We start from the raw sequence: 121,896 nt of genomic DNA, 5'->3' as shown, positions 1-121,896 counted from the left end.
GGTTTTATTAAAGTCAAGACATCCTTCTGAGCAGCAGGAAAAGAAACTAGGCTGCAGCATCATCTCAAGCCTGGACATGGAAGACCTCATGTTGATAGGATGAATCACAAGCTAAGGGTGTGTGTAAGCCTCCATTCATTGTCTTCTGTTGTCTTTAATTTCTCATCAACAGATTCCGATTCTAATTCACTATTATTTGCAAATATTAAAAATCCTTGTCCCATGATCTCTGAAGGCTCCTTCAGCAGGTAACATTCCTTTTGGATAAGGGTGAGTGCTCCCCCACAGCAAGAGGGATCAGCAGCAGCAGCAGGAAGGGGCTGTGCTGGCCCTCTGCTCTGTGATGGAGCCCAGGGGCTGCTGCCCAGGGCCCAGGCCAGATGTGCTCCAGCTGCAGCAGGGCGCTGTTTGGACAGCCCCTAGCACCCCTCTGTGAGGAGAATGGCATGCTGCCCTGGCCCACCCAGCTCCTGGGCATCCTGCAAGCAAGAGGGGCCTGTGAGAGAGGGGAATCTTCCACAGAGTGCCAGCAGAGTAGCCCTTCTTGAGCTGATGGAGATCCTGGGTGCTGGCAAAGACAAGCTGTGCTGCTGCTGGCTGACCTCAAGGTGAGCCCTTCTCACCTGACACTGGAAGAGCTCCTTTCTGGCCTGGAGTCTCCAAAGGCTCACTGGGAGCCCTTGAAGGACTCCCTGCAGAGCATTCCTGGCAGAGCTTCTCATGACAGAGCTCTGCAAGGAGTGCATGGCAGCCACGCAGAGGAGCGGGCACAGCTGGAGGAACTGAAAGCATGAGCAGGGATTGCAGCCTGCCAGATGAGCAGGCACTGGGAGGGGACCTGCCCTTGCCTGCCCAGGGACTGCCTCCTTCAGAAGCTGGTGTTTCTGGTAGCTCACCTTTGCTGGGGTGCGCTTGTGTATTGGGGGAAAATGCGTGGACAGCCAGCCTTCCATAGTGTGGGCTTGGCTGGAATCAATGCTGGGGAGCAATGCTGGGTTCCCTTCCCTCCTCAAGCACAGGAGCCCTGAGAGCTGGCTGAGAGCACCTGCACAGCTGTGCAGCACAGCTGCTGGCTGCCTCCTGCCCCAGGCCAGCTCTGGGATCAGCTTGGTGAACCTTGTGCTGCTGGTGAACCTTGCTCAGCATGGCTCAGAAGCCACCAGCAGCCAACCTCTTCCTGAGGCAGCTGCTGACCTTCTTTCAGCACTCTGGCCTCAACACCTGCAAAATCCCTCCAGAGACAGCTTTCCAAGGCAGAGTCTTCCACCACAGAAGGTGGTATGGCACCAAAGGGCTCTCTGTCTCACAAGAGCAGAGGAAATCCCAGCTAGAGAGTAATTGCAGGCTGCCCAACCCATGCAGCTCCCCAATGAGCCAAGGGTCACACTCCCAGTGAGTGAGCACTGTGTTCCCAAGGCAGGCCGTTGAAGAAAGGTCTGATGCAAACCAGCCCAAGGGATCTCCTCTGCAGAGCAGAGACAAAAGGGGGATGGAGTCTCTTCCTGCTCCAGGCTGTCCCTTGTCACCTGCAGAGTCCAACACTTCTGCTTTAGGCACCCATTCCTTTGCCTCCAACCAGCTCAGAGACCGGGTTAGGCTGTCTGGTATGTGCAGGAGAACTAGGGAGCCTGTCGGAGGAAAGAAGGTAAAGGAAGGCAGCTTTGGTTAAATCAAGAGCTGACTGCACTTGATCCTACCTGTCCCTATCTCATCCCGGTCTGGGGTAGAAAGTTTTGTACGTTCCTCACAAGAAAGCAAAAAGCCAAGAAAAAGGAGGAGAAGTGAGCCCTGGGCAGAGAGGGAATGGCATCCATCAAGGAAAAAGAGAAGGAGGAGACTGAAACTAAGCACAAAGGTCCAGAAGAGGAAGGGGCCCAGTTGAGTACCAGGCTCTGCTGCCCATTTTTCCCAGCTCTCAGCCCTGCTCAGAGTCAGTTCAGCTTGCTGGCAAGGGACAGCCAGGACAACAGCATCCCTGGATGGCGTTGCACTGGGTTTGGGAAGAAGTCCATGGCAGATCCCCAGGGGCTCCATTGACTCCTGTGCCTTGGCACTGGGGCACTGTGCATCTCTGCACGTGCATGGATTCCTAAGGACATTACTTCCCAAAGGGATGAGGTGCTGGAGACAGCCTGTCACCAATGTCAGCACTAACTCTCTCTTCTGGGCTGTAAAAAGCATGTTTCCCAGAGCAAGGGGAACCAAGGCATGCCTGTTCCTGCCTCTGGAGGTTTATCAGTGCCTTCTGGCTCTGCTGTTGCAGGTACTGATCTCCTGTCCCTGGCTGAAGCTCTGGGACCCTCGGGCTCCTGCACCCAATGTCCACCAAAACAAAAGGGGCTTTTCTCTCTCTCTCTGTTTTACTTTCTCTCTGTCTTATAGTTTGTGCCTGTTGCCTCTGCTGCTCTCAGCGGGCACTCTGGAGAAGAGCCTGGCTCCCTCATCTTCATTTCCTCCTGGCACATTTAGAAAGAAACATATATTTGTGTTTTTAGTTTGTGTTTCTAGAGAGGTACATATTGATAACACATACACTCTGTCCCTTTCCTGAGGAAAGGCTTGCTTTCCCTGGGGAAGAGCTGGCAGTGAGATGCTGAGAGGGAGGAAATCCTCACCAAGATTTTGGTGGTAGGTGGGAAGTTCTGAATCAGAGAGGGATTGTCCATCTTCCAGAGCACAGCACTGGTGGCTGTACCACAAGTGCTTTGAAGACCTGGCTGGTGCTTTTTTCACACACCTGGAAGCCTGGAATGTAGCAGCACCACTTTCCTGGAAACCACTAGTGTTGAGACTGTGACTTGGGAGTTCTGGAGAGGAATTTAGCCTCAGACAAGCTTTTTCATAACTTCTTTTGGAGTATGGAGAAAGTAAATGCCTTGAAAAAATCCTATGTGGAAGGAACGTGGATTAGGAACATTTCTTCACCTGCTGCACATCAGTGCTGGTGCAAAACCTGGGGTCCAGGTCATAAAAGTGAATGTCCAGTCAAACTGCTCTTAAAGACTTTTGTAAGGCAGTGGTTTATACATTGAAATTCATTTACACTAATCAGACAGTTAACTGTATAAATAGTATGCATAAAACTTGTACCTTTGAAATCTATTAAGCATAATCATGAAATGATATGTTCTTGATATACAGAACTGTGAATTGTTTTATAGATAATTAATTTCCTTCTAGTTCATTCCAAATGAGAGATTTTTGAAACCTTTTTAGAATTAAAGAGTAGACGCTCTCAACTAATAAAACATTAATTTTTAATTAATTTTGTTCCGACTGAGGACAAGGGAAAAGCAGGGATTCATTTATAAATTGCAAAAATAAGTGCTAAGTATCATCACAGGTGTAGGTGACAGCAAGAAAAACATGAACATTTAAAGACATTCTTGGTAAACACAGAGGTTGTTGGAATTCTGCCTACTGCTTCAAAAAACCCGTTTGCTTAAGTCAGATGTTCCCTGCGCTGTAGTTAATACTAAAGACCTTTCAATGTGTTGGTATCCCATGTGGCAGCAAAGACTTGTTCTTTCTTTCTTCAGTTTTCCAAATCCTCTTCGCTTCCTTATGAGCTGCATAGTTCCCAGTTGATTTTAGGCCACTTTTTCCATTTTACTACAAGGCTTCAAGAATTCTGAGCTTGGTTCAGCAAAGCACCAGTGTTCACATAGCACAGGAAGATAGAGCTCCCTTCTCATGAGGTTATTACTAGATTTAGGTATATTTTCTTGTGAAATTATAGCAAATTTCAGCTTCAACCAATAATATTTTCCCATCACTAACATTATAAGAAGATGAAACTATTAATATGCACATGAGTTGTGTGTGCAGTGTGTGCGTGAGCACACAGCAAATGCCTGCAGTTTCAGCACTCACACACATCTGTAAATTGATGGATACAAAGGTGCACACACAGAATAATCTACAGAGAGCAGATGGCTCCACTGTCTATTGCCATGTCCGCAGCACGTCTTTTAATCTAAACTTGGATTGAAGGCTCTCAACCACCCAGAACAAAACATCCTTGAGTGCATCCCATTCAGTCATTCTGATTGCAACTACTTAGTAAACACACTCTTCCTGGAGATACTTCATTTGGTATTTACATTTATTATCTAACCGTTGTTTTAATGCACATTTGGGGTAATCAATTAAAATACCCAAGCAATAATTCTCTCCCTATATTTTCAAATAATCAGAATACTCATACTGTTCTATTCTTCACACAGGTTTAGTTTCACTGTACTTTAGACGAGTCTGAGAGGGAATTATATTTTCCTTATTTTCACTCATTTTTTTACACAAACATTTTGTCTTTGACATGTCAAGGCACCAGAGCGTTAGTCAAAATTCAATGAAAACTGCAGTCCTATAGGATTTAAGCCTATGCTTTATTGCTTTGCTGAAATTAGGAATCTCTGCAGGGAGACATGTAGAAGTTTGGTCATTTTCCCAGTGAACAGATAAAACTCTTGTCATTTGCTGAGTATTGCCTGAACAGTGCACACATCCCAATAACCCAGGCCTAACCTAACTGAGCTGTGACATTAAAAAACTCCCTGAGCGAGTTTAACTGCACCAACCATCTTACATTTATAACTATGTATCAGCTATATTGTCAACATATTTTCTTTCACAGTTGCAATAGGAAAACTACAAAATCTTTTTGGGATTTTTCCAAGTTTTAGTTACAGGAGAATTCTATGAGCTGCAAAACTGCCAGCTTTGTAAAATTAGTTACTTAAAAATAGATTTACTATCAAACAGGCCTTCATACGAAAGAGAACACATATCTGTATGCTAGTTCTCTTTAATAGCATATTACTTTTAAAATCAAACAAAAAAAGTCTTAAGAAGCTCACAGCTGCATATAAGTTTAATAACATTAGACAAGCTTAACAAAATAATGTGTTTATCAAGTAAAACTCAGTTAAGCCATTGATGAGCACAAATTCAGACAGGAAAACTATTAGCAAGACCACCTGGATGTTTCTTGCCTAATTTCTAATTTTAATTCAGAATTATTTGTTACTCATTAACAGTTGATTTCCCTAAAAAAAGGAACCTGATATAAAATTAATGTTGTCAGTGTTGTAAGGTAAATGATAAAATAGTTATATCTCTATTTCCAAACAGTCTGATTTGCTTTCCTGAAGAAATATATCCTGTCTTTCTTACAAGAGAACAGAGGGGGAAACATTTTATAAGTTAAGTAACACTCACAGGGAGTTAATATTCCCATGAAAGGAAATTATAAAATTGGACTGTACTAGAATTTAGTGTAAGCTTTTAAAGTACTCTTATTAATGGCTGTGAGTCTTTTAAGCATGGAAGACACACAGAAAACTATGGTATAATGGGAAAACTATAGTCATTGTACAGAAGTTGTACATCACAAATCTGTTAGTGGTCTCTAAACACCAAGAGTGATCTTGTCAAGAAAGTATATTTGTATTTCCAGATACAAGAAGGGGTAAGGTTTCACACCCAAAAACTTTAAACAATCACAGAATCACAGGAAATACTTCCCCTGGGTTTACTAGCTGTTTAAAAGAAAATAAATAGAGGATGAGAATAAATTGGAAGTTAATACAAATAAATCTGTCCCGTTGAACACTCTAAGGTTTTGGAAAGGGAGATAAGACGACCAAGTTAGCAAGGATATGAAGTAGTTCAGCATATTCAGAGCTTTGTTATTGAGCTGAAACAGATTTAACAATGTTGTATGTGGTGCAATTTAAATAATGTTAACATTTAATATTGGTAAATGTAAGCAGGAAAAAGCAAATCTTGATGATACATACACATTAGGCTGTAAATTACCTACTACCTCTGAGAAAATAGACTTTGAAGTCACTGGGGATGATATCAGAGGTTCTTGGTAAAGGAATGTAGAACAACAGAGTTCATTGCCACAAAACTTCAGTCTCTTCCTTTCAAAGAAAACAGAATAGGGTGAAAAGGAAGGACAAAGATACCAATAACTTCCATGTAATAAGAGATTAACTGGAGTCCTCAGTGAGGACAAGAGGCAGCTCGGGGTATATGAAGTTATGACAAGCATGGGGGAGGTGATTAAGCAATGATTACTTGTTTATTTCTCAGAGCACAAGAGCAAGACAGCCCTCAATGAAATTACAAGGCAGCTGCTTTAAAGCAAACCAAGGGAAGTACTTTTTCATGCAGCACTTAATTAACCAGCAGAACCCATGGGATCCTGTGGAGGTCAAAAAGATAAGCTAATTCAAAATATATTAGAAATGTAAGATAGGCCTATGGGTGGCTATTAAACATGATATCCACGATGAAATTTCCATCTTGGAAGTCCTGATGGTGACAGTACAAGGGAAAAGGATTGCTCTGTTCCTTTGTATCTGTAGCCAGCTCTGCTCAGTTCCCTTCACCTTCACCGAGCTTCTTGTGCTAACCCACTTCAGAGCTGCCATCTCCTTCCTCCTTGTGCTCTTGTGCCTGACTTTCTCCATCTGTCTTTCCCTCCTTCCAGCTGTTTTCCGGATCAGCTGTTTCCACCACCGCACAAAGCCCAGATGGCTGAGCCCAGAGCACAGAGACACACAGTTCCTGTGCCTGGAGCTGGGTGATATCCCGTCCTGCTCCTCTAGTGGCAGAAATAGGTGGAGTCCAGTCACACAGAGGAAATGTGAAGGGGAGAAGAATGCTTATGGCCTTCAGAAATATTATGTGCTGAGCCCTGAGTATCCACATGGGTTGTGTGTGGCTTTCCTCCCAGAACTCTGGCTGCTGATGGCTCTTGGGCAGTTTCACAAACACAGTGAAAGGCATTTCCTTGATTCAAAAAAAACCTACCATGTCTAAACTTGAAGTCACCCTCCCAGAGGTACTAGATTTCCACAGTGAAAAAAAAAGCTTTGATATTATCTGTACTGTGTGTGTCATAAATCACTTTTATTCTGTTCCCAAAAGCAGATCAATGTTTTTAGCCAAGGCTCAACAAGCAGCCTGCTTGTGGCAGACACAGCCCATGGAAAGTTCCATCCAGAGAGTTTCAGGCTGGCAAATTTTAAACTGGAAAGAGCAACTTATAATGGAAAACATTAAGAACTCTCATGCACATCTATCCAGTTCTTCCAAACCTCTTACTTTTTCCACATGAAGTATGTGTGTGCATGTGTATATTTTCACATGCATTCAAAGTGGCACCACTAAAATGATACTAAGAGAATGTTGTTTCTGTAAATCTCCTTCCCCACTGAACAGCCTTTGCCTGGGTTTTCCCTTGCACAGCACAAGCAGGGCATTTCACCATGGCACAGCACCATTTTAAGCCACTGCCACAGTTTCAGCTACCACAGTTGGCAATTGCTTGGAGAAAAGAAAATGACCGGCCTATTGAAGAGTGTGTAACCGAGCCCAACAGGACCCTTTGGGACATTCCAGGTTGTGAGCGTGCCAGTAGCTGTGAGCAGAGCAGAGAGCTCACAGCACTGGCCGAGCTCTCCTTGCAACACAACCCCGCATTGTCCGGGCAGGCGTAAGAACACTCTCCTGCAGATAAGACAAGCTTTCTTGAATTTTCCAAATTCTCTCCACTTCCTTATGGTCTGCACAGTTCCCGGTTGATTTTAGGCCACTTTTTCCATTTTACTACAAGGCTTCAAGAATTCTGAGCTTGGTTCAGCAAAGCACCAGTGTTCACATAGCACAGGAAGATAGAGCACCCTTCTCATGAGGTTATTACTAGATTTAGGTATATTTTCTTGTGAAAGTATAGCAAATTTCAGCTGCAACCAATAATATTTTCCCCTCACTAACGTTATAAGACGATTAAACTATTAGTATATGCGTGAGTTGTGTGTGCAGTGTGTGCATGAGCACACACAGCAAATGCCTGCAGTTTCAGCACTCACACACATCTGTAAATTGATGGATACAAAGGTGCACACACAGAATATTCTACAGAGAGCAGATGGCTCCACTGTCTATTGCCATGTCCGCAGCACGTCTTTTAATCTAAACTTGGATTGAAGGCTCTCAGCCACCCAGAACAAAACATCCTTGAGTGCATCCCATTCAGTCATTTTGATTTCAACTGCTTAGTAGACACACTCTTCCTGGAGAAACTTCACTTGGTATTTACATTTATGTTGTTTTAATCTACATTTGGGGTCATCAACCAAAACACCCTAGCAATAACCCTCTCCCTATATCTTTTTTAACGGCCGTATTACGCTTGCGACGTCAACGCATCGCTTAAGGCTTACTTTTTTCCTTTCTTTTTTTTTCGCCCTGTGAAGGGCCTCCGTATAAACAAACAAACAAACAAACAAACAAGTAAATAAGTAAACAAATAAGTAAACAAATAAGTAAGTAAGTAAATAAGTAGATAGATAGATAGATAGATAGATAGATAGATAGATAGATAGAGAAATAAAAAAATATTCCTGGGACTGTTTTGGCTGTGACACCCCAAAGCTCGGGGGGTAGCTGCGAGCTCTACCGATGCAGGACAAGCGTGTGCTTTAGGCAGGAGCCTGGCGCCGGGACACTCCGCTCACGGCTGTCCGTGCGCGCCCGGCCGCACCGCGCCCGCCGGGACACCGGGACACCGGGACTCTGCACCGGACACCGCGCCCGCCCTGGGGCGGCGGCAGGCGGCAGATGCGGCCCCGGGCACGGCGAGCGCTCCTCGCTGCCCGCCCCGGAGCCCGCCCCGCCCCGCCCCGGCCGTCGGCGGCGGCCCCGCCCCGCGGAGGGCCCCGGGCGGGCGCGGAGCGGAGCGGGAGCGGGAGCGGCGGGAGCCGGAGCGCGCAGGTGGCGGCGGGGCCGTGCGGCCGCCCGGGGGGGATGCGGCATGGCCGAGGCGCCCGGAGCCCCGCACCGCACCACCGGCTCCACCCTGCTGCACCCGCTGAGCGCGCTGCTGGGCATCCCGCTGGACCAGGTGAGGAGCGGGAATGCCGCGGGCCACGGCGGCGTCCTCGGCCGGCAGGGAGGGACGGCGGGTCCGTGGCTGTCGCGCCGTGGCTGGCCCGCCCGAGGGCCTCGCAGCAGCGGGAGGAAGGAGCGGCGTTGGGCGGGGGTCGGGCTGCTGTCACTGGGGAAGCGTTTCGTTTTTCCCGGCAATGCCTGGCGCTTCTCCTGCTCTCGCACGAAGTCGCTGCTGGATGCTGCTGGATGCTGTCAGTCACGGTGCTGGCTGACTGGGGCAGAGTTTGGAATGCTTCGGGAGCTCGGGTGCTGGTCCAGCCCTGGGAACCGCGTGGGGAGATGCGGGGTGCCCTATAGGGAATCCTTACGTTCAGGCGCTGCTTTATGGCTACGGGACTGTAGAAAGGAAGCTCAAAAGCCGCTTCCAGCCTAGTCCAAGTGCCTGATGGAATCGCGAAGTGCATATATGGAGATAGGCAGAGCACACAGACACACAAGTGGTCTTCTGGGAGGGCAAGTTTGCATTAAATCCTTCACAGCATCATAAATTTTAGGCTGTGGTGGTGTTTTCTAATTCTTAATAGTCTCCTAGTTAACTTTATCCCTAACAGGCAGAAAAACGTTGCTCTCCCCTACCCCCTGCCTTTTATTGTCCCTGTGCCTGCATGCACCTGCTGCCTTCCTGCATTCTTTCAGCGACAAGGAAGTTCAGTCTGGAAGTTTGTGCTGGCCAGAAAAAGACTCCACCAAGCTCCTAGGAAGCTGACCTGTGCTCTAAGAAACCAGGGCAGCAGAGGTGTGCTTGGTAAAATATCAACAGAAGATTGAGATTTATTTGCTTTCTTCTGTTTGCAGAGTGAGTGGTGCTATGTGTCATTTTTTACTACTGTTTGTTTTTAAAGCTGAGTAAGGAATATGTCATTTTGTAGATTAAACTCCTTCATCTAACCATGCCAGTTTTCCCTTTTTTTTGACAGAAAACAGGTTTTGATGCAAGAAGAGAGATATGTTGCTCAACACTAAAACAGTCAAACAATAAAGGCCTGTAATTATCTGTGAGCCATTAGATTAGGAGAAGGCACATGAATAGTGATAGCTTCTATTTCGAGGTATGCCATGCCATGATTGATGAATACAGGAGCACCAAAGAAGCCAGGAGTAGCAAACATTTACTGTTCCAGCTTGTTTGTGGTGCCACAGTGTTCATACAGAGTTAGGCTGACTCAGTTCCCAAACAATGAAATCTTGACAGACTGCAGTTTTTCTTTCTAAGCTTTCAAAATCTTGCCCTTTTATTCAGCTGAGGTGACACAAAGATGGTGTTGTCTGTGGAGAAGATTCTTCTTGTGCTCTTCTGGGCCTGAGGACGCCTCACTGCGTCTGGTTACGTGCTGTGTTTGTCCCTGGGCTCTGGTCTCATGGGTGCTGGTGCTGGGCACTTCTGTGTTGGCTGGTTTGTGTCTGAAGCCCACAGCAGAAAGCAGGGACCACTGCTCTGGGCTCAGCAGTGTGCCTGGGCTGTGTCAGTGAGTGTACCTGGGATGTGTGAATGTGCCTGGGCTGTGTGAGTGTGCCTGGGCTGTGTGAATGTGTGTGCAGATGTGAGTGTGCCTGGGCTGTGTGAGTGTGCCTGGGCTGTGTGAATGTGTGTGCAGATGTGAGTGTGCCTGGGCTGTGTGAGTGTGCCTGGGCTGTGTGAGTGTGTGTGCAGATGTGAGTGTGCCTGGACTGTGTGAGAGTGCCTGGGCTGTGTCAGTGAGTGTGCCTGGGCTGTGTGAGAGTGCCTGGGCTGTGTCAGTGAGTGTACCTGGGATGTGTGAATGTGCCTGGGCTGTGTGAGTGTGGCACAGGGCTGTGTGACAGTGCCTGGGCTGTGTCAGTGTGTGTGCAGGCGTGGCTGCTGTCCCTGCCATGATCCTGCTGCCTCAGGTGGCACAGGGCAGTGATGGGCCAGGAGGAACCCCCCTTTTCTGGGCTTCATCACAGAACTGCAGCATAGCTGCAATGAAATACAACTTTCCTCACCTGAAAATCCCCCTATTTTATTGTCCCTGTGAGATTATGCCATCAATACTTTTTAAAAATTTCCCCCACTCCTCCTGCCCCGCTGCAGTATGCTGCTCCATGCCAAGCATCAGGGACTCCTGCTGTCCTGGGACAGGATATACCCACATTGTGGGTATGTGTGGGAGCACTGTGCCACCACTGTTCCATCAATTCACATGAGTCTCAACTCTGACCTGCAGTGCTAAGGCCCTCAGAAGCAAAATAAAATCTTTTTTACATGACTCTTCTGCCAGGTGGATTGCTTCCCTTCCTCACAAGAATGAGAGAGTGTATTGCTGAGGAGGGGAGAAGGTCGGTCACTTGCTCCTGTGCACAGAGTGGAGCTCTGTATATGAAAGACAACTTTGCCAGATCTGAATCCATGTGGAGCAGGGGCTGATGTTACAGGAGCCCCTTAGTGCAGGGCTGGTGGGCTCTCTGTGCCTTCTGCTCAGTGCCCAAGCAGGGGAGGCATCTCTGCTTTGCCACTCCGTGTCTGCATCGTTGTGCTTAGCCTGTTGGAGGGTGACAGCCCCAATCTCCCTCTGCTCCCTGCAGCTGGCAGCTCCCCGTGGCTGGCCCTGAACCTTCAAAAATGCCAGGATGTACCTGGACAGCAAGAGGTAGAGGTGGGTTTAGACCCTCCAGATCACCGTGATATGTGAAAGCCATATGTTTCTGTGTTAAATGGACAGAGGACTTGTCCCTTTTTTTATAGACATGATTTTCCATGAAAACTGTGCTATGAGAGAGATTTCAGTCTGTGTAAAAGACCAGCAAAAGTGTTGAGCTGAAGGTCTGAGAAATGAAGGTTGTAATGGTTATCCTTTCATGGCTGGGGCAGAAAAGCTGTGGTAATGGTACTTGGAAAATGTTTTGTCATCTCAGAAGCAGCTGTTGTGTCACTCAATATGGGAAGCATGGATGACTGTGAAAATGTCATTTTCCATATTGGCGGTTTTCTTAGGCAAAAAATTGAGACTTGGTTTTAAAAGCAGCCCAGAATTACAGAGGATGGAGCTCCTCTCTGCACTGTGTACCTGGCAGACTGCTCACATTTTGTTTAGGAGACAGTGCACTGCATAAGGACATAAAGGTGTTTTCTGCTTTAGATGCTGAAACAATCCTGATGTGTCAGCATGTATTTGCATGTCTCTTCAATGGATGATTGATCTTTGAATTTAGCATTGAAATATTATTTTTAAAGAAGTGCTATATGTGGTAACAAGATTAATGATCTTGAAAGAGGATGAAAAGCCTCTCTGTGTTCAATTAATTCTCATATCTCAGGAAAGCAGACTTTGAAGTTTAGCTGACTTGTGTGCTAAAAATACCTGCCTAGGTCAATGATATACCTTCAGCAGCATTTGCAAAAGAATTTTGGGGTGGGTTTTTTTCCATATCATGTATTCCCCAAACCACTGATGCTGGAATATCATCTCTCCAGTTTGCTTATACAATGGCTTTTGGAAAAGTATACACTTTTTTGTTATACATGCCCAAAATCACCAATTTCGGGATATAGTCCTATACCAAAAATCAGTGAGATATGGGAAGTTAAACATTAAACTTTTAATACTGTAATTTATGTAAACAAAGCATGTTCATGTAAAAATTCTGTGAGCATGTGCATGTGAAAATATTGTGAAGAAATAAATATACTGTTTCAAGCCACATTTAAAGTAAATTTAATGGCATTGTTTATTCATATGTAGTTTTACCGTGCCTTCCTAAGCTCTAGGCATCTCTAGAAGAAGTTCAGGCTCAGAGGGTTAAGACACATAATTAAAAAGTTTCACTTCCCAAGGTTATTTTGTAGTACCCTTCATTTGCACGTTACTATTGCTTTAGAAGTAGCAACCCTAGTGCAAATGGTCAACTGCTGTATAATAAACCTTACATTTTAACAGGCCTTGTTACCCTGACCTGTTGTCAGACAGTACCAAGGCTGTTAACTTTGGCAGAAATAAGTTCAGAGGAAATTCCCTCAAAAAACTGTATTAGCATCTTCTCATGTTTATATCAGAGGCATTTTAATTTCAGTGTTTTCATTGATGAGGCTAGCCATGTTTCCCCAAAGAGGAAAAATAAAAAAGTCCACTTGAACTTAATTTTGGCTTTGTCTGCTGGTGGGAATGAAAAATTTTTCATTTTAATTCTTTCATTGTAGGCCATTTTTATATTTTGGCAGCAGTTTAAATAAAAAAAACTAACTGTGGAGGGATTCTGGGACACGTCTGAATCTTGGGATAGTTGGAGTATGAAAAATGTCTTTACACCATTCCTTAAGTTTGAAAAACTCTCTGCAGAAAGCATGCTGGTAAACTGGTTTAAAAAGGAGAAAGAAGAAAAAAACGTATATTTATATATTTTAACTTTTACAAAAATCAGGGATGGTTTTATTAACCTTTTTTTTTTTTTCTTTCTTTTCTGTATGGCTTTAGTTTTACTTCTCTGCTTTCTGATTAACTAGTCAGAAGATCTGTTAGCCCCAAGCATCTTTGCATAACTTTTCTTATCCAGTTTTTGGGCAGTGTAAAGTCAAATAAAAAACTGACTTTCTAGGAACTTAACAGACTTTAGTCTGTGAACTTTGAGGATCCTTTAATGGCTGTCAATAGAGCCATCAGAAAATATAATGCTGAGGAAAGAAAGGTAATTTGTTACAGACCAAAGTGAGATAACTGAAGATGGAAGTTCATTAAAGATTTAAGTGGGGGTAGCATCAGGTTTTTAACTGAAAAAAACTGCTCTGAAGCTCTGGAAAAAACTCTCATGGTTGGTATGAACTATGCTGCATTGCAATTTCCTAATGTAATCATTTTACAGTTCAAAATTCTACATTTCCATTTTGAATTGCAGCAGTATTTTTACATAAAATCCCTGCTGCCTAACACACTCAACTGCAAAAAAAAAAAAAAAAAAAAAAAAAAAAAAAAAAAGCCATGTAAATTTTAGTTATTTGAGGAGCAAAAAGAAAAAAACGAAATTTGAATTCAACACATTTATAGAAAAATATTACTTACATTGCCAAAACCAACTTTAATTTTGAGCCTTTCTGACTTTTGAATACTTAGGTTTTATAAACCTGTTTTCCTTAAAAGAAACCATTAGTTTCTTATTATAATGCCATGAAGGAGAAGGCATGATGTAAAAAACAGAGGAAGAAACTTGCTCATTCTCATTTGGGTCCCCAGTTTAACAGGTGCTTGTGAACAGGGCAGTTCATAGTGCATTTGCAGTAAATCCAGTCTCTTGTTTCAGTCCCTTGTGCAAGGTCCAGGAGTCTGTATCCTCCTGGGACAGTCCTGGGATGGAGGTGTGATACTTTCTTCCAAAGTTTAATGCCGTCTCCAAAGCATTTTTTTTCTGCTCAGGTCAGCTATCACTAACAATTGCAATATATACATATTTCTCCTCTGCTTTGGAAATGTGTGCTGCCTTTTCCAACATGTTCTCACTGTGTTTGGCACTGTAGTCTTGAACCTTATGGCTGATGTCTTGATACTACGAGTGTAAATATTTCCACATCCCTCATGCCTTGAAAACAAAGCCTGTCCTATTAAGCTTTTTAATTTGGCAAGGGACAAAAGTGCAACTGGAATCAGCTGCTTACAATTTTCCCCTTTTTAAGCACTTTCCTTCTCATCTGTGTTAAACAAGATCTGGAAAAATAAATGTTGAAGGGCTGCATAAAGCTCCCTGAAACCTTCCCTGCGCATTAATCACGGCAGCGCTGATTTAGTGGAGCTCTGCAGCTATTTTGAGAAAGTCTCAAGTAGTGATGAAGACTCTTGGGCTCCAGCCTAGGGGAGCACAGAGCTGGCTCTGTGTTTTCGGGGGAGCCCCTGATGCTTAGGGATTGGCTGTGCATTTGCCAGCCTGGCACGGTGTTTAATCCTCTGGCTGCTCCTTGGCTCCTGTTCCAGTTCCCAAGGACGGGCAGCGCTGGAGGCAGCCTTGCCAAACTGCAAAGTGCTGCTGCTGGGCCCTGGGCAGGGCAGGCTGCAGCGCTGGGCTCGGCATTGCTGCAGGAATCCAACCTTTTCTACTTCTCCAAAATCAAGGAACAGGTAACATGATTTTTAAAACGTGTCAATGGGCCATATTTTGCTTTGGAGTGAAAAAAAAAAATCCCTCTCTACGTTACTTAGTAGTTACAGATAACCTTGAGGGTAGCAAACCTCATCTCCTGGATGCTTGGATAGTCTAGTGAGGGTCATTAAGGAGATCTTCCAGAAACTCAGGCCTGCTCTTATAAGTACAGCCTGATGCAAAAGTTTCTACAGTCAGTTCACTAATAGTGGTAAAAGTGTTTATGTTAATATACAGCTCGGACCAGGAGTGTGCTTTGGGAAGGAATCCCTTTGCTGTCCCCACTGGGCACACTTTGGACACAAAGTGTCCCTGGAGCACCTACACAGGGTTCCTTTTGGGAATGTGAGGCCAGAGGGTGCTGCCCAGGGACCTGCAGTGGCTCAGCTGCTGAGGGGCACGCAGCCCTCGGGTCCAGCTCCTCTGACCTCAGGCCCTGCAGGCCATGAGTCACATGGAGGAGGCACCTCACCCTCAGCTGCTTTCCTCTTCAGAGCCGTTTTTGCTCCACCTCAGCACGTGCAGAGATGGACAAGGTGGAATTCTCTGACCTTCCTCTGGTGGTTCCCCCAGCGAGGAGCACTGGTCGGGCTTGTTTGGTCAGTGCTGAATGGGTGGAATCCAGCCCGTCCTGCACAGGGCTCGGCCAGGGCAGCCTCTGCCAACAGAGAGAGCAGCCCCTGGAGAGAAACAGCCAAGGGAAAGCCTTTGGGTGGTCCTTTTCCAAGGTTGCATCATCTCCCTTCTTATGACCTTGATTGGGAATGTTTATCTTCACCAGTCCTTTTTTCCCCCCCTGCTTAAAGCATTTTACACAGCTTTTGCAAAATCACAGGTGAGCACAGATGCACAGCCAAAAGCACACATTCTGACATAAATGGGTTTTTTTGAAGTTTTTTGGGTAAGGTCTACTTACAGTATGTTGCAGCCTTAATGGAGTTGGGTGGAAATATTTTTCCTCTTGTGTTTTTGGCTTCCCTCATGATAAGAAACTTCCAGGCTTTAAAAAAACCAACCTTAATTGTGTGAGGAGAAAAACCCTTGTAAACATATTTTTGAATAAAATATGTTGAATCATTTACAAATTTCCAAAGAATTTGTTCTCAATCATTCCTCTAAATGTTAGTAAAATACCCAAATAGAAGACAATTTTTAAAACCCAAATCCAAAGTATTAACTAGACAGTTTTCCAGCCAGGAATCATTTTTATTTTTTTCTTCCACAGGAAATAGTACTCATTGTCCTGAAAACTTTTTATAAAGTTAATCAATCAGTCTGTAGCATGAGTGTTGCCATGCTAGCTGGTCTGAGGCAAAACAAATACTAAACTTAAGACCAATTCTTCATTTCTCTCTTTCTGGTTGCTTTGTCCTTGTAAGATTTGGTGCTTACCTGGTGACAGACTGGCTGGATAATGGGAGTTTTGCCTGTGCCCTCATGTCACACCCTCCAGTGTAGTGGGTGGGAAGCTGTCTCAAAGCATGTGAGCTGCCTGCCTAGAGGACTTCAGCAAAAAGCAAATAGACCTGAGTGTGTCTGGCTGCTAAGTCCCAGACAAAGAGCTGGCAACCCAATGGAATAGCAAGTTTTAAATTTTTGATCAGCGAGAGATTATATTCTGTGGTTTTCAAGTTCAGTGAGTGTGTCAGGTTGGGGACATCTGGGATGGAGAAGGGAGGCAAGAAAATACTCTTTTAAATAATTTATTTGGATTACATGCAGAATACTAGAAAAACTAAATAAAAATTTCAAGCCAAGAAACAGGCTTCAAAGGCTGACTGTCATGAACTGGGTGAGTGTTTGCTTCTTCCATAGGCCCTGGTCTTGTGACAAACCAATTTCTTCATTTGTGGTTTCTTGTTCAAGTGCAATTTGGCCCTGGTATGCAGATAGGGCAGGAATGGGGAAGGCAAAATGACAAGGCAAAACCTAAAACAGTTGAGGACCCCCTGCTTTCAGTATTTCTTAAATAACTCCTGTGCTTATTTTCATGCTCATGTATTGGTTTTAAGTAAAACCTCTTATTTTTAAAGGGCCACTGAGTAGAAAAGTTTTAATTTTTAACTGTTACATCTGGCTCAAATGATATTATAAACTGGTGAAAGTAAGTTTTTTTTCCCTTTTACCAGTGTGAGGTAGTGTTAAAGAGAGTACAGCAGTGGCTGTTCATCTCATGTGCACACACACAGAGGGCAGGTTAAATCTCTGGCTCCTAGAGTTTGCACTAAGTATTTATACCAACAAATTCCAGCTGATGGATCACTAATTTATCTGTTTCAGAGAGAGTTTTATAATTACTCTGCTCACTCACAAGTGGAGTTTAAGTAGTCTGACATTTACACTTCTCATGTGTCAGGGTTTCTCAGGGTTTTTTGCCAACTATGCTGTGTTGAAATTGGAAACAAAGTGTAGACAAATGGAGACAGTGACTGAGAAGTTAAAGTTCATTTTTTAAAAATTAAATTCAGTTTTTGATGGCAGCATTAGGCATCTACAGTGAATCGTAGGCACTGTTAGGACCCACAGTTGTCTTTGCCTCAGTGTGTATGTTTGTGTTCGTGCTAATTCTCTAGAGGCAAAAAATTGTGGTCCGTAGTTGCCACAGCAACAATAACACTGCACTCAGAGTATGGGTGGGTTTCCCCTACTTTGTACAAGAATGCTGAAAGTGTAGGCATATTGCTGTGAGACACTGTGAAATATGATAGACTCTTGAGAGAGAAAACACTTGTTAGGTTTTTGTTCAGAGAATATGATTTTAATTTTGTGTTACCTTTATTGCCACTTCTCTCATAGGGTGTTATTTCCCAATTTGCAAACCTAACATTGCAGAGAGGAAAATAGGCTCAGCAGTTTGGAAAAAGAAAGTTTCAGAGGTGTTCTGCTGATGCTAATCAGTAAATAAGATGAGGATTAGAACAAAGAATGCTCAGGGCAGAGTGACATAACTATATTTCTGTTCCATTGTGGTCAGTTTTGTCAATGAGAAGATGACTGTAGCTGTTCTTTGCCATGAACCAGGATGAAAACTGGAACTAGATAAAAGAGAAAAAAATACAGGGTAAGCTTATTTTCTTAAATCTGCTAAAGCAAAGTGAAGGGACAGAGAGGTTTGCTTTAGAAATGTGACTTTTAAGAGGGATCATGGTGAAAGTGTTTGTGACCAGCATGAAAGAAATGGATCTAGGCCTTAGAGTAATAGAATATATTGAAGGATCACTTAGCTTCAACCCTTATGCCAGGGAACTTCCACTAGGCCATGTTACTCAGAGCCCCAGGTGGCCTTGAACACCACCAGGGACAAGGAGTTCACAACCTTTCTGGTCAAGCAAAGAAGGGACTTATTCCCTTCTGTCTCCCAGTGTTTCTTCATGTTGAGAGAGACATGTGATAGGCTGCAGATTCAACAGTGATTAAAATTGGGGTGTTTTTCATGTGGTCCAGACCTGGCTGTGAAACCCTTTCAACAGGAGGCCAAGAACTTGGCTGGACCCAGAGTGGACTTGGATGTTTACATTAAAGACATGAATTTCTAGGGTAAGCACAGCTTAAAAGAAAAACCCTTTGGAGGTACCTGTTCTTTTGCTGGCTCCTCTCAGGGCTTGTTCCCCCTCCAGGCACTGGTTTCTGTCAGCCCTGCCTCTGGTGTTGCTGATGCCTTTGGGATCCCAAACCACTGCTGACAGTCCAAAGCATGGCTACTTCCATTATGGATGGCTGGCTCTGCTAGAGTCATCATCCCCTCCCAGACCTTGACTCATGCTGGATTTATTCCTTGAGTTTCTTCACATGGTGATAATATAGCAGGAAGCAGCAGATCTCTGCAGGGAAGATTAGCCAACACCCAGGAGAGGTCACTTCTCTCACATCCCACTTTCAGGCAGCCCCAGCTGCAGCTGTCCTTCTGTTTATTAGTTTATATAAAAAGTAACTGGCTCCTTATATGTTTTGAAATGTATTACCCTGTTGGGTTATCCTCTTACTTTTCTGTTCTGATTTTTAACTGCTGGGGGATTTTTGTCCCTATGCTCAGCACTTCCCCTCTGTTCAGTTCATGCTGCATATCTTTAATGCTGTATTTGATAATTTCGTGATCTGCATATATTCTTTGAATAGATTATGCCAGCAGGTGTCTGGTGAAGTCTGCCTTCATCCTTTGATAGGGTTCTGACACCCTGATCTGTAGTTTGTTATCTCTCTGTTTATCAGTCATACATTTTTATGTGCACCATTACCTCAGCCACCTAGGGGTCTGTCTTGTTTATTTTTTTGCCTAGATAGAGTTGAATTAGTGTTTAAATGATTGTCAGGAGAAAATAGATTCTGTATCTGCCTTCTCTCTTTCCTTTTCCTTTGGCACTTCAGTTTTTGAGCACAGTCACTATTAAGGATGAGATACTTGCCCAGTTTTAGAAGACCCTAAATGGCAAGTGTGCCTGTTTGCTGTGTCTAGGATCGTGTTTTTGCAATGGCTTGGAGAATTTCTGTCTATGAGATGGTGGCCTCATTTATTTGCTGAGAGGTGGAACTAGTGGCTTGTGGCCTGGAAAAGCTTCAGGTGGTCTTTGGGGACCCAAAGAGGTCTCTGGTCACCTCCAGCTCCTGGATCTCCTCTCCCTCATCCCATATAAACTCCATGCTGCTCATTGCTCAGGTGCCTCCCAGCACCAGAGAAACTGAAACCCTCCCCACATCTGAATCTGTACCTTAGTGCTACAGCAGCAGTGGGAAGAACACCATGTGCATTTTGAGATAATGAAGTTTGCTAAAAATCAGACCTGAAATGCTTTCTCAAAGTGCCTCTGAGATACCCAGATGTTAGTGGTATAAAACCTTGTGATAGAGAAGTGGAAATACATTTTGTAAGCCAGCTGGGCAGATCGTGCAATGTCCTAGTTCTTTCACAGCATGTTTTTTTAGGCTTTATGTGTAAAGCACTTGCTTGAAAGGGAAATTATAATTGTTTATATAACTTAAAGGATTGTTGAATTTCTTTTCCCTGGCTATGTTCAAATTCTTACGGTATTTTGAGAAGAGTTCACTTGGAGTTTTTGGAATTTTGTTGTTGTACTTTGTTTCTTGGATAATAAGTTGCCTGTCACTGCACAGTAGCACCATCACTGCAATAATTTTAAAATGTAAGGACATTCTTCTTTTTTTTCCCTAACTGTTGAAGAGGAAAAAGTGAGAATTATTCCTCTTGCCTAAGAAAAGCAAGTAAAGTTTCTGCTACTGCTGACTCATAAGCATGGCAAGAATACAAAAATACCATGATTAAGTAAAGGTGAGTGAGTTTTTTCCTCCTCATATCGCAGTTATCTTTGGAAAATATCAATGTTATAAACCAAAGCTCTGCTGCACTGCATGCAAATAGAACTACAGGGCTCCAGTGGGGGGATATGTAAAGAAGGCTTTAATGAGGCCAGGAAATTAAATATTTTTTTCTCCAATATAGTATAATGCAAATAAAATTAATTTATAGCAAAAGCCAAATATCTCTTTTTTGTTTGTTTGTTTGCATTTCTTTATTCACCAACTGACGCTTTATCATGCTGTGTGTTTTCCTGTTAGTTTTTGTTTTGATTTGGTTGCTAAGTTTGAAAACTAGGAAATGTGAGTTTTTTTGGTTTTCATTATTTGTTTGTTTAATATGAGGGGGCAACCCCTCAAATTCCTTCAGAGCATGCCTTTTTTGAAAGGTACTGATGATTTCCAAATATGTTAGTTTAGTGGTGGTTGAGATGTTTGACTTGTGCCAAGTCCTGAGCACTTGTCATCTCCAAGTTACTTGTTTTCAGTAGTGTCTGAAGCTAAGTGCCTAAAATTAGACATGCTCCTAAGTTCAGCTTTCAGAGATATTTGCTGTAGATGTAAGGTGCTTGTAACAGGCACAATTAAACAGCTGGGGTTATGTTCTTGTCTTTTTGCATGGTTCACCATCCAAAATAAATGACCATGGAGCAAGAAGTATGCTGCAAATTCTGAGCAGAAATAAGGAAGGAGGAAAAAAGCCACAACAGGATATTGTCACTGTGCACATTTTGTTGGTGTCTTCTCTTCCTGCCACAGTTCTGAAGGGATTAAAAATAAGTCTGCAGCCCACATAAATGAAGGCTAGATAAACATGTAATATATTGAAAAAAAAAAAAGGCAATAATTTTACTTTTAAACTGTAGAACAATAGGAAGGACCAATATTTTGTGGTTGTGAAAGTGAATATCTAGAGCTGGCAGTTAACAGAGGTTTGCAGATTCCACATGGTCACTGTAATAGCAAAGGAATTAAATGAAGATAATTGTGTTTGAATTAGTAAAAAAAGAAAAAAAAGCAGCACATACAAAGTTCTTTGGAAATAGGCTAAAAATGAAGAAAATAGCTGTCTAGAAAATCTGCTGGCCAGCAGAATCAAGTGCCTTGGGGGAAATGTGTGACTCGGCAAGCTGCTGGAAAATATAAAGTTTTCATTGTTTTTGGAAGCAAAAAGAGTGAGTTTTACTATCTCTTATGTTTGCAAATATAATTGTCTAAGTATAAACTGAGTTTCCCAATTAAATGGTTTTGACTAAGGTTTACTGCCAAAAAATGTGATTGTGCATGTATTTCCTGCCCTTGTGCCATGCTTTTTTTTTCCCCCCACGTGAAAAACCTCTCTGAAGTGCATCAGGTTGAGGTGACTGAAAATTAATTCTAAAGAAAAAAAATATTTCTACAGATTCACTGCTCATTTTCCCTGGCCCTCACTGCTGGCTTCCCGAAAGTTTTGTGTGTCCTCTTCTGCCCGTGGAAGGTAGCTGGGAATACTTTCAATACCTCTTCCACCAAATTCTGTTGGCTGCATTACTGGAGAGGGTATGGTCTCCCTTTATTTTGCTAGGTTGGAGCATAAGACAGTAACATAGATCTTCACCTTTCCGTGTTGATGTACCCCAATATTGTGTTTCTGTGCTTGTCTGAAGCATTTGCTTTGTTCCTTACTGCAAGGAAGAGGACAGGAAGAAGTGAGGTTGCAGCACCTGCCTGGGGAAGCAGGAAACCGAATGTGTCTGACTGCACCCATTGTGTGGGAGCATTGTTACCCCAAAACTCTTCCACACATATCTAGCACTAGATATGCTAGTTTGATTTCTCCTGGCTGGCCCTTTTTTTTTTTTTTTTTTTTGTTCATTTGGTTTTAGGTTTGTGTTTTGTTTTGTTTTATCCCAGTTCTGTTTCAGGCACTTGAAATTAGTGTAGAATACCAGCTTCTGGAATACGAAACCTTTTTATGATGTCTTCAAGTGTTAAACCAGAAAATTGAAGTGTGAGAAGCTATGGGTCATTTTTGAAAACTTAATTTCTTACAACTAAATGTAGTCCAGTTTCACAATCCAGGGATTTCTTTTTGCTTCTGGTAAAGTTAGTGTGTGTAGTATAAATACTGTTTATAAATCTGCACTGTACATTTCTGCACCTAAACTTACTCATCTAGAGTACTTTTACAGTACAAGTACCTGGTTTAGAGTTATGCTTCAGAATTTGATGAATTCCAACCAAGAATTGCCTTTTTTCCTCATTGGAATGAAAAGAAATTTAGATGGACAAGCTCTGCTATCGAGATGAGTGTAAGGACAGATAAAATCTATCCTTTTCTGTAGCAAAGTCCATGCATAAACTTTTAAAGCACATCCTAATAGGCTAATTTTACGGCGCCCTTGTTTTAAGTTCCTATGAACATGACTTGGTATTTAAAGACAGGATGTTCCAGATTTTCTGTGTTTAAGGGCCTAATAAAGGGTTACATAATACCATTGCAATGTCTGAAAAGTTTAGTCTTTGATCAAGCCACTAATTCCAAGGATAATGTGCTTAAATTTAGCACAGTGCTGACAGTTTCTACAGTGGGGAAAAAAACCAACTTTCTTTTGGCATAAAATAACCTGTCAAGTTGGCACTTTTTTCCCCTTACTGATATTTGTTTCTTTCTGTTGTGTGCACTTACTGGGACATCACTGGGCGAATGAGAACAAAACTGCTCTGTTTGTATTGGTTTGTTTTTTTAAAGACCACTGACATTTTTCTATAGAAAAGGAACTGAAAATAGAATTGCAGAGACATTGCAGCAGCAAGAATGGGGCAAGTTATTTTAGATGTGCCAGTTCCCATTCTACTGACGGATTGCACTTTAAGCCTACTATTTTATTTTTAAATTGATGAATATGTGCAGGCTCAAGCCTTTCATCTGGCCTGAAAGTTAAGTGTGTTTCTGAATTGGGACTTTACAAACACTGCTATAAGGATCCTGCCATCCCTGCCTTCAGGCAAGCCCCGTTGGTATTTGGGGAAGATAATTTACATTGAAGTCACAGAAGAGTGGTTGGGTAGACAAACATTTGTCTGTATGCCTTCTTTGTGTTTTGAATAAATCAGCTGTGTACTTATCAGTTACACAGACAAAATGAAAAGGTGCTTGACTTACTGTGTTTTGTTCTAAGTTTTTAAAAACTAAACATTTAAACGTGGTGGGAGATAAATCAGGTCTGTGTTGATGCTGTTCTTAGTGCTGCTTCTTTGAAGTTGTCTACTCAAGAATGCACATGTAGAAACTGGGCTGAAATCTCAGGATCAGTGCTTGAGGCTGGTGAGCTGAATCATGTCTAATGAGACTTGTCTTGGTCCTGCTTCCTTTTTGGTGCTGTGGTGTCCATCCATTGTCTGTGGTGGATGAAGGGACACCGTGTTGTGGATTGGGAGCTCAGCAGTGCTCTTGAGAGGGGGTGTGGAAATACCTGTTTGGGATTTGGGGCACTCATCACACCTGAAAAGACTAGCTGGGGTCAGTATCTGTTACCCAAGAATTCCTTTGTGAGAAAAAGGTGGGGAAGTGGTGTGTTTAATGATTATGGAAGGATCCAAGCTCCAGATAGGTGCTGAGCCCTGCAGGTGGCTTAGAAAGAGAGGGGAAAAGCAGTGCTGTGGTGCTCCCCCCCTGGGAACTTCTTAGAGTTCTAGGGACTTTCAGAGAAGGCTTTGCAGGGACTCAGGTGTCTGCTTTGTTGTATCTTAGTCTCCTGTAGGTGTCTTCCTTGTTTTTGTTAGTTTTCACTTAAGCATCTCTCTCCTAACTTTACATATGTTTAAGTGGGTCCTTCTGAGCACACCTGACAGAAGAGCTGGAGTGATGGAGTGATGTGGTGATAGAGGGCAGATGGTACAAGATGCCATCTTTCCTATCAGAAGTCCTTGATCCAAGGGACTCTTTTGTGAAGAAGCAAGGCTGGTAGTTCTGGTATTGGGTTTTTTTGCTTGTTAATTTTGTTGGGATTTTTTTTGGTGTGCCAAACTTCTTGTTTGGATAACAACACTTCAATCCTCTTTTCCTGTTCTTATTAAACTACCCTCTATACTCTGACCTTCTAGCTGTAGTTCTGCTTTTAGACATGTCTGACACGTAGTACTGTGAAATACCCCACCTGCACAGAAGTATGTAAAATTATTCTTTTTGAGTATTTTTGGACTTAAGGTACTGTAATTAGTTTGCTGCCTCACTGCTGAGCAGCCTGAAGAAGCAAGACAGATCTTTTAATAACCTAGAGGCATTCTGGTTTAAAAGAACCACCAGGATGACTTAAGGCTCCAGATTGTTTGATTTTCCTGCTGTTCCTATTGCAGGTAGGAATTAGTGCTGACTGTCTTCTATACAAGGGAATTTCATCATTTGGCATCACTTGCTGAGAGAGCAGTAATTAATGAGGTACAGGTAGTGGCAGAACGTTGCTGCACAGAAATGATCATTGCTTAAACATCTGTTCAACATACAGAGTCATTACAGCTCAATGTGAGAGCTGTTGACAATGAGCTAAAGCTGTTTTTGGATCAGGTCCACATATTAAATTTATCAAAGGTAAGAGTATGGGAGTGTGACTTAGCATTATGATGTAGATTTGACTTCTCAAGCTTACTTTTGACTTAAATGTTTTTCCTTTAAAATTTTTGATGACTCAGGGTTTAATCTATAACTATATTTTGTGTCCTGCTAGTGATTATTCTGCTAGTGGTTTCATAGAGGTAATCCAGAAAGAACATCTGTTTCAAGTTTACAGTCTAAATCATGGAAGGATATTTGACCCTGTAAGTAGAGAAACAGAATTTACCCAGGAAAACAGCACAACAAGCCAAAATACTGTCAGTTTTGTATATTCTACTTCACCAACTCCATTTTCTGCATCCAACTGCACAAAAAATGCCAAGGCTGTGACAACTTAGTGCTGCTTCTGAAGAGGACAATAATCTTTAATTAGTCATGCATACATGCTTTTTTTCTCTCTCTATCTCTCCCATGACAGAAATTCTGTTTTCAAGCCTTTGCTTCTGCCCCCCTGCCCCCCAAATCTTCCATAGGACTCCTACAACACAAAGTCAGAGAAATAAGCTGTTTCTGTATAGTTCTGGAGATGTGAAATGTCAGCAGTGGAATCAGTATTTCCCCAATGTAAGTTGATTTTTCTCCTCTCTGATCCATGCTGATTGCAGTCTGCAGTACCTGGCTATGAACAGAAGATACAGCGTCCTGCAAGTGACAGTCAGTTCTGCTTCCTTTACAAATAAAAGCCTCTTTGTGCTGGCTCCCAGTGCACTGAGCTCTGTGCAAAGCAATACCACTGTGGGCAGTAAGGGGAACTGCATGGACCGTGTTACACAAATCCTTTTCCTTCATGGAAGCCTGGGTCAGAACTCTAGCAGTGGGAAACTTGACATGGTCTCTATGGTATTGCCCTCCTTTTTGGAGATGCTTGTCCTCTCCCTGTGTAGAGCTGAATGATCTCTGCAGAGGATATTTGTCCTTATAGTTCATAAAAATAGTCTGGAAGATCAAAATATTTTGAGAAATTTCAGCAAGTATCAGATATCTTTGAGATCTGATTAAAGACTATTCCATCTCTCATTCTTAACACGTCCCTTCTAAATATCACACTTTTGATGTTATGAAATGCTCTAATAACAGCAGGTCTGTTTTTCAACATCAAAGTAGAAATTTCTCCTGCAAAGTGAACTTAAACATGTTGTTTGCCAGGTGTCTTTGGTTATATGTGCAAAATAATCTTTTAAACATGGAAAACAAATTACTGCATTTCTGTAGCTCTTGCTTTATTCTTTGGAAGAAAGGCATCACCCTGGAAGATGGGCCTGATTTCTGGCAGAGTGGAATGCTTTGTAATGGCATTCCCTTTCCAAAATACTACCCAAGCACTGTTGTACTCCACAGACAGTGGTTTGACTTGAGTTGCTACTGCTGGCAGTAGTTTCTGTTAGCAAGGTTCTTTATGCTTTTCCAAATATTGAAAAGAGCTGTCTGGTCGTCTGTGGTAAGTCTGTGAATAGAGGAGGAAGCCTAATTTATGATAAAAACCTTGTAGTAATCTTCTAAAGTAGTGCTTAGAAGCTCATTAGTACATGGCAACAGAGTATCTTCACCATGAGATGTAACTTCATCTTTATACTGAACCACCATGAGAGGCCTCTGCTCTTACACTTCAGCAAATAAAATGCAGATTTAAACCTTTACTCTCTCATTTAGCTGGTAAATCCAAGGCCTGGAATAAATTAGAGGCATCTTCTGCCATATCTCTAACCTGACTGCATCATCTGCTACATGTAGAAGTGGACACGGACCTGGATGCTGGCTGGGAATATTCTGGCAGCCTGGCTGTGCTCAAACACACTTGTACCTCTCTCTGGGAATGTGTAACTGTGTAATATGCCTGGTTTTTATCCCCAGACTGTGCCCTTGAGGACACACCAGCACCTTGTCATCAAGGGGCAAGTTAGCAGTGTGACTGCTTGTAGTGATTGCCAGAGTAACAGCTTTAACAGGAATTTTGCTTACAGAGGATGGTCTGATTTGGGTAATGGACTTAATTGGCATTTGGAGTTTGGAGAGAAATGTGTGGTCAATTTGTTATGTCCTCCTAGATTTCTGGAAAGTGACATCAAATTTTCTGCAAGCCTAAGGGAGGAAAAATGTAATAGAGGGAAAAGAAAGTATTTTTGTGGTCAGAACTGAATGCAGGATATTTCCTTCTGATACTTAACTGTAAGGAAAAAGTTAAAAGCCCTAAAATAAGAGGCTATGTGTTTGTACTTAACTATCTCTTCCTGGAGTGTGATCTAGTAACTCTCAACTGTGTATTGCCACTTTTTCAAACAGGGAGATTTGCAGATTCAAGGTTTATGGGGTGAGCAGAACTGAAACTTCCTGAAATGGGTTATCAGTAGCCTACCTTCAACTACAAGAAGCAGTGACCAAAACTCTTGGTAATGATTTGGTATAAAGGTGTATAGTCAGATTTTGTCTCCTCTCATATTTTCTGTTTCCTATCTCAAGAATTTCTAGCTAGGAAAGACACTTTCTCTTTTCTCCTTTTCAGATTTTTGTGGGATTTTTTCTCAGTAATTTTTCAGTGTACTAAGCAACACTTTACCTCTCTCTTTGGAAATCCTCTATGGCTCCATGGCTTTCCTGTTATAGGGATTTGACAAGTTACTACTTTTGTTTGAGGTTTTTTTTTTTTTATCTCCTTCCCAGCCTTCACCATGGAGCCAGTTTGCCCCCAGCACAGAAAGTGATAATTGCTCCTATTCAGTGTTATCAACATCAGGCTCATGTCCTGCAAAGAGTGAAATTTTTAGATGCACCTATTTAACTCCAGGTATTTGGAACCTTTATGATTCGCCAGCTGGCATTTGCCCTTAGAAGTGCCCACTTGTATATGGTTAATTGGATCAAATAAAATACTGAGCAAAAAATGGTTTGGATTTCCTCTGAGAGTAGTTAGGAAGTTGAGGAGATGACTTTGCTATGTGAAAGGCCCTGCCTGTTGATGGAGATGACTGAAAAGGTGGCTCCAAATCCCTAGGAGTTAGTGCTTCCCCTTCACACAGCACCAGTCCAGTGTTTGCCAGGTTTCATCCTGTTAAAAATGGGAGAAGATACAAAGGCTCAGGACAGATGGGACTGACCTTTTATGTGCTTTGAGGGATTGGATTACAGCACAGTCCAATAGGGGGATCTTGAAACCACTGTGTTTGGCTGTTCTTGCATCAACATCATGGGAGCTTGGTGGGTTGGTTTGACCTGATTGCTAACTTTGTGTAAAACTCAGATTTGCTATCTAAACATCACTGCTGAGTTATTGCTACTACAGAATTTGAAAGAATACAGGGAGCAACTACAGTTTATTTTTTTCCTTTGTTGTTCATACCTGCTCTGGATCCATCAAGCCTTTTAAAGTTGAGACCAATAAAGAATTAAAGGATTAATTAAGCAGACAACAATAACGATCGACTCGGTTGCGCTGGAGCTGTTCCAGATTTTCTCTCTCTCCAGAAGTGTGGATATCTTGTTTCTGTATTGCAAAGCTGTCTCCAGCTGGCTGTGACTCAGACACAAGTCTTCCAGATGTCGTTGCAGAATACTGTGATGAGACTGCCTTTCTGTCTTCCAGTGTTTAATCATGGAAAATGAAAGGAAGATACTGTCTTCTTTTGGCATCATATCATGTGCTCTGATTCCTAATTTTATTACTTCTTATTCTCTAGAGCATGGAAGAAAGTGACTGTAAAAAGCAAAGGTGTTTCCTTTCTGCTAGCAATCTTGAAACCAGATGTGCAAAATTTTGGTGGCAACACCAAAGAGATGTGGCTAGCTAAAAACATTTGTCAAATGACTTCCAATGCTGTAAAAGGTTAATTGGCATATAATTTTTATTTCCATGTTGTTTTTGCCTGGACACCATTCATCAGTGTTCAGAAGCCCTGAATTTTCTGTTTATAAAATGTTTTTAGCAACAGTGGAAATAACCAAAAGGGAATAGTATGAATCCTTTTCTCTTTGGAAAGGGAAAGGAAGGAAAGTGTGACTTAGTTCACTTGTGATGCAGCACAACATTTGTTAAATTCTTAGGGATCTGTTTACTTGGATGCCTTAAGTATGTAGAATGAAGGATAAAACTAATGTCAAATGGAATGCAGTAAAGTCACTGTCAGATGAACTGTCAGCCTTTGTGTGCATGCATGTGAACACTGCATGTGTTTAAAATGGTACCTAGAAATAACTAAGTAGAGGAGGTTATATGAAAAGCTGCTGCATCCCTCTATTCCCTTGTGTGGTATTGGTGAACTATGAATAGCACACATTGAAAGTACATATCTATAAGTAACCTGAACAGAAAGAGAGATAATAATTGTTTTCATTCTTCCCCTGTAAGTTTCCCAGGCCTGAAGCTGGGGAGAATTCTCTTTGACTGAACTGAGAATCTCCACAGTGTAGAACAGAGCAAGTCTGGTCCATTGCCAGATTATTGCTTGCTGAGTGCATTGGGTCTGTGATGTTTGGCTGCTGTGCAGGAACAACCCTTAGAAACCAAAAACTCATTGAAACATAGGGGTGATGTTTTGGCCTGGTACAAGGCTTTGCACCGACCCTAGCAGAAAGAGCACGGAGTCTTGGTTAATTGTCTTGGTTAATTTGCACAACAAAATGCAGGTGTGACAGTGGTATGGTTGGTAGCACAGGTAACACATACTCAAAGGCCAAGGCAAGCAGGAGCACACGCATGTGAGGCTGCTGAGCTGCTTGTGATTAAGTCTCTGCCACATTATCTGCTGCTGCTGCCACTGTCATTCCCTGCCTTAGCTGTTTAAATAATGCTACAAGTGTGTCTGCTCTGGGTTCTTGCACTTTCCTTATGCTGCGTGTGTGTGTGAGCCTCTGAGATCCCAGCATCCTTAACATCTCAAACTGGGCTTACAAGGGCCAGGTGAAAGTAAAAAGCAAATGCCTGCTTATCGTGATGGCTTTTCCTGGTGTAAAGTTTCTGTGAGTGGCGCTGCACAGAGGGGATATTGTCTTTCAAACAACCAACCACACCAGTTTCTGTGAGTCTTTGCACTTTCCTTCCATCAGTTTCTGTGAGTCTTTGCACTTTCCTTCTTTACTCCAGATCAGAGAAGCTCTGCATGCCACAGAGTTGAGCTGCACTGCATGTGCCAGTGTGACCCCAAGCTGGAGCAGGATGGGGGGATTAAGGTTCACTGAATTGTCACTGATGAGTTGGCAGCCATCAGTCTTCTCCCTTTGAGGGAGAATCATGACACCTTCTACCCTCTTTGGAATATACTTTGCTGTCTTCTGCTTTGGGTGGTGAGTGTTTAGACACCATTTAGAAAAGACTTGGGTAAAAATAATTTTAAACTTCACATCAGCTCTTTTGGATTACATCTTTTTAATCTGAAGGCTCTTCCACTTGCTTGGAAAGGATGCAATCAGAGCAGCCCTGTAGGGGCTTCAGTGGTTTCTGCTGTACCTCTGTCTGTGGAAGGGTGGAAGCAAGGTGTTAGCATTTTGAATGTAACTCTATGGTAAAAGACAAGTTCAGGACTTCTACTACAGCATCTGGATTTTGTGAGACCAGGGCAATTTTGTTCTTTTGTTGTTTTTGTTCTACAGGTCTTGCACTAAAAATGAGAATTTATTTCTTTGGTTATAATTCTGTGATACTATTTATTATAAATGCTGCTTGCTTGCATGAGCAAGAAATAAATAGCCATTGTCTCTGCTCCAAACAACTAGAATTCAACATACCTAAATATTTAAACTATTGCATTATTCTATTGCATGACTGCCTGCATCACTGAAATAGAGCAACTGCACCAATGGAGCCAACAAACCTTTAATGGAAGCATTTTCATGAACAGCCAACACCATGTTGGACGTGGTCCACCAGAATAAAAGCACTTTGGGGCTATAGTATCTTGTTAAACACATTGTAAATGTTTTTGACAAGAAGCCTGGCAGAATCCAACCAGCCCTGGACAGCCAGCATGTCAGAGCATTTCCGAGTGAGATGTATTATCCTGTCCTGGACTGATAGCTTCGGATAATCCCCTAATCCAAGTGATTGCTTAAATGTTGCAGCCTGCTTAGTTTTGCTTGGTCTGGGATGACTTGCTGCTGAAGAGCTCAGGGTGAATTTAAAAAAAACCCAAAAGATTAAAAAGAAGAAGAAAAAAAAAAGAACTGTGACACTGTGACTGAATAAATGAATTTACCTCCAGCTGTCCAGGGTCCAGGCTGGACTTAAGGATGTTGTATCCCAGTGGTGTATTTGCTCTGTTAGAGACAGCTCCTGGCTCTGTTTTGACTGTGACTTTGATCTGTTTTTCCTCTGACTTCTGGGATTTTTGCTGAGGCTGTCAAAGAGAAGGTGACTTGAAGAAGGCAGCGTGATTTCAGTTTTGCTCTGGAGGACTCTGAAGCTTTTGCTTGTCCTTGTGTCTGACAAGAGCAGCCTCTACTCCTGTTCTGTTTGCCCTCTGCATCTCTTGTGCTCCCACTGCCATCCATACCTCCTTGCAGTGAGGCCAGACTGATTTTCACATGCAGCAATCAAAGAACATTTGAGAAGCATATTCCTTTAGGTGTCTGCTTGATGGCAGAGCAAAGTTGTTTTCTTTGCTCTCAAACCACAAAACAATGGGGGTGTGGAAGATGCTGTGGAATGGAGGAATTCAGCTAGGGTGGCTGCCCTGTTCTCACTGCTAGTGAGCAGTGTCACATCAGCATTGTTGATTTTGCTTTTGTGTTGGGGTGGGGGACAGTCAGGTACTGGGGTAATATTTCAGTCCCAGGCTGCTTCCTGGCCCCTGCCCCTTGCCAAGAGGACTGAGAAAGGGAGTGATGTGCCCTGCACCTGGGCCAGGCTGGCAGCAGAGTGGAGCCTTGCTCCGAGGAGAGCGAGAACCACCAGAGCCAGCTGTACCCTGGGGCAGCTGGAGCCTGACCTTCCTCATCTGCTTCTGCTTCAGGCTGTGTGCCTGTTGTATTCCTTTTGTTGTTATCATACTTCTAGAGTCCCATACCTTCTCACTGGTTTTCTCACAGCAGTGCTGTTCCTGCTTCTTCATCAGGGCTCCTCCAAGGCCCTCCCTGACGGACCAACCCACCCCCTTTTATCCCAGTTATCGTCATTAGCCACAGCTGCCACCCAATTAAGGACACCACAGCTGCAGCCCATTTAGAACAACTAGGATCGGGGCAAGGCCACTTATACAATACATAGATTTTACTAGGACTCCTACTATATTTCCCCCTTTTCTTTTTACTTACAGATATTCAAGTACAATACATACATTTCCCCATGACTCAAAGGCCATGTACAACACCCACAGCTCCTTGCTCAAAGGCCCTGTTTCTGACAGCTCCTGGCTGTCACATGTGCCTGTTTAATCCCTTCTGTCACTGGCCAAGAAAAGTTATCACATGAGTTCACAAGTGAGAATGCTGAGAAGGGAAAGATTCCTAGCTCTGATGATTTCCCCCCCTTTTCTTACCTCTGCTCTTAATTGTTCTGAGAACAGAGAGAATCCTCCCCCTCCTCCTCCAAGAATCAAAACAGTTTTTTGTTTTGCTTGTCTTTTACAGATCAATTTTGTAGCCTGTCAACTGTTTGCACTCTTGGCTGCGTTTTGGTTTCGTATTTACTTGAGTCCCAGTCATGCCAGCTCTGCTGTTCGCCACGCATTCGCCACCCTCTTTGGAATATACTTTGCTGTCTTCTGCTTTGGGTGGTGAGTATTTAGTCACCATTTAGACAAGACTTGGGTAAAAATAATTTTAAACTTCACATCAGCTCTTTTGGATTACATCTTTTTAATCTGAAGGCTCTTAATGCTACCTTAAAAAAATATCCTAACCAACATAACCATTCCAAACCCTCAAAGTAAAGTGACTCATAAAAGTATTTTTAAGTGAAGTATTTAATTTAATTTGTGATGTTTGTTCTGGAAGTTAAGGCCACACCAGTCTGCTGTGAAGATACCTCTTCTGGAAAAGATGTATCCAACTTGAATGTGCACTTTGAGCCAGGCTATTCTTTCAGTTAAACATATGGATAATATCTTTTTAATAAGTATCAGTCTGTGTTGGATAGTCAGGCTATAAAATGTCCTGTGGTAATCCAGGTTCACTGGTAGCCTGATATGACAGCACATTGATGTCGGTTGCATGGAAAAATATTCTCTTGCTCTGAACTGCCAGCACTTCCAGGTAAAATAGAAATTATCTAAATACTCACTTTGTTGTCTTCAAGGTATTCCATTCATCTTTTTGTCCTGGTGATGATGAACTATGGCATTATGAACATGGCGAGTATTCCCAACATCCACAGGTGAGCTGATGTGGCTGCAAGTCTACAGCTGCCCCTCTGATAACTTCTCTGCTTTCCGGGAGAATCGTGAGGAGTTTTTAGAACCACCTTTTCTTCTTTCCTTCCCTTCTTTTCTTTCCCAGTTACTTGCAGAAGCTTTGTTCATGGAGTTACAGAAGCAGCTGTAATCTCAATTTGTGGGTTTTTTTGGGTTGATGTATTGCATTTTCCTATGAAATTGCTGGCCTCAAAATTTGACTTTTGCAAGCATAATAATTTATGGACAAACCTTTGATTTTTTAAACATAATGAAGTCATGTTCTCCTTGGTCTTGCATTCTTCCAGATTGCATTTTATAATCCTTTTTAATGTGTTTTCCCCATTGCTGTTTGGCCTTTAGGTATTTTCCACTTATTCTTGAGTTAGGTTGTTCAAATAAGGTCACTGATGCAGCTTAGCTTAGTGATCCACAAAATGAGGTCTTGCTTTTGGTACTGGGCTTTGTGAAAAAGTAGAAAATCCCAGAACTGTTATTGCTTAAAGCAGAAGCTTATGGTTTGGGTGTGTGACAGGTGTTTTCTGTCTCTGCACTGTCTGGCTGTCTCTGCAGCTGCTCCTGAATGCTCAGAATCCACACAAATCTGGGCTGGGGAATGGAAACCCTTTCTACACTTGCCTTCAAGACCAGGGCTGTCTGAGAATCTGATGGTCAGATAATCCTCGCACCTTCCTTTTTTTCCTGAAGAGATGCCTCTTTAATATCTGAATGGGAACCCTACTTACAATTTTTCTAATATTATTCAGAAATGTGAACTGTAAAAAGCAATTCTGTCTATAGCAGTTACTTGCATTTTGCACCAACAAGATAGGGCATTAATGAGGTATTTTTTCTACCCTCTCACACAGTGTAAAGCCCAGAAGTCTAGAGATAATTAATAATGTCATAAAAAAGAAAGGCAATTGGACAATGTTTGTTGAAGAAATGCTATCCAGAGACCAAAATAAAAAGGTGTTAAAAATTTGTTTTATGGTTTCCTGGTCATTGTCCCTGCCTGTCATTGAGGGAAATGCAGGAGTTAGTGGCTGTAGATCAGAAGAACCAAGTGTACAAAGGAATCATCCACTAGTTATTTGCATCTTCCCAGACAAGGTGGGGTGGTGATAAGGAAGAGGACACAGCTTCCATGGGAAACCCCCTCACTCTTCCCCTTTAGCCAATTAGCCACAGTGGCTAATAACAAAACAGCTTTATACTGAAACACAGATCAAGCCAGTTCATATAACGTCACTTGCTGCTGCAAAACAGTCAAGTGTTGATTTGAGTCAATGTGAAATGTCCATCCAACACGCTGAAAAAACTCAGGAGTTCTGAAGGAGGATTGGGTTAGGACTTTTCTGTTGTGGTCTACTAGCCATAGCAGTGTAATTCAAAGTGCACCCACATTGTTAATTTTGGCAAAGTAACAACATATTCAAACCAGCTGAGAGTAAGCTTGAACAAGGGCACTTGAAGGTATGGACCTGTTCATACATGGAAACAGATCCCTCAAAATGGGGCTTCAAAACTTGGCTCTTTATTCCCCCATAAAAACACAGTGGAAGAGAACAAATTAAATCAACTGCATAATTTAACCTTCATTCTCTTTTCCATGGTTATTCTTTGCCAGTTTCCTCTCTGGTGAAGCTGCTAGCCTTCAAGGCCTATAAATGGATGAATTAATCCAGCATCAGAAATGCTCCCAGCTGCAGCAGCAGCTCAGTGTATCTCTCCCTGCTTGCCCCCTGTTTCAGTCTAAGCGCTTTGCACCTCAGCATGGGGGCTTATTTTAGATCCTTCATCCTGTGTCTCGCTGTTACATGTCAGACTCGCCTTTGGATGGATGCTTGCCATTCTCCCTTGATGAGAGGGGAACCCAAGGACCTTGCTGAGGCAGGACTGGATGCCTGACCCAGATAAAATACCATAAATTCTACTCTGAATCTCCTGAAGAATCTGTCATATCCCTTCAGTCTGCCTTTCATCCAGCTGTTTGCTGTGGGCCACATGACCTGCAGGTTGCCTTGTGATCCATCACTGTCACTCACACTGCAGCTTATTACCCCCTAGGGAGGAAAAACTCATTTCTTTTAAAACCAGCCATAATTTGACAAAGGCCTGGCTCTTTTTCAGCTGTCTGCTGTCTCCTCTTGTCTGATTTCACCTTTAGTTCTCCCCTGTGATGGGTGCTCTCATGGGTCTGTGGAGGATACTTCTTGGCAATGTGTGCTGACCAGCCCCCAAGGCTCAGCCCTACCAGGCACGCAGAATGTGCCATCTCCTTCTGTAGTCTACTGGTCTTTGCCTCTTCTGCCCTGCATGGATACCACAGAACAATAACCTCAGCTATGGAGGACACCAGCAGACCTGGTCCTGGCCTGTCCCCATGGTGCCAGCCTTTCATTCTGGTGTCCCAGCTCTCTATTGCATGGTGTAATTTGCTTCATGTGTCAGTCTGTCTCCAAGCATCCACCCAGTTCCTTCCTCCCCAGAATCCTCTTCCTTGTTCATGGAAATACAGGCAGGAATTACTTGTATGAAAGGCTGCATCTGCCCATGCAGACACTGCAATATTTTCAGTCTTCAGACTGTTCAGCTGGTAAGGTAGAACCATGCTACTGCCCTGCCCAACAGAAGTGTGCTACCATCTTGAAACACAGAATGAATTTATCACATCCTACCTAAGGAATGCTTCTGAAATGATCTTCTGTTGTTATCATATTTCTAGAGTCCCACACCTCCTGGGTGGTTTTCTCATAAGCAGCTCTTCACAGCAGTGTTGTCCCCTCTTCCTCATCAGTGCTCCTCCAAGGCCCTCCCTGACCAGCCAGCCCACCCCCTTTTATCCCAGTTATCTTCATTAGCCACAGCTGCCACCCAATTAAGGACATCACAGCTGCAGCCCATCAAGAACAACTGGGACCTACTGGGGCAAGGTCTATATACAGATATTCAAGTACTATAATCTTCTAGGTCCTTTCCAGACTATCTGATTCTATGATTTTTCTGGAAGATAGTGTGCTTCAGTATGGAGAGCTGAAAAGATTGAGCTATGTGCCATCATCTGCCTTTATATAAAATCATGAGAGAGAGAATACCTTAAGCTTGAAATATTTTGGTCTTTGCTAGGTCTGAGGAAGAGTTGTAAATAAAGAATGTTTATAGACCAAAATGCAGTGGATAACTTCAGTGAATGACATACAGTCTCATCTGGTTTCAAATACTTAAGTTGGACAGAAATTTCAAAATAATATGTGAAATGGGAGCTTTGAAAATTCAATTTTGCAACTTGAATTCATCCTATTTCTTCTTCCATTTTTTCCCTACCTCCAGAATGAGGAGACACCTCTGTAAGGTTTCAGCTGGGTACACAAAACCATCAGCCCCCTTTGAGAATTTCTTCCAGGTCTTGTAGCATAGCTCCAGACTTTTTAACAATCTGATTTGAAAAAATCAAAACAAGCCCAACCCAATTTGAGTGATTCTAGTTCTTGTTGGTACTTGTGTTGGTAACTGTGTGTTCTGTGTGTTCTGTTTTTAGGTACTCCTTTGTCGTAGCCATGGGATACCTCACACTGTGCCACATAAGCCGAATATACATATTTCATTATGGCATTCTCACTACAGACTTTTCCGGGTGAGTGACTCTGCAAACTGGTTCCCTTGTCAATCAGTATTAGTTGATTTCAATAAGTTGTAAGAATAGTTTTTATCTTATCTGTGGAGCACCTGCAATTTTGTTTCCCTTAAGCTTTTTCTGAGGCTTTTGTTGTGTTCTTTGGGGTTTTGCTGGGGTTTGTTTTGTTTGGGGTTGGGTTTTTTGTTTGTTGCTTTGGGTTTTGGTTTTGTTTTTTAAAAAAGGAATAAGCACTGTATGATTTTTGCACTGATTCATTGTTTCTGCTGTTCTCTAGCTCTAGAAGGTAGAGCTAGCTAACTAAGCTCTACCTTCCCAAATGCAGCTGGGAAGGTAGGGGTTAGTTAGCTAGCTAGGTTTCCCTGCAGAGCAGCCTGGGAGGGCAGGTTGGGCAGTCTCTCCCTGGAGCTGTAGGAGTGACTTGGGTGGATGATGGTGGTCTGCCCTGAGGGGGTGGGTGGGCTGCTCTCCTTCCACCTTCCTAAGCACAGCTGTCAGCTGTGTGTCTCCTCTCCCCCATTCTGATTTACCTTGAAGCCCCAGCTGGGAAGGTGCTTCCCAGCCCAGGCTCTCCAGGATGTGAGGGCAGGATTTGGGCAGGGATGAGATGCTAGAGGAGCTGGGGGAGTAACCCAGGCAGAGAGACAAGAGATCAGCTCAGGTTGTCAGCACTGCTTCTCTCATGGGGCTAGCTTGTGGCTGCTGCTTACATAGCACAACTTTTTGTATGCTGTGATATGTGTGAAACGGTTTTCATACACACTGTGGTCTCTGATTTCACTCAGAGAAGCAGTGGAGGATGCTTTGCAAAGATAGAGACAGCTAATCAACCCTGTGTGCTTTGTTTGTGGGAGGAAGGTGTGCTTTTGTGTGATTTGAAACCAGCGTGCTAATCTGTATTCCACTTCTTTAATTGAATGTCTGAAGGCACAGTAATTAGTGACATACCAGGAAAAATTTCTGTAAACTTGCACAGAAAGTTTTACATGACTCTTCCAAGTCTCTTTCATCTTGCAGGCACAGAGTAGGAGAATGAAGATTTTTGCTGTCCTTGTGCATGTGTCTCTCTCTTTGAGGTGGTGGGTTTCAGCATTTAATTAAACTTCAGGTGGTGGAGGGGAAGTTTTTCTCAAACTCCTGAGGTTTTTAATTAAGAAGGCTGCAGTAATGGGAACTTATATGTTTAAAGAAATTTAGTTCTGTAATTTTTTCTGCAGTTCTTTTAATACACAAAAGCATATCCTCAAAGAGCATGACATACCAAGAAGGCTATAAATGGGACTGGAATGCTATAGTTCAGTGTGTGTAAGAGATAGAGACAGAGAGATAAATGTGAGAGATCATGCTTTTCTGAATGCTGTGTTCAGAAATGCACTGTCAGGCATATTAGCTCGCTCTCTCTGAATACATTTAATAAAGAGCCAGCTGAGACTGGGCCTGAAAGAAGAGGAATGGTGGTTGTTTGTTATGGATTAGGTAATGTTCTCTGCTCCCTTAATGAAAAAGTAACTACTCTTATTTAATGATGAGCTTGGGGATAATAATGGTACTGAAAAAATAATGCTTGAACTTACTCTGTTATTTGATTTTGACTTGGTGCTTCAAGATACACACAATTCCTAAACTTCAGTCAGAAGTAAAACCTACCAAGTAATAAACAAGTGGAAAAATGTACTATGGATATGAATTGCACCTTCATGGTATATTTTAAAAGCTAAGAATAAATACAAATACTGTAGTGGTATCAATAAAAACTTGCAATCCAAAGTGTTGAAACCCAGATCACCCTCATAAATCTATCTTAAAACCTGTTTTCTTCAGCTGTAAATATGTGCCCATTGAAGCTTTTTGCACATACCTGAAGAGATGTGATGATCCAGAGAGGCAAAATATACTCCCTGGACACAGTTTTACCATGTATGAGCCGCAACTGAGCCTCCTCTTGCTCGTTCTCCCATATTTGATGGTTCCTCATCTGTTGCATGCGGCAATAGGGAATCATTAGGACAGGGTGTGGCTGGGAGGATGGCACTAAAGTTCTCCCTCAGGGTTTCAGAAATGAGTGAGACAGAACCATGGAGCTGTGCCCATTTCCCTCTGGCCTCCCACAGTTTTGGGTGAATGTGGCTGGGGATATATATTGAGAAGGCAAGACACTGGACTTGGGGGAATCTTTAAGATGCAACAAAAACCCATCAGCTGCTGGCTTGCATTTTGAGGTTTCAGTACCCCATGAGTCTGGTGATACCTGGTTGCAAGGAGGAAGTTTTAATCCACATCAAACAGGCACATAACCAGTTCTATTGCCATCAGCAATAGAAGTGTCCCTGAAGTGACGAGGCAGATGATCATGGAGTGTTTCCCAGTGGCAGTGCTGAAAGCGAGCATTCCTCATTTGCTCTCTTGGCCTGCCTTGTGCACTCAACAACTTGCATGTGTAACCCTTTTGAAGTGTGCTTGCAAATATACTTTTGGGGAGTTTTTACTAATAGTTGGTTGTGCCATTTGTTTGGAACCCTTCCATTTTGAGAACAGAGCTTGTGAAACACAGGTAGAGATGGAGAGAGCAAGGTAACTTTTGAGTCATATCTTAAGCAAACTGGAAAATGAAAGATCAAGCTATGGCATATCACTTCCAGGTTACAGAATAAGAAATAAGGGACTTCTTACCTGCTGGTGACTAGTGAATTCTTGACTGCTGCAAAGGGAAGGTCACTGAGTCCCACTGTCAAAACTGTATTCAAGCTGCTTGCAGCTTTTTCTTGATTTAGAAGTTTTTCATGTATTGCATAGTACTTAAGGAAAAACTCTTTTTTTAAAAAGAGTTTACTTAAGGAAAAACTGGGGTTTTTTTAAACTACTGCCAGGTTTTAAGGAAAACAATTTCCAGCTTGCTGCACTTCAATTTTAATTACCTTTAAAAAAATATGTATATATTTTATCAAATTTCTTTCAGTTATATTATTTCTTAAAAAAGTGATGATGTAATTTAGGAATTTTCTCTTTACTATTTCCTCAAAAATCCTATTTGTTTTGAGCGCTAATTGTACAATAACTGAATCCTGTGCTTCCTCCTTAATTCAAATCAATCTTTGAGAGAAACATGCATGCTTTATTTTGCTTGGTTTGCCATGACATTTGTACATTGTACCTGGAAAAACTAAATCCTAACTCTTTCTCTCTCTTATTTCTTCTTCTTTATGCTAAGAGGATTATGCTGGTAAGTTGCCTGCCTATACAACTTTATAAAACCCATAATAATATCATACAGTTTGTGTTTTTTCCCTTTGTATCACAGGCTCAGCTTGAGTATAGCAATATGATAGCTTTAAGGAAAATTAGTTTAAAATAAGGAATCTTGATTCTGATTTTTGGAAAGTAGTAATAGAGTTTCAGTGTAGCAACCTTCATGACCAAATGCCATATGCACATGATCCTCCAGATAAAATTAAGAAGGTATGGAACTTGTGTCTGTTTCAATCCTTTGCTTGATGAGGGCCATGGAGCTTTTTAGTTTCCTCTTTAAATTTTTGCAGTGTCTGAGCAAAATTTCCTAATATTGCAGGTTATTCAGGGAAATGTTAGAGAATGATTGTGCATACAGGAATTTCTTTCACATATGAGTAGTGGCTGAGAGATCTGGGGTTGTTTAGCCTGGAGAACAGGAGGGGTCTTATCAGTCTTTACAACTGCTTGAAAGGAGATTGTAGCAAGGCAGGGGTAAGTCGCTTCTTCCATATAAGAAGAGACAGGACAAGAGGAGATGGCCTCAGGTTATGCCAGGAGAGGTTTGGACTGGATTTTAGGAAGAGTTTCTTCATGGAAAGTGTTTCTAAGCATTGGAACAGGCTGCTCAGGGAAGTGGTGGAGTCACCATCCCCGGAAGTGTTCAAAAAAGATGCAGTTATGGCACCTGGGGACACAGTTTACTGGTGAAGATGGCAGTGCTGGGTTAACAGTTGGACTCAATGATCCTAGAGATCTTTTTTAGACTTAATGATTCTATGATTCTTGCTGCCATCCCTTACAGAAGAGAAACGCAGTTTGTGAAGATCACCACACACACTGGCACAGTTTTCAGTCTTCTGTTGGTCTTAGAGAGACCCTAGCTGAAGTATGTGGGAGACTTGAGCAGTTTTCCTCCCCACATGTGTCAAATCTGTAGCTCTTACACAAGTGCTTTGGTGGACATCACTCCCCAGACACCACCTTTGTGTTCACCCTCTCCCAAAGGCAGAGCAGCAGCAGCAGCATCCTCAGCAAACCCCCTAGAAAGGGATGATTGTTGAGAGAGCCCTCTCAAAAACCATATATATAAGCAGAAGCTTCAGTAACAAGTGTCATTTCAGGCAGTGAATTTTTGCTGGGTGGTTAGTGCTTTGTTGCTGGCTTTTCCTCTCTCAGTGGAAAAGCTATCTTTCTTGTTTCAACCACAAAAGGAAGGAAAAAAAGTACAGCAGCCGTTTTTCATAAAGGAAATATATTTGCTGATGAAAGCAAAGATAGATGTTACCATGTGAAAACACAGAGCAGAAATGTTGTCTGGTCCTGCAATTTCAGCTGGTTATTTTTTTTTTTTTTTTTTTTTTTTTTTAAATTTTCTTGTCTTCTAAATGTATGACATGCAGTCTATTGCTGCAGTGTCTGTTCCTGCAGTGCTGGGGAACCTTGGTGTGCAGCTGGTCCCCAGAGGCAGTGCAGCAGTGCAGGTGCAGGGTGAGTAAGGGGGGTCAGTCTGTTTTCCATGCCTGCTTTGCTGCTTGGCTGCCTGGCTGGGTGCTTGCCCACTGGAAACAGCCCTGAGATCACTTGCCACTGGAGTCACAGGAGCCCTGCAAGGACTGCTGTGTGGGAACTAGGCAGAATTCAAGCAGGCAATCACTACTAGAGAGCTCCACACATCTAGTACATCCCTGGACACTTCTCCAGAAGTAAACACTCTTTTAAGTGAAATGCTTCTACCATGAAGGCTTAAGAAATACTGCTTGGGAGCTCTCACACACAGACACACACAGAGGCAGTGCATCACATGAAGGAAATTGTAAGTTGCTTTAGAGGTGGCAAGTGTGTTTAGTGAAGTGTTTTTCCTCTGATGTACTTCAGTACCTCTTCCTTTTACTGTTGAAAGCAAAAGTAGGAGCTCACTGCCAGCTTGGCCATCCCCTTGTCAGCAATGGTTACTGTCACAGCAGGGTGTGACTGTGTGAACTTCTTGTCGTGGCTTCAGCGCTGCAGAGGTAACCCTGAAATACATGTTTGCTGTTCTGGACTCTTGTCTGCTATGAGCCTTTTGACTCCACCTCCTCTCTTAGTGAAATCAGGTCAGTGGAAACTATTTCTAGCAAGCGTGTGCCAGACTTCTCCACGGGATTACCTAAGGTCAAGCAGACTGTGCTTGGAAAACGTCTTTTCTCTCGTAAGCATTGAAACTTGCTCTGTGCAGAAGCCAGCCTGTGATGCAGTGAGGACCCCCACAGTGGCCGACAAACAAAACATCTGTACTTCCACTGGCCCGTGCTTCTGGCAAATTTATTGTCTTGGGGCAAGCTGGATTTAAAAATTATATTCACTGATATGTTTTCATTTGGAAGGTTTATTTAGGGGAGTAAACCCCTCTGTTGAGCATTCTCTGTAAACGGTTCCATCTTAGTCTTGTGTTATTTTTCAAGGCATCTAATGTGAGGTAAGCAAAACCCCAAAGCTGTCTTCACCTTGTGTTAGATGCCTTGAAAAATAAAATTGTCCCTGCATCAATTTCTTGATTTCTTTTTTTTTTAAATTAAAAGTTGACCACTATGGTTTGTGTGTAGGAGGTACTGCACAGCTACAACCTAAGATTAAACTCATAGCCAATACATAAAACATGGGAAGGGAGGGGAAATCAAACCACACAAAAATCAGATTCAGTGTTTCTGTGGTAGTTTGTAACTGTAGTGCTTAATAGGACAGGTGGAGAGGGTGTGGAATCACCACTCAGCGTGTGGCTGCAAAGCAATCAGTAGGTGTTCAAATGTGATGGATTGCAAGTTGTTTAGGCTTCTAAATGTGTTTTATTTCAAATGCTTCCTTCCTAGGGATAAGTCTTTGTGCTTCATCTGTAAGTGCAAGTGTAGTAGGTAGATTTTCTTTTTGAATTCAACCCAATTACTCCCCTCCAAAAACCTGTGCATCGCAAAATTTGGGAGTAAGAAAAGGAATTGGGAGTTTTATAGTTTTGTTAACTTCCCTTCTTATTTTTAGCACCATTGATTTTTTCCAATAGAGTTTAAGGGTGAAATAGTACCATGTTGACTATATGTGATATGGTGCTGTATTTATTTATTAACTTAATGTTTTATTGCTGTTTAAAGTTACAGTTTTGACAGGGTGAATAGAAATTGCAATTCGATACTCTGGTATTTCAAAGTTTTAATAATCAAAACTCACATGTTTAGTAATTTATGATTCTTCCCTCCCCCCTCCCTGCCCTTAAGAGAGAGTTCCAGTAATGTCATTTTTTTGTTGTGCTCTGCCTTTTGCTGCAGCATAGACATGGGCCCCCTGAGATCAAGTCAGAGGGGAATGGTGGGCAGGAAGAGAGGAGGGAGGAAGATGCTCCTTGTTCACCTGGAACATTGCTTACCCTTTCTGTGAAGTGCTGGTTGATACCTGACACTATCTCGTGAAAGATTTAGTGTGTGTCATCCCACTGCCACTCTACAGTAGTTTTCCACCTTCCTGAGTAGGGTAGAAAAGAGATCACAGAAGCATTTAGATTGAAAAAGACCTCTGAGATTGTCAAATCCAATTTATGACCAATCACTACCATGTCAACTAGACCATGGCACTGAGTGCCACATCCAGTCCTTCCTTAAACACCTCCACGGACAGTGACTCCAACACCTCCCTGGACAGTGCATTCCAATGTCTAAATCACTCTTTTTGTGAAAAATTTCCTTAGATGTCTAACCTAAACCTCCCCTGGTGCAGCTCAAGAGAAGAGACCGACTCCCACCTGACTACACCCTCAGGCAGTTGTAGAGAGTGATAAGGTCCCCTCAAGACTTTTTTTCTCCAGACTTAACAATCCCAGCTCCCTCAGTCACTCATCTTTGGACTTGTGCTTCAGACCCTTCCACAGCTCCATTGCCCTTCTCTGGACATGGTGCAGCCCCTCAGTGTCCTCTGAATTGAACTGAGCACAGGGTTGGAAGTGTGGCCTCACTGATGCCAAGTACAGGGGACAATCACAGCCCTGGTCCTGCTGGCCATGCTATTGCTGACACAGGCCAGGATGCCATTGGCCTTCTTGGCCACCTGGGCACACACTGGCTCTTGTTCAGCTGGCTGCTGAGCAGCACCCCCCAGGTCCTTTTCTGCTGGGCCACTTTCCAGCCACTCTGGAAAATACATATGTCATGTAATATGATGATGTCAGGAGGGAGAACAGGAGGTATCTAATGATGCCTCCTTCCCACTCGCCCTGCCAGACATGTCACTTTTGCTATCCCTTGTCTCCTCTGGAGCTGGGAGATTTGAGGGAGAAAGACTGTCCATCTTTTCTGATGAAAGCACAGGAAAGGCTGACTTGTGCTGTTGGCTTACAATGTGCCATCAATGAGGCAATGACTTCCTAATATAGATGAGGAGAGCCTCTCTCCTCTGTGTTTATATGCAGTATGACTTCAGTGCAGGCTTTACTCCTGCTGCCCTCAGATTGTTTGCATTTTGGTTCTCTCTGGTTTACCATGGGGGCCTTGTCTAAGACAAGTGTCTAAATTTAGACACTTGAAGTCATACAGTTTTGGCTCAGAGCCTGAGGTTTAAAGTTACCCACTTCAATGTTGGCGTGAAGTCCTTGCCATAAGAAACATATGCAACAAATTGAAGCAATTTGAAACAAGTGGTAATGTTCCCCCATAAAGCTAAAATGGCCAAACACTTTCAAAATAAAAATTTGTGTTTATTGCAGTAAAACTGCTTGATTCAGTGACAGCCTCTGTGTCTCTTAAGGATTAAAAAAATCTGCCTTTTCATATGCTTAAAGGATTAGGATTTATGTATCTTTGAAAGCAAAGCGAAATTTTGTCTGGGAAAATCTACTTTGAGAAACAGGATGTTGAAGATAATGGTAAAAACAGCTTATAAATCACTTTTCTTGAAAGCTTAATTGGAATTAAGTTTAGAATGACTGTTTGACAATATTGCTGAAAGGTGAAAATCATTGTTGAATTTGTCCATTCCTTAGCTATTATCAGTAGTCTAGGTGACCCAAGAAAAGCTGCTGTACAAACTCCTCCATTACAATTGTATTCAACTTCTGTGTATATTTAAGCCTATTCTGAATTTTTTGTGCAAACTTTTTTCATTGGCAGTTCAAGTAGGTACTTCTGAAATGATAAAAGCACTTTCTGATTAAGTAATTGGCTGATATTGCATGTTTTGGTTTTGGGTAGAAAATGCAATTTACCCACACAGAATTACTTGTGGGCTCTTGGAAAAGATCAACCATATTAAGTGTTAAAAAAAAGACCACTTAAAATGAAAGAATGTCTTTTGCCAATATTTGTGTGTTTACCATGCTCAACCTATGAATTATCTTGAGAATCTGTTTGATTTATATTAGTGGGATAATCAGGTTGTAAACAGTTTATCTTAGCCATTGGGTTTACATTTGATTGTAACCAGTAGGTTGATTTAGTTAAGGATGGTCCAGAATCTCTTGAAAATCTCTGTAGAACATAATATTTGACTGTTATTTTAGACAGAGACTTCACAGAATGTAAGTTCCACTTTTTTTGTTTTGCCTTGAGAAATCTGTGAGACAAACACAGTTATTGAATTAAAAAAAAAACCCAAAAAACCCTCAACTTTTTTCTTTAATTGGGTTCCAGAAAATATATTACAGTAGTTAAAATGAACTGCTGTAATGTTTGGCACGATCATCTATGTCTCTTAAAAAAGTTTCATATACTGGTCAAACTGTGTAAATAGTTAAATAAATGTGTACAAACTCAAGTTTTCATTTCCAGGTTGAAGACATCATTTGTGTTCAAACAGAAACCTCCATCTGGTTAAAGTTGTTAATTTATTCTCAAATGGAGAAACATCCATTGTATTAATCCTCAGTGAAGACAGACGTCTTTTGTGGGACTGGTTTTACATACATTCATCACAACCAGGGCTTTTAAAATAGTGGTGTATCCTCATCACCCATTCCCATCTTGTGGCTATTGTGGTTGTGAGAGATCTGGGCACCCTGTGCTGGTGCCTCCCATGGCAGAGAGAAGGGGAGCAGCAGGGTGAGGGGGTGCTCATCCCTTGCTTTGCCTGCTAGGGGTCCTTCCAGATTGCAGATGTTCAGTGCCAGGTTTCGTGTTTAGGGTGCCACCATTGATGGAGGAACTGGTCCCCATGGTTTTCCTCCCATCTTTTTTCTTACCTTCCTCTAAATACACATGGCTGTCCTTTATCCTTGTGGGAGCCAGCTCCTGATGCCACCAAGCTGAGTTTAGTCTTTTTCCCCATTCCTTAGCTGCAGCAGCTCACATTTGCCTTCAGTGCAAGAAGCTCTGTAAAGCTGGCTATGGGAAGTATGAGTGGCCCTACTGGGAGTAGTGGCTATTTCTGTGTGGCATGTTTAGCTGGCACCAGAGCTGCTGGGTGGCTGCAAGCCTGGCTCAGGTACAAGCAGCTCCTTTTTCCAGGGGCTCCAGATCCCACTTGCCCATACACTCCCAGTTGGATGGTGTAGCTTCTACAGGCTGTTCACAACACAGATGCATGGTCAATAACCAAGTGGGAAACTGCTGTGCTGACAGCTATTCTGGTATTTGCACACAGTCCTAATTGATAGAGCTATTCATGTGGGGAAATAAGCATCTGTATCTGCAGAGTCAACATTTTTTTAGGGCACTGAGGAGACAGACAATAGGAGAGTAACAAACAGTAAGAAGAGCCAGAGTTGGGTTACAGCAGCACTGCTGTATTCTACTGTTGCATTGTATGGAGCTTCAATTTGGTCTTTGCCTGAAAAGAAGCTCAGTGGGCTGCAGAAGCTGGTGTTTCCTGGTAGTGTGATTTCTTCTGAACTACAATTTGCACTGCTGCACGATAGGGAGATATAAAATAAGGCTTTGTGTGCACTTAGCAATTAAAAATTCCAGTGCAAGTTACTGTGGGGTTGTTTTGAACCCAGGCAATTGTCTTATGCCTGAGTGCCTCCTTCAGCTTTAATTGGATGTTTTCCACTTGTTGCTAGTACAGTAATGCCTTTTAAAGGCATAAAGACATTCAGTGAGAAAATTTGGAATAATTTGTATTGCAAGACATGTAACTGTTGTTTCTGTCTTTGTTATAGTCCACTGATGATAATTACACAGAAGATCACAACACTTGCATGCCAGCTACATGATGGTAAGAAAAGGAATCTCTGTCCTGAAGACAGCCTTTATATACCAGTGAATTCTATGGTTGATTTATGGAGTGAATGAATGTAGTGCAGTGAGTTGTTCCAAGTGAAGAAGAAAAATGCTTTATGGAGGAAAAATGAGAAACTTTAAGTTTTGATCAGTTTTTAGGATCAAACTGTCTTTGCAATATCAGAAATAACTGTTTTCCTCTTTGGGTATTCTACTTCCTTGGGGCCCAATTTGGATTTTAACTAGTGCCAATATCTCCTGTTTAGATGCTACAGTGCATCTCCATTAAGTTCTCTGAAGCTGTTACAGATTCTCACAAGTCAAGAGCTGATGATACATACGCTCAGTCATTAATGTTAATTTAGCAAAAAATACGCTAGCACTGATATATGCAGTGGTAATATACTCCATGAGTTGTGAGAGATAGAATTCAGCAGCTTTTCCCCAGTGCAGAGAGAAGCACAGTTGCAAGCAAAATAACATTGTCTTCAGTCTTGTGCTGTGCTGTGACAAAGAGCACTATTATTTCCCAGTAAAACGCCTGTGTCTACTACAGTGCAAAGGCCAAAAATGCCACTTGTCATCAGTAGCATTATTGCTTGTGCCTACTGATGTTGCAGTGCGAATTTCTGATGGTCTGAGGCCCACTGCCTTACAAGTTATGGGTTGTGACAGTGTTCACAGGGGTCTTAGGGTGAGGGAAGAGACAAGGATCTGACTCCATGTTTCAGAAGGCTTGATTTATTATTTTATTATATATATTATATTAAAACTATATTAAAAGAATAGAAGAAAGGATTTCATCAGAAGGCTAGCTAAGAATAGAAAAAGAAGGAATGATAACAAAAGCTTCTGTCTCAGAGAGAGAGTCCAAGCCAGCTGACTGTGATTGGCCATTAATTAGAAACAACCAACATGGGCCAATCAAAGATCCACCTGTTGCATTCCACAGCAGCAGATAATCATTATTTACATTTTGTTCCTGAGGCTTCTCAGCATCTCAGGAGGAAGAATCCTAAGGAAAGGATTTTTCATAAAAGATGTCTGTGACAGTGGATGACTGAATAAGTGCCTTGCTATAGAGTTGTTGCGAGCAAGGATTTAGGTGATGGCACATGGGGGTCTGACATTGCAAGCCAGGTTTGCACAAGTGAATCTAATGCTTTTATCTGGGTATAATAGATACAGCTGGAAGCTTGGCTAATTGACCATGTTGTGTGCATTCATGTTGCTGAGGCTTATCTTCTTCTGGAAGTTGAGTCAGCTCAGGTATCGCTGCAGTTCCACAGCAGTATGCAGCCAAGGTACACAGCTAGGACGTTGAAGGTAAACAACCAGACAGAAAGGAAAAAGACAGCAGCAGAGGCAGAAGCATTCTAAACAGACCAGAATTCCTAGAGATTAATGATGGTGGAAAAGGCTCATTACATTGCAAACATCCATATATGGAGCAGTTGATCAAATGAAGGCAGCTTGCAGTTCAAGCATCAGTGGCAAATTTGTATTTGTAAAAATTTAACACAGCTGTCCGTAAATGGAAACAGACAAACAAAATACCCAGTCCTTTAAGTAATTAGGTGCCAATTGTTTCTCTGAAATTCAGGCCCTCCCAGTATTTACAAACTGAAGTAGTGGAGAGAGAATGGAAATGAGCAGCTTATCAGCAGCCGTATTAGGATGTGGGTCCTGTGTATGTATTGGTAATTATGGCCAGCATGTTTAGAACAGTAGTGTCAATTGGTGCCAAGCCCCTGATCTGCTGGGGCTGTGCACATGGAGCTGTGCACATGCTGCACACCAAGTGCTGAGACTCATCCCGTGTAGTTCTGCTGAAGCCAGTGGGATTCCCTGCAGTATGTGGAGCTAAAGCTCTAGGCTGAAGGGTTTGAGGTATGTGCTATAAACAGTATTTGTTTACCACTGGCCATGACACAAGATTTTTCCATCGTTTTCCTGGGACATTGAGTCTGTGTGTTACCTCTGGCCCCAAAGGTCTTGTGCACTCAACAGGAGGTCACCCTTCCAGTCTGGACCTGGACAATTCCAGATTATTGCTGATGTGGATGTTTAGGCTTGCTCCAGCAGCAGGCAGCTCGGCTGCTCATTCACACCAGTGGAGCTTCTGTTCCCTGAGTGCCTGTTTGCCTTCCCCTGCCCACTCCTCCTGCTGTGAAATGCTCCATTTCTCACCAAGGAGCCAGCGGGAGGCTTGTGCTTAAATGAGCCAGCAGCTTCTGGCAACAGAGGTTTTTCTAGCCCAGCACAGTTTGTAGAGGCTGTTGGGGGTCGCAGCCAGTTGGTGGCATTGCCACTTCCATTGTGTGTGTGGGAATGCTATGGCTGCTCTTCCTGACAGTGAAGCCAGGGTAAGAAAGGGGGAATGAGGTAGGGAACTGGGTAGAGAGGTACAGTAGAACTTGACATAGAAGTTAGGGATTGAGATGTATTAAAACCATCTGTGACAAAAAAAAAATTTGAAATTATGGCCTTAGAAATTTATTTTGGGGTGCAAGCATAAGGCTTTGGGAATAGCTTTTACTGTCTGTCTTTTGGAAAGATCTAATGTGTCTTTTCTTTCCAGGCATAGGGCGACAAGCTGAGGAACTCACTGCTGAGCAAAATCGGCTTGCTGTAAAGTAAGGATGTAATTATCTGAGTGATTTGTGTCAATTTATGCCAAAGAAGTTGACTGTTTAGGTTGTTTGTTATTTGTTATTTTGTTTGGGTTTCTTTTTTTTTCCATTACAGTGTCAGGGACAACATAGTGGCCCAGCCATGGAAAGGTTTCCTGCTACTTTCCAGTCCATGAGATACCAAAAGTCCTACATGCTTTTTCTATTTGCTTGAGAAATTTTTTCTTTGTAATGCTGCTGTCATTACCCTCCTTACAACAAACATACCTTCTCTCGTATATTCCTTTTTTCTTCAGTTCAGGACCTCTGCCTTTATCATCTGTGCTGGTCAGTAAAGCACTGAAGTACTTGGCAATGTCTCATAAATATACTTAAATATATACTCCATGTGAAACAGAACAAGTATTTGCTGTATCTTCATCTGATCTGTGATGTGCTGTTTTTCCAAGTAATTACTCCTCCCCTGTCAACAATCCACTGCATAGTAAAAATCCATTTTGGTTGGAGTCTGACAAATCAAGTGCCGCTTTTCTTTGCCATAATTTTAGAATGCTGGATTTTATTTTTTTTGGTCCCTCTCCATAATGTTAATACTCCTAGGTCTCCGCGTTATGCAACTTCTCATTTTTCATGTGGAGAGGGCACTTCTTTGAGCACTCTTTTTTTCCTAGTTTGTCTGTCAATAGAAATGCTACATGGAGTTGAATTTGTAAGTGTTTTGTTGTTGTTGTTGGGGGTTTTTTTGTTTGGTTTTTTTTGGGTTGTTTTGTTTTGTTTGGGTTTTTTTTGTTTTTAATGAAGAATTAATGTTACAGAATTACTCTTAGAACCATAACTACTTTTCACCATGATATGCTTGTTACGGCCAAGAAAATTATTTCCTTAATTTCCAAGATAGAAGATTCAACCATCAGAAAATCTGCCTATGTACTTCAGAAAGTGAGGGAGTAATTTCTTGAAAAGCAAAACTCCTGTGGGTAGCTGTGACCCCATAGTGTCTATTTTTAAAGCGCACAGCATAATTTCTAACTGCACTTGGCCCTCAATTCTAGTCAAATTCTCACTAAACAGGCTTGGTTTTTTTTCTTGTGCAGTAGATGAGTTCATAATAGAAAAGAAGATGCCAATAGTTAGTGTCAGTGGCAGACAAGTCATAACTGAAGAGTTTTAAATCCCCTTTGGTAATACAGCCTTTTGTCTTCCCTCCTGTTCTTGGTCTGTTTTTGTTTCTCACTCTTCCTCTGTACATTCCTTTGTGCATTGCTCATGTCTCCCCACCCAACCATGTGCAGAATCCAAGTTGAAACTAATGACTTTATTTTTAATCTTACTGTAGGGCTAGGAAGCCCACACCATGGACCTGTTTTTGCAGGACAGAAAGATGACTCCTACCCCAATTGTTTGCTCCATCTTTCTGTGAAATGCTTTCACCAGAGAACATACCATCCAGGCACTAACATCTACAATAACCAGTAGGGTGAATGCAAAAATCCTTGCTAATCTAACTGTTTATTCAAACTAATTCCACTTCAGAATAGAAGTAGGCAACTGAAAATGTTTAACTGTTGCTTAGTTTTTCAGCCAGAAATTTGTTTTATCTTAAAGAATTTTAAGTGTGTTTTGGTTATGCGTGTCCATCTGTGTCTTGGGCAGGAGAGCCCTCAAGCACTGTGCCCAAGTTTGTTCTCATCTGAGGCCTCCATGTTTACTTGAATGGTAACAATTAAGACATTTGTGGAGAGCACTCACTCTAATGCAGTGCAGAACACAGTGCACAGTTTGGATGTTGGCATTTTCTCCCACATAAAAACCCCAAGCCTAACAATTTACAAACTACACTACTGCTGGGAGGCCTTTACATTGTAATGATCTGTAGCAAAGGTAGTGGATCTTCTTAATTTTACATCAAATGCACAGCACCAGAAGGAACAAATGCACAGAACCAGAAGGAAGTGGGGTATGCACTTGCAAAATGGAAAAAAATTAGTATGACTTTCATTTTAAGCTATCTTTCAATACATATGTTCCCCCCCACCTTAGTTCCTTTTCCTGTTCATGATGCAATACAGGCAATTACTTCCTTTATTTGAACAGTAGGAGAGAGTGCTTGTTCATTCTCTTCCTGTATGTCTCACATGACACTTCCCATTTTTGAAAGGCTGAACTGAAGGGAGGGTGAGAGCTCCTCCCAGGACTGAGAGCCCTGGTTTCAGAGACTCCCCGCCCTGCGGTTTGTACAACAAGGCAGTATGGTCCCTGACATCCTGGACAGATGTCCAAAACCAGTAACCAGCTTCTCACTCCTGGTTCTGCTGACCTGTCCAAAATGGACAAATTGATTACTGTTTGTAGCTAAGAAGTTTCTAAGATTACAACTTTTCAAATCACTAGCATTAGCTCACCTGTAGTTTAAGCACTTTGATGTTACCTTTGCTCTGACTGCCATCTACCAGACATCACCAGAATATGACAGACTGTGTTTTATCTTGCCCAGAACAGATCTAGAGAGCTTTCAGTTGGGGGAAAATGGGTAGGAGAGAGGTGAGGACTGAGGCAGACAGTGCAACAAAAAACATTGGTGAAAGCCTTTGATATGTTTTACCTTGTTTTGTTGGTTTTTTTTTTTTTTAATTTGTTCTGTTGTGTGTGGCTGATTTTTCACAGGTCAAGACCTTCTTTACTGGAGTATTTAAGTTATCTCCTCAATTTTATGAGCATCATAGCAGGGCCTTGCAGCAATTACAAGGACTATATCGCCTTCATTGAAGGCAGGCATGTGCACATGAAACTGTTAGAAGTGAACTGGAAGCAGAAGGGTTATGACAGACTTCCTGATCCTTCTCCAACTGTAAGTTTTAAAATGACAAAGATTGATTGCAAGGGGCAGGAAAGTATAGCTTTGTACACCATTCTCATAATTAAAAGCTAAGAAGAAAAACCAGTTTTGGGTTATCTTGCCAGTAAAGGTTACAGTGAGTTTTTTCTGCCAGTGGCTGCTGTTTTTATCACAAGGTCAGGGGTGAAGGGTCTGGCGAATTTGCCAAATGGGTTTGGCATGCAAAAAGGGTCAGCTGTTAATGGGTGTCCTTTGTGCAGCAATGGGAATGGGCTGCAGGTTCTGACAGTGACAAATTGCAGTTCAGCTCCAGATAGAAGAGGAAATGTCAGAAAAGCAGAAAAAAAAGTCAAATCTCCCCCATAGTGCAGGAGATGTTAGAAGTACATGAACCACTGCTAATCAGAAAATGTAGCCTGTCCAGGTGCTTTGCAAGAGTACACTTTACACACTTTAAGATGACTCAAGAGGTGATTTTTTTCACATAGTTTTAACACGAATCTGGTTTTCTATTTTTTTAATATTGCTTAAAATGTTCTTGGAAAATAGCCTTTTTGTAAAGCAATATAGTTTAGCATGAGGTTCAGGTTTCTCTCTCTTATCTTAAGGTGACACTGAAAGTGTAACTTTGTGAATGTGTGGAAAATGTCTCCTCTGAAGTTGAGCATGAACTTTTGTGTAATGATTCCTGTTGCACACAGCTGTCTTTCTACTGACCCTAGTGGTGCTAGTTCTGATTTACATTACTTTGACTGAGGTCAGAAGAAGGCCTATATTGTGGAGGATGCAAATCAGGAGAGAGTATTAAAATCTGCATAAAAAATCATTTCACATTACTTTATTCCAGAATTTGGAGAATATATAAAAACAGATAAAAAGTCAAAAGTATTAAAAAAACATGGTTGTTTTAATACTACATTTCATTTTTATTAGCCTTTTGAGAACATGAGTCAATTTGCACATGGTATCCAAGTGCAAGATTCCTTTTCAATTACAGCTGGATCAAGAAGGGTTTACCCATGGTGTGTATTTGCAAACAAGCTTTGAAGTACTGCAGTGATTGTCAATAATGGTGTGTAGGAAGCTAGGAAGCTGGAATAGAAAATGTGTGGCAGAGCACATACCCTCTCTCGTGGGTACAATGTGCTGTAACAACACAATGCTTTTCGGACAAGTGATTTTTTAGCAAGTCTTCTGGGTGGTAGCTGGGTAGTAAGACCTACTCTTGCACAGAATATCAGTGAGTTTTGCTTCCAGGAGGAATCCAGTCTTTAGTTCCAGGAGGGGACAGTACATTTAAAGAAGATTTCTGCTTTCCACTGTAGGGCTTAGTTTGCTTCCTTTCCCATTTTAGAATCTTCGCACAATGATGTAGAGTCTGTCATGAAGTTCCTCACTGATTTTGACTTGTGATTGTCCTACCTATCTACAGGTAGTTCAATAAACCAAATTAAACTAGAGCTGTGACTCTGGCCTTCTCTTGGTCACATCTTCTAAATTAATTAGTATCAACTTTGTCACTGCTAACTTTAATGGTTCTTGAAGCCCATTGTTTTTGTATGTCATGAGCACTGCCTTGTTCTTCCCCTTAAGCAAATGTTTCTAATGCATATTTCATTGTTTGTGCTTTTTAGGGAGCAGTGATGTACAAGCTGTGTATCACACTAGTATCTCTCATTTTATTCTTGACACTTACCAAGAACTTTCCTATGGCATATATTATTGATAACGAATTTCTTGATAAAACTCCCTTCTTGTCAAGACTTGGTTACCTGTATGTTGTGACACAGGCAGCAAAACCAAAGTATTATTTTGCATGGACGTTGGGTAAGTCTGGCTACATTATGTACTTTTGTGTGCAGCAAATAAGTTCCTAAATGGGGGAGGAGGTCTGAAAGCTGGGATGGGGGGGAAATAAAATTGTCCCTAGACCAGTAGTTCATGTGGGAGATGTGTTCCTTTAGGCAGTGGGCCCTGTGCTTGTTGGGGGGCTGATGCTAGGCCTTGCCTCTAAAGCACTGTGGGGTCCTGTACACACCTTGGCTTCGAGCAGTCCAGAGAAAAGATTGGAGAACTGTGGGGAGCAAAGGAAGTGTTGGGAAGGATCAAAATGTCTGCAAGGAAAAGGGAGAGGAAACGTAACTGAAGAGGGAAGCAAATTTTTTTACAAGCCAGTCAGACTGGTGGTCAAAATAATATTTTTGCATTTTACCTTCATCTTTTACAAGTCATGTTTCACCATCTATGTGTGAGGAGTGAAATCCTTCAGGCCAAGCTGAAAATCTCCTGGATTTTTTTGCTGGTATTACAAGACATAGCGTGTAGGGGAGATCCTGGAAGTCCAGCAAGGAATGCACATACCTTGAGGCTGAGCAGGGTGACACTGAGCTGGAAATAGCCAGGGAGATTCATTGCAAGGCTGTGATTAAACTGCTGGAAATAAAACTGTCAGATTCAGGGAAGGCAGCCAGGACTGGCTTGTGTGGGATGGGAAAGGCTTTGAGATAAAGAATGGCTTGCTCACAAACTTACTTTTGTGGGATCCAATGTTAAATTGTTGCCTCCATTTTTTCTGGCATTATAGTTAACTGGAAGTCCATTATTAAAGAGATAAACTGAACTTGCATTTGTGACAAGAGCAGGCTGCAGAGGCTTTAGAAACATCTTACAAATGAGGCAGTTAGCAGAAAAGTATGCATTGCATAGTGGAGGGTGAGGACTCATCTATTCACATCCCAAATCCAGGCAGCAGAACAGCAGGCACTTTATCCTTTTTTATCCTTTCCCAGTTTTGCTCCCGGTGGCATGGCCCAGGGCATTACAAAAACCCTGCTGAAACGGGCTGAGAAACGCTTCCTGTCCTCAGGACAGGACAGGCACGCCATTGTGTGGGAGGGAGCTGCACCGCCCAGATCCATGGCAAGGAAATTCGGCTTCTCGCTGGATAGTTCTGGGAACACGGCTGCAAACCGAACTCCCAGCTGTCACTGAAACCACTTTGGGTCCCAGTGCCTCCAAGCTAGGAGCTGTGAAAGCCATGCACAGCCCGAGCTGCTCCAGTCTGCAGGAAACGAAGCTCTGCGGAGCTTGAGGGGATTCGTGCTCCTGAGCAGCTTGAGGGCGCACACTTGTGACTTTCCTGTGCCTCACCCCGTGCTCTGCAGACAGCAGCCTGGGAAGCAAATGGCCTAGGGGGATGCTATATGATTATCGCTCATCCCATGATTCCTGGTTTCTTGGTTTTGGCCGAGAAACACTAATTATTGGGTCCCTGCTACCCTTGGAGCAAGGAGGAGCAAATCCAGGAGTGCACTGCTCTGGGTTATGTGCAGCTCCAGTCTCTGAGATTGGGCAGGATCCTCTGCGCCAGCTTCAGGCAGGGTTGTTGTTTATTGTTTGAGTGTTTTTTAAACAGGGAGAAAATTAAAAACATGGAGAGCTTTCTTTTCATCAATAAAATCTCTCTCATTTAGGAAAGTGGAAAACAAAACAGAAAGTTTCAGGTTAGAGAAGGTTGCTTGTTTATTTATTTATTGTTACTCTTGTTGCTTATAATTAGGTCCCCTCCCTAGTTTTGTGCACTAGGGCTTCTCCATGAGCTTGTGCCGGTACTCACAGCATTTACAAAGTGAAATCTTGGGGAAGAAATGCTGACCTTTTTTTAAAGAATAACCAGGCTTGTATTTTGTAAATGACCTGGAAGGAAAAGCCTAACCTGTATTTGCGATTCCCTTTTTGTTCCAATGATCCTCAGTGTTGGCTGCAACACTAGTGATCTGGAGACAATAATGAATTCTCCCTTCTGTTTTCTTAGTACTCCAAGTAGGTATTTCTAGCAGGGGCACGTTGAAATCAGAATCTTGAGACCCAGTGATGAGGTGACTCCCAGGCACTCTGAGAGGGGAGGTGGTTGACAAGAGTGCACCAGTGTGTAATGCCTGCTCTTATCCAAGATTTACTTGCTTTAAGGTAGCTACATGTGTAACTGAAGTTACTCAATATTTGGTTCATAGAGATGTTGAGGCACTTTATGAGGCACTCAGCAAGAGGATTAGCAAAAGGCTTTGTCTGTAGAATTCTGAATGACAGTCTTAATTAACATAGCCATGTTGGAACTCTTAATGGAAATAATAAGCATGTCTTTGAGATATTAAATTTTTTTTGAATTCTGGAAAATGCTGTGACATCCAGGTGCCCTTTTGAGAAAATTACTCATTCATTTTATGGTAATATCTGTCTCAGATGAATAATAAAGGCCAAATAATAGGAAAAGTGATTTATATTAGTTGTTTTTTTATTATTTTATTTCTTCTGCACAAGGAGTAGCTAGTCTTTCCTCTTGAGGAAATTACTCTTGTGTAGCCTTATAGTAATGCCCTTTTGCAAAGAAGAAGCTTCTCCTAGGAAGAGAGGTTGCTAAATCCTACAAAGCTGTCTTGAATGTTTGTTTAGTGCCATACTGACTTGTAAGAAAACATGTCTCTTCCAGCAGTCTGATTTTGACCTGTTTTGCTTTGACATTGCAGCAGATGCAGTCAACAATGCAGCTGGTTATGGATTCAGTGGAGTTGATGAGAAAGGCACTTTCCGCTGGGACCTGTTGTCCAATTTGAATATCTGGAACATTGAGGTGAGATAAAGGAGTGGCTGCATTGGCATAATTATACAGAAATGGGCATGGTAATGGGTAAGGGCTTTACTGAAAGGAAATCTATGCTACCAGGCTGCTTCTCTTTAGCACAAAGAGGTTTTGTATTTTATCTGTTGGACAGATAAAATGCATCTGTCTCACAGGCTACCTCATGCTCTGTATTCAGGTTGTATTTCTAAATAGTTTCGTGAGGGCTAAAAATAATGATATCAGATATTTAATAAAGGAGCAGTCAATTACTGTAGATTGAGGCCGAGCTCAGTGGGTCAGTAAATTGTTCACAGCTATGATTCTTCACCATCTGTGGTGTGTTCTGTTTATTTACTTCTAACAATCTTTCACTTTTGTAGCCCAGTTGAGATGAGTGGTGGTAGTGAAAGAGGCTGCCACAAGTGGCACAGACACGTGCAAGGGCTGAACTGCCTCTGGTACATGGAGAAAAGCAAGGGTAGGAGACATAACAGGTACCAACCAAGCAACCTGAGTGGGAGCTGACAGGGGCACACAGAGCTTAGGTGGGTGCTGGTCTGGAACACCATGCTGGGAGCCACACTGTTGCTCAAAACATCTCTCACTCCTTCCTTGTGACTGCTGCATACTTCTAAGATTCATTAACCTTTGGAAAACTGTTCGTGTTTGTGTCTCTAATGCAAAAGATGGCTCATATAATTTGTTTGCCCTGAAGAGTATTTTGTGAGGGCCAGTGAGATGTGGAAATATTTGTGTGTCTGCGACTGCTTTCTAAAGGCTTCTTTTGTGGAAAGTGGGAAGCCACCCTCTGTAATTCTCTAGTTGTGATTTTAAAAGTAATCACAGATAAAAATAAGTTGATTGCTTTATTGCTGAACAATCTGTGACTAAGTGAATGTACTGTAATAGCTCTTCTCAAAAATGAAATAACTCCTGTAATTCTTCCTTGAAGATGCCAAAATTGGAAGTCTATGCATTCCCTGTTTTTCAACATTCTTTCTCTTTTTCTTTTTTAACCATGATTAATCCTCAGTGTAGTCCTTGATGAGTACAGGATACACAGCCCAGAAATGCTTTACACTTCTTGATGACAGCAACACCCTAGATAACACTCTGAGATCTTGAATCTATATCTGATTCAGTTTTGGGGCAGGAGATGATTCTTTGATGGGCTGAGGCAGCTTCTGTTTGAAGCAGGAAAGTAAAATGCAGCCAGTACTCTTCAGTCAAGCCAAATGAAGGAGCCTTTGCTCCTCTCTACCCACTGGACTGATGGCCTCTCAATACTTCTTTTACGGGTCACATGGGCAACAGAGATCAGAAATTGTTTCAAGAGCATAAAATGGGGTATTGTCTGATTTTTTCATGTTTGCAATGAGAAAAAGAGAGGCTATGGGACCATGGCTTTGGCTAAGCCTTGAACCATCACTTTATGTGCCAACAGCAATGCTGGCAGTTGAAGTGTGATTGTACGGTCTATACAGATACAGTCTATATATTCAGCAGGTATAGCCACCTGCATGTGTAAAATTACCTCAGAGCTGGCAACTTGAGTGCTAAATGTGACTGTCTGATTTGTAGAGAAGATAAGCACATAGAAGGGGTTGTGTGGGCCTTAAAACATGACAGGGGCTAAGCCAATGTGGGGGACTTGAAAGCCTTGGCAGCATGCTTGTTTTGACAGCCAGCAACTACTTCCTCCCTTGGTAATGTAACAGGGGAACTTAAAGGAGGCCAAAAGAGAGTGACAATATTAGTTGGAAGAGAAACTGTGTTTTTCTTGGCTTCTCGTGGTGCAGTAATGCAATTAAAATGTGGCAGTGCTGCATTGGGAATTGTTAATCATTTTAACTCTTTAAATGCAGAGGATGAAATGCTAGCTTTAGGGATTCTGCATGGAAGTGCAAAGATATTTGCACATTCCCCTTGGAAGCCCTTGCCCTTAATCCATTTTTTCAGTCATTTTTTCCATCCCTTCCCTTCAGCTGATATGACATAATATTGTGGTGCACTGAATCATGTTCCCACTTGGCCAAGGTGTCCTTGGATGTTTCTGCCAGCAGGCAAGGGACCAAGGTGGAGTTGGGAGGGGAAGTTGATCAGCAGTAGAAGAACTGATGCTGAACAAAAGAGTCCAGCAGTCCCCTAAAGCTGGGGGAGCTCAGAGGAGGAGGTATGGGTGGTTCACTCAGGATACTGGAGTCCACTCTGGTTTCTCAAGCTTACCAGTGGGCCGAGAATTGGCTTCTAAATTTAGTCCTAATTTTTTTGCCCATGTTTTTCAGTCTTCCCCCTTCCTTCTCTAAATAGTAATAATAGTAATAATAATAATAATAATAATAATAATAATAATAATAATAATAGTAATAAATTAAAAATAACACTTTGTTTTAGTACCACCGTAGGGAAGTCCAGATTACATAATGGGTGGCAAGATATCTCTTCCAGAAATAAAGCTGTTTATGAACTGAAACGAAGGCCAAGCATATAAAACAAGAAAGCTTCTCAGATTGCCCATTATTTGAAAAGTAACCAAACACTGTATTTAATTGTATGAGACAAAGTGAGATTTTAGAGCAAGTGCCAAGTGTTAGCAGTGAGCCATCAGCCTAGTTAATGTCCCTCCCAAGTCATATTAGTATAATGATGGATTGTGGCACAGTCATCATAAAAGTTAGCTGCTAGAATTAATATTTTCCATGTACCTCCTTGCTAATTTAAATTGCAAGTAGTATTTTACAGGCTTCATTGCTAACATTTCATGTGAATTTCTTTCTTAGACTGCAACAAGTTTTAAAATGTACATTGAAAACTGGAACATTCAGACAGCTGCCTGGCTGAAACGGTAAGAGTAATGAAACAGTTATGTGCTTGTGAGATCCAAAAGCTCTCCATGGCCTGGAAAAATGGTGCTTGGTAGCTCTCCTAAATGTAAAGCCTCTTGTTCTTCCTTTGTTTCCTGTATCTGTAATAGTTGGTGCAATACAAGGGCATTTGGTGCTGTAAAGTTTCATTGCTGCAAGTGTAAAATGCTCCTATTTTATATATGAGCAGCAAAGTCATAAACAAACTGTTCAAAACTTCCATAATATAAAGCAATAGCATTGTGTTGTTTCCCTCCATTAACTTTCCTGTACTGTTTTGCTTTGCTATGTTATGTTCCCCACACTGAGGTGAGTCTTGCTGTGTTACTGGGATCCAGAAATTCAATGAGAAATAAGATCAAAATCTTCGGAGCCCCAGTGTAGTCTAGTTTGGAGTTACCCTAAGATGCTTGCCAGGCAGTCCTTGTTTAGGATATGGGGAAGATACTTATGGCACTGAGAGGATCTGATTTTAACCTTTGACTGTTAAGGCATGTATTATAAATACTAGCATAAGTCCAAATTTTGTAGATTGGACTGTGTCTCATTACTCATTTCACTTTCTGGTGTGATTAAAACTCAGCATACAATTGACATAGTGTCTGAAATGCAGACACAGATTTATTGTAGTTATTGTAACTAAACCTATACATCTTAAAAGTCAATATCTACTATTTTTCATTATTCAAATGGTTCCTGGTAAAAAAATTATTATCTTGACTTGTTTCTGTGGAGCACAGCATTTGATTTAAACTTCAGATAGCCAAATAGACTGGGTGTTGTTTTCTTGAACTGTTATCCTTGCATCTCGGGAGTAAGATTTTTGCTGCTAAAGTTAGCTGGAATCCCCTGTTTTGCAATAGTTTACGGCACTCCCTGTTGTTCCCAGCATCTGCCAGATAACTGTGCCTAAAAATACCTCTCTTCACTAGAGTGAAGGGTGGGGTCACATCTATTTGTCTTTCAGCTTGCTCTTGATCTGTCATCACAGTTTGGAAGGGTAACAAATGATTCCAGATAGAGATGTAAAGGTGAACAAAGTCTTGCCTGCCCTTTATTCCATTATTGATTTAAATGCTTTGAGCACCAGAAATATTTGTACCGGCACTCTTTGGGAACTCATTTGCATATAAGCATGCTTCCTCATTCCATCTAAACCTCCATTTAAATGGAGAGTGTCTCATGCCCTAGTCTGTGACTAAACAAAGATAAGACAGCTAAGAAAACAAAGTGAGACCTTAGAAACAGAAGGATTTCAAGCACAGTGGCCACTGTTCAACCTCTTCTGTTTTGTTTTCATTTTTGCAGTGTCTGCTATGACAGAGCTCCCTGGTACCCCACGGCTTTAACATTTATCCTGTCGGCCCTGTGGCATGGTATCTATCCTGGATATTATTTTACGTTTCTCACTGGAATCCTTATCACACTCGCAGCCAGAGCAGTATGTACCTTTCATTGTTCTCTTCTAAGGCTAGACACTATCCAGCTGTCAGCTGCACCCTCACATGGTCAAGCAGCTTGTCCCTGCTGTGAGCCCTCTTTCATGCCATTGCAGGCTTGATGCTCACTGAAACTCTGTTCTGTATTGATGCTAATTGCAAAGTACCCAGCAGTTATAACCAACACCAGTTCTGGACATGATGCACTGCTGTCCCTGACCATCAGAGGAAATGTTGCTTCAGGATGTATAGTTAGGGGTGCCACCAGCTATGTCCATGCAGTCAAATTAGCTTGGGATTCAAGGTCCTGTGGGATTCCAGACTTCTGCTGGGTCATGTTGCCTGTATGCTGGCTTGTAATTAACTCTGGGCACAGTCATGCACAAGAAGCGGCTGGGGGTTGAGCATTAGCCCAGACTTGAACAATCTGTGTGGATGCAATTGATGCAGTAAAATGATATCTGTGTTTATGGGCCTTATTTTGTGTAAAGTCACCAAAGACAGAACAGGGTTCATGTCTTACTGTTGTTAAATTTATCACTGCTGATCTTTCAGGCTGAACCAGACACTTGTGCAGGGCTGGGAAACACCACTGTTGTCTTATGGAGATGACTATGGATAAATAACCAGGTTAATCTGAAAGGAGAATTAAACTATTGACCAGTATAAACTGCTACTGCTAGAGCAGGTTGCTTTGCTTCTCATTTATGAGGATTTCACAGATGTGAAACTAACTTTAAATCTCTAGGGAATGGCACACACTTGTAGGTATAAGCACTTACTTGTTCATTTGAAGTAACTTTGATTTACTGTTGATAACCAGTAAGAAATGAAAGTCAGGAGGGAGGAACAGCTTCCCTCACAAAAAATATTGTACCAGACATCCAGAATGAGAGAGTCTGCACCTGTGGTTATGATAGAGCAAACTGGGGGCCACTTCTGTTTGCCACTGGTTGACTGTGAGATCTTGTAAATGCCAGTCTGTACACATCTCTATTCCTGCTCCCAGTGCTTTGTAACTGGTGAATAAACCTTCCTGTGATACTAATGCTGATGGTAAACAGAGTCATGCACTGCTGTGTGTCTGTGTGGCTTTGCCCAAGAAATGTTTATATGATTTTCTGCTTACTTTTCCCTGGCCTGCAGATAAGGAACAACTGCAGACATTACTTCCTCTCGCCAGTGCCTCTGAAGATAGCCTATGACGTGGTTACCTGGGCGGCCACTCAGCTGGCTGTGTGCTACACGGTCGCACCATTTGTCATGCTGGCTGTGGAGCCCACCATAAAGTTCTACAAGTAAGTCCCCTGCCCTTGACTTTACTCTCCAGGGTGCAACAGACTTGCTTTAAATAACCCAAACCATGCTGAAAGGCAGTTAGCATTCCATCAAATTTGAAAGAAGCCCAGACAGGATGCTTGCTAAAGTAGAAGAGGTGACTTTTGCACTCCTGTAACATAATGAGATTATAACAATGCCAAGGCCGAGCACTTTGGTTGTTCTTCTCATTCTATGTCCTTACATGACATTTCATATACTGGGTTTCCATTTCCAAAACAGCTGGGCCTCAACCACTAGCAGTAGCCAAGGCTGAAGAGGTTAAGAATAATGTGAGTTGGCAGTAGGAAGGAGGTGCTGAGCAAAGATCAGGCTTCCAGCTGCTCAATGCATATAAGGGGAGGTGTGATGGAGCAGCAGGAGATGTGGAGGGCTCCTGGCAGAGCATTGCTCCTTGAAATCAGTGTGCTTTTCATTACAAAAGTATGCTTCTCTTATTGCAAAGGGAGTACTTCCCTAGATTCCTTAAAAATAAGAAAACACTGGTGTTGCAGAGCACATTGAATGTGCTCTAATAAAACCAAGTTGGAATAGAAAAAATGAGAAAATAAGTAGAAAAGGGAAACAGGACTACACGGCGTTACTCTTCTTTCATTTTACTGTCAATATAGAGTAACAGCTTTTGGTTCAGAAGAAAGTCAATTCCCTCCACCAACATAAAAGACACAAAGCTGGTAGTCAAAGCTGTCTGTTTGCAGGAGGCTGAATTTCAACATTTTCTATTCCTGTTTCTTGAAACATTTGATTTCAACACAGAAAACTTATGATGGAGTAAAAATTTCTCCAGATCTTTCTTAGCTTCATTTCTTAATAATTTTGCCGTGGTGACTTTTACCCTGGTTAACTTTGAACATAGTTAACATTTGAACTTAGAGACTCGTAAGCAAGAAAATGTTATGCTTTTGGACTATGGCATGAATTTTTGGAGCACTTCACACCACAAGCAGTGGTCTTAAGCACCTTACAAGGATATTAAAAACTACGGTAAGAAGCATAGATGAGACCACAGAAATGTGCATTGCTATGTTTTACAGCTGGACCATACTGGTCCCAGTCACCATCTTCCCCAAGCTGCCAGAACCTCATCTATTTGATTTAAGTATTTTTTATTTCTCTTTGAACTTGTGTATAGTGAATTATTTGAAATAAAAATATTTGATGTTTAGAAACATACCAAATACAGATATCTCTGAGCAGTTACCTTCAAAAATGCAAGCCTTCTGTAAACGTCATTACCTGACCTTCTTCGGTTAAAAGCTGAGTGTTTTGATTTATTTCAGATCTCAGCACTTTGGTTGAATTTATTTCTTTCTGTCACTTTTTAAAATTCTTCTTAAACCATGAGTGATATTTCTTCACAACTTGGCCTTGTAAATTCTAATATTAGAAGAGAGACGGGCTGAATAAGTCTGGGGTTGAATTAGATGAGTTTATCTGAGCTGTCAGACTTTGGATTCTAGGGTTTGCTGATGGTTGCCTTGCCCCATTATCATCCACAGCAGCATTTTCATCCATGCCAGCAGACATCATATTCCAAGACTGTGTGAAATTCAAAGGTATATTTTTGTGCTTTCTAGGTCAGGTTCATACATCCTGCATTCATTCCTTAGCACTAAATTCTGCATATTGGGGCTGCAGAATTCCTGTTTTTCCCAACAAAAATATAATATTCTTTCTGCTTTTGTTCCCAGGTCTGTGTATTTTCACATGCACATTCTAAGCATCCTGGTGTTGCTCCTGTTACCAGTCAGACCTCAAACCCACTCTGTAAGAAGGGCTCAGAATCAGGCCATGCTGAACTCTATTAAAAACAAAGACAAATGATGCCTCCAAAGAAAACTGCCAGCATTGGGAAATCAATCTGTTGAATTGCAAACAAAAAAAAAAAGGAAGAAAAACGAGGTTGCAGGAGAATCAAAGTACAAGACAAGTGGCATTTCTCTTGGCTATCTTAAATTCTTACTGGAGAGGGCAGAGAAGAGCCTGAATGACTGTAATTCAAATTATTCCAGATAATGGAGATTTTACAGGCAACGTTTACAGGCTCTTGGGGCATTCAATTTTTATAATAAATATTTTTATGAAGTGTTTTTATATATTTAAACTTTTTCACAGAGAGGCATTTTTTCTCTTTTACAGAAATACACAACTATTAATCAACAAATGATCTTGTGATTAGAGAGAGGGACAGAAAGCAGCTAGTAAATGTTAGACCAGCTGCCTGATAGCCTGGTGCTGTGGGCAACTGTCAGGGGAAACTTTTCATCTCTTGGTTGTGGAGAGACACGGTGCAAGTAGAATACTACAGGCATGGGGTTGCTCAAGGTGCTGGCACTAACTCGTGCCCCAGCAGGGGAAGGGGGAGCGGGGCTTTCCCTGGAAAACCGCGGAGCTGGGACTGCAGCCTGAGCTGGGCAGCAAAGGTACTTCACATCCTTCAATGTGACACCTGCTGGTGATGAGGGCAAGACAAGTCCCTTGGGATTCGGTGTCTGGGAGCAGTGATAACTGGCTAAGCCAAAATTTAAAGCCAAGTAAAAGAAAAACAAAAGACAAAAGGGGGAACTCAAATCTAGAGTAAAAGAAGGGACATAAAGCCTGTGGTCTGTAGAGTTGTACTTCTCTAATGACACAGCTGGTGCTCATTGCTACATCAGCCTTACTTTGTAGTCTTAGTGATGCAGCACTTCCTTTTTGGTATCAAAATGCATGAGAAGCCATAGAGGGTTAGTGTTTTAAAACCTGCAGTTATGGGTTAAATCTGAAAAAGCTTTCTAGTGGATCAGACTGTTGTACTCAAAAACATCCCGTCTTAAGGAGGGGTTACATTCCAGCAGATAACACTAATAGGAAACCTGAACAGTAATTATCACTGTCATAATAAATCATTCTCTACAAAATATTGTGATCACCACAAGAGTCAAGACTGAGTCCTTGTGTGATCTTGATATCTGACTTAACTGTTGATGCAAGTTTCCCTGCTTGTAAAGTCCTTGACTTACAGGGGTGTTTTGAGGCTTGATTCCTAAGCGCTTGTTGTGCATCGAGATAACCTGCTGCAAAATGCTGTGTCAGGCTTTTTAATAATTTTTTTTCTTAAATCCACTTAACCCAGTAAAATAGACTGGTACCACACATCAAAACCAACTGAAGCATTTTTTGAAATGTTTTCCAGGAATGTTTTTATCAGGATTTTGTAGAAGCAGTTCCCTTGTTAATGTATTGGTATTACTTTATCAACATTTAACTAATGTGTGATTGAGGAAAGAACCCGCTGTTTACTGCATTCTGATTTTTGTGTCAGGTTAAAGTTTTGCCGAATCTTCATGTTTTGAGAAGAAACAAATCAATGAAACCAACACAGTTCCAAAAAAAGTGATTTTTTTTTTCATTGATGGGAATTTTTTGTCCTGTGACCACATTATGATTTAGAACATAGTTCATGGAAGAGTTTATTTGCTAATTTATTTTAAAGGGCAAGATGGGATTAAAAGATTGATCTGAATAACCAATTTGCTTTGTGTCACTGCCTGGCATTATTGATCACTAACGTCTAATGTGAAAACTGGGTGAATGGGTGGGTGAAATCACACTTCTGAGGGAAGGTGTTCAGGTCTGCTGGATTTTACAGCAGCTGAGCTTTCCGTCCTGCTCCTGCTGAAACAGAGACAAGGTGACCCCTGTCTGTTTTCATGGCAGCTTTGTCCTTAACTTGGCAGGTCTTTTTTTGTCATGGTGTGTGTGTTCTCCTTGTGGCACCAGCCTCAGTTGCATTTTGGGCATCTAATGCTTCCCTTGAGGTCTGATTGTGTCATTCCTATATCCTGTGGGAGGGAACCAGGGCACATCCCCAGAAAGGGATGGGGAGTTGGGTGCTGCTGGCCCTGGAATCCTGTGGGCTGAAGATAGTCTGCAATTGCCTCTCAGAAAAAAAAGAAGTAGTGTGAGCTCTGCCAGAGCCAGCAAAATTCACATTAACGCTGGGCTTTGGCAAAAGTGAGGAAGGCAAATGTTCCCAGCGGGTTGGCCTTAGCACCTGCTTTGGAAAAAGAGTGCTCTCAAAGGGGTTTGGGGGTCTGTACCTGCTGCTCTGTGCCTGAGATCTGCCTGCACGACTCGTGCCCTGTTCCGCAGCTTCCTGAGCTGTGCACATTCAAGAGAAGCCAGGTATGACCAGAGGGGTTTCTCTTCTAGTGTTTCCCCAGGTGAAACTTGCTTATGTGTATGCCATTGACTTATGTTGTAGTTTCAGCTCCTACAATGTGATGAATTAGTCTGGGCTAGTGAGAAAACTGTTACTCTCCTGTCATGTTTCCTTCTCAGTCTGAACCTCTCCCTGAAAACAGGTGCCCTGGGAATCAAAGAGAGCCAGTCATACAGATTTAATGTCATATGTTACATGAGCCAGAATTGAAACTGGCTTTTTGAAACATGGCATTTGCAGGGAAACTTGGTGGTTGAATTAGTCTTAAAGCTGGGTGGAAAAGAAGAAAATTACCTAAAATCTTTGCTGTAATATATTACTATGGACTAGGCAGCAAACCTAGCCAAATGTGGCAGTCCTGCAAAGCTAACACAGAGTGGATATAAGTGGCTGTAAAAAACTCCTTTGAAAAAAAAGGCTGTTAGCTTTGAGGTTACCTTGATCAATCTGTTGTGTTGAGCCTTCCTCTCCTTTTCTTCTTCTCAGGGGGATGATATTTTGTTTTATAGAAAGACTGCAAACAGATGCTACTCTTTAGAGGAGATTCGTGCTAGTAATGTGCATCTACTTTGCACAGGAGTATGTAATTCAAAGAGCCAAAGTAGAGATTTAGGTTAGAAAAAGATGATGTCAGGAAGTTGAATTCTGGTAATTCTAATTCTAGTGTAATTTTGAGAGTGTGTTTCAGTGATCAAAATACATGGTGGTGATTACCAACATGTTATTAGTTTCTGATCTCTCTCTAGGTTCTTAGTGCTGCAAAAAACTCAAGAGCATCTAGAGAGATTCTGAAGAGAGCAACAATCTTGATGGCTTGTAAGAAAGAAATACAGGACTATCACACAGAAGTGAGAAAGGTAGATTGTACTGGATGGACAAAGGCTGAGTTTAAATATGACAATACCAAAAAGACACCACCACCATTACCCCCTTGGATTGAAGGCATATTCTAGCTGCTGTTTTTCAGCATATTTTGATTTTTCTAAACTAGAAGTTGAGATGCACTTGGAAGAGAAAACTGAATAAAGAATAAAGCTTCATTTCAACTTGACTATGGGTCTGGTATTTAAAGAAGCAAGTGTTTAGCAATTTCTTCAGTGAACTGAATGCACAATTTACATTTTTACTGTCCTGTAAACTGTCCCCCATCCTAAGTACATTACTGCATGTCCACTTGGAGCTTGCCAAGCAATGGAGGCAGCACAGAAGTGGGATACAAGGTGGGCAGATATTTTTTTCTCCCTGTTTGGCTGCTCTGTTTTGTATGCAAACATTGCACATAGCTGGGATTTTTGTATCACTTAAAATGAAGTAGGTGGGTGAGAAAGCTGTAGATTTTTACTCTGTTGGTAGGTGTTTGCATAAAGCTGCAAACTTACCTCTCTACACATGTAAAAGCAGGCCCAGCAATCCTGATCTGGATTTTGTAGAAATACAAGTTGAAATCCCAACATCCGAGGAAGTTTAGGGGCAAAATTCCTATCAGTGAGGTTAGTGACTCATGTTTAAACCCTTTGTCTTCTTATCCCTGAACTGAGGACTTCAGAAAAATTATCTACTGGCCACAGAATAAATAAAAACTTGTCTTTAATGTATAAGGGTAGAATCCCCATAGTCCACCTGCTGTGGACAGAGGGAGAGCATGTGTGTCTCCTCATCCTTGCCCAAGAAGAAGTGCCATGCATGGCTGCATATGGAAATATCAGCTCTCCTCTGAGGTGCCGTTCTCTTTCCTGATGTCACAGAGCCGATGCAGTTCAGCTCTCAGGGGCTGGAGGCGTTGCACAGCGATACAGAATGGGAAGCCTTGCCTGACATCTCAGCATGAGCCGAGTGCTCAGTGTGCGCTGTAAAATCGCCTCCTTTTGTGCGCCATCCGCCTGCTGCTCCCTTTCTTCCCGCAGATGACAGTAATGATATGCATGAAGGGTTTGCGTTTGTGCTGCCCAGACGTGAAGTGGCAGCGCGTTTACTCACATCCATTTACGAGTGGTGCCCTCTGTGGGCGAGCACTCGAGAGAAGATTCTCCTCCTGTGCCGAGCGGGGGACACTGCAAAGGCAAAGGTTTGGCTGCAGCCCAGACGCCCAAAGTGCCAGGCAGCTGGTGGGTTTCAGGTCTGGGGTAACACAGGCGTGCCGTGCAGGAGAGTGGGAGAAATGGAAGACCTTAGATAAATTGGGGGAAACCCCTATTACTACAGGAGGAAATGCTGCTTTCCTAAAAGAAATGATGTTTGTATGCCTTAAGAACTTGTGGCACACTTTCATTCTCCTAACTCAAATATGGTCTTTAGAAGGGGCGCACAGGATGAGGGTATATCAGTTCTGAGAAATGCCCTGACAGTGCCCTTGGGACCCAATTTATTGTCCATCCATAGAAGGGCTCTGAAAGTGAGACCCCAGGCTTGCCCGGAGGCTGTTCTGCTGCAGCATGGCTCCCTGTGCACCCGGATGAGGGGCTGTGCAGCTGGCCTCTGAAGGCCGGGCATCAATGGCAGGCAGCTGATCCAGGAGCAGGCCGTGCTCACAGTCAGTTTTCCTGATCCTTCTCTCAGATGGTGTACAGGTAAATACTGTGCCTACCAATACTTGGAAAAGTGTGGAACACATTGAGGCCAAGCCAGTCATGGTGGAACAGGATGAAAAGAAATGCTGCCACAGCCCAGACATGCTATGCAACCCTTGTCTTGTCCAGGGATGGAAACACCTCTTCATCAGAAACATCTTCAGACAGTGACATTGCCACTGCTCTGAGACAAATTGATTTCCTATTTGTTCATACTTATTCTTGCCTTGATGGCTTCTGTATTAGTGCACTTTAGTTTTTCTGCTTTAATTTATAATTTGTGTTTGATAAAGATGATTTTGTGGCCATTTTGGATCTGATCAGGCTGATACATTACTAAGCACAACCTTAAAAGAAGTGAGTAACATGAGTATTGGAAGAGATAATGTGAACACGTTCCAATTGATTTACATGTCTGTTACTCTGATATGTTTTGGGTTTTTGGGTTTTTTTCCCCCCCAAGTACCCTTAAATGACACCTTCCAGAGTGGAATAGATGGTGCATTTTCCCTGGGAGATGTCTTGGGAACCAGCTTAGACAAAAACCGTCCATTTCTGACACCCAGAGGCCCCCTGGCTGGCCTGGTGAGTGGCTGCCCAGGACACTTTGGGGTAGTGGGGGGTGCCATGTACTTCCTCCTTATCTCCACTCTGGGAACACGTGTGTGATTCACAGCATGCATGAGAGAGAATTGCAACTGCAGCCCTCAGCATGTAAATCCGGGTGCAGGGGCCCTTGGGTGTGTGAAATAAGGGGCAATCCTCAAACAAATAATTGCATAGGTGGGGACTGGAGGCTTAGAGAGATTCTGACAATTGACTGTGAGCAGGCAGCTCATGCCACAAGAAGAAGAAAAGGCAAGTTTTCCCAGTGCCAGCCTATGGCTTCATGTGCCTCCTGCCAGGGATGGTGGCAAGGTTTGTCTGCTGTTTTGGAGGGCTCCATGTTGGACCCAGGACCCACAGGGCTGGACACAACCCCCATGGAAATGACTGTCTGCCACAGCATAGCTGAAGGACCTGGGTGGCACTGAGGGAAGGACTGCAGCCCCATGAGCTGCTCTGCTTTCGGGGCATGTGTCTGTGCCTGGACATTTCGGCTCCTGGCCTAGACTCTCCCATGTTCCTCCCACTCCAATGAAATCAAGATATGCTCTTGAAATATGAAATGTCATCAAGAATCTTTAGTGTCTTTATATTTGCCTTCTGATCTTGGCGCCTTTGAAGCCTGTGCATCCAAGCTGTTCCCAGCTGCCAAGGCCAGAGAGGCATTTGGAAAGCGCAGCTGTCAATAAGACCATTTCCACGCTGCGCCCAGTCCCCCGGTGTGTTCTGCAAATGATGTAAAGCCACGATGATGTGCGCGGGAGCTCTCCTCTCTCCTTCCTGCCCAGAGTTTCAGCTGGCAGGAGTGGCAGTGGCAGAAGTGCCCAGAGGATGGGAAGTGGCATTACTGGCGGCTTTCAGAGAGCTGGCTTCTGCGGAGCGGGTTTGTTTGCAGCCAGCGCGTGGTCCCAGCGGCACGACATGGGCCTTCCTCAATTAGACTTCTTGACTGATGGCCAGTTTAATGAGCCCATGTACAGAGGGTCATTCAACATGGCAATTATACCTATAAATCTATTTGCAGCAGGGCTCGAATAACCTTTTGCGCACAGTTCTCCATAAAATGACTGTCTGATTAATTAACATTAATTTATCCAGTGTGTGTAACCAGATGCAGTCTGTATGAAAGCCTCTGCTCTGATGTGCAGGGCACTGTGTGAACTGGGAGGATTTGAGGATGGAATTGCTCTGATGTTGTTTAAAGACTCTCTTTTAGATTTTTCCCCCCTTCTTTCTTCATCTCTCCCTCTCTCTCTGGTCCCAGTTGATTAACATTCCAGGGCAGCATCATATAACAGGGGGCAAAATTCAATTAATTGAATATGAAATATTTATAACCCTACTCTATGTGTCTATCAGAGAAGGGTCCTTAATAGATCTTCTCATTAGCATGGACTGGTGACTCACTTCTCTGCTTTCACAGTCATTTGGAATTAAAATCCAATTAATCTAATGTCCCTGTGAATATTATTAAACTATTTGAAAAACTGCATAGAAGAGATATGAGGCAGAGGGTGAGGGGCTAAGAGAAGAAGAGGGAATATGTCTTGAGCTCATGAAGATTCATTTCTTCTCTGTTAAACACGTAGTCTGGAAAGACTAATTCCCTGTTTTCTGGAAAGTGGATAGCTAATTCTTAATATCAAAAGCCTGAGAATAGAAAAATATCTTGCTTTCTACAAGAAAGCAGAACTGTGTCGTCTTTGAGCAGGCAAAAATACATCCTTACATCTTCTGCCTTTCAGGTTGCTCCACTTCTTGGGTGCCTGAAGCAATGGACAGATTTACACAAGGTATTCAGATACCAGGAGATAACTGTGGGGCTCGCGCCGGCTCTTCAGCAGTGCTCAGCTGTGGGGCTGGCTCTGTGGCCAGAGACCCCAGTCACCTGCCCTGAGGACAGGAGGGCACTGTGTGTCCTTCCTGACCCTTGGAGAGAATTTTCCTTCCTATGGCATGGGGAGTGTGAGGAGAGGCAGAGTGATACCATTCCAGCATGGAGTGAAAACAGTCAGGGCACGTAGAGCCCTGGGCTGGGAGGGACTCCTGGACTGCCTCATACGGATGTAGCCTAGAGGACTATTTAATTGTTAAATATCTCTCTCTCTCTTCAGTGGCTAGGGCACTGACCTGAAACTCAGTGAGGAGGGATGTTAACTGTGAATTTCACATGCAAACCTGAGCAGGAGGCAAGCTTCTAAATTGAATATTTCCCTAATGAGAATGACTTGAGGACAAAATCCTTTAATGGCTCAAAGGAATTCAGAGACTGCTGCAAGAAAGTGCAAGTCAGGAGATAAATATTTCTGAGCTGAAAGAATATTCTGGATATCCAGATTAAAAAAAAATATTCCTTCTCTGTTTTAAAAACAACAAAATAAAGGATCTAGCCATAAAGTTTGTTCTGGTTTTGTTTGCTTGCTTTTGGTTTAGGGGAAAGGGGCCTATTCCTTTGAACATTACCCCCTTCTTTTTTTTCTCCTTCTGTTAGAAGCTTAGTCCAAACATTATCACAGAACATATATACACATTAGGATACAACTAATATACATCTGACATATTCATGTCTTTATGAAGCCTTATAAAGCCAGAGTGTAGAGAGACCAAACATACTTCCCCTGTCGCAGAGATACAAATCATGCGAATGTCCTCTGCTCTGGACTTGATGTAGCAAATAAAAATTGGTGAATATATATGTCTTTAATTTACTCAGGGGAAGTTATACCTAACATGCCCCTTTGCCCATTGTTGTAAACCTACATGCCACCTAGGTATGTTTAAATTTCTCAATGTACTAGTAGTGAAAATCTCACAAGCAGTTTGATTTGCTGCTCATCTGCACCGAGGACCTGAAGACAGACTTGACAGAAGCATATTCCCATTCACAGTAAACCTGAGCAAGACACCTCTTAATTCAAGCCACAGCTTTTCAGAGAGCAGGAACCAAGAACTGAAATCTTAACCCTCTTCACTCTGGAGAAACCACAGCACCTGAAGTGTGGTGACATCTCACAGGACAAACCTCAAATGCCCTGAGAGTGCAGTGTTGGTCTGCTGAAAGCTGGTGCTACAGCCAAAAGCTGCTGGTTGGCCTTGGTGGCATTACATACCTGCTTTGTATGCCTGTCTTTCAATCCTCGTTCATTTATTGCTGCTGACTTGCTATGATGGATATACAGAAGTGACTGAATCTGAACTACAGGCTTAAAATGTTATTATCTAAGCCTCTAATTTGGTTTGCTTTTGATATTAGAAGAGACTGATTATGGCAAAACTCTGGAGCACAATCAAATTAAGAGAAGGAACAAGTTTTTCTTTTCCATAACTCTGCTTTTTCTGCAGCTTGTCAGTGGATGTTGTCCCCAGTTTATTCTTATTGTCTCTACCATCCTAGCCAGAGATAAATGTGGTAGCTCCTCTCAGTGATTTCCCTCTCCCTTTGTCTGTTGTTTATGGTCTCTGTCCTAGCTTAGGCTCCAAGCCCCAGTGGTCAGGGACAAATGGTGTTGATTGCCCCTTTCCCTGGGAGCTTTGCAGCAGGAAAATAAAGAGAAAGGCAACAGAAAGTGCACTTGTTCTGTGCTGTGAAGATTGCACTCCCGCTTTGTGATGGTATAAAATGACTGCTGCTGATGAAGGGCAGTGGAAAATCAAATCTCTGGGTCTTTTTTCTCAATCTTTTGTGGCTCCCCTGCACACTTCAGGCGCTGTATTAATGATTATAATTTCTTCCACATTGCCACTTTGTCTGTGAGCTTCCTTTGAGCAGTGTTTCCTGTTTTGTGCTCTCTTCCAGCAGGCTCCAGCTTTTCTGGAAGTGGCTGCCTGAGCTCTTTCCCAGAGCGAGGGTATGCCAACCAGTACATCAATCTACTTTTGTTTTCATTATGCCAGCTTCCTGCAAAGTTTTCAAATTAATTTTACTGCCTTCCTCAATTTTAAGGCCTATAAAAAGAACTTGGTTCTGCTTACCTTGGTGAACTGGGATCTGTTCAGGAATCTGGAGGATGCTTTTGCCTTGGTGCTGGGGGTGGCTGTTTCCCCTGCCTGAATCCAGTGTGTTCCTGGCACTATCAGTCAGAAAACATCCGGACCCCTCCTCAGCTTCCATCCTGGGCCAGAGGACAGAGCTATGTCTGGGATGTCACAGCCCTGTCCCACGCTGTGCTGGGTCAGGCAATCCCAGCAGGGCGGTCCTGAGCCTCACACCCGTGTCTCCATGCTCAACTGGCTCATTCCAGAAAGCCCAGCTGAAGCTGGTGCGTAGCAGTGAGGCTGAGGTGACATTTGATTTTCCTATGCAAAGTTAAAAAACATTAAAATTAATAAAAGCTTAGGTTTGTGTCTGTGCAAGTCGAAAGGGCGCAGTTCATGGTGAACTTGTTTACTCATCTTAAACATGTGGCTCTGTGGCAACACAGAGCTTGGCATGGGCTCAGAGATGGCAGAGGGGAGGGGGGATGAGGACACCCTTGTACCTGTGACATCTGCATGAGTTGTACAGGGGTCTGTGACTTGTGGATGCTTGTGGGTCTGTGGACAGCGACCAAGACCTCCATGAGAAAATCGCAAACCTGATGCTAGCCTTACATTTGTGATTTAGACAACTTCACCACCATGTCTTCACCACCAGGCCTACAGATCAGAAAAATAAAAGCTCATCCTGGGGCAGGATGCCTGATTGCACTGGCTAACACCTATTCTGCCCTTCTCTTAGCTCTTTGCAAAGTGTTTTTGAAACAGCGCCCCTTTCTGATGAAAGAAAGAATGTGTGTAAAGAAAGGATGTGGTAAAACAGTCTGGAAAACATTTGGTTTGCTTGCAAGGGGTTGGTAAGTCTGTGATTCCCTCTCCCGTTCTAAGACCCATCTCGAAGATTTAGTGGGTCAAAGCACACTGTAGAGAAATAACCATGCTGTGCCCCTGGGATCACAGATCTATGCCACTGGAGAGTGGTTGAGAGCTGCAATAGATCACGATGAAGCCAAACAAGATTAAGCCACTTTGCACCAGCAGGAGGTCACAGAAGCAGCATAACTGAGGCGGGGGGGAACTTCTGGAGTCAGGTTTTCCAGGCCCACTTGCTGCTGCATGGGGCTGACACAGGGACAGGGGTGGGGTGAAAGGGCAAAATACTGACAGATGAGTCCCACAGCATTCTTTCTGTGTCTGGTTGTCTCTTGTTCCCACCAGTAAGAGACCCTGCCATTGAAGTTGGTGGAGTGGCACTGCCAGAGTATTGTGTGAAAGGGACCAGAAGAGAGACTCGTGGCTTTCCCCTATTCTCAAAAACCTTTTGGGTGTTTTAAATAGCAGGACAGGAAGAAACTGCTAAAACCTTTCTATTCACAACAAAGAAAGAAAAAAACCCTGCCAGTTTTTCAACTGGCTGAAGCCTCATGGTCTCAACTCAGACATTACCTGGTTTCCCCAGTCAGATGGCGAAAGGAGCTCTCTGCCAGTGCCCACCTGCCCAGCTGGTGCTCCAGATAAGGCTGAGGCCTGGGTGGCTGAGAGACAGCCTACTTATTGTGCTTTTTTCCTTCCCAGCATCAGGCTGCAAATGGAAATACCTTTTCAGCCCTGGTGTTATTGCCTGTGTGGATGGCACCTTTAGTGTGTGCTATTCATTGCTGTAATAGCTGCACCTGTGTATAGCCGGCGCGCTGGCGCTGCGGCAGCTGCGGGCCCTAATTGCAAAACATTATTTTCTGTTTCCTGTTGTTGTTGTTGCCATGAAGGTCCATTCATAATGACTGCAGACCTCTCTCTTTCTGCAGGATTCCCTGTTAGACCAATTCCTCCATGCTGGAGTTCTTCAAAGAGCACTGTCTCACGTGGGCTTGTGCCTGGCAGCCTCCACGTGTGTGTCCAGCAGATGGGATGCTTGCTGTGGGTGCTGCGTGGTCGGCCTAGGGGCCAGGCTGAGCCCCTCACCACCACCACTCTGGGCAGTGGGCTTTTATGTGGGTTAGCACAGAGGCTCTGAGATGATTAATTCATTTGTTCCTGGAATATTCTGCCCCTGGGTGCCTGCGTTACTGTGAATCAATTTAGTACTTTCGGGCCCGGATTAATGCAAGTGCCGATGGAGCATGCACAGGAGGAAGGAGGGGGGTGGAGTGGGGGAGGCAGGGGGATACCCAGAACACAGCTAGCAACTCTCAAAAATGAAAAATACAGAGATGGAGTGTTTCAAGAACAAAATTTGTTCATTTGTTTTTCAGTCCTCTCAGCTATCACGCTAAATTCAGTTCACTGAGAGGCAACGAGCTAGTCAGTGTTTCAGGTTGTGCCTTATAAATCAAGGCTGTAGTAAGGAATTTGAAATGTATATTGAGGCTGGCTGTTCTCTTACCTCCTGCTGTAATGAATTCATGTCTGCAGACAACAGACACAATTATTATGGAAATTGCACACACACACACACACACACACACACACACAAACACTCAGAGGAAAACGGGTTTTTTCAGAGCACTTGCTTTAGTGCTCCTAGTCCAGGCCTCCTGTGCCTGACTGGGCTGTCACAGCTGGTGGCAGCAGGATTTTGCCCACCTTGTCACAGAGTGCTGAAGGACATCACCCACAGCCTGCCCCGAGCAGCAGGCTGTGCTCCAGGGGTACCACTGCTCCCAGCCCGCTGCCCTAGGGCAGATGCACCAGGCTGTCTGTACACACTTAGGCTGAAAAATGGCTCAGCAGAAGTGGGGGAAATGACCATGTGTCCATCCATCGGTTGCCCTGAGGGAACTGACCATAACTAAATTAAGTTAGTAAACCCAAATGCTGCTAAGTGTTCAGACGTGATATTGTGGGAAAGGGAATAGGACTGACGCGATGAAAAGTTGGCCCTTCCTGGACTCCATTTTGAAAGCTGGAGAGCGACTTTTCAAGGCTGGAAAGGGACTTTTCACAAAAGCGTGCAGTGATAGGACATGGGGCAATGGCTTTAAAGAAGCAAAGTAGGTCTAGATGAGCTGTTTCACAGGCGTTCTTGCCTGTGAGAGCGGCGGCGCAGGGGCACGGGCTGCCCAGAGAGGCTGTGGGCGCCCGTCCCGGGCAGGGCCCCAGGGCGGGCGGGGCCGCGGGCGGGGCGGGCCCGCAGTGCCCGCAGTGCCCGGCAGGGGGCAGTGCTCCCCCAAGAATTCCGAGCTGGCGCCCCAAGCCCAGCGGCGTCTGCACAGGGGCGGCTGCGAAGCCAAAGGAAAGCGAGGGCCTGGGCTCCTTTCCCCTTTCTTTCCTGCCTCTTTTTTCTTCTTCTTTTTTTTTTTCTTTTTTTCCCCTTTTAAAAATTTTTTTTCCTTTTTTCCTCTTTTTCCTTTTTTTTTCCTTTTTTTTTTCTTTTTTCCTTTTCCCCTGTTTTTTCCTTTTCCCTTTTTCTCTTTTTTATTTTCTTTCCCTTTTTCATTTTTTCCCCCTTTCCCCCTTTTTTCTTTTTTCCCTTTTTTCTTTTTCTTTTCTTTTTTCCCTTTTTTTTCCTTTTTCTTTTCTTTTTCTTTCTTTTCCTTTTCATTTTATTTTCTTTTTCTTTCTTTTTCTTTTTTTTTTCTTTTTCTTTCCTTTTTTCTTTTTTTCTTTTTCTTTTTCTTTCCTTTTTTCTTTTTTTGTCTTTTTTTTTTTTTTTTCTCCAGAAGTAAACATAGAAGTGTTCAGCTCTCCACTGCATTTAAAATAAATCCTGAATATTTCCTTTCTGTGCCTAAAAGCGGTCAGACCCTCAGCTCGCCAGCAGGTCAGGGATGACAAGGTATTCCTGGTACTGCCAGCCACTAATGCTGATGTGTTTTGTATCAGTGAAATGGCTAAAATCCTGCAGCTTGTGCATAAATGGATTTAGCTTTCCTTCACCTGAGGCAAATGCATTTCTTTCTCTTTCAGCCCCAAAGACAATTTATAGAGGCTTTTGTACAACCTAGGGTTGTGTTTTGTTTGGTTTTCCCTTCCTTTTGCATGTGTTCTTTTTCATATTTTGTTTCAAAGAATCACAGAATTTTTGGGGTTGGAAGGGACCTTAAAGATCATCTTCTTCCAGCCCCCCTGCTGTGGACAGGGACACCTTCCACCACACCAGGTTGCTTGGAGCTCTATCCAACCTGGCCTTGAGCACTTCCAGGGATGGGGCACCCACCTGTTCCTGTACCTCACCATGCTCTGAGCAACTAATTTTTACTGACATCTAAGCTAATTCTCTCCCCATTTAATTTCAAACTGCTCTCCCTTTTCCTATCACTCCTTGCCCTTTATTTCCACATCATGATGGACTCTTCCTTGCTTACTTTGTGTTTGTGCCCCAAATATTAAAATAAGGGCAGGAGTACATTGCAGGCATTTCAATAATGCAGGGAAAAAAATAAACCTCACAAGAAAGATTGTCCAGATAATGATATATCTGAGTGCTCCATGAGAGTCGCTGTAGTAGAAGCTAGGAATCATCAGTGTGTGGAAGGAATTTTCCTTAGGGTGGTTTACATGGGAGTTTCCTCAATTCAAACTTCTTTTGCACTGCATGGATACATGAAGGCTGTTCTGGAAGTGCAAGTGAGGTACAGAAGGGATGGTAGCATGGTGTGAAGGGTGCTCTGCAATGTTTTGTGTGTTCCAGGCTGCCTGTGTTTCTGACCTAAAAATGCTAGCAAGAGGCATTTGCAAATGTTTGTTTTTCCTTCAGGTCCTTTGAAAGTGGCACCCAAAATCCATTCTAGCCATTTTCCTGAGGAGGCCAAACATCTGTGAGGGACGAGGCTGAGGGCTCATGGCCAGCTAACCTCTCTGTAGGGCACTGCTTTTCCATCTCCTGGGAATTCAGTGCATGTGGCAGCAGCAGGGTGGGCAGATCCAGGAAGGAAAGGAAAACCCTCGGTACACAAAGCCAGCACAGCAGCAGGGACAACTTCCCTCACATGCACTGCTCCCCTCTGGAAGCAACTCACACCTTGCATGCAGGATTTTCATTTGGTCCATCCCTTGGGATGCTTGGACACAGCTTTGAACCTGGCAGGGCTGGTGTTAGCTGAAGTTACCTGTCTCAGACACGAGACCAAGGCCACAAATTGCTTCCAAAGAGGCTGGTGAGTGACCATTACCGACTGTAAGTAGCTTGCCAGGCTGAAACTGTAACATTCCACACAGACAATGAATGGTAGGTTTCCACACAGCCTTGTTCATCCCTATGCCCCTTGGCTTTTTCCTGGCTTGCCTGCTCTGAAAGAAATCATTTTACAAAACAACAGGACAATGATGATAAATCTTTCCTGTGGTGGGAAAGATTTCCCAAAAATCCAAAACCATATGGATTTCAAAACCATACTGAGCCTTTGACTGTTCTCACCTTGCTGCTCACCTTTTTCTGTGTGCTGGATAATTCAGTTGGGGGAAGCAGAAAGAGAGAATCCTACATCCCTATTAAAAAAAATATTAATTCCTAGTTAAAACATTAATTTCAAGGCAGAGCAAAGCAATGGATGTAAGATGGCTTTACCAGTGAGTTGTATGATTTCAGCTTTTTTGTGCCTCTATTTCAGAGAGGGAATCCTAAAAGATAGATGAGGTGTGCAGGGTTTGATCATGATACAGCAGTTCTTGCCTCCACTTCTCTGGCTAAAACCAGCTGAGGGCTGCATGGATGGCTGTTACCATCTATCAGTTGTGAAATAATTTGATGGTTTTGAGTTGTGTTTCTATGGGAAGAGTTTCTATTTAACAAGAGAACACCAGTGAAAAAGGCGCTTTTGCTAATAGTTAGAGGGGCCAGAGATTGAATAGATGATGGAAACTGCATTTCTTTCTCATCTTGCTCTTGTCAACACTGTGTGAAAAATAGAGCAGGCCTCAATTCAGGAAAACAGCTTCGTCAAATTTTGAACTTAAGTTATTTTCATTGTGCAGGGACTAGAACAGACTTTTTTTTAATTTCTTGTGAAATAGGCCATAGTAGCCTTTAGTGAAATTTGTTAGCAGGATAACTCTTGAAATATTTCATTTACTGAAAGCAGTCTTTCTTTTTCAGAGAGCAAAACCACTCAGCAGTAACTTCAGTGCTAATTTTGTTAAAATGATGGCAAATTTTTGCCAAAAGGACGGAAAATCCTGAAAAATGTCCTTTTTTCAACTAAAATGTATTCAATGTGAAATTCTCCATTGTTCCTGGGTGAAAAATGTGTCCTAGCCATTATTCATTGATCATTCAAAGCCAGATTTGGGGTTTTTTTTATTTGTAATAATTAGTAGCAACACTGGAAATCAGATCTTTAGTTGAGGTTCATTTGAACTCCCTTCGGTTGCCCATCTTTGAATATTTTAACAGATTTTGAAGTGTTTAAACCTTTTTTTCCTCTCACTTTTATTTTTTTTTTCATTAGATCCACGCCAGCAGATTTGAGGGAGGACTAGGACCCTGTTGTGAGCCGTGTTGCACAAGAGTGTAGCAAGAGCCAGTTGCTGCCCCAAAGAGTTTTATGAACAGAGCGATGAAGGCAGATGACATTTGGGAGTGGGAGCAGGCAAATGGAGACAGAGGAACTTTTCCAAGGTCAAGGCTGGGATGAAATCCAGATTTCCAGTGTCCTTGTCCAGGTCTTGAGTCATGAGTGGCTCAGGCTTTTCCACCCTGACCCCTTCTTCAGTATTTTGCAGTTGGGTGCACTTTTCCACCAGCCTTCTCTCCCATTTGGCAACATCTTTTGGGGATCCTCATCCTGCATGGTCAGACCTGAGAGGAGAGGTCAGATGTCAGCAGAGATGGCTCAGCTGAGCCCTGAGATCCAAGCCTATGGCCAGGAATTGCTGGAAACACCATGTGCTTTGAGGGGATATAGGAGAATCCCACAGCAGGTGATTATGAGATGGCTCACCCTTGGGAAACTTTCCTTTGAACTGCTGTCAATTAAAGGGTGACTTATGGCCTCGAGCACTAGTTGATTTTTTTCTTAATATTTACTATTTAAATTCTAGATGTTCTTGTTATCCAGACTTGTTTGTGCTTGATCTGCCTAATTTAAGCTAAACCAGCTCCTCAGGGCAGAGTTCTGGTCTTCTTATGTTCGTTAATTGCCATGTCCCCCCTAAAATCATGCAGATTGTAACAAATAAAATAGCAATGCTGGGTCCTTCTGGTTTTAGCCAGTCATTCCCAAAGCCAATCTTTCCTTCTCTTTTTGGTGCTGGTTAGATATACCTATATATATAGGTATCCTTGTGTTGAAATCATCTTTGTTCCAGATTTTAAAACAAAAGAAAATTGTATTTAAATGAACAGAATCGCCTCCGAGGAGATGAGGACCATATTTGGGATGTCTGTATCTTTGTTCCTGTGACCTTTTTGGTTTGGGCACCTGGTTCACCAAAAATTCCTCAGCAGTGAAATTCAGTATCAAGAGTGAGACCTTCAGGCAGGATAGAACCACCTGCTGCCCTGAAGGAGAGGAGAATTGAGGGCATGGCACCTTTGAAGCTGCTCCAGGGGCACCTGCCAGACAAGACTCATTTTGGGATGGCTTGTGGGGTGGAATGAGTTCCTTAGGAAAGAGCTCCAGGGAAGCCACAGCTGTCCTCTTGCCTGCTCCTGGCGCAGCAGCCAGACTGGGTGAAACCAGAGTGTGGTGGGAGAGGTGGATAACGCAGCTGCTCCCTAGATGAGGTAAAGATGTAGCTTTTGTGGGGTCTTCTCAAAGCTGCAGTTTTGGATGATTTGGATACAACCTACCCTGGAGCATGTGCTGAGCAGGTGTGTGTGCTGAAAGGGAAATCAGCTGCCACTGCTCTGGAAAGGGAAGGGATACCACCTCACCTGTGACACTTGTGGACCTGACACAAGGTGTCCTTGGCTTGTGAAGGGTTTGGCACCTTTATCATAACCCTGTGGATCATACACCTCCACCATAATATTGTGGATGGCTTCCCCCCAGAGCACAGAAAAAGAAAAGAGGTTTTTCAGGGCAAAATGAGTTTGTCTGATGTTGTAGCTGGAGTTTATGTTTCACTGTGCTTGTCTAAATGTCACTAACCCAAATGGGAAGCAGTCAGGGAAACCACATTACACCTACACAAATGTGGTGGTGTAAAAAACCAAACCTGCCACCCAACTCCAACCCTCCGTGGTCCAGCCTCAGAAAAATGAAGATAAACAAAATCTCATGTGAATTCTGGTCCAACTCCTGTCTCCAGTTCTGGCTTAGATTGAAGATGACTCATTTGCTGTGACATGGTGGTGAAAATGTGAGTCTGGACTGGTCTTCTAGCATGCAAAAACCACACTGTGCATGCTGCTGTCCTGCACACTGAAGTGAGGTTGTTTTAACAAGTGGATTGCTAGAGGAATCCATCCATCTTCCTGCACCCCCTTCCCTCTCCTCCAGCCCCAGAGGCCAAGCTGGCAGAAGTCAGGCAGGGATCTCCCACTCCAATGCACCCCAGCCTGCACCCTAAGAGAGAAGCAAGCACGCTGCCTGCCTGCCTGCTTGGGAGCAGTGCTCAGACGCAAGCCTCCACCACAGATGGCTGAGACTGAGTTTTCAGTTCACTGGGTCTGTTATTTCTACCCTGTTTGAACCAGAAATATGTTTGTTTAAATATTTTCTCTGAAATTTCACTTTTGGAAATTTGCCTTGTAGCATTTCAGAAGTAGATCACTTGGTCATTTATTTAATTTGGAAGCTAATTATTACAATTTTATGGTGTTCATTGATGTCAGTTATCAGAGCTATCCTGATAAGAAATACAAATAGTACAACCCCCAAAATAAACCACCTAAAAACATTTTGACATTAGATTCTCAAATATCATTTCAAAACTCAAAATTCTGATCTCAAAATGCCTATGTGTTCTGGATTGAAAGCACCTAACTGATTTTGATTTCACTCCAGTGTCTTTTTAATGAGATTTTTATTGAGATCATTGCTAAAGAGACTAAATTGGGTAAAGGCTTCAGTTTTGCATTAGAATTTCACTCTTAAATTCTGTTGCCACTACCCTGCACCTGCAGCAGAGACATTTATACAAGGTAAATGTTTCCAGTGAGTCTGGATGAGAGGCTTTTGCCTGGCTCTTAGAGAAATGTTAAATGAAACATCCTGTTAAGAGTTTGATTTAATGACACAGTAAATTTATCTTAATGTATCTTTATTTTCTCAGACCTATCTGGACTCCAGCTCTTTTCATTAGGGGTACATACTCAGAAACTAAGTCACTGCCTACTTACATGTCATACCTGACCGAGCCCAGCCAAGAGGGATTTATGATGTCAGTATTAAATATGAGATGAAATATTAACATGTAAATACGGTGATGGAGAATACCAAGAGAAAGCTTCTGCTATATTTCTGTGTAGCTTTCATTGCTCCTTCTGAGAGGAAAGAGCTGAAGGAGGGATCACAAGAAGACAAGGTTAGGAGATAGGGCAGCAAGGCTCCAGGTTTAATGTTGGGGGTCATTTTAATTTCTGAAGGTGGTGAGTTCCACACCACATAAATCACGGGTCTGTGGGAGAGTGGCAACATACTGCTGTCAGGAGGAGATGGATGAGATAGATGGCTGCTGGGAGGGAGAGGTGGGCTCGCAGGTGAGCCTGGCGGGGCACACACAGCCTCAGCAGGCACTGAAACCTCTCTGGCTGCATCCAGGACTCTGCATCCTACCAACAGGATGGGGGGGAAGGTTTGTTCCCAGGGACCTGCTTTGCTGAGCAGATGTGCTGCTCTGCTTTGCACCACAGCATGTTTGGGTTTTTTTCTTCTTTTTTCTTCTTTTCTTCTTTTTTTCTTTCTTTTCCTTTTTTTTCCCCCTTTTTTCCTTTTTTTTTTTTCCATTTTTCTTATTTTTTTTCTTCTTTCTTTCCTTTTTTATTTTTGGCATTTTTGGGGTTTTTTTGTTGGCCGGGTTTTTTGTTTATTTGGGTTTTTTTTTGTGTAAAAAAGGAAGCATCGAAACCTTGCCCACCTTGCTCACCCTTGGGACAAACAGTAATCATGGGCAGTGAAAAGCACTTTGTTTTGTACCTGCTGTTTCTTATCTCATAGTGCTCAACCCAGTCCCCAGGGCGCCAGGACTGACCCCAACAGCTGAGTGGGCATTGCCACGCAGAGGAAGACAGCTGAAACCAAAGGAGCCACTCCCACAGGTGGCTGCTATTGCCAATGTCCTGTCAGGACACGCATGGGAGCAACACAAAAGCTGCTCACAACCCATCCCTCCAGAGACCCAGCACTCCTCCTGCCGGCCTGGCATCCATAAGCCCTTCTCCTGACTGGACCAAGAGCTGGGGTTAAACCACAAGGTGGCTGAGGCTTGCTGCTGACCTGCACAGTTCACAGAGAGTGCTGCTGCTGGCCCCCTGCATGAGGCTCCTCATCGCAGGACAGCAGCAGGGTGGCAGGGCTATACTGCATCTCATCCTTCCTTGTCCCCTCCTGTCTCTGCAGTCCTTGCCCTGTGCTGAGCAGGATAGCACAGTGAAGATAATGATCCTCATTTGTATCAGTTAAGGTCTCAGCCCACTCTGGAATTTACTTCATTAGGACTGTAGGCTGAATTTATTTTCATTTCTCCTACTCTAATGCCTTGCTGCAGTGTAACCGGAGCATCTCTTTTTACTGCACTAAAGTACCAGACTTGTCTCTTCTCATTTCTTTTAACCTTCTTCAGGTCTTGCTTCTGCCACTTCCCACTTCTCTTTCTCCCACTTTCCTCTCTCTGTGAGCTATTTCCCCACCTCTTTCTTCATCCAGCCTCTGACGCTGGGCATCATTTGGATTCATCACCTGGATTCATCCTCTGCTAGCAATGGAAAGGCAGCAGGCAGGGATGCCTGACACACTTGGTACTCCCCTGGGCTGTGGGTGAAACCCAATCTCACTGCAGGGGACAGGTTCATATCCCTTCTCCCCCAGCTGCAGTGGATCAGAAGATGTACTTAAGGTAAGAGGCTGAGGCAGGGCAGAATACTCCTGCTGCCTTTGGGGCAGGAATAAAAGAGCAGGAGAGACAAGAGTTAAAATTCAAGAAGGAGAGAAGCAGATGGGACATGGGGAGTGGAGATCAGGGCCCATTGCACAGAGGGGTACCTGTACATGGTACAGTGCAGCTGTGCATGGTGCAGTGCAGCTGTGCATGGTGCAATGCAGCTGTGCATGGTGCAATGCAGTTGGTGCAGGTACCCAGGTAGGTGCATATCCTACCTGGACCTGGTCAAAAGCCATTCTTCCTGCCTAGCCGTGCTCTCCCTCCAGCCCGGAGCTGGGATGGGACTGATCTTTGAGAAGCTGCCCAGCCTGCAAGGAGGCTGGGTCCTCCTCCCATTGCCCCCTACTCTCATTTGTGCCTTTGACGGAGGAAAAGCAAGACAAAGGAAACTTTTGAAGTGGCCTTCTATGGGTCGCTGCCTCTCAGCACTTTGGTCCGGTGCTCCCTCTGCTGGGAAAAGTACAGAGATGAAAATCAACACAAAATGGGCAGAATTGGCTTGGAAAGTGCTAACATACACTTTCCATTCTGTCAGAGGCCTCTGTAGCTGTAGTTGCACCCACTGACTCCCGGTGGACACACACAGAAATTTGTTTGTTTGTTGTTCCCATGGGGTTTTCTGTGAGTCTATGCTTTAAAAGAGATGTATGGCCTCCTTTCATGACAGCCTGGCTTTACTACAGCTGGTCTGGCCCCTGTGTTTGACCCTAGCATGGGTCTCTTTCCAAATCCTCACCCTGCACTTGGTGTGCTGAGGGCTGGTGGCTCAGCACACCCATCACTTCTTGCTCTTTCCCCTGGCGTAAGACCCTTAAAAGCTCCCTAGGGGCAGAGAAGTCCTTCATTGTGGGTTCCCTTTTCCAGTAGCACTGGTGCTGTGTTATAACACCAGAAATAACTGTTTTCAACAAGGGAAATGGCAAGGTTTAGCTGTGTGTGCTTGTGTGTTGCAAAAGCCTTCATCCTGCATGTGTGCTGTCAATGGATGAGGAGAAAGTGTGTGCCAAGCTCTTCATTTGTTTTGGAGGTGGTGGCAGCACGTTTGCTTCTATAGAAAGCTTCACAGACTTTTTTTCCCCCATCAATGGGCAGTCCCTAACTGCATTTATTCATTCCATTGAAACAAATGAGTCTGTGGCTGGATCTGGCTGCATGGCCTTCAAGGGAATTTATTCTGTATCTTTCGTGTTAGTGATATCTGTGAAAAACAGGAAACTGTTTTCCCATCTCATTCACATAATAGATAAGATGAGAAATTAGCTGCTGGATGAGCATCCCGGGGGCTGTTTATTTTGTCACAATAACTAAGGCTCTGCTGTCTCCTGTTCACACACATGTGTACCAAGGCACACACACACATGCACACTCACACTCCTGCTGTCTCTCCCTCAGGGTCATTTTCTCACTTGAGAGTGGCTCTGGCTCATTGTGACAAACCTCCTGATTTGTAGAGATTTCCCTCCCTCAATTTCTCTTCTCTCTTGCTTCCTCCCAGAGCTGGTGGATGTGGGGTGCCTGGCCCCCACAGCTGGCTGTGTGCACCCCTAAGGGTAAGGGAGGAAGGTTTGGGTGAGCAGTGGATTTTCACCAGCGCAGGTTGGTACATAACCCCTCCTGCTGGCTGCTCCTCCTTCCACATGGGCCAGGCACACGACAGGAGGCCCCACGTGCTGCTGTGTGATCCCCAGAGCCTGACCCCCTTGGATGAACTCCACAGCCTGACAGCAATGATTCTTCCCGAGCCCCAGGAGTACCACACTGTCCTTCCTCCCTCTGCAGATGGTGACCAGTGCCATGTCCAGGTACCAGGCAACCCACTGGTGACAGGCAGCACCCACTTTCCTTAGAAATTTCCTTCTCCCACCACCTCACATTTTGCCCTCTTTCAGACGGTAAAATGAAGTAAAAAATGGGTTGAATTTGTTATGTCCAAGAGATGCAGTTAGTCCTTAGGATGAAACAAAAGTATTCCCAGGAGGATGCTGGAGAAGGAAAGGGTGCTTTGCTCTCCCTGCATTTGCCTTCCTGCAGACTTGGGTTGAGGGAAAGCTCACAGTCTTGGAGCAAATTTGAAAAAAGGAAAGTGTAGTCAAAGCAGAGGTTGGGTTTTTTTGTTTTGTTTTGTTTAATGTTTAGAAAACTAAAGAAAAGGAAATCAATTATGAGGCCTACCTGAATTTTATTTCCTCACCAAAAACCAAATTACTCAGCAAACTTATCGCTTGCTATTGCAGGCCTTGGTATTAAAGAAAACAATCAGGCCAGCAGGATTAATCTCTGACAGCTGCCTTATCTTTAACTTGCACCTTTGTTATTTTCTGATGAGCTTCTCTTTTTTTGCTGCCACGTTGTACCATACCTCACTGGTTCCTTTCATTTTATCATCAGGCAGGAACGGAGGACCTTTCAGTTTATTAAAAAACCTTTATTTGTGAAGAACAAAGAGAGGGGAAAAAAGGCAAACAATGAGGTCAGACAATCTCCTTCTTGCCAGGAGTCACTCACCTGTTATTTAGAGTGTTATCAGTTCGAGGAGACTTGCATCATTGAAAATCAGTGCCTGACAGCACGCTCGGTAAATGCACACACACATGGACGTGCACACACACAAAAGACCCTCACGATTGACTCATACCAACCTCCAGACAAGGTCCTCTCCTGCCAAAGCTATAATATTTCCAGGGAGGGAAGTCCATTCTTGCTCTGGCTCGGGGGTGGCAGTCAGGGTTGTGGTGCAGGAGTATGGCTTTGGCAAGCCCAGCTGTACCAGCTACCTGCATCTCAAGCAGTGTCCTCTGCCCCCAGGAAAGCCCCCTGCCCTAACCTGCTTTGTGCTCTCCTGACAGTGCCTTGGCACACAGCGGGACTTCTAGATTTTTGAACAACAGAGGCCCTTCTGCAGTGCCTCTCCAATTCTGCTTTGCTAGAGAGGGCGATTCAGGCAGCACCCAAAGTGACTTTGTCAGGTAGCTGTTGTTTCTCAGCTGCAGCCCTCAGTGTTGTGCAGGTGCCAATCCCCTCAGTGCAGGAAATGCCTCCTGCCTTTGTCCTGCCGGCCGGTACCGCTGTGGAAGTTTTCGCAGAAGCCTTTATTGGCAAGATGTACTCTGATTGCGAAATGTAGAGCTGGTTTCCTGTTCTTCATGTAACAAGTCCAGCTTGCAGTGTTTTTTTGCTTCCTTTCATCCCATTGAGTTCTGGACTTGGAGGATGTGAAGTCATGATTGAGTGAATTTGAGTTAGAGATATCACACTGCTTTCCCTAGGATGGAGAGCTGCACATATGAAAACAGAGTTAAAAAACCCAGACTTCTCTTCTTGGAGTTCAAAGAGAAAACCAACTTTGAAGCTAACTTTAGGAAGAACCTGTTGAAAATGTTGAGATTATTGGCAACTAACTTGTGACATTTGGCAATGGAGTTAGTGCAACTGAGAAAATGTTCAGCATTTAAAGAGAGCTAACAAGAGAATCAATGAACACACCCCAACCAACCCCAAAGTCATAATAAAATGGTGTTCCTCAACTCCCACAAAAACTGAAAAGGCCTGGAACACAAGAGGTGAAGCCCCAGATACAAACCTTTACCCTGCTCTGTTGGAGTGGTTACAGACACAGCCATGTACACAATGACAGAAGACATGATGATCCAGCAGGATGAGCACTTCACTGGCAGAAGTTTAAATTGGTCTCCTGTAGGTCACACTGCCAAGAGTGGTGCATGGCACTCTTGTCCTTTGCCTCTCCTCTGAACCAGAGGGGGAACCAGATGGTGTAAACCTGTTTCTCCCAGAACTATGCCAATCCTCATCACAGGAAAGAAGACCAAACCTTCTGCTGCTGGTTTGAGGCAGCTCTCAGTCCTCTTAATACCACTGGAGACTCCTTCAACAAAGCTTTTCCAAGGTAAAGAAAGCGCAGCTCCAAAGAGCTGACATACCCTGCTCTTTCCTGGTTACATGCTTTGGGGCCCTGGGTTTCTCTCCTTTCCTAGGTCTTAGAGTGATTTCTGCAATGTGTTTGTCCATGGTTTTCTCCTGTAAACTCGAGGCAAGAAGCTCTGACTCACCTGGCTACAGAAATTGAAACACTACAACTGTCATTGCACACCCAAAATGAATCATTAATTATAGCTGGTTTATTAAATAAAAATATACAGAGGTGTCTAGCTAAAAAGGATACAAGTGTCCATAAAATGATTAGAGGTATTCCCAGACTATGAAGTTACACAAAGAAATGCTTTGAGAGATCATGAGCTATTTACCTGTGTGTGTCTGTGTACATGCATGTGCAAGTGCCTTTCAACAGAATCAGCTCTATCATCTGGGTATTTTCAGCAATCTGCCTCTCTTCTTTCTAGGTGTTTTCATTTCTGCCCTGTCAGAATTATTTACCTACCCAGAACCCACCCACCTACCCAGAACTGCTTAGTTCTAACCTGTGATGTTCAAACCCAGCTGAAAAGACCCTGAGAAAAAGGGCAGAGATGGTTACACAAAGGGGGGACTAAAATCTGAAGAAAAGGAGAAAATAGTTCTTTGACAAAGGCTTAGGGTTAGGGATCGCTTTTAATGTGTTCTGTTTCTGTACCCCAGGCTTTGTTGGTATCCTTTTCTGTCTTTCTTTCTTTCTTTCTTTCTTTCTTTCTTTCTTTCTTTCTTTCTTTCTTTCTTTCTTTCTTTCTTTCTCTCTTTCTCTCTTTCTCTCTTTTCTCTCTATCTCTTTCTTTCTTTCTTTCTTTCTTTCTTTCTTTCTTTCTTTCTTTCTTTCTTTCTTTCTTTCTTTCTTTCTTTTTCTTTCTTTCTTTCTTTCTTTCTTTCCCTTCCCTTCCCTTCCCTTCCCTTCCCTTCCCTTCCCTTCCCTTCCCTTCCCTTCCCTTCCCTTCCCTTCCCTTCCCTTCCCTTCCCTTCCCTTCTTTCTTTCTCTTCTTTCTCTTCTTTCTTTTTCCTCTCAGTGTCTCTGTTCTTTTCTCTCTAGACCAATAGTAATCACATATTGTAGGAAGCTCTCAATATGAGCTTGAAGGACACATCACATGAGACCTCAGGGATCCCCTTGCAAGGAACTTATCAGTGGCATCCCATAACTTGAGCTAAGGGAGGTAGCCTGTTTAACTCCCCTTTGTTTGGCCATATCTAGTTAGTCCTTTCTGGAAATACAGTGTTCTTGTCTTTCCTTCCCTGGCTCTCCAGTAAACAGTCCTGGCCTGAAACAATTGCAATTATTTATTTGATTTCATTTATGCTCTGCAAAACCTTAGATTTCGTTAGCTGCAGTTAAAATAAAAACAAATCCAACCTCATATTCCCTACTGAATTATACTGTCATGACAACAATGAAAGTAAAAGTGTCCTCATCAAAACCTCCCCTTCCCAGCCCACCGCAATATTTTAAACTAAAGCTTAACAAAAGAGACAAGTTTTGCAATGTGCCCTGAAGGTTTGCCACACAAGAAAGCAAATTCAAGAGTGTGGGCCTTCTTCTGCTGAGAAATAAAACCCAAAGCCATTTCCAAATGTTCCAAGGACTTCCAGTTCAAAGGTACCAACTTATCTCCATGGTGGACCTAGTGTTCATGGCCAGATGTAGTTTCTGTGGGATGAGCAGGTTCAAATCACAAGGAGATTCAGAAACTAAGGCCCGAATTGCACCTGGAAATGAACTGAAAATTGGCGCAGCCTGTGTGCCATCTGCGCTCTATGGTTTGTGTCTGAAATGTGGATATGTAAGCAGGCAGCTGCATACTGCAATTAGCTGAAGTTTCTGAGTGGTCCTCAGACGTAGAGCTGAGCAGACCACATGGCAGCGATCCAGTCTGGAGATGAGAAAAGCACACACAATGGCGACACAGTCCAACAGGACAAGAGGTTGAAATCTCCTCACCAAGCAGATAGGAGAAGGGGAAATAAACACTCGTAGCTCCTGCTGCCACTGGAACATTCAAAAGCATCTGGAAATCCAGGAGGCCTTCTCCAGCCGGGCAACAAAGGGCAAGGCATTCCTCCATCCAGATGGCGAGCACCACTTTTGCCATCTCCCCCAATTATTTCCTGCCACCATTATCATTTTGATTTCGTGTGCAGTCAGCTCTTGTCTTCCAAAACCTGGATTTAGATTGAGCCTGAGAAAGCCAAATGTCTGCAAAACCTGAAGTCCCATGAAAAAAGAGTCACAGTTGCTGAACAACATGAGCATTTTCCTGGCATTGTTTTCCAGCACTGTGATGGTCCCTTTATGAGCACCACAAGCCATCTGTGAAAAAAAAAACCCAATGAAATAACCCTCTAATAACATCAAAATACATGTATTTTTTTATTCACATGGCAGAACCTCTTGACCATAAACTAGGTGGGGGCAGTCTATAAGTGCTGTGAAGTTTCCTGTTTGGCGATACTCTGTCTAGAGTTTGTCTCAAAGGTGGTAGTCTCCTTGCTGCAGTGAATAAAACCTATTTGAGGCCTGCTGGGGCTATCACACCCAGGATTCACTTTTAGCCATAGTTATAGGAGTGAGGAAGACTGCAGCAACATTTCCAAAGGAATTTTTGGGAGGAAAATAGTGGCTCAAAGGGGGAAGTTGAGTTTGGAGCTTTGCTGTTGTCCAAGAATTGTACTGAGAGCCCAAGTATATTGCACTATGAGAGACTGATATATGGAAGGGATGCCAAACAGATGGATTACATTACAAGGTGACAACTGTATCATCAGGAACCCAGTGTCTTCAATCTGCCCTGCCATGCTCAGATTTTAGGCTGGTGTAACTCTTTTAAAGTGACTTCTCCCTGATGAGGCATCCTGGAGCAGTGCATTGTCCTGGAGCTGTGTGGTGGTGCAGCCAGTCTTGCTTCTTGAGGGACAGAGAGCAATTGTGCTGCTGGGGTGAATAAATAAAATCCCTGCACCTCAGAGTTTTGACAACTGTGCAATCTGGAAGCTACTCGTCACTAAAAGGAGTTTCATCAATGAAACAATAAACACGTGTAAGCTCAGACAAACACAGGAAGCAAACTCCAGTTTTTGGAGAATGATTGCATGTCATGAACAGTAATATAGAAACCCACCTTATTATATCACCTGGATGTGAAAGGTTTGGTGTAAAGTTAGATTTGTTCATTGTCTTAACTGAAATGGAGACAATGCTCCTTTGTGTTCAGGAAGCACTGAATACCCAGCCCACTGTGGGATGCCCTGCTTGATTTTGTTCTGACACACCCAACATCCTGAGGACTGGCAGCTAATTTCAAATTGGATGGCTTTGATTGTTACTGGTGTGTGAGACAGAATGGCAGCACAGGCTGAGGCTGTTGCTGACAGTTAAAATAATGATCTTTTTTACTAGAAAACTGTGCACGTCTTGAGTCACAGAGAAAATGGCTTGCAGAGAGATCCAGAAGGCAGCTTTTGTACTCCTTTTTGTAATACAATGGCAGGGGAGACTCACACTTGAGATTTCTGCTCACTTAATACCAGTTTTGATTTTGTCCAGCTTTGACTTTGTTCCTTGCACAAACTGCACCTTGGTTCAGGCCTGCTAGTTTGCATTTATCCCTAGGAGAATGCTGATGTGATTTGTCAGTGTAATTTTCTGCATAATGAATTTGGTAGTCTTGATTTTAAAGTTTTCTTTTTGAACTCTGTGACCTTCTGAAACTCTAGGAGCATGCTGTTTACCAGGCCACCCACCTACCCAGATATCCCAAGCTTTCTATGCCTCTTTTTGTGGACCATGCCAGTCAGTCTTGAGGGATCTCTCCCACCTACTTGCTTTCCCATGCTGCCTTGAAATCAGTTACATATCTTAGTTTTCAAGGCCTGATTCCCCAGATAGAACATCACTGATTCACCACCATCTCCTGTGCACTCATGAAATATCTGCTTCCACCTCCAGTCAGGCAATTTTCTGGCGTCTATTACCCATTTGTTAAATTTTCAAACAACGGCCTCCGTGTTTTCTTCCCTGTTGCATTGTTAAAGCTTAAAACAAGTGTCTCTCTGTTTCCTTTCCTACTGCATTTTGAGCTCAAGATGCATCCCCTGCAGCCAAATCCAAACTTGCCTTATTATTGCTGTCCAACCCGCCTTCAAACTGTCCTTCCTAATGGTATCTATAAAAGACTGAACAACTGCTCGTGGGTGTGCTGGAGAGACTGCCTGCCCAGCTGACTATTATTTTCCTGTTATTCCCTCATATTTCCTTCCTGTCTGCATTTGTCTGACATCTTCTTTCTCCCATTAAGCCTCATTTCTTTGTATTTTAGACCATTTTTCTTGCGTTCTGCTGATACAGCACATGCCGCAGTGGGAGCCTTGCCTGTGGCTAGAGATCTTGGGCTTGGTGATGGCTTACATCAGGTGGAGATGTGCTGCTGGGAGAGAGGAAAATCCCTGTGCTGCCTCTGCTAGCTCTGGTTAGCGTGGGACACATGTTCCTCAATCCCCTGGCACAGCTGTGCAGCCTCCTGGCACCCTCTGTGGAGTCCAGCCCTGGGAATTTGGGACATGGAGAGGGAGAGGGAGAGGGAGAGGGAGAGGGAGAGGGAGAGGGAGAGGAGAGGGAGAGGGAGAGGAGAGGAGAGGAGAGGAGAGAAGAGAAGAGAAGAGAAGAGAAGAGAAGAGAAGAGAAGAGAAGAGAAGAGAAGAGAAGAGAAGAGAAGAGAAGCATTGTTTAGACCTATTGGCCAAACACGTTTAAAAAATATGACTCTATTGTTTCCACCTCAGTGGAATAGAGAAATTCCGTGAAAATACTTTAAAGATAAGTACTAGTTAAGTTGCTCCCAAATAATCATATTTTTATTTGAGCTTTATATTCCTCTTCAGTTAAATCCATTAGTAGATTAGGTTTTGCCAGCTCTATTCATGGCTATTTGATCTTTGAATCCTTTCAAGAAAATCAATGTGTGGCTTTCCAGCTAATTAGCATCACGTTAATAAAATGTATAAGGCCGAACCCCTCACTTCGTCTTACGAGGTCTGCGGGGAGGGTCAGCAAGTCCCGGGGTGCCTGGGCAGGGCGACATCCCGGTGTGGGTACAGCATCCCGGTGTGGGTACAGCATCCCGGGGGTGGGTACAGCCTCCCGGTGTGGGTGCAGCCTCCCGGTGTGGGTGCAGCATCCCGGGGATGGGTGCAGCATCCCGGGGATGGGTGCAGCATCCCGGGGATGGGTGCAGCATTTCAGGGGTGCAGAATCCCGGGAGTGGGTGCAGCATCCCGGGGCTGAGTGCAGCATCCCGGGGGTGCGTGCAGCATCCCGGGGCTGAGTGCAGCATCCCGGGGGCGGACATGCACGGCCGTCCCTCCCCGATTTTCCGCCCTCCTCCCGCTTTCTTCTGCAAATCAAAGCAGCCATCTGCTGTGACAAGTGTTCCCATTCACCTTTTCCCTCTTATCTGCTCCCTCGCAGGGAAGTGCTCTGGAGGCTGACAGCCCGGTCTCCCTGCTGAGGCTGCATTTCTGCAGCCATCGCCCCCCGCCCCCTCCGGCTGCGCTCCCTCACCGGCGAGGGCTCCGGGAGAGAGCCGGGAGAGAGCCGGGGCTGCGGACCTGCGGGCGAGGAGGGGCTGTGGAGGTGCTTCCTATGCCCGAGGTACCGCGCCGCTCTCCACCATCCCTCAGTATCCATCAGCAGTGGTCTGGATGCATTGACTCCTTCATTGTATTTATTGCTCCCGTTTTTGAAGGACATGTTGCAGGAAAAACACAATAAATGGTCACAGACCCCTTTTCTCATTTCCCCTTTGCCTTCTTTCCCTCAAACTTGAGTAGCTCACTGGTGTTTTTCGTTTGTTGAGAGAAAATCATTTGTGTGACTGAGAAGCGTAAGGTAAAATGTGTAACAGGCCCCGATAAATCATGGCAGTAATGGCAATGCAGCAGATCTCAGAAATGCTGGGGGTAAATATTTTTTCCTTTTCCACCCAGTCAGCTGACACGTCTGTGGTTGCATAGGTGTCAACAGAGAGAGAATTATTTCCCTGCATGAAGGAAACCTGAGAAGGATAAAAAAAAATAATGATAGAGGAAAGGATAAGAATCTCCTGTGAGTACTTTTTTTCCCTGCCGTAAGGGGAAAAAAACCCCTTTGTTTTGTTCTCTTGTCTGGATGTGACATTTTACACCGCTTCCCTTCTATTCTTTCTTATCCAGTTCTGAAGGCTGTGGCTGTCTCACACAAGCGTTCCTGTGGCACGCTGTTAGCCCACTGAGGGCTGCCAGTGCGGGCCAGCAGCAGCTCCATCCCCAGGGCCTCACCCTTGCAGTCCCACAGCCTTCTCAGGAGGGCATGGAGTGCTTTCTCAGGGCTGATGCTGATTGCCTGAGAGTTGGTGATGCTTCATTGTAGAGTAAATTCCACACTCTCAGCTTTTCACAGCCTTTGGTCCAAACCACGCTGTCCTGGTGTCTCCCGGCACAGCTGTGCAATAAAACCTTTACTTCATTTGAGCCATTGGAGAGTGAAAGAACTTCTCAAGTTCAGTGAGGGTTAAGAGCAAAATAATGTCATTAGAGTTCCTGGTAACTGATAGAACAACATCACTAGATGTTACTGGGATGAAACTGAGAGTGGTAAGCCTGCCTCAGCCACTGCTAAACTTGGCCTGAGACTGGCTCCAGGTTTTGTAGCCTTTTGACCCACATTCCATGGGAATGTGCTGCTTAATGCTCTTCTCTTGCAGGCTGTTACTTAAAGTTTTCATTAATCAGCTAACAATATTTGTGCTAATACAAAACCCCTTATGTTTCAGAGCTCCTGAGGAACTTTGGAGTAACTTGATGAAGTCAGGTAGGTTGATAGGTCAAACCCAATTCTAATTAGTGAAAAAAGGTGAAGGACATCCATGGAAATAATTGGAATAAATCACAGAAGCTAGTAGAGTATCCAGCAAAAAGAAAAAGAAGTAATGTGTCTTGGAACTCTGCGGAACTTAAAAAACAACTGCCCTGTGTAAAACGCTCTTCAGCCAATAGAAGGAAAGTTAGTCCATCTTACAAAACTTTCCAGTTCATCAAATAATAAAGAAATTTTAAAAAAAGCTTGATATGCAAGATGAAAGTATCTGCAGAGTGAAAGGCTGGAAGTTGTGTATAGAAGCTGTGAGAGACATGGAAACATGACCTTGGAGAGAGAAGGGTAAATGCAAGAAATGTAGAGTAGACCAGAGGCTTGCGAGGTTCTCACAGAGGTGTGCGACCCTGAGGATGTAAAAAGTGGAAGCAGAGCTGCACTCTGCCAGTGGCATAAACCCTAACACTCCATGGCATAGCTCACACACCCACTGTCTAGCTTCAGAAGATATTTTTGAAGTTGGTAAGTTATTTCATAACTCCTTACTACAAATATATTTGCCTTATCATTGGGACTGCTCATACTGGTTGCTCATGGAGGTCTTGTACTTGTCTCCACTGTTCACCTGTACTGGGATAAAATTGCACATCTCTGTGCCAGATCTGCAAGGACTTTCAGTGGAAATATTCTTTTAAGAAGGTTCCTAGTATTCTGTCATGAAAATGTCCTTGAAAATTGTCTCAAGGACTTCTGCCCATATTCTTGGTGCTTTCTCCCAGTGCACTGTATTCATGTGGGCACTGTCATGTGTCCTTGTCTGAATGAGTCAGTAAGTTTCTATGGGAGGACTCTGGTCTGGATCCAAGATGTGCTTTTAAAGAAAAGAACCTTTCCACCATAAAATAAAATAAAATAAAATAAAATAAAATAATAAAATAAAATAAAATAAAATAAAATAAAATAAAATAAAATGTTTGGCTAGTATAGTGTCAAAGTGCTGAGCAGTACATTTTCTGAGCATGAAACATATTGACAAAAATTCCCTGTCTCACTAGATGGGATTATGATAAAGTGCTGTGGCTTCATCACTATTACTGCCATGCCGGGTTTTTGCTTGTTGGTTTCTTTAGGTTAACATTTGTAATGTTGCTAAAAAGCAATTCTCTCCTTGTTCCTGACTCAGCTGTTCTCCTTGTGCGTGGTGGACTAAAGAAAAGTGAAAGGATGCAGGATGGGAATGTGATCAGCTCTGACTGGCATGGATGGGACAGAGGGCAAAGCCTGAGAATGTCTCTGCTGTTGTGCTGTGGTGTGTGTGTGTGTCCTGCAAGGCTTTGGGGGCATTCCCAGTGATGCAGAGCTTCGGCTTTTGATTTTTCCCATGTGACAGATGCAGACTCCTTTTCAGCTTGGCTTGCTCTCACAGCGGCGATGCCTCGGTCATGGCTCGGGTGGTCTAGCACATCAGGAGTGATGAGGTGATGTGGGAAGGTCTGACCCAGCCCTATGGCTAGAGTAGAGGGAGCTGCTACATGTCTGCGAGGAGGGAAGGCATTTATGTCATCCTTCAGGAAGCTTCTCTACCTTGAACTGACTGGCAAAGGTTAGACTAAACTTTCTGTGCTGATTAATAAAGCCTCTGTGGATGGGGTCCAAGCCAAACCTGTGAACAGTCTCTATCTCTGAATTTCAGTTTGTTACAGCATTTACATTAAGTTGTAGATAATGTGCTCATAGAGCATTAATCTAATACTCTGAATTATGAAGCCGTTGCAGTTGAATTAATGTCTTTTTACAATCAAGTCTTATTTACCCCTTACGTTCAACTTTCTGAAAGAAACTCTCTTCTACCTATAATTTGCATATCTGCTTTTTAACAAATCTGGTAGAACTGTTAGGTGGAAAGTATGAAGTAGATTAGTGAAGGTATTTCACAGGCTTGGGCATGTAAAATGAGCTGCAGCATATATTTTACAATGGCTTCCTCCATTTTTAAACTGTGTCTTGAAGTTGTCGTGTTTTGGAAGCATGAGCTGCAAGAAGGATGCAGATTGCAGAGGATACACGCTGTTCACTTTGAATTTAAATCAGTTAGACATGCGGTAGCTCACCTCGTGAGTTTAGGGGGAAGTCAGCTCAAGGCTGGAAGATGAATTTGGCACATATTTACAAAGGCAAAACTGCAGGACCCACCAGCCAAGCATTTTATTAGAAAGACAAGTTAAATTCTGCTGGGACATCCTAAAATAAGGTAGCCCTGAAGTCAGAAGCATGCATAATCCTAATACTGAATGTAGTGGGGTAAATATATTTAAAAATAATTAAATAACTTTGCATGATGAAAAACCCTAAATTATGTAGATTTGATTTTTTTTTTTTATTTCACCAAGTGGTTTTTCTGCTAATGAACTGTGAGAGTGAAGTTTGAATATTACAGTATTTGTCAACAAATATGTTTTCCAGTCTGTTTTGTTTATCAGCTAATTATTTGATTCAGATTGCCAGTAAGGTAGAATTATGAGACAGCAAGTGCGGTACAATTTCATTTTTCAGTGATCTTCTATGAGTCCCTTTAAATCTTCAGGGTGACTACCTCAAAATACCTCAAAATTTTCAAAAAAGCTGCTGTTTGTTATATTTACTAACTGCAGGAGAAAAAATTGTAGCTTGGCAGGTTAGTTTTGTGATGATATTTATTCTTAATATCCAGATAAATTTCTAATCCTACTGAATTCTTTTTTTGCCTTCAGTCATATCAGTTGACATTTAGATCCTGAAGTTACTTGCATTTAGTATAGAAATAAATAAACCCTTTTATCAGTTTTCAATTGAATGCTTTTCATTTTTTAATCTCTTGTTCTTTCATTATGAGAAACAGCAGATAACTCAAAAGTAGATTTTTTTTACCGTCACATGAAGAAGTCCATTTTTGTTACTTGTCTAAACTAGAAGTTCTGTTCTTTTCAATCTCTCTTCCTATCGAAATTTTCCTCATATCTCCAATAACATGGCCCTGAATTACATAATGATGAACTGAAAGAGGCTGTTTCCTGTTGTGCAAATAGCTCTGATGAGTGGGTCTGCCAATGCCATTGATGATCAATCGTCAGTTTGTACCGAGTACGTGGGACTCAGGGTTAATGGATGGAGTAGAAAGTCTTCCTGGTAGGAAAATGCCAGGAGGGACTTGCCAATCTAATTTTGGAGCGGATGGTAAGCGGCACTGTTGAAGGGGCGTTGTTCCAAATTCTTTCAAAGAAGTAATTGTTGAACGCTTTCTCAATAAACCATCTCTTGTTTCTGATAAACTCACCAGTGTTTGTTCTGCCTCTCCTTTTCCTGATGGGAGGACCAGGCTAAGCAGAACCAGCACCATCTGAGCCTTTTGCCTTTCTTAACCTGAGTGGCTGTTGCATGCAGTGAGACTCCTGTGCGAGTGGTGCTGGCCAGGCTGTTTTGATGGAGCTGCACAGGGTCACGTTGGTTGTGCTGCATCCCTGGGGAGGGGGGCTCCGTTGCAGAAGGGAGTCACTTTCTGTTCTCTGCATTCCAAGAGAACAGAAACCTGGTGGTTATGGTGTTAGCACAAGCTCCATGGTGGGCTATAGTTATCCTAAGCCCATTCCTGGGAACGATTACACCTTTGGTGGGACTTGCTTCTGTTTCCACTTCTATTATTTTCTGGACCACATCAGCCTCAAGCCAGCTCCTAGCTGAGGAACTTCCAGGTGTTTCCTTTAGCACCACCTCCACGTTTCTCCCTCAGCCTATGATGGTGGCCCAGTGTCCCTTCAACCCCCTTCCCTCACAGCAATTTCCTTTCCCCATCACTCACAATTCCCTCTGGTATCTTTTTCTCCACTGAGTCCCAGAGCAGGTCCTGTCCTTATTTTGGGTTGTAACAGGAGCATTCAGATGTGCAGAACTCGTGCAGTGTAAATAGTCTGGGAGCTGCTTCCCAGGAGTGTTTAGATGTTGTCTGGGCATTGTGGAGAGCCAATAAGCTTGATTGTTGCTTTGCCAGTCCAAAAACCTAACTTTGTGAAATTCTGTGCCCACATTATGAATATTCACTTCTTCAAAAACTCTTCCTTCTCCTGAAGTAGGTGAGAAAATAGCTCCTGTGGCTGTTTACTATTTACAGAAATGTGAAAAGTAGTCTTGACAAAAATGTAAACATTGGCAGACACAGTTCTACAGTGGACATCTGATTGAGATGGACATTTGATTTAACTTCCAAACACTTTGGTGTTCATTCATAACTTCAGATCTGGGAATGTTTAATTTGTATGTGTGTGCCTGGGAGATGAGGAGTTTCCTCTGTCTTAAATTGACTTCAGGCTGAGTGTGGTTGTTGATTTGTGTCATAACAAAAATAAAATCCCATTATCCAGATACCATTTCTCAAACTTTGATCTGACATGAGTAAAACGGTGATACTGAATTAATTTAACGTCATGGCTTCTGACTCTTATATTGTATGTGTGAAGAAATGTCCATAGGGTATTTTTTCCTATGGACAAAAACGAATTTGTGGTTTCTGTATTTCACTCTGGGTTTATTGCCTTAAATACAGCACACAGAGAAGCATAAAGGCCAGAGAAGAAACATAAAAATGTCGATATCAACCCCTGTATGACCCTGCTAAAAGTAGCTACAGGAGTGACCCTTCAATGCATCCTCTCAGGCTTCAGAGTTCTGAGCAAATATTCCTATAAGGATCACTAGAAAGAGGAGTAACTGTGTAGAAAATATGTGTGTGTGTCTGTGTATGTGATAGAGGCAGTCAGGGCAAGTTTCTTAAAATTAGTATTTAAAATCTTCTGAAATTTGCAGCAAATCAAAACACATTATTGTGTGAATAATATGTAAAGAGAGAGTATTATAAATGCATGCTACATTTCTGTATCTACATACCCAAGGAAAGAAAATTTTATTCAATCCCATAATTTTTGTCATCCAATTGCTGTAAAAAAATCTCACTTCTTTTGCATCTGTCACTATAGTATCTAAAATATGAATATATATTCAGGCAGCAATATCTTGGTAGACTGCAGAGAGGTTTCTGCTCCTCCCCAGCAAAAATGGGAGGAAAAAAGTCCTCTTTTGCTATAGAATCTTTCCATTTTTATTTTACTGAGAACTCCTTTAATGTTTTGTTTTCTGTTGGTTTTATTTCTTCTTTTACCTCCACTTGTTTTTCCAGTAAAGAATAAAACCGAGCTGTGGGGTAAAGCAAAAGAAAGCAGGGAAAGGAGAAGGATTTTCTCATCCTTAATTTTGACATAAAGCTTCAGAGAAAAGAGTGAATGAATGAAAAAGTTTATCCCAGAGCTGTCAAAGTAAAACTTTGCTGGAAGTTGTTACAATTTTTGAGGAATTTGAATCGTCACCACTTGCAAGGGGGCAATCAGCTGCATTCACTTAGCAATGCAGTGAACTGAGGTTTCTGTTTCCTGACTGCTGATGCTGAATTACTGGAACTGTTCAACTGCTTTCTGAAATACTCCATTCCTAAGGCACCACATATTTTGGGATCCAAACTGTAGTCATGATTTCTGTAGATTAGATTTATTTGAAATACCCTGGCGAAACTCATTGCTTTGGTACAGAGGTCTCATCTGATCCCTGCTTTTAACATGCCCATTCCTAAATTGAGAAACCCATTGTTCTGCCTCAAACCATTAAGGACACAGATTAAACTGTCCAAAACCAAAGCACTTAATGGGGAGTAGCCTTCAAAACATGTATACATGTGTTTGTGCTTGGGAAACGCCTATATTGTGTGCCACCCAAATCTTTATTATTTTTAAAGGGGTGAGAATTTCTGAAAGCAAAGCATGAGGGGGATGCGATGTGGCACTGCTTACTGACATCTTTGCAAAAGAACACGACCCAGAAATTTCAGTGTCCTCAGTGTCACCAATGCATGGATTGCTGCAGGCAGATGTGTATGTATGCAAGGGAATTTAAAATGCTTGGTTATATATATTTAAGTGTGTATGATTTTATAGGTAGGATACATTTGTTTTTCACAACTAAAATCTATTAAAATGCAATGTGCCTTTTGCTGGACACAATGGGGAATATTAAACAGAATAAAAGTTTTAAAGTACTGCAACTGCTTAATGTGCAAAACCAGCAGATAAACTTTTTTTATGCTTCCCCTTGTCCTGTGACATTTAAAATATCCTGCTCACAGCCATCCTTACCTTGCCTAATTCTGGCTTTATATCTGACACAAAACACTTCCATCCTGAGGTGGGTCCTTGACAGTCTTTAATATGACAAAATGATTTGGGCTTCCTGTCATTCAGCTTAAATCACTTTTCTACCCACGCATAAAAAAAGCTCCAGCACAATCCTTGATGGCCTCAAGAAAAACACGTCTGGTCCCAGCCTAACCCTCAGCTGCATGGCACTGCATTGTCATCATAATTGGATGTGATAGATTTTCACTCTGCTTTACTAAAATTTTGTTTGTAATTGAGTAAATGTGCCACTTGCAGTTGAAAATAAATTAGCCCAGAGCAACAGCAGCTTGACTGTTTTTTAAAACTCTGTGTGTGGGCTTTTAAAATACATACACACACACACATACAGACACATAAATATAAATATAAAATTAAACTATAAATATAAATATAAATATAAATATAAATATAAATATATAAAATAGAACAGGTCAAGTGTGTAGCTAGGATTAGAAAAATATCCCTTTCATTGTTAAATGGCGTCCTGAACTCCATTTTCTCTATGTGTGTTGTACATTTTCCCCCTCAGAGAGGGTGAAAACATAAAAGCAATACAGCAGACTGCAGCGTGGGGGAGGGTTTTTTCCTTCCTCACACTTTCCACTTTTGTCAAGCCACCTGAGAAGTTGATATGAGAAGGGCATTTTAGAATAAAGACATTACTCTGACAGCAAATACAAATGAAATAAAATTGGCCTAAGGCTTTGATGCCAGAACCTGAATGGAGAGCTGAGACTCAGCAATGCACTAGTTTAATACACCAGAGAAATAGAACTAGAATAATTTGCAATGCAGGATGATGAAAGAAGAAAATATAACAAACCCACAGATTAAAATAGAGTTTCCAGCCTGTGTATATTCAGATTTTGCACTCAAGCTGACCCATAAACATTGCAAGAGAAGCAAATATGTACTTTTCTCTTCTTTTGGAACAAAGCTCTTTGATATGTGGAGATGCCATGTCAGGATCTCGACCTTGACACTCCAGAGGGAAGGATCTGAAGGTCTCAGTTTTGGATGAAGTCTTCTTCATGGACATCTCCTGACTCTAGAAGTAGCCACTGCCAGCCACATTAAGCCACGTTGCTCTGGTCACTGAGCAGACAAATGGGCTTTGTGGTGGAAGAGAAGGAATCCTTGAGAGAAAGAAGGCACTCAGGGGGCACCTTGTGCGTGTGGTTGATGCCCCTTTTCCTTGTACATGTGTACGCACATGCCCAGCTCTCTCATGTTCCAATTACTTTCCTTAGTGTAAAAACTCTAAAGTTAAGGACTTTTTTGGGTTTCGTGCTTGTACAGCATTTATAACCAGAAGCGATCCTATGTGTTGCCACAATGCAAAAAGAAAAAATAATAGCTAGAGGCTCAAAGGCTGAATTGTTTCACATTAACATAGGGGTCTGTTTATTTTCATATCCTCCAGAAGACCTTGTTTATTGGTCTCTAATGTTTCTCAGGTCCGTATGACCCAAATATTAATTGTTTGACTTTTTTTGCAATAGGCATTTTGGCAAGTACTGAATTCATTTTTTGGTATTAAGTCAGCTGTAGAAAAAAATAAATAAATTGCTGAAGTATCAGAGCCAATTATGGGCACTGGTTCATGTGCTGGATTCTGCATTTCTCTTTTAGATATTTAAATTATTTCAATGCACAGGCCCAGTCATTCCAAGTCTTTGGTTGTATTTAAAGCAATTGAAAATCTCTTTTCAACACAAAAGTCAAATAATCTTATAGTCCCTTTAACAAATACTGATGGTTACCTTAAGATTGTGTCAGGATGTAAGTTTTAACATAAAATTCAACTTGCTGGTAAAGGAGTGTTCAGGTTACACAGGAAAATTGACATAAAGTACAAGAAATAACAACAACTACTCTTTTTCCAAAAAGCCGAAAACCATGGTTCAAAGACTACGCTATCCTCATCTCCTGGTGTAAGTCACTTCACTTTCTTCAGATGTGGAGCTTGATTGAAACAGAGAGTAATTTTCAGCAAATAAATATAAATTATACAGAATTATACAGGTTTTTCCTAAAGGGAGAATTTGCTATCATACAAACTACCCTTAGGAAGGAAACTAACAATTCAAATAAACCAGTCATTAATTTACATCTAACTCATAAGTCTGAGTCCTCCAAGCCATTAATTTTGGGTGGGAAGGGCAAGAGTACTGCTCTTGTCTGATTCTGTCTGTGGAGTAAGAAGATAGTGCTGCTATCTCTTTCATCAGGAATTTATGTACATTAGAAAAGCAATAACTTTTTTTAACAAGTATACCAACTATCACGAGTAAACAGCTTCTTCAAGCCTGATGGCAAAACCCCCAGCATGCCAAAGAAGCAGCGCACTTGTTTATTATCATACAGAGTTTAACCTGTTTTTACACTGTCTGATTTCCTGCTTTTCACGCAGATATAAAAAATCTAGGCTAGGGTGTAAAGGAAGGCAAAGCTTATAAGCAAGAGCTGACCAGCTGGTGATAGAGGTTATTAACTGAGGACAAAGCAGACATTTACAAGCGTGGCACAGAAAAGGGAGAATTAAACAGAGATCTTTAGCAATGTTTTCCTCCTTCAGAAATATCACTTTGTCTACAGCCTTTCAAATTCTTGGGGAAAAGAAAGAAAAAAAAGTAATATGAATGTTTAGGCTTCCCCTAGGCACTTTCCATGCTCTAGATATCCCGACTGTAGCAGAGTATCCCAGCTCATCACTGAACAATGTCTCAAATATGCCCTTCCCCTCACTGGCTGGAGGGACTAATTTATGAAGAGAGATTAAAAGAATTAAATATAGATAGCTTCACTAAGTGAAGACTACAGTGGGACAAAAGAATAGCCTACAAATACATGGAGGGGGTTAATTCCTGAGGGAGGTGAATTATTTAGGACAATAGGAGTGGGTTTAACTAAGAGTAATGGGATGAAATTAAGAATAGGAAAAATTAGGCTGAATATATAAAAGGATCCTTCTTGACAGCTAGATCAATTTGGCCATGGACGACTGTCCCTTGGGAAGTGATGAAAGACCCATCATTTGGTATATTTTGAGGCAGGCTTTGACAAAACATCATTTAATGCACTATGGAAAACCACTTGCAGGGAAATAAGTGAGAGGATAGGTGTTGTTGGTCTCCTCAATCTTTCTGTAAAAAATTTCATCAAACCAACCCTTCAACTGAGCTTTCTCATCACATCACTTGGACCACGTGGATCTACGCTGCTGCATGAGAGCCACACCACCACCATGTCCTTGCCCAGATGGAGCCTGGTAAATCCTGCAAGCTCTTCTCTTGGCCTGCGTTCCTTTGGCAGGTCAAGATACAAACAGTGGCCACCTCCATCACAGGGCTCCTTCTGTACTCTCAGATGCCAAATTACCCTTTCCCTCCTGTTTATTCTTCACCACCCCATGGAGGTGCTGCAGCAATTTCTTCATTTTTAAGTCCTCCAGTGCAGACAGCTTCATGTTGGGAGCCCCCCAAAACTGCAAGTGTTTGAAAGGCCTCCCTCTCTTTCCAATGTGTTCCAGGAAGACAGTGCCTGTAGCCAGTGCCAGTGAGAGCAGTAAGAACTGCAGCGTAATAATTTTGTTACCTTTCAGTTTTGTTGGACATAAAAAAGTGGTGATGGCTTCATCTTACATCTAGGAGGAGGAAATTGGTTCCTATAGCTACCCGCAAGATTCTCTACCCTGTCCAGCACTTGGGCATTAGAAGGAGTTGCAGTACAGTAGAGTTTTTACATAAGTTTATTTTAACTAAAACTGCATTAAATAGAGACTTGGAGTCTATAATTTTTAAAGAAGTGGTGCAGGGAACTAAATTCTACATGTCTTTGCTGTTTATTCAGGCCCTCAAAACAGGAATAACAGGTCATGATAAAAAGGTGTGGCTTTCCAGATGCATCTGACTTCCATCATAATGAGGAGCTCCATTTTGACACCTTAAAATCCTTAAACCTTCTTAGTTGAGACACAGAATGTTCCCCTATTACATGGAATGTTTCCATATTATTCCCTACAAATCTCTCTCTCATCCAAAGTCTCGCTATGACCCTGTCAACTCCTGATGACTGTGCCACCACCCTGAGGGATAAATACCCCAGGGAAAGGCAGCTTTGAGAAGGAGCAGTCTCACACAAAATGAATTCAGAAACTCTAGTTTGTCATTTTGCCCTTCTTTTGCAGGGAAAAAATACCCACCATCAACAAAAAAACCCACGCTAGTGATTTCTTTTGACTTAAACTGGGCATTCAAAAAGCTGTTTTTATTAATGAATCATATTAAGCCATCAGTGAAAGGCTCCCTGACTCTGTTTAAATAACAGGCTATGATTCCTCCCTCCCGCACCCCCCTTCCCTTTGGCTCCACTGCTATTAATTGAGGAGTTTCTTTGTTTCTTTTCTAATGAAGCTAACAGAACACATCTGTCAGGTGCTTGTATTCTTCACCCGTCTATAGTATGTAATAGCCCAGCTGGAGGCTATAATGCTACACAATACCCCTGGCCGTTACAGCAACTATTTATTCCTGGGCTTTTCCTCAGATAGGGATTTGAAAAAAGTCTGAAATTTGGGCCTAATTGCTATTTACACAGCGATAGACACCTGTTCTAGCTGAGACACTGGCTCATGAATCCCACACCTGAGACCTTAGGGAAAGGGAAGGGGAAAATTTCAAGCAGCTGCCAGTCCGGTTCAGAAACAGAGAGCTTTTCTACGAGATATGTACGTACAGTACATAAATCCGTGCCTGCCTATTGCCATAGCTACTGTTTCACGGCCAAATGTTCATTTAAAGGCTTAACATATGCTGGATGTGTGGACACATGTACACAACCGGGAGGAAAGAGTTTTCTGCCTTTGCTTCCACGTTTTTTTATTGGACTCTCCCAAATTCTTGGTGCCAGGATTTATTTCTCCAAAGATCTGTGGCTGCGGGTTGCTGCCAGCCACTGAACTTCCACTCCTGCCTCATGTTGTGCAGCACAATTGCTCCATTTTCCCCTTGTTTGTGCAAAGGATCCTGCTCCTCCTCTTTGTTTCTGTTCAGGGAGCCCGTGTGCTCCTCAGGAGCAGCAGTCCATGGTGGAGACTTTGTTCTCCCAAAGCTGCTAACAGGGAAGGGGCAGTGTGAAGCCATACATGAATCTAAGTTTGCAGCCTCTCCAATGCAGTTATGAGGGAAAATCTATTAAAATGCATCTAGATCACAAAAATCCCCATTTATTACCTCAGATGTGCATCAAAGACACAGAGCTGAAGAAAAGGTTTCTTTCCTTCTCTCTCTCCTCTCCTGGTCATTGTCATTCCTCCCCCACTATATGTTTCTGTCATTCTGCCCCCATTTTATGTTTCTGTTTTGTGCCAAACAGCCCCGTTCATTAGGTGCTGGACAGAAATAAAATGTTATTGCCCTGCTACCTTATCAGATAACAATGTCCTCTGCTGCTGCCAGGGAGAGGAGCTGGTGTGCCTGCTTTTTATGGAACTTTTCCCTCCAGTCAGGGGGGTCCTCTGAGACTTTCAGTCAAGACCTCTCTTTTGTGAAAAGACTTTTAATTCAGGCTGTTTCTTCAATCCAGCAATGCCCTGTCATCCCAAGCCCACCTTCATAACACTTTTGTTTGGGGGGGAGGGAAGAAGCATGAGAAGGGGTTGAATAATTAACTGGAAAAATTGGTCCTTATGTCATGCAAAAGACTTCTGAGAGCTGCTGAACATCAAATGCAAGAAGGGAAGGTGAGGAATAGGAAGGTTAATAAACGGATTTAAAAAAAAAAAAGTGAGAAAAGCTCACACGAGGGATGAAATGAGAGTACTGAGCCAAGCGGAATATTCCAGAGGCTTTTAAAAACACGTATATCAGAAAGAGAAAGATGAGTCAAGGAGCCAGCAGTGCTTTTAGGATGGGGTGGGGCACCCAGATTTGTGAGAGATGAGGGGGATACTGCTAATACTAATTATTTGCTGCAGGGCTCACAAAAGCAGTTCAGGAGCTGAGAACAAAACCAGAAATTCATTTCCCAGAGGAGAAAGAAAGAAGTAGTGAGTGATCCCAGGGTCATTCCAGGACAGGTGATAATGAAATTAGAGTTAATGAAGATGAAGAAGACACTAGAGCCAGATGAGCCTCCATCCCAAGATTATGAAGCCGATGCTGATAATAAATGCTCCCTGCACACAAAGGGGAACCTTAAAGGTAGATGGAAGCCATGTCTGCATCTGATTTAACAGGAGCTCTGGGATAATAATAGATATTAACGTCTTTCTTCTAAAGACTGAAGTTTTAGTGGCTGCTGAGTACCTAGGAGCACAGATTCACCCTGATAATATTGTTAATGCACCTTCTCTGTCCATGGAATAGACTCCAGATTAAAGGGTAATACAGGATGGATCAGATATCATTTCCTTGCTGTTTGGCCCTCTATGGCACTGGGACAACTTTCTGATGAAACCAAATCCTTGATCTCTGGTAGAAGCGAAACTAAATATACACAAATGTATAAGTATTTACATTCCTCACTGACAAAGCTGTACATGACTGTGAATATAAACCAGAGGAAATAAGACGAAAGGACACAAAAATATCTCTTTCAGAGACAATAAAGTGATGAGAAGACTATAAAGTGAAGAGGAGAGAGCTCTGATCCACCGCTGGCTTGTGCCAGGGTGATTTAGGGGGATTTTTCCTCCAGCTGCAGCCTTACCAGTAGGTAAGGATGTAGTGACTGAGCCTACACTGTGGTGCACTGATTTTGACTGCCTGATATAATTTTATGTTTAAAAAAAGGGCAGCTTTGGGGATGTGCTGTCTGCTCTGCTGCTTGCATAGTCTCTCAGAAACATATGTGTGGTTACTTAACATCCACAAACATAAGGCCTTGGGTCTGTGATCCTTGCTGCATAGCACTCCTGCTGATTCACATCCCATGTCTAGCAGAGCACACAACTTTTCATCATTTTTAAGTGCCATGACAGGATGTTAGTACCCTACCAGTCTCATCCATCTTTAACCAGTGTGATGTTTTTACTGCTTTGTTCTGGACTTGTGATTTTGCCCTCAGTACCAGATGCATCCACTGCTTCTCTCTATTTTTGCCTACGTACAGTTTATTTCACCTGGCTTCACATATGAACTCTTTCTTAAATTTCTATTCTTAACACCATTGTTAACACCAGTGTTGCAGATCAAATCATGGTCCTTTCTGTTTCTGTTGCTACAGATGTCTTCACCTGAGCTACAACAAGCTGATCATCAGGGCAATCCCTTGAAACATGCTTCTATTGTGAAGGTTTTGTAGGAGAGAATCTTAATTTTTTTAAAATTTTCTTTTTTTTTTTGGTAATCAAGTAAAATGCTTTTCAATTGAGAATGAAAACATTATGCTTTTGAGTAGATGGTAGTTATCCTCTCATGAATCAGCTTTTTGTACGATGCTTCCTCAAAACTTTTTTGTTGTCTAGGTAAATAATGCTCAGTGGTTTTCCTCTCACTGATTCTGGGTGTTACTTCTGAGTGACTTCTCTCAGCTTTTTTGGCCATGATTTCTTTATTAAAGATATGCCTATACTGCTGGTTGGACAAAACCCCCAAATCGACTATTGCATTACTTCAGCTCTGTGTGGTTGGTATTTCCTTATTTGGAATTCAAATTTACAGCTGTAAAAAGTTTTTTTTTCAATCATTAGTTGCACATCTGAGTTTAGCAGTCTCTGATGTTCACCTTGCTTTTCTCTGTTATTTCTTTTACCAAAATGACTATATCAGGAAAACATAGTTGTCAGGATGCCATTTCTTGCTCTATTAAATTTGTCTTATGCAAAGATCAGGGTGGGCTTCACTGGCCTCGGTAAATGTAAAGAACTTCTTAGGCAAGCAGTGGATGTTTGCAGCCTGTGTGATGCCATCACTTCTTTGGTTTGGCTCATTATTAATGGGTTGAAGTTCTAGATATAAGGGAAATAAGGCATTTCAAAAGTTAATTGATTATGAAAGATCTTAGTTTCTATTTGTCAGCAGTCAGAATAATCAGCAGCAGTCTCCACCTCTGTCTGGTTCTCAGATTTCTGTCTAAACTCAGTTAAAACTGAATGGCAGGTTACTTTCAACTTTTCTACCATATTCTTTTTAATGACAAAGTGTAAAAAGAGTCAGTTGGTCATTCCGAAGTTTAAAATTAAGAGAAATGCTTTGCAATACTTAATCATGATTTAAACCTCAGCCAATTCTGATCATTATTGCAATATTATCTTGCTGTCTTTGTTGTAAAACATTTGACCTTTGAGAAATCCTGTTTATTTTTGGCAGCACTGCGCCCTACATTGCATGCAAACACAAGATCAAACACAGTTAGTTTTGGAGAGGGAGAATTTAATACTGTATGCTTTGATCTTCCTCTGTGAAATATTCTCTAGACCAACATTTATGCCTGTTACAATCTGAAATGCAGACTATACATACACATCCAACAGTATATATGAGTGCCTAAACCAAAAGCACATGTATCTTAGAAACAGGTCTCCTGAAGTCAGTGAGGCTGTTCCCAGGTAAAAGCATTGCACAAGGTATGCAAAGGTTTCAGATTTTAGGACTTTTAAACCCAGCTCTAGAAGTCAAATTAAAAAATAGGTGGGAAGAGGGCAATGAGGACTTCTTTGGGCTATGAACTCTTTGGAGCCAGGGTCTCAGCACACTCTGTGTTTGCACACTGCCTTGCACAATGGGATTTTTTTTCTGACTGATTCTTAGACACAGCAGTAGTGAAAGTGATGAACACTGATAAAAGACAAAATGTTTTAGTGGGGCTCATGTGGCCATACAGTCCATCTCCTTCTTACCAGAAACTGCAAACCTTCTTGTGGCCAAGACAGTAATTCTTTATAGACAAAATGAATATTGTGAGAGTATTTACTGTACTTTAAGCTGCCTTTTAATCCTATTTAGCAGGTGGAAACAAGAAAGAGGTTTAGCAGCATGTGAACCATCTGTTCTCAGTGGAGTACCAAGGGCTGGAGCAACTGAGTTGAGCTATCAGAGACACTCCCAGATGTTGTCCAACAACATCCATTTGACCAATTATATGGAATAATATTGCAATCCAGATGTGATGGATGCATCTGCGTTCTAAGGACAAGAAACTTGCCTATACATGATATAGATATTACACAGTGGCTTGGCACAGTCCAGCAGTTTATTTTACATCCAGTGTTTAACCTCTTTTCCCCCCAAGGTACAAATGTCAATATTGGATTTTCTCTGGTTGAATGAATGTGTCACAGAGCAGATTAACCACTGGCAGAGAGAAAGGACTTCCACTTGCCAAAACTAAATTTCTCACAAATGGATCAAAACAGTCTGAGGTACAGAAAAGAAGCAAGACAGGAAATCTTGCCAAATTTAGTCATGATGGTTCATTAAACTGAACTTAAGACCTTGGTGTATGTACTTTATATAGAAGCTCCTGCTTTCAACTGGCAGGATGCAGAGGCTTGTGTGTACCCACATGTCTGTGTGTGCAAATACACGTTCACCTGGGCATGGGGTGGGAGGGCAGTAGCTAATCAGACAGATGAAGCTGATGCTCATCACAGCAGAATTACTCAAGAGCTCACTACTCTCTGGGCTGTCTCCATTCTCACAGCGTAGGCTGAATTTCCCCCCTCACTCTCTGGGTAATGCTGCTGTTCCACCTCTTCATGTTGTGCTTTGCTAATTGCAGAACAGTGTTCAGAGCACATGGGTGGGGAAGGACCTGGTCCTTGTGAGCCAGGCTGGATGGAACGTTTGCTGCTGAGGGAGCACAGGCTGCCTCTCCATGCTGGGTACAGCTGCTAACACTCTTGGATGTCTGAGTGCCTGAAAAAATATGTCTCTTTCCCCTCTCCCTAAACCTGAATGGCATCTGCTATTCCAGCATAAGGAACCTCTCCTTTTGCTTACATGCTAACACAGGTTGTGTGGTTAGTTGACATGTTGGAAAGATGCCATCCAGAGGGACAGGCTTGAGAGGTGGGCCTGTGTGAACTTCATGAAGTTCAAAAGAGCCAAGTTCAAGGTCCTATACCTGGATTGGGGAAATCCCAAGCACAAATACAGGCTGAGGGATGAATGGATAGAGAGCAGCCCTCTGGAGAAGGAATTGGGGGTGTTTGTGGATGAAAAGCTGGATATGACCTAGCCATAAGCACTTGCAGCCCAGAAAGCCAACTTCATTCTGTGTGGCCAGCAAGATGAGGGAGACAATTCCCTCCCTCTGCTCCGCTCTCTTGAGACCCCACTCTGGGGTCTCAGTGTGAGAGGAACATGAACCTCTGGAGCCAGTCCAGAGGAGGACCACAACAATGGTCAGAAGAGGTCTGGAGGACTTCCCACAAAGGCAGGCTGAGAGAGCTGGTACCATTCTACCTGGAGAAGAGAAGGCTGATGGAAGACATTACAGCACCTTCCAGTACCTGGAGGGCCTGCAGGAGAGTGGGAGAGCAGCTTTTCACAAGGGCACGCAGTGACAGGACAAGGGGAAATGGCTTTAAACTGACAGAGGGTGGGTTTAGATTAGATATTAGAGAACAATTCTTTATTGTGACAGTTGCAAGGTTGCCCAAAGTTGTGGATGTCCCATCCCTGGAAGTGTTCAAGGTGAGACTGGATGAATCTTCAAATAGCCAGGTCTAGTGGATGGCACCCCTGCCCATGGCAAAGAGGTTGAAACTAAATTGTCTTCCAACCCAAACCACTCCTTGTGTCTACGGCAGGTTTTTCAAGTTAGCTGAGCTTACCTTGGATTCAGTTCTTGCTAGAAAACTTAATTGACCTCGTTATTTATTATTATTGCAATTTTTCTGCTCTCTGCAATGCTCAATGGCAATAACTTTATATGTTCTTCTGGTTCACTGATTCTTTTTTTTTCCTTGGTATCATTTCAGAGGCCTTTATCAGTTTTCCACTTCTGTGGTTTTTAAGTTTTACATGTTTATTGCCTTGTTAATTATCATAAAAAGGGTAGGAGATGAAAGAAAGGGAAGAAAAATAGGATACACGCTTCTGTTATTAATAAATAATGGATGCAGTAATGTCCCAATTGTTCACAACCAAGTGCTAGCTTCCACAACAGTGAATTGCAATGCAATGTGTTGTTGAAGTGTGGTGACTGCAAGGATCAAATCACAGATCTGTTTTCTGTTTCCTTTGACTTTACATGACTGTTCACTGGGAGATAATTGCAAACACAGGCATCTAGTAGGCTATGGAAAAGGGGAAATCAAGGAGCTGTGAGTCTGTTTTGTCTGTGCTGCTGGAGTACACATGTAAGGTCAGAAGTGGTGCTGCTCAATGTTAAAAAACATTAAAACTTAATATATACTTTAAAATTAGCGGTTCTATGTAATTCAGACTAGAAGAATTTTTAAAGCTGGCTACGGCTTTCTTGTTTCTGGAAAGTAGGGGACCTTCAGTAAAGTGGGAGAAGGTCAGTATGGAAAGATTACTCCATCCAGGTGATTGAAATTACTTTTAACTTGAAGAAGACTCTGGACCAATAACATCAGGGTTGTTACTGGCATCAATACATATTTAAATCAGGATGGGAACTATGTAATGGCTAATATATGTTTTTTTAAGACAACCTTGGTATCTTTCAGTGGCAAGATTTCAATGAGATGGCTAAAAGTACCTGTAGTGTCAAGGTGAGCAACTCTAAAGTGCTTGACTTCATGCTGGATCCAATTTGTATGGTTCAGGACTGCACAGAAGCCCAAGGTGGTTAATCTGGACAGGCAGTGGAGTAGGACATGTGGAACTTGCCCCAAATCTTTCTGCATCCAGACCGTGTCCTGGGTGAAATTGTCTTGCCTTAACTGAAACACACATGTTGATCCAAAATCAGTAGGTCAGGAATGAATTTGATCAAGTTTTTGTTTTTGAATAACCTAAAAGCAACTGCATCACTACTCTAAGTTAGGTGGTACAAAGGAGTGAAATATTAGTATACATAATAGTTTGTAATGACATTTTTATGACAGAGCCAAACAGCCTGACAGATACAATAATTTAATGTAGAATCAGTATCTAAATGATCCTAAAATGATCTAGAGAGGACATCTCTCCCACTGAAGGCACAGAAGATAGCTGACAGCAGCAGTCTGATCCAGGTAGTGTGCAGTTAGGTCAAAAGTTGTGAGCAGCCTAGAACTCTTCCTTTGGAGAGTTCTGCACTTCTGAGAAGTGCAGGGGAAAATGTCGGAGCAACACCCTATCCATTTAGGTTGATTTTTTTCAGTTCTATGTCTATGTCAGGCTGACAGCAAGCAGACAGCTGTGTTACCTAAGGATTGTCTGGATAGTGTCTGTTCCTCAGGAGTGCTGATTTATGAGGTTTTACCAAAGTACTGAATATAGCATAAGCAGGAAATATCCTGAAAGGTAGAAGTGCTGTGTTTGTTAGGGAATGTAAATGAAATTGTCAATATAAATAAGAGGAGGATGTGGCCAAGAGTTAGGAGCTGCTCCAGGAGCAGGTGAGTCAGGACAGGGAAGTCATCTCAGGCAAGACAAGAGGAAACTCAAAGCAAGAAACTTGGAATAAACCAAGAAGCTCAGCCCTGGAAGAGCAGCCAAGCTGGCTGCCTCCACTGGATGCGTCTAGTCCAAACACCTGGTGCAATATTGCAGGATGTGACAGGTTCTCAGGTCCCCCTGCCTTGGGGGAGAACTTGAGCAAAGGGCACTGTAGCCCTATGGAGACTCAAGTACTTGGTTTCCTCCTCACAGGGGTGCAGGAGGAGAAGATCTGTGTTGGAGTAGGGTGAAATGAGATCCAGCCCTCTCTGGTGTTGTCTAAATTAGCTGAGGTTTGATCTTGAGATATAGCACGACATTTAGTTCTTTTGTGGCTGCTTGCAGGTTTGCAATTGAATGTTTGACCCTGAATGAACAATACATGAGGGAGGTTTTTTGCCTCCAGTTTTTATCCATCATGTTGCTTTGCAATAAACATGTCTGGTGTAATCTGTTGCCGAAAACTGAGGTATGGTTTGAGGGGAGGAATCAGTACAAAAGGCAGCTCTTGTGCCTGTCACCCAGCATGAGCTGTACAGGTCTCAAAAGCAGTGATGTCAGTCTGCCTGCCAAGCCAAAATAGAGCCAGGGAGCTGCTCATCGATGTCTTTGACCTCCTGCATGGTTCTTGCACAAAGGGTTTGGTCCAGGTCCTACAAGCTCTGAGTGCTGTTCCTCAGAAGAGCTGTAATGCTCAGGTGTGGCATTCACATGCCTTCTGAACAGAGAGAAGCTGTGAGACAAGCAGAGGAGAAGAAATAACAATTCTTATCTCTCTTGCTGTGCCTGTGTTGTGCTAAAGTAGAATGCAATATGGAGACTGTTTATCCAAAGTGAGGATGTTTTGTTCCCTTGGCCTGTCAGGGCCAAGAAGTGAGTGTGTGTGTCGGACTGTCACGGGACAGTCATGGGAGAATCAGAGATGAGTGCAGTGTGAGCAGTTGTGAGCAAGAGTGAGTGCATGGCAGATTCAGTTTAGGTACAACGTACATAGTATAGTATAATAAAGTAATTAATTAGCCTTCTGATATCAATGGAGTCAGATGCATCATTCTCTCCCTCATCAACGTTGGAGTCGCCTTTGATTTACAATACTCAGGGGTTTGCTGTTCTTGGTCTGTGAGGAGAGCCCTTCCCTCTCCCAGTACCATCAGTGCTGCTTTTCCTTCAGCACTCCATTTGCATGCAAAAAAATTCATACCGATAACTTAAAAAGTCAACATCAATGACTGGAGTCAGAGCAATAAAAGTGAAGTGCATGGCTGCTGCCAGCTTCTTTCTCGCTCCTTGGTGTTCTGGCTCCAACATTCAAGCGATAGATTTAAATATAAAACAGATCATTAACGGCTGGCTCAACATCTGCTAATATTATTTTCCTTGCATTGTCTGTGCGTCTTTGTTTATCTCAGTGTGTTACTTTGTTTTTCCCCTCTTATAATAAGGATCATTCCTTTATTTTAAAGCGCCACATCAATTTTCAATTGCTTGGGCTCTTGGAGCCTCCCACGCTTTGCCCACATGCTTGCACCGCACGAAGAGGTGGAGAAACAAAGCGAATGCGAAGCGTGGGATGATTGTTGCTTCAAAAAACAGTAATTAAGAATCTGTTAGAAAAATAACAACTGAGTTTAATAAGAGCTTAACTTAGCTGCGTGAGCTGGACAGAGAGGGACTCCTGGGCTGTCTCACAGAAACCAAGCAGCTTGACTCCTCGGGAGTCTTTCAAGTGACATCGGAGTGGATTCATGGAACTCCAGTAAGAGGCATTGTTCTTGTTTCTATTGGAGAGATGACTTGCCTTTCTCTTTAAAACGAAATTATAATAACCAGCACTGTGACAAAAAGTCAAATAAAAAAGTGAGAACTTTAGTAAAAAAATCTACCCTTATACTAAGATAACTGACTTGTATTCACAAAGTCATGCTAATTCACAGTTAAGTCCCAAAGCCTCTTGTTATTATCCACGTCTCTCTACCTCCGTACCATGGTATAGATGATGCAATATGCAAAATCACCAGCTGTTCATACTTTCATGAAGTACTTAAGCTGAGTGAATTGAGGATGGAGTGTACTTTTTTACCTTGAAATTCATCTATATTTCTTTTGCCCCCACTCTCTCAACTTCATACCTCTTAAAGTTCATTTATCCTGATGAAAAAGAGCTGAAGAGAGAAATTAGATCCGTAAATACCTACTGAACATAACTTTCTGGGGAGTAGATGGACCTGTAATATGTTATCGTATGACTCCTGCTGTCTTCTGCTTAGAGCTGTTCAAGAGGATCGCACTCCTTACTTGCCTGAGACAAGTAAAGGAGTCCTTCAAGTGGTCTTTCCTTTTTTTTTTCCTCATAGGCAGAAGTAAAAAGCCCCTTTCCTCTTCCTAGACATCCTACCTCAAGAGATCTTTCACTGCATGAGAGGGTTTCTGGTTGTCTGGGGGAGTGCCTGAAAGAGCACAGAATCTCTACCACTTCTAAGATGCTTTAAGTCCAGTAAATCCAAGCTCAGTACTTTGTTGCTGGTCCTGGGGCCAGGAAACATTGCATCTCCCTTTGTGCCACTCACCTGGGCCTGAGACAGCAGTTTTGAGCTGCTGGCATGCTTACTCCCCCTATCTTGGAGACAAATGCCAGCAAATTACTGTAAAGGATGGTCAAATTCCCCTTCTGTACCATCTGTGTCTTCAAATGTCTCCTATGCCTCTTTTAATCTTTGGTGCTTGCTGAGATGTTGCTGGTACTGGTAGCAATTATTGTTCATTTGCCTTAGGAGAAGTCTCCCACCAGTGTAATAAAGACATGGACTGTTTAGTGTCACCCAGAGAACTCTGGACAGTCCTCTATGGCAACACATTGCCATTGTTTTTAGGGCCCTTAAATTTGAGAGAGGTGACAGTAGTACGTTAATGGTGACTCCATAAGTAAGAAACAAAACTGCTCTGCCTTGGCATGACTAGTTCCTTTATGCTGCCTCTGTCATGCTGAAATTTTATCTGGGACTGTCACATTTCCAAGAGGCTTGATCAATAACATGTTGCCACAAGTATAATGATGGCTGGTAGCAAGTTTAAGGCAGAGAGAAGTGCAAGTTATATTATCCAGTGTCTGGGGATGGTTGGGCTGGAGGAGAAATGGATTACTTGCAAAATCCACCACTGGAGTGACAAAATTTGGAGCTGTTTTTGGTGTTCTTTGATTTAAGGAGATCTTGCAAGACCCTCCTTGCTGGTAACTTAAATATGACCTCATTACAGTGAAATGTTAGGACAGATAGTAGCTGCAGTAGTTCAGCAATGATAACCCAGTAGTCTGAAAATTTCCTTTGGGTATCTCACACAAAACACTTCAAAAGCTGAGGCACGTCATTCTCAGTATTAAGCAATAATTTGAAATTCTGCAGATCCAGATGCTGACTTCCAACTGAATTCATTGTAAATCACATGCATTTGTACTGTCTGAATCTGGGCAAAGAACTCTCACCCGAGGAAAAAAGTTATGTTCAAGTCTGCATAAACAAACCCACACACCAAGGTCATTTCACGAGGCAAAAGTCCTCTCCTAAACACAGGTGGGGAGATCAGATTGTTGACTTCCCTACATGGAGACCAAAAAGGCTGTTCCTCATTGTTGTGGAAAGCCAGAATGTCTCCACTACAGTCCTTTAAACATCATCCATCCGGTTGGTGTTCCACGGTTTGCATTCATACAAAAAGTGGTTTTGGGTCAGGGTCACAGTTTCTTCACTAGCAGCTTGCAAAGTGCCTGGCATGCATTTGGAAAATTTGTGGAACTGGAAGAAGGTCATCTCTCCCATGAAGGGAGTATTGCAGGAGGATCATCAGAAATCAGGTGGATCTCAAGCTGTTGGAGCCCATCAGCAGCCTGAGCAGACTCCATGAAATAGCCTAGACTAAGGTTTCCCATCTGCTCTAGGCCTGGATGCTGCTTCACTGCATGACAAAACTGAGGACATGACACCACTTTGCTTCTCTGCTTCTACAGTGATTCTCTCATGTTTTAAATAAACTTTTTACTTCTGTCTAAATGCAGTATCTGGGAGGAAAAGGAAAACTCAAACTGCTTGCAAACACATGAAATAGGTGATAAATAGATGCAGTCTGCATGATATTATGTGGTAACTGAGCTTGCATAAATCATAACTTTTCAGTCTTTCATTAAACTAGTGGGACTGAGTTTTGGCATACATATTTAAAGACTAATAGGAATTTAGCTATGATGAGGAATAGATCACCCACACCCAATTTGTTTTGGTTCACCACAGTCCAACTTCTTATGTGTAACTTGTTGATGATTTTTCAGAAACCAACCTGAAACACTACCTGAACACCTGAAAAAAGCATCTGCTTCCAAAACATCTGAAAGACTTCAGCAAATAATTGAGAGCTACAGGACAAAGAGTTTCAAAGGCCCTAATTCTTCCCACTGTTTTGAGCTGAGGTTGTATGTGCTGGATTTCTCTCATCTGTGGGTCTTGCTGAGAGAGCTCCCATAGAGCAGGTGCTTGCTGGTCAAGCTCTCACAGCTTTCCATGAAAACACCATTTGTTATTGTAGAAAAGAATTTTAGGGAAAATTACTGATTTATGAGAAGAAAATTTCTTTCCTGTAGCTACCAGCCATGTATATGGAGAAAGTTAAGCAAAAAACCCCATGGAGGTTTCCTGAAAATTTGAGCCTGTTATAACCACATATTTTTGCAGGGAAGCTGACACTTGCTCTGAGCTCTGACTGTTCTCGTACACACTTTTTCTCATCTGGGCAGATTCTCTGAGGTTTGGCACTGTATTGGTGTAGCCACATGTTTCCTGGCTGGTTTGGAGTGTGGTCAAATCAAGCTTGAGTCTGCCTGCGAAACGCTGTGTAGACATAGCTTTTGATGTGTTCCTGAGCCAGATGTAGCACTTTCCAGAATAAGGAATGTGGAATAGCAAGTTTCATGACATCTGGTGGTGCAAATGATACCCCAGATTGAACACTGATTCCTATCCAAAATTTCAATCTCATTTTGTGAGCTGCACTTATTTAGAGTCTGTATCTCCAATGCTTGAGTGTTTTCCTCGCAGTTTGCCTTTGCCTGTTAAAAATATATTGTGCCTTGCATGGATATGCACTAAAACAGTTGATTTGCAGGTGGAAATGAATAGATTCTAATATCTGGAAATAATAAGAAAAATGAAGAATCACAGAGAAGCTGATATTCTTGTGTTAAATGTCTTGTAAAGAAAACAAAGAAGTAGCAGCATATGTAATAGGGCTGTTTATTGTCCCCAAGTTATGAAACGTTTTCTTGACGGAGCAACATCTCTGCCAAATGTTTCTTGAAGAGCTTTGTTGTGACATAAGTTGAAGGCAAGGAAAATCCATATTGTTACAGGCATTTTGATCTGTCATGGACTGCGTCTGCAGAGTGACTGGACTGTGTTCTCTGCAGTGAAGTACACATGTCAACGCCCACAAGCTAATGCAGACTGGGGAAGAAGCAAGATAATAAAGCTGTGAAAACTTTTGGGAAAGAAGCTGAGCAGGGAGCATCTGTACGTGATATCTCTGGGACTTGTGGGCGCTCAGCAGCTCCAAAAAAGCAGACTGCTGATGGTGGTTCTTAATATATTGACTTAGCTGCTGAGCTGGAGGCAGAAAAACAGAAGTTCTGGGGGGACCTGGCAGTCTGTGCTTGTTTGTCCTCCTTAAATGTGTGGCAGAAGACATCTAAGCACATGCTAGTCATGTAAGAGAACTTGGAGGGACAAACAGAAGCATGAAAAGGTTGCTGAAACCTCCAAAGTAATTTTTCTCTTCTCAAACAATTGTGCATCAGTTAATTTACTTTGAGCAGGACGTGGTGTAGTATGGTGTGAACCTGACATGAAAAGCACGTGGAGCCAGTCAGGAAGAGTTAGTTTTGCTATATTGTACGATCCTGGAAAGCCATGATCATCCTGATGTAGAAGTGCCTCTGCAGACCCTGTTGGGATAGGTACCCAGGAAAATCCTGGGAATAGACCAGATGTAGTCTCTTGTCCTAAAAGTGCTGTGTCATGTGAGCTCCAATACCTCTCATCCTGCTGATTAAGTGTGAGAGAACAAAGAGTACCCCGTCACCCCTCCCAAACTCAACAGCTGCTACTTGGAAGAGGCTTTTTTCCCCCATAATTGGTATTAGATGATGATGATGCCACAGGCTTTGAAATATTGGAAGCCAGCACTGATCACGCTTACAGATAGCTGAACAATGCAGTGCAATGTAAACTAGGCAAACAAATCCATCTGGGTTGCCAGAGAAGGCAGAGAAAAGCTCTAATCTTCTAGAAGCAGCTGTTGGCCAAGCTGACATTGAAAGGCATTATTTTTAAAATGAAAGCTTCTGTGCGGGTGATGAAAGCTGCTGCATTTCTTGCTTTGGACTGGAAGTGCTTGTTGGTAGCCCAGACAGAGATCAAAATTATTGAATGCTGCAGAGCAAGAGTGATAAGCAGGACCCTCTTCAGTGAGTAATGGATTCCTGTCCACTCTGGGACAGGATGATAGGTTTTGACAGGAATATCTCCTTACTGGGGCAGGTAATGGTGCACCTAAGCTGGCTGAGAGGCTGTGCTATAGATCCTGCCTCGGATGCTCACCAGACTGAATCAGGCAAGAGGCTGGTTTCCCAACCTAATTCCTCCAGGAGAAGTCCCAAATGGGGAAGTCCCATGGGGGAGTTTAGAGCCAGACTTTTTAGCCCTTTACATATCCTAGGGTGGATCTCATCAGGATGGTTAGGTGAGCAAAACTTTCCTTGGGTAGCTACAGCCTGTGGCAGAAAAGAAATAATGTCAGGAGTCTGGATGTGCCATTCATGTGAACCAAACCACATCAGTCAAAGCAGCTTTATTTCAGGACAAGTGAGTGAAACATAGGGGTTTTGC

At 42.7% G+C, this 121,896-nt stretch overlaps 1 protein-coding gene across 1 annotated transcript; it reads left to right on the top strand.

Moving 5' to 3' along the window:
• The first annotated feature begins 8,825 nt into the window (after positions 1-8,825).
• Positions 8,826-66,528, top strand: MBOAT1 (membrane bound O-acyltransferase domain containing 1). The gene is made up of 13 exons (XM_054284829.1): positions 8,826-8,920; positions 32,507-32,652; positions 33,174-33,251; positions 36,809-36,904; positions 47,244-47,299; positions 49,886-49,940; positions 52,602-52,785; positions 54,408-54,600; positions 57,300-57,403; positions 60,175-60,239; positions 61,567-61,699; positions 62,844-62,995; positions 64,727-66,528. The coding sequence occupies exons 1-13, from the start codon at positions 8,831-8,833 to the stop codon at positions 64,857-64,859; spliced, it is 1,485 nt and encodes a 494-aa protein (XP_054140804.1). The 5' UTR covers positions 8,826-8,830; the 3' UTR covers positions 64,860-66,528.
• Positions 66,529-121,896: the final 55,368 nt, after the last annotated feature.

The sequence above is a fragment of the Melozone crissalis genome, unplaced genomic scaffold (assembly GCF_028551555.1).
Source record: "Melozone crissalis strain CALT ecotype California unplaced genomic scaffold, PUWL_Pcris_2 ptg000042l_1, whole genome shotgun sequence".
Classification (NCBI taxonomy): domain Eukaryota; kingdom Metazoa; phylum Chordata; class Aves; order Passeriformes; family Passerellidae; genus Melozone; species Melozone crissalis.
The sequence above is the reverse complement of the archived record's forward strand: the minus strand, read 5'-3'. Positions and strand labels throughout refer to the sequence as shown.

Excerpts from the sequence above, each read along its gene's own strand:
- MBOAT1 (XM_054284829.1), top strand. The coding sequence starts at position 8,831 with ATGGCCGAGGCGCCCGGAGCCCCGCACCGCACCACCGGCTCCACCCTG. Across the intron at positions 33,252-36,808 it reads AGTATTCCCAACATCCACAG|GTACTCCTTTGTCGTAGCCA; the intron begins GTGAGCTGATGT and ends TTCTGTTTTTAG. Across the intron at positions 36,905-47,243 it reads CTCACTACAGACTTTTCCGG|TCCACTGATGATAATTACAC; the intron begins GTGAGTGACTCT and ends TCTTTGTTATAG.